This window comes from Eucyclogobius newberryi, unplaced genomic scaffold (assembly GCF_026437365.1).
Source record: "Eucyclogobius newberryi isolate DKJ021-1_F unplaced genomic scaffold, fEucNew1.0.hap1 SCAF_14, whole genome shotgun sequence".
NCBI classification, from domain to species: domain Eukaryota; kingdom Metazoa; phylum Chordata; class Actinopteri; order Gobiiformes; family Gobiidae; genus Eucyclogobius; species Eucyclogobius newberryi.
The window spans coordinates 24,776,841-24,921,019 of record NW_027315768.1 but is presented as its reverse complement, the minus strand read 5'-3'; the positions used below and the strand labels follow the sequence as shown (position 1 = coordinate 24,921,019).

General features: G+C 41.0%; 5 protein-coding genes and 1 pseudogene across 5 annotated transcripts in view; 4 read left to right on the top strand and 2 right to left on the bottom strand.

Moving 5' to 3' along the window:
* Window positions 1-29,317: 29,317 nt before the first annotated feature.
* On the top strand, window positions 29,318-89,120 carry LOC140359078 (uncharacterized; annotated as a pseudogene).
* A 4,875-nt stretch (window positions 89,121-93,995) lies between these two features.
* On the top strand, window positions 93,996-98,925 carry LOC140359077 (pancreatic secretory granule membrane major glycoprotein GP2-like). Its single transcript, XM_072443953.1, is given in 11 exon segments — window positions 93,996-94,188; window positions 95,284-95,287; window positions 95,750-95,832; window positions 96,493-97,293; window positions 97,296-97,355; window positions 97,429-97,637; window positions 97,712-97,857; window positions 97,952-98,194; window positions 98,269-98,422; window positions 98,675-98,750; window positions 98,820-98,925. Coding segments are annotated over 11 exon segments (1,983 nt in total). The 3' UTR covers window positions 98,834-98,925.
* A 9,232-nt stretch (window positions 98,926-108,157) lies between these two features.
* On the top strand, window positions 108,158-112,289 carry LOC140359882 (uncharacterized). Its single transcript, XM_072445107.1, has 10 exons — window positions 108,158-108,234; window positions 108,898-109,231; window positions 109,921-110,246; window positions 110,363-110,677; window positions 110,751-110,959; window positions 111,034-111,179; window positions 111,274-111,516; window positions 111,591-111,744; window positions 111,997-112,072; window positions 112,142-112,289. The coding sequence occupies exons 1-10, from the start codon at window positions 108,171-108,173 to the stop codon at window positions 112,153-112,155; spliced, it is 1,881 nt and encodes a 626-aa protein (XP_072301208.1). The 5' UTR covers window positions 108,158-108,170; the 3' UTR covers window positions 112,156-112,289.
* Window positions 112,290-129,288: 16,999 nt separating this feature from the next.
* Window positions 129,289-131,449, bottom strand: cunh3orf38 (chromosome unknown C3orf38 homolog). The gene is made up of 4 exons (XM_072445102.1): window positions 131,266-131,449; window positions 130,904-131,079; window positions 129,947-130,155; window positions 129,289-129,729 (listed from the first exon to the last, which is right to left on the bottom strand). The coding sequence occupies exons 1-4, from the start codon at window positions 131,390-131,392 to the stop codon at window positions 129,369-129,371; spliced, it is 873 nt and encodes a 290-aa protein (XP_072301203.1). The 5' UTR covers window positions 131,393-131,449; the 3' UTR covers window positions 129,289-129,368.
* Window positions 131,450-131,673: 224 nt separating this feature from the next.
* Window positions 131,674-139,159, top strand: LOC140359880 (uncharacterized). Its single transcript, XM_072445106.1, has 11 exons — window positions 131,674-131,875; window positions 133,634-133,873; window positions 134,405-134,525; window positions 135,682-135,834; window positions 135,915-136,085; window positions 136,756-136,829; window positions 137,031-137,228; window positions 137,299-137,436; window positions 137,501-137,590; window positions 137,682-137,825; window positions 137,911-139,159. Exons 2-11 carry the CDS (start codon window positions 133,634-133,636, stop codon window positions 138,037-138,039), a joined length of 1,458 nt encoding a protein of 485 aa, XP_072301207.1. The 5' UTR covers window positions 131,674-131,875; the 3' UTR covers window positions 138,040-139,159.
* A 16-nt stretch (window positions 139,160-139,175) lies between these two features.
* LOC140359879 (uncharacterized) overlaps window positions 139,176-144,179 on the bottom strand; it is an 8,782-nt gene continuing 3,778 nt past the window's right edge. Inside the window, exons 9-12 of the mRNA XM_072445105.1 lie at window positions 143,469-144,179; window positions 141,840-142,873; window positions 140,020-140,984; window positions 139,176-139,949 (exon numbers count right to left, since the gene is read on the bottom strand). The exon at window positions 143,469-144,179 is cut by the window's right edge and continues 444 nt beyond it. Coding sequence (XP_072301206.1) covers window positions 139,945-139,949; window positions 140,020-140,984; window positions 141,840-142,873; window positions 143,469-144,179 — 2,715 coding nt within the window. The 3' untranslated portion in view covers window positions 139,176-139,944. The remainder of the gene's footprint in view (window positions 139,950-140,019; window positions 140,985-141,839; window positions 142,874-143,468) is intronic.

Here is a 144,179-nt window from a genome sequence, read left to right as displayed (position 1 = left end):
CTGTTTAAGTCCCGCTTCACCATTATCCAAATGTTGTTGACAGTGTACAGGGCTCACTGTAAATCGATGTAAATTAATATATTTAGATATGAAAAATAATAAAATTGACAGAAGTTTTTATTTTGAGGTTTTCTGGCCAAAAGCTTTAATCAACATGGCCGCTGTTGCGTGAAATGGGGAGAGAGAGGGTAGAGACATTGTTGAGGCAAAGAAAAGAAACCACAACAAAGAGGTAGGAGCAATCACACATGTGCAACACCTTAAACCAATACACCACCGACCAGCACAATTTAAAAAAAATAAAGATTTAGGTTCAAAATTTAAGCTGTAATGAAAAGGTCCAGAAACCCTGACAGAGCTTTTCAGTCACAGTGTTATCTTCAATTATCAAGGTATCTAATCCAAAAAGTAAACATGAGTAATGTATGGAGTGTGTACACAGGGATTTTCCTTTCGTGGAAACCGGGAGTAAACACATTTATCTGCTGCACTTGCACCTATAACCAACAACAAGCTGTTTCTAATCCCAAACTGACCATTATCCAGACCCCACACACTCACACGGCAAACAACCAGCCAAATTCACTAGAGCATCATTCATCCAAGGTATAGACTACATATGAGCAAGTGTATTTCTTATTCCATTATGGGACAGCCTTTATCTCGGCCACACAGAGCTGCAGTGTGACCTCCAGGGGTCAGCAGTGGGGTACGTCCGCCCCCCAAACTGACCTCTGTGGAAATGTGCAGGAAAGAGCCGGAGGGAGCAGAGCCTCACCCCACACACACTGCAGACGTAAGGCATTGTTTAGGATGGAGTGTACAATGAAAATATACACTTTATTGCCCCTCTGTGCTGTCGTCTGGACGCCCAATCAACAGCTCCCACGTCTGGACTGAAGGACAGCTTTGTACATAGAGCCATTGTTCAACTCAATTTGCTGAATGAGGAATGCACAGTGTGTTTTTATTTTGTTTGCCACCAATGCACAAGAAAATTATCTTGTGCATTGGATTTGATTTTTAAAAATGACATATAAATGAATATAAACGTATATTACACAAAAAAATAGTTTGCAAATTTATAATAATTGAACCACAATATATTACATATATATTTTATTTACAATTTAACAAATGATGCCAGTTATCTACATTATTTGAAATATCAATATAACTAAATATAAATAAAGACACTACAACAACAACAACTACTACTGCTGCTGTTACTACTACTACTACTACTACTACTACTACTACTACTACTACTGCTGATGCTGCAGCTGCTGCTGCTGCTGTAGACAGGACATGTTGGTGTGTCCATGGGTGTCAGAATAATGAAAATCTGAATGATTGCTATAGCAAATAAGTATTCAAAACCATCTTTGAATGGCGAAAAGCGTGTACGCAAGTGGACAGAAAGCTGAATCTCATTAATAAACTGAATTATAAATTGCCATATTCGATTGTGATAAATAAATAAATAAATAAATAATAACAAAAATAATAACACATTTTATTTATGACACTTGTAATTTGCAAAAAAATCTCAAAGTGCAATAGAGATGGCAAACATTATTAATGTATACAATAAAATAGAGATAATAAAAAATAATGTATATTTCTAACTTTTATATGTAAGTATGTAAGTGACATACTTCATTACACAATTCTCCTATTAATTTATGTAGAACAAACATATTTTGTCCAAATAAATTATGATGTGTGTCATTGTGGTCAATAGTCAGATGCAATGAATGAGCAAATTAGTCTATTCAGAGCATTGTTTTATCTTGTAGTTTGTTTTTAATAATGATCTTTTTGCTTATTGATTAAGATATATGTTATATTATCCTTATTCACAGTTTATTTGGCCCTAACACGACTCTAAAGTAAGACATCATGTTCCCAGTTGAAGGATTGCCTCTGATATGTGTGAAATCTGATTGGTCCAGAGCATTCTTAGTTGGGATTGGCCTTCTGTTAATCCTCCCATTGTTATTCATTAGTCCTGTCTCTTATCTCAGCTTCATCACTGACCTTTGACCCTCTCTGTCAGAATAGATTAGCTCATTGGCTCAGATTAGGACATCATCTGGTCCACCCCGGGTCAAGTTCATTATACTGCTGCAAAGCCCGACGTTGTATTACTAAAGTTTGTAATGAGACAGTTCTTAATGGAAGGAAATGTTTAATTACAGATCACATTTAATCCTTCTTCTTATTTCAATGTTGAAGTTTGACATTCTGAAATCCTGACCGAATTCATTTAACAAAATGAGCATCAACGCAACTCTTGTTTTTTCTCTTCAGCCGCATTGGGCCATTTAATGTTTCATTTAGTCATAGATGGATTAATTTAGTCAGGTTTTACGTCAACACGTTTTTTGTGTTTGCTGAATGTCCGAATATATTTGGAAACGGAAATGGAAAAGTGGGAGCAAGATCCAAGCTCCCAATGAACTTTTGAATGTATTTATTTGAATCAAAGAGCCCAAAACCACAAACTCATGGCAGTCAAGAGCCAAAGCTGCTTAATGTGGGAGACGGCCCATGAAAGCAGAGCTATATATATATTTGAATAAGCAAATCATGATTCTTGGTTGACGTAATGTATGAATTTTGATGACTAAATTTGCATGACATTTTGGCAACTAAATCTTCACCAAAGCCAAAATAATTAGCTTATTTGACTAAAAATGGCCTAAATTTGAAATAAGATCAGATTAAATCAACATTGTTGTCAAAATAGCAGGGAGTGCCCGTTATTATTCTTATAAATAAGTAAATGTTGTTTTTGCCCCCCACAGAGTACTGTAAAAGCCACACTTTGTGACAAAATAAGAATGCTGTGTCCTGGATGCATCTAATAATCATTTTGATCCTTGTAAGCTGGAAGTAAGAACCGAAAGCAGCTGTGGATTGATTGGATAGGAAAAAAAAAAGAATTACTTGTATCTTTAAATCAATTTCATTCACACGTTTAAAGTTTAAGTATTTCTTTCTATGGAATTAGTTGGCCAGATTGTTCCAAAGTGCAAGTCCTGGTTCTTTTTCAAGTAAAATGTCCACCTGAATATAACATCTATGTAGCAGCAAGAAATGGAATATCTGATGAGCCTATATATAGGGCCTGATAAAGGGCAGAACAGTGTAATCGAGGAGATGAAGATTCATTACTCGTCACATGATTATTTAATCGCATTCTTTTATGATAAAGGGCCAGGCTCCCTGCTGTCTACCATTCCCCCTAAAGGTAATAGAAGGCATGGAAAGTAGTTGAAATTCTCTAACGGGAGCTTTACTAACTTTGCATTCAATGTAAAGCCGGCTGCAGAGGATTTTAACATTTTCTGCGATTTTAAGATGTAACACAAAGCATAAGTGTCACATGATCCAGCAGGCTGCGTAATGGAAACAGATACACAAGGCAAGTTTATTTGTAGAGACACATTTCATACACAAGGCAATTTAAAGTGCTTCACACAACAGCAAAAAATGCATTCAAATCACAGAGAATTTACAGAAATCACAAAACAGTTTAAGAAATAAAAATCCTTTCAGTCATATGCGCAGCTAAACAAATGTTAGAGTAGAACCTGTCTCACATCTTCAAGAAGACTGTTCCAGATTTTAGCTGCATAAAACTGATTAAACCTGCTCATAAAAGACACTGGAGAGCACTATATTCACATGGAGCCTGTTACATTCACTGTAGCGCTGATGAAGATGGAAAAGTTTTGCACAAACTGTTGGTTTCATTCATGCTTTTCCTAAAAAGCTGGCAGCGGTAAAGTTGTGGAACCTCACAGTTTGAGGTCTTCAAACTGTGACTTAAAAAACAGTAACAGAAGTGACAGAATCACATTGACCCCACAGACATGAGGAGCACCACCACACATAAACGCTTACAAGAACTGCTCACTGCTCAGGCCCCGCCTCCACAAACGCAAACCAGGCTTAAAATCGGGCAAAACATATTCAAGTGTGCAATAGCCTTAAGTGATACTTTTCCAAAAATATATTTTACTACTACTAAATATAAATCGATGAAACTTTTATGATTGGCTCGTTCAGATTTACAGTTATAGACATGCCAATAAAAACACTTAATAATAGACACAGACAACACACATAGGCATATTTTTGACCCAAAGAGCTAGAACATAACACAAAGCACTTTGAATGGTTACAGCCTCTTTAAGAGCACCTCCTAAATATCAAGACCATTATCACTGAATAAGTAAAAAGACACGAACATAAAATTAACCTCCATTTGTATGCACAGTCCCAGAATAAAAGACCATTATATTCTTGGTCTGACAGTATGGTGAAGATTGACAGTTTCACAAGCTCCTTCTGTACAGCATGTCTGTTTTATTTTAAATCATTTATCCAGGCATGCATTAGATATGTATGGACATGCACACAGACCCTGTAAGCCAGTAGCGCTCCGACTCGGGTCAGCGGGGCATTCAACTGAGAAATAACTTTAAAATGGCTCTCACCTGTGAAGGCGCTACAGGATTTCGTTTTGGTCCCAATGCAGATGTGTGGCGGCTGCTGTTTTATTTAATTTGGCAGTAAATTTTGGCAGAAGAAAAGATCAAACTATAAATTACAGTTCTAGAGTTTCTGGAGGGAAAGACTGGATCAATATTAACCCTTTGCACGGAGGCGTGGGTGGAACTGCAGCCACACACCCGTCAATTAAAGTTATTTGTGTCTAAGAAAACATACACCTGAAATAATATGAGTTATTGGAATGTTATTGAATTGGAATCATAAGTCATCCATGTTGTAGGTTCAGCTGAGCACGGTAACATAGTATTCTCTTAGACATTTACAACCAAGTGTCAAATTTAAATGAATATATCTACATTGACTATTATTGTTGGTGAATGCAAAGTTGTACTCAGACCTGTGGGGGCTATATGTTTGCAACCCCCTAACCTTAAAAAGAAATTAATAAAACATGAAATGAATGAAAATATTGTCCTCTATTTTAAATAGTGAGCCGGCAACCCAACCCACACAAGACACTCCCAAAAAAACATTGTCCTTTTATTTTTCACGATGTTTATGAAAGTAGCTCTCCTCTGATGACCCCTCCTCTCTTACGCTCAAATAGAAGCTCTTCATGTTCATTCTGTGCATAGTTGGCATGTTTCTCCACGTGTTTGGGGTGGATTTCCTCCGGGCATCGAGTTCCCCTTCAATCCAAAATATGCACCATAGGTAAAATCTTCCTGCTACAGTAGTCCTGACTCCACGCTGAGCTCAAGATCTGGAGATGGGTCCCGCTGCTCCTCACAGGTTTGACCCCTGCGGCATTAAATGGTGCAAATGCAGAGGACAAATTTCCCTACGGCGACATCAAAGACTTATCTAATCCAGCAATAATAATTTCGAGCCCCCAGCAACCCTTGAGTGAATAAAAATATGAACAAATGAACAAAGCCCTCATGTCAGTTGAAAACATTGGCTGTATACAGCAGAGTTAAACATAACGTCACTGTACCATGTCATATTTCTGTTTCCACTTAGACTGGTCTTTCCTCTGCAACTATCCCAGGCATATGCTGAACAATACTGCTGACCTGGTTATACTCACAGTAACTCTAATACCTGATTAAGATGCACACTTTGGAAAGTAAACAGAGTTTTAGTGGACCCTAAATGAGGTAATCCTCTTCTCCTCCAGCCCGAGGCCCAGTTTTCAATACACAAACTCTTAAAACACCCTCTTTTATGTTAATCTGCCTCCTCTGGCTGTGAAATCAGAACCACATGTGGGTCTGATATTACTGCAGAGTTCCCTGGTGGACCACTGGTGCAGAGTAGGGAGTGTGAGCCCTGGTGCAGACGGGATCAGATTGACAGACTGATGAAGACAGACATCTTAATTGGAGGGTCCTCTGGGATTTGGAGATGTTGCCTATTACTTGGTTTTTGCACCTGCTCTGTCATGTGCTGATACATACAGTGGGTGTGAAATACTATCAGAGTTTGGAGTTGAAGGTTTTATTTGATTCAGGAGAAGTGCAGTTTGAAGTGGCTGCAGTTAAAACAAAGATGTTACAAGTCAATCCTATAGATCCCAGGTCACTAATGAGCCGACTCTGGGCCAGATCTGAAGCTCATTGGCAATGGCAAAAACCCAAGAGCAGTCCTGTCTGAACCCAAACTTCTGAGATGAAACTTTGGAGTAGGGCTGGGTATGTTTCATTTATTTCTATACCAGTACTTTAACGGTACCGGATTTTTGCTATTGGTTCTTTTTTTTGGGTTTTGTGTAAATGAAGGGGCAAATTTATGTAAAAACGTTTCCCATCATTTAATCCTGCTGTAACTGTTAAATCTTATTTTCAAACATTTCACAAACTGGAGAACGAGAGCCACACGATTGTCTATGACAGCAGGAAGTGTCATGAGAGCTTTAGTCCGGCTGATTCTGCATTTCAGACGAGACCAGGAGACTATCTTTACATCTCGTGTTTGCATACAGGGAAGTACCACGAGCCTCAACTGGCTTCTCACCCGATGAACTGCTGTATGGGTGGGATGTTCAAGGCCCACTGGATTTACTCCGCAAGACACAGGTACAGTGCATTCTGGAAATGCAGGAGCGACTGGCTATTTACCTGGACCAGGCAGAACGTCACCTACAAGAGGTATGACCAGTTCAAGCCCGGTGAGAGATTCCTGCTGTTGCATCTTCTCCTAACAAGCTTCTGGCTCAGTGGCAGGGTCCCTAACCTGTTGTGCGTAGAATGGCTCCAGTCATCCTATCCCGCCACACTATTAAATGAGTCATAAAACTAATTTCAAAACTATTGGAGAATCAGCATTTGTCAAGGGCAAAAATGTGCCTCCTGCTTCATCTGCTGAAATCATATAATTGATCAAGCTGATCAACTGATAATACATTTCATTTCAACGCTAACTCTCCACTTAAAGCAATAACCTCAGATACGTGGGCCTTAAAATGCTTCCTCCAAAGGTTAATAACAGTAAAATCTCAATCTGATTTTGAGCACTTTCAATTAACACAGCTCTCCTTGTGCTTCTGAACTTATTGCCTGTGTAAGAGATTTCCCACCCCCTGGTCTTTGTTCACTTTTTTGTCTCTGATGCATTGATTTGCTGTTCACCTGTCCTTTACACCCTCGCCGTGTCCGAGGGCCCATAAGCCCCACATCCGTGCTATTCTAATTAAGTCTATAGCACAGTTTGCTTCATTGCTCTATACTTTATCCATCTCGCCTTCCTACTAGACTGCAATTCACTCTGCGTAATTGAAAGATTTCTCTGGAAGCTCTCCAGGCCTTAATGTGTTCACTATTTGCAGCTCGAAGGGCTGTTTGCCTATTACTTTTACACTTCTAATACATTAGCCGTCTAGCTGTGATTCATACCAGCAATATATCCTTCAAAAGTCTAAAGAATTGGCAATTAGGGTTATTGTTTCACTCTGTGTTAAGTAAAGCTGTGTGTGAAATATTGTACGTTGAAATGTAATCTTTAAGTGTGGCAAATTCCTTTCCCAGCGATTATGTGATATTAATTCAGTCTTGTTTTGAAAGCTAAACCATTGAGTGAAGCACAGGGGAGTAAAATGGAGCAACTTGATCTGTACAGTAGGTTTACTTAAGCGGCCTAGTGCAATTATACCTGTTTTCACGTGATAATACACTCATTGCAGTGCTCACTCCTTCACTGAAAATTATTTCCAGACCCCGTCGGCAAATTCAAAGAAAGAAAGAAAGGCCCTGTTAGTTTGGCCCTTCACCAAAAATGACTTAAATTCTGTGTACCATGTGTCACACCACTGTATCTTCTGGTATAGCCATACATTTTTACAGGATTATTTTAATAAGAGATTACAATGATCCCAGTACAACATCTCAACTGTTTAAAATTAGCATTAATATTGTTGGTTTGGTCTTGTTTAAGTCATGGTTTAGTCCAGGTTTAGTGGCGTGAGAGTGAGAGTGTGTGCACGTGGTTTTGTGCTGTTCATAACGAAAAAAAAATACATTTATTAGGTATCAACAATAAGCAAAGGAAATAAAGGCGGTGATTGAAGACTTGGATTTCCAAAATAACGTTGATCTCCCAGGTGTATTTAAGCATATTTTGGTTAAAATGGTTTGACAGTGATCATATGTCAAGATAACCATGGGAACCATTCAATCTGAAGGGAACCAGTCTTCTCATATGAACTAGGATACAGTTAGTGAGAGTTCATTTCCTCTGCCTGAGCCTGTGTGTGTGTCTGTGTGTGTGTGTGTGTGTGTGTCTGTGTGTGTGTGTGTGTGTGTGTGTGTGTGTGTCAGCTTTAACAACTGAGCCTGTCATTTCCAGTGCTTATCCAAATACACTCAGAGAGTTAATCCACCCATAAGGAAAAAGTGGCAAGTGTTTTTTAAGAAGCACTTAGCTTTAAACACACATATTGTCTGTATTATTGTTTAATGGTACTTATAATTAACACTGTTGTAGTGTTTCTTTGTATCACCTCACCACTGATATCTCCAGTTTTATTATGTTGGGATTTTACCTTAAACAAAACAGACAATCTCACGTCCAAATCTCACGCCTCCGGCACCACAAAGACTTTTAATACATTTCCAGTTGTTTCTTGGATCTCTGGGTTGCATATATACATTATACATTTGGAATGCTAATACAAGCTTGTATCAGATCATGCTTTTGATTAATGCAGTTATTGTGTTGCATTTTTTCCCCCCAAAGTTTGTTAGATATGAAATGAGATGATTCAACCATTCCACCTAGAAAGCACCCACTGTATTCCTGCGCCAATGATTTTCCAATAAGTGAAACAAACTTTGTAAATAGTATTTCACAATAAAACTATTGCTTTCATTTTGAGTTTGGTGTAAAAGTGAAGACCAATAATAAGTGGTAGTAGCAGTTTTACTGAAAGTATGATGATTATTTTACAGGGAATGTATGCTATCTCTATTTTGTTGTATATAAAATTTGTATATATAAGAATATATGCAGTGGTGGAAAGAGTGCTGAAAATGTGTACACAAGTTATATAGCTAAAAATGTACTTCTGTAAAAGTAGTGAGTATGAGTATATAAATCAGTATTTCTATCACGCAAACATAACACATGCTTAAAGCTTATCGTTACTTTAAAAGACAATCCACATATTCTCTGAGCTCAGGTCTGTCCGAGCAGGCGATGCAGAGTCATTTTGTGTGATTCCAGAGAGAAAGGAGCAGAGACGGTTCATTGGAACAAATGGGACTGTGCTCAGTAACTCCTACGATTTAAATGCACTAAATATACTCAATTACATATATATATATCAAAATCTCAAACACATTGATATTTGTATTTCGTTTCCACCCTGGAACTATATTTCTGGAAAGAGTTTGCACCACCACCATATGTGAAGTGCTATCCCGCCCCTCCCTCTAACAAACGACAGACATGACCCACCATTAACAGCTAATTGTGTTTTAAAGCTGTTGTTCAAATGAAGCTGAACGGCGAAAACCTCCCTCCGCCCCTAGTCCCACCTCACACACACACACACACACACACACACACACACTCTCTTTATGGCTCATCCCGTGCACTTTTAGCACGTCTCCTCTCACTGTAGCTCGCTCTAACTGCACCTATTGTTGGCTCTTCTTTAGTCATCTCGCTCCCTGCCACCTTTGCACAATGCCCCGCTACCAACAACTGTGTTACGGCTCTTCACTGTACACCCCTTTGCTATGCTATGCTATGCTACACGAATTAGCCACACACTCGCACGCTCACACCAACACCGCATGCATACAGGACGCACACAAATACATCCAGAGCAGAGCGCACCCCGGCTGCCAAGTGAATCACCGGATTTGCATCTCATTTCGGCAGTGTGTGCGTCCATTACCTTTAGTGTGAGTGCGCGATGTTTTATATAGCTGCGGTGAATACCTTGGTCTTGCACAAAGGATTCCCTCTCTCTGTGGAAAGGCCTGCACCAAAAGCAATAGAGAGCAGATTTAAATGTGCGGTGACAGCTTAATAAACTGCATGCCTTTGGACGCCTCCATCTTCCAAAGCAAAGGGGGAGAAGAGATCTGGGTGGCTCAGCGGACCCCGTGGTACCATCAATAGAAGGATGGCCGCTTTATGCTGCTGCTGGGGCCCTTTGCCGGACAAAAAAGCTCAATGCCGCTGACCTACAAAATGGTGGTCAAGATGGTGGCATTATGTTGGCGAGCTGAAAGAGGAGGAGAGGTCCGATTAGCAGGTTAGGGAGAGTTCAGCAGTTCTGTAAGGCTCCGGCAAGACCTGCTGACTGGTACTTGAAAAGGCTCGGTGGCACGGTAAACAGCCTCATACGGATCCAAAGCAAAGGGGTGCAGGACTATAGCAATGTGGGAGGGGTAGAGCTTGTCCAAGTTTCGGGGAGCAGTGTTGAGGGCCCGATCTAAGACTTATTAAGACTGCTGGAGACCGGGGGCCGTGGTAAAGTGTTAAACCAATCTCACTCTGCGGCTAACCCTTGCTTCATTCATCTTCAAAGTGCAGAGGGACCCGGTGGTCAAAAGCGCCTTGGGGATCATTATGTTATTACGACAGGGCACTCGAGAAGCCCACCATATCGAATTCAACACCTTGTATTCCTAACTAGACTGATGTATTTCACACACAAGTTACTTTACGGCACAGCGCTCTGCAAAGTCTACCCAAAAAGTAAAATGATGAAGTTAGTCATAGCGTTGATGACTCGATATTCTTAGCTGCAAATGCTTCCATGTGCTTTGTTATTCATGTGGCAGGATTAGAAGTCACAGGGTTTTCATTTCAAATTTCTGTAACATTTTAGCCATGTTTTATTTAATTGTGATTATTTTTGACTGATCATACTAGTTTAGTATTTTATTGTCAATACTTTTGACAACCCCTGCCCCAACAGAGAAGGCAGGATTTACTACTTTACCAAGTTTACACAAAAAATGTGGCTCCTGATAGATTCAGGCCATCACTAAGTCACTTTTTAGGATTTAGGTGGGATCTAGGGGTCTGCCACGTCTCCATGGACATTGGACATGGACATGGCTTTATCTATTTATATAGAATGTTCCACAGCATTAAACTCATCCATCGTCATGGAGACAAGCAGGGGCTGGTTACAGGTCAGATCTTTGAAAGTTTCTGTGAGAATTTCAGGTATTTTTCAACAATAAAAACACCAGACAAATAAGTTTAATGCTATACTGCAGAAGGCAACTCAATAACACAGTGACAAGATGGTGGACCCCTGCCAGAAAAGTAACATAGTGCACCTTTAAAGAGTATTTGTTGGTCTGGAAGAGTTGGAACAGTGTGTTCATTAGACAAAAGATTTTTAAAAAGTGTTGAAAATGATCATGTATGATCATGGACCAAACCTGTCTCTTTTGATCTGTTTAAAATGTTACTGTGTCACAGAAAATGCTTAAATCATCCAGTTTGAATTCCCTCTCTTGAATTCCCTCTCTTTTAGGTACACTTTTACTCCCGCCAGCATTTTCATCACATCTTTGTTTTTGCTCCATTGTCCGGCAATAATTGTTTTGGGACTCTCTCGGGTCCCATTTCAGTCTCCTCTTTCATTAAATTCAAAATAGGGCCTGTCCCAGGAGGAACGGCAGTAGGAAGAAGAGGAGCAAGTGCAGCGTCCAACTATTGTGCACGTGTAAAGTGAGACCTGTCCCTCCGTCTCACTCTGTATTGTGATACAGGGAAGAGCAGACCGGCTGTAAAAGACTCTTTATGGCTCTAATTGGGAGGGAGACAACTTTAGGCCACAGTAGTTGCCCTATTCAACTACATTCATCAGTACAAAGAGGAAACGATTTACTATTTTATTTTTTTATTTAAGCATTTTGTCATTATTTATGCATGTCTCAAATAATAAATATGTTGCAAATAAATCAACAATGAATTTGGAGGTTGACTTTTCCAGTCAAGCTATTTACTTCAACCTAAATGTGAAACAACTGGATGAACCTCTTTGACTTTGCAACTCTGCACTGGAAAATAAGAAAAAAATCATAAATACCTTTGTGAAAATGTATGCTAACATTTTGAAACCATATTGTTCCTTGGTCTAGCACTGTTCCCGGACAATCCATGAGAATCTGGCCTTAATTGTCATGTTTGCTTTCTAATAAACAAAGCAAAGATCAAATCAGTGTAAAAAATCCTGTTAAACACATCATATGTATTTGTGCTGTGATTCCATGACATCTACTTATGGAAGAAGGAAAGGTACAGGACCAGTTAGGCAGCAGAATTTTAATTTTTCTACATTAGGACTGGGAATTTTCCAACAGCAAAACGAGGCATAGGTATAAACATGTGTTTGACTAGTTCCTAGCTCTTACAAGTCCATTGGCACATTGTTAATATTCACGTGAACTCAAACATGCATGGATGCTTTAGAACAGCTTTTAGACGGTGAAAACACCAGCAGACTGTCCAAGCACAGCCAATCCAAGCACGGTTTTTGGCCCTTATTTCTGGGCTTACGGGAAATATAACACTTTATTAGCAACAGCAATGCAATGGTCTATTTGTTTTAATGTTGCTTTTACAAGGAAAAATCATAAAAAGACTTGGGACCCCAGCTTCAACCAATGTAAATATCCCGGTGTTAGAAAAGAGAGTGAGATAATACAGAATGTTGCAAATTTTGATTTGGAAATATATGCAAAATTTCAATATAACATGCAGTCTATTTTTACAAATTTAGAGGCAGATTTTAAAATATTGTCATCAGGATAATACAGAAATACAGGTAGAAATATACATTATTGTCAGTTTCGCCCACCATATTTTTTTCCAATTGCACATATATCCCGCTGCTTGTCCCGGGGCAGTAGAGAGGGCCAGGCAGCACTGGTTTTCCCCTGTCTCAGTCCGAGTGAATGAGGTGAGCTGGAATGGGGATTTCTCAGTTCCCTCTGTCGCTCTGGTGTCCTGCAATTATGCTAATGCAAAGAGCTGCCCCTGTACACGTAGCCCAGGGCAGAGCTGGTGGACCACTCCTCATTCAGACGCTTAACCCCAATCTAATGCTCCATTTGTGACACAATACTCCAGCTCTCACTTTTGAATAAAAAAACGGCTGCTTCGTGCACAAACGCAGAAGCACTGACATAAACGTCTGCAAGTAATCCGCTCCCATGCAGTCTTAATTTGTGAGTTTTTACAAAAGATAATCCATGAGGTGAGACAATGATAGACTTCAGCATTCAGGCGACATCTTTTGTGCAAATGAACTGGAGATTTGGTGGACAAACGATTCTCATTGGTGGCAGGGGTCCAAGAGTGGAAGGAACATTACATTGATAATATGATTTTGTCATTGTGGAGGTGGAGTTTTAGGTTTTCAATATTTTTGCTTCCATAATAGTAGAAAAAGTACTTTATTCTGTCAAGTGTCAATAAGAGCTTCTAGTTATAGTATTGTGCATATAACTTTTTTCTGATGCAGGGTCCACCACCTGTTTAAGGATGTTGCTTTGCCACAAATATTCCACAGTATACATATACCTATATTTCCATGGAATCAAGCAGGTGACACAACAACAAAAGTGTGCGGAGAAAAAAAAGCCATAATTGTACAATAGCGAAGCAATTATTATTATTTTTATTTTTTTCAACATCAGTGTTTTCTCATCATTAGTTTCCCCAAAGCAATAGTTTGATCGATTCATGCATGATAATGCATTCTCCTGCAACTGAAGCTTGAGCGCTCAAAGAAATATTGTTTTCACTTACCCCCTATCCCCGCCCACATCCCTGTACTTAGTTGTGATTATTTGTACCATTACCAAGGCTCTGGGTGATCAATGTAAAGTAGAGTTCTATTATGTCACGTAGCCACTTTTAAACAAATGAAAACATGTAAATGACAATCTGCGGCTTGTTACAGTGAAACGCCACCGTGAAGAGGGCGGAGCTTTTCAGTTTTGAACAGGAAGTCAATGGATCTGTTTGTAAAGACCTATGAGATTTTCTTTAAGAATATTTTGCACTGCAACATATGTATTTCCACTGAAATTAGGCCAATACAAGAAAGCAAATATTAGAAATTGACTCAGCAACAACTTATTCATGAGCTGTTTAGTATGACAGAAAATTACAGGATGTTCATGTAAGAATGGTCTCCTTTGACCTTTAAGTTTGCATGCATGTCTTTCACCTACAGATTTGATTTGCATGTAGAGTTCATTGTCAGTAGATTGAATTCCATTGTAATAATTACTGTATAGCCTTCTGAAAACAGTCCATTGTCTGCCGTGCTGGTGTTATCTCCCGTATCTATAGTGGAACAACTTAACATGTCAAAACACATCAGAGAAGCTTTGGCTGCTTTACTACAGAACATCCATTATTCAAGTGAAATCTTAGCCTCTGCCGCCGCCGCTAGCAAAGTCTATCCGATTGCTGCTGTGGACATCTCCTATACCCAGCTCTGTTTTCTCATAATATCAATGGACACTCCCTTACACTATGACAACACCAGTCCTGCATAATCCTCATACCATTTTTAATTATTTAGGTGTTTTTTTTTCTCCTTCACCGTAGAGCAGAGTGGAAAGCGTTATTAAATTCCAACTGTGATTCTCATTTGGAGCCAGACTTTGCTCATTAAATTAAAAATGGCCAGGATCTTTGCTTGCTGCAACAACAGAAGAGGCTGCTAATTGGCTTTTTGATATGAGGAGCACTCGGATCCAAAATAAATCAATCCGGCTTTTTAAATAAACTACAGGAGCTGATTGTGAGCAGGGTGCGTGAACTCTCCAATGGATGAATAAACCTAACATAGACCTTCAGCTTTTTAAATATGGTGGTCTCATTTATTATTTCATTTTTAAAGTCAAACAAGCAGGGTTAATGAAAAGACACAGTTATACATGTGTAATTTGGATGATGAGGAATTTAGGAAAACATTGACTCTAGAAAATGCAGTGTGTTTTTTCATTTAATTATATATGAAAATGTGCATCTGGTAATTCCCTGAGTTACATTTGATACACCAATTACTATTCTTAATGGAGTTTTGGGAAGTGAAGAGAATATCATAAGAGAATAATTACTCACTTTTACTTCAACTGTTATACTTTGAGTGAAGACTAACCTGTCTAAAGCAAGGAAAATGCAAAGATTATAACTTAGTTTAAAACAATTTTACCCAATTCCCAAACCACAAAAGGAGGAAGAATGTATTTAAAGTGCATTTCTACCTCTTCCCATTAGGGGTCACAGGTGACTGGAGCCTATCCCAGTGACTTTGAGCCTTTGGCGGGGCACACCCTGGACAGGGACCAGCTCGTCACAGGGTTAACACAGACACAGACAACCAGTCTCTCACATTTATTCACTAGGGAAATGTTACCGAACAAATGCAGGTCTTTGGACATGACCCTTGTTTACAGAATGGTTGCTTGGTAACAGTTGTGGAATTAACTCTGTAACCAGATGTCACGTCTCGTGCTCATGACCAAACAGGAAGTAAGCCTAAAATTATAAAAGACACCAAAATTGTAAAACTGGGGACACTTAAACATGCCAACTACCTTTTAGTGAAATGTGTATAGCAGTAGTTGCATTTTAAATCTAGTTTCTAGCTCCCTTACTCTTCACATGTATGCATTTTTAAAATAAGTATTATGCAGACACATTTATCACAAAAAAAAACATTTACTCATTAAAGAGACCAAAGTCGGGTACCCCCAGGGTTGCCAGAAAAAGCCAGAATGATATCTCATACATATGGTATATGTATTTTTATACAGATCAATATCAGTCTGGTCACTGGTCACGTAATCTTCCTGAGTTCAGATGCGTGTGATTGACAGGTGGCCAATCAGGGACAGACATGGTCGGTCCGTATCAAAACAAACAACATGGCTGCTCACGAAGAAGAAAGAAAGCCAAAAAATATCACTGGAACTGAAAAAGATTGCAGAATCAAGACAAAGGACCAATGAACTCTTGTTTCAAACGCGTCACGGAAATAAACGCATCTAATTGCACAGTGTGTTTTGAGTTTTAATTGAGGCGTGACGGAGGGGCATTGTCTTCTGGGAAATGATTAGAAAAATCACACATTTCCTGTATTTTGCTGTATATTGAACAATATATTATGCATAAAGTTGTCAAATTATGTCTATCAATAGCTACTATCTAGAGGACAAGAACATATTGAAGTTTTCCAGTCAGGGTTCAGAGCCCACCACAGCACTGAAACTGCACTAGTTAAAGTCACAAATGATTTGTTATTAGCCGCTGAGGATGGACTGGTCTCAATCCTGGTTCTGTTGGACCTGAGCGCAGCGTTTGACACCATTGACCACAACATTCTACTGCAGAGGTTAGAATGTGATGTAGGTGTTGGAGGAACAGCCCTCAGCTGGTTTAAATCCTACTGACACACAGCTGTATTTATATTTGTTGAAATTGGTAACTGTGTCTCAGACCACATGACACTGACCTGTGGAGTGCCCCAAGGGTCAATCCTGGGACCACCTTCTGTTTAACCTCTACATGCTGCCGTTGGGTCAGTTGATACGCAGTGAAAATGTGTCCTATCACAATTATGCAGACGACACTCAGATCTATGTTTCACTGTCGGCAGGTGACTATGGACCAGTAGATTCACTCTGTCACTGCATCCAACAGATCAGTGTGTGGATGCAAAACAACTTTCTCCAGCTGAACTCAGACAAGACTGAAATAATCGTTTTTGGCCCACAGAAACAAAGAGAAAGTGTTAGCGGTCACCTCCAGAGTCTCGCTCTAAAACCTACAAATCAAGTTATAAATCTGGGGGTAATAATGGACTCAGACTTGAACTTTAATAGCCACGTCAAATCAATAACATCAGCAGCTTTTTACCATCTAAAAAACATTGCCAAAATCAAAAGTGTAGTGTCCAAACCCGATTTAGAGAGACTTGTCCATGCGTTTGTCTCCAGTAGATTAGACTACTGTAACGGCCTGCTCACTGGTCTCTCCAAACGAGCTGTAAAACAGCTGCAGTACATCCAGAACGCTGCTGCTCGGGTCCTGACCAGAACCAGGAAGTATGATCACATTAGTCCTGTTCTCAGGTCTCTGCACTGGCTCCTGTGGCTCAGAGAAGATACTTTAAAGCAGCTCTGCTTGTGTACAAGTCTCTCCATGGCCTAGCACCAAAGTACATCTCAGACATGTTAGTGCCATATGAACCATCTTGGACGCTGAGGACCTCAGGGACCAGCCTCTTGCTGGTGCCAGAGTCAGGACTAAACATGGACCGGCCTCCTGCTGGTGCCAGAGTCAGGACTAAACATGGACCGGCCTCCTGCTGGTGCCAGAGTCAGGACTAAACATGGACCGGCCTCCTGCTGGTGCCAGAGTCAGGACTAAACATGGACCGGCCTCCTGCTGGTGCCAGAGTCAGGACTAAACATGGACCGGCCTCCTGCTGGAGCCAGAGTCAGGACTAAACATGGACCGGCCTCCTGCTGGTGCCAGAGTCAGGACTAAACATGGACCGGCCTCCTGCTGGTGCCAGAGTCGGGACTAAACATGGGGAATCTGCATTTAAGTTTTATGCAGCAAAACAATGGCAATGTTCAAATCTTAGCTAAAAACTGTTTTGTTTAGCTGTGCATTTGACTGAAATAACTTTCTTTGCACTCTTCTCTTTTATGTCTTAAACTGTTTTGTGATTTCTGTCATGTCTTTGTGATTTTAATGCAGTTTCTTCTTGTGTGAAGCACTTTGAATTGCCATGTGTATGAATTTTGCTCTACAAATAAACTTGCCTTGACTTAGATCAATAGATCAATAGCTCAGTTATTGAATATGTTTATTTGTCAGAATATATCCGATTCTTTGGCAGTTTGGCTGTATATTTGTTTGGATGTTGCCAATGCACGGCTCTACTTATAATGATTGTTAAAAGCTTGTCCCTGAATGAGTGAGTTTGTTTTGGATGGGCCAGAGTTCACTGTGGTTAAGCTGAACCCGCTAGCCCACATCTCCTGGCTGTGTGTTAGCGTGCATGTGTGCCAACAGGATTTATCTAGCATGTCGTACACAGAGGCTGGCAATCTGAATGACCGCAGTGGGAAATTCAGCCTCACAATATATGGCGCAGACGCTCTTCTTTCCCATCTCCGCGCACGCACAGTCTGTGTGTTTTTACACAATAAAATAAAAAAGTGCGAGAAGGATGGTAAAATCCTATTTGCTTTGTGTTTGGACATGGTATGGCACACATGCACAGACAGACGGGTGAAGACGCTGGGCTGTGGCTGGTTTGTGTCATGTGGGTAAAGAGAACTGTGCCGTATTAAGTCAAGTTCAAATGGATTTGTTGCACTTATGGAATTATATTTAAGGCATTATCTTGTTGTTTATGGGCTTCTCTTTGACCAGTCTCTGCTTTAAGAAATATGGGCCATCTTTGTAAACCAAATAATGCTGGTTGCTCAAGTATTTGCTATTGAAAATTACATAATTATTGAATTGGTCAAAAAAATTAAAAAAATAACATAGCACTTGCCTCAATAAATTGTTTTTTAAATTATGATAAAAAAAAAAAAACAAAGTCAAATTTAAAACTAATCTGGTCGTTAACCCTGTGACGAGCTGGCCCCTGTTCAGGGCATGGAACTGTACGTCGCTGAAGACCCCAAGTCACCGGGCTCCAGTCACCCTCGACCCCTAATGGGTAAAAGCAGGAGAAAGTTAATGGTTTTTAGGTTTGTGAACACCAGAAATACTTCTTAAATAATGATCTTAAACAACACATTTATTCTCTCATCTCCAATGCCATTAAAACAAATATCCGAGCTCAGCTTCAAAGATCATGTCCAGGATTGGCAGGAGACTTTTCTATTAATAAAGTCCCGACTTAATCTAAACCAATTCAGTTTATTCCCAATTTAAATCAATTTGATTATTTGCACTGCCCTATTTTGGGCTATAACAACGTGTGTTAAATCTCTGCAATCTTATCCAGTCATGGGAATCAGGATTAAGACGTGTTTATGAAAAGGTTTACTGGGCGACATTCATCATTTTAGAATATTAATTATGGTTTGTGGCATTGTCTGCAAAGATTTGTTGCTGCATTGATGTATTTGATACAGGAAAAAATTGATGATAGAAGAAGAAAAAGCATGCACACACACGTGAAATGTCACCATGTGCAGGTGAGGTTTATGTGTTTTTATTGCAAAGGAACATCATTTATGCCACAGCTCTGTTGACATGAAACACATTCTTGATTCATTTTATTCTTGACTCCACTTTATTTGTTACCAAAGGACATTAATAGAGAGGAAATCCATTTGAGTGAGATGGAAATATACTCTTTGTCTTTCCGCACTTCTTAAGTTTAGTCGAGCAGCTCAAACCAACACCATCAATTACTGCCTCAGCCTCTCTGCTCCTCACTCAGCTCCTCCCCCTCATGTAGAGGCTTTTGGCCAACGCCAGCAGAAACACACCTCCTCACAAGGACAAAGTGGTTGTTTTCCGCAGCAGCAGAAAATTAATATTCTTCCACATTAACCCACACCCGAGATGCAAGGTGTACATACAGCAAGTAAAGTCTATTTCTAGAAACTGTTCTGGAAATACTGTGGTCAGGCTTCTAAATTCTTCCACAAGTTAAAAGAGTTTGTTTAATAGAAATAGCTGCAGTATAAGGAACTAATGCGACAACAATGAATAGATATTGACAGTGGCTCAGTGGTTAGTGCACTCATCTGCCAACTGGAAGCTCAGAGGTTTAATATACACTTGTTTGCCGAATGTCTCTGTCCTCTCTCATCTCATTTTACGCTACAGATGTCCTGTCAAAGAAAGCCTTCAGGTCAGAAAATGAAGTGAAATAAATACAAATAAAATACAAATAAATTCATCTAAATTAATTCCTTGCCAATGCTACATATCTCTACAATATGCTACCTTGTATTTTACTTATTTAAATGCTAAATATCTTAAATTCTTTCAACAATTGACCTTTTGGTGTGAGTGTACTAACGTCTTGTGTTGAGAAGGGACTTAAATGTCCCTAAATAAAAGGAGATTTACAGCCAGGGCCCTATTGGAGTTAATTTGCATACATTGTCCAGCCTTCTCAGTGAATCATGTCTGTTGTGGCTTTAGTGTGTCTTTACAGTAATGTGGAGCTGGAGTCACAGACCTTGTACAAAGGATGGAACCATTACAGATGTCATGGTGACAGGTGGCTGCGATCCATCTCCTTGTGGTGGTATTTGTAGCCACTTTATTCATTGGGTCGGGGCAGTGATGTGGGTGGGCCAAACAAGAGGCACAATTAGGCCCATTCAATGCTGGGACGGACCACAAATGTTAACACAAGTCTGACTTCAGAACACACTGCTGTAAACACGACTAAAACCAGACACACCAACTTCTTGATTGACGCGCATGTGCCATTTGTTACTTTGAGAAGGTTTACATTGCTTTTGCGTTTAGAAATAAAATGCCCTATACACGCTTTTAATTTACAAAGTGTAGTCTGGATCGGGTCTAATGCAGATTGTCCTGTACACTGAGGTTCGAATTGGTGTAATCTGTCCATATCAAAACAAACTATAGCACGCACTTAGCGAAATAATTGACGATGCACTAATACGGACAAAAGGTTAGGAATATGGATATTCAAATACAAATTTGAGAAAAAGAGCTGTAAAATAAACATACTTGATCGTATTATCCAAAAAACTGCTGCTGAAGCTTGGCTGGAAGTCACTGTGTAATGTAGCGGTCTCTACACTACGGGAAGCTTGGTTCTTCTTCTCCCGCCCATTTTCATTCTCGGACCATGTTCATGCTGCGCTCTCCAACATATGCACATGCTCTGAGGGCAACACAGCCTCAAACCACGCTCAAAGAGTCTGTGTGGGGATCTTGGATGTTTGCAGGTTGTGCCTTACTGAGCATGTGCAGAGAAGAAGAGAAGCAACAGAGAAGAAGTGAAGCAACAGCAGCGCTAAGTTTCAACAAACTGACTTAAAAACTTGTCTTTGTAGCGACGGCTCTATTCACGTTTCTAATGATTTGACGTTAGTTAGTACGTAATACAGGCAGTCCTTTAACAACATAGTGCTAACTTGTGCAATGAATTGATCAGTGGTGAGACTATTTATTACATTCAGCAGTTCTTACAGGTATGGGAACTAAGCTCAGTAGGAATGGTACTTTACCTCCACACGGGAGATTGAGGTTTGCAAGTTTTTTCACATTTTGCCTGCAAATTTTACCCCATGTCTGCTTGCCCAAGTCACTGCATGCTTCTGCTCTCCAGGCTATTATGTTGGCATTGTAAACTAATAAGGCCACATTAATCATAGTTTTTGCTGTGGTATGAATTAAAATAATGTGTTATTCAATTCAATTCAATTCAATTTATTTTTGTAAGGCCCAAAATCACAACTACAGTCGCCTCTGAGGGCCGAATAAACAATGTCTGTGTTGGCGAGGGAGTCAGACAATGTCTGTGGTGGCGAGGGACGATGTCCCAGGGTCCTCTGTCCTTAGACTCTCCTTCTCGGCCAGGAAAAACTACAAAAAAAAACCTCTTTGGGAAAAAAGCGTAGAAACCTGGAGGAGTTCCAGTGAAGGAGAGATCCCACTCTCACAGACGGACACGAGGGAGACTGGAGCTGGAGCCACTCTTCAGGCAGATGAGGGACCGTCCACACAGGGCAGGGACCACTTCACCAGGGGAGGGGCATCTGGGTCCACAGGTCCTCAGGAGTGAGAGAAAGAAAAGAAGGCGGTGAACAGTTTGCAAGTGGAATTAAAAAATAAATATTGTTTGATAGAATAATTAGTCAGAAGAAGAGGATAGTGCTCAAGCTGTCATACTTCCCCCAGCATAGTTACTCCTAGGGCAGCGTAGCTAAAGCTGTGGGTTTATGTTTCTGTTTCTAACTGGTCTGACCATAAGTGATGTGTGTGTTATGTGTATATCTGCAAGCCTTAAATGTCAAGTCATCTGTATACCTTAAACTGAACATACAGTATGCAACATTTTCTGTTTGAGTTGCTGAATCTATTACTGGTATTGAGAATGTAATAATGCAGTGGGTGGGACTCCTAATGATGTAACACAAGATAATATTGATTCTGGAGGGCTCAGTTTAAGTTCCAGTTTTCTTCTGCGATTTCCCCAAGAGGATTATGTGGCTTATATTGCGGGTTCGTTTTTGATTCATCTTAAGAAAATATACATACATGAGATCATGTTTTGAGCCTTACTTCGATGCAACTCGGGGCGTTACAAAATTCAGCAGCTTCTCATATGGCCTCATGAGTCGATGGAGCTGGAGGTCACCGCGGTCTGATTAAAAGCAGACAATGAGAGGCGCTCGCTGATTAGAGCCAAATGGCCTCTGGTGATGGAGTAAACAAAACAACAGGGAGAGATGGTCAGTGAACGCACCGCTAATAATGAAACTCTCCACAGTCACACTCATTAAGACAAGGGCTATTCAGGCTGGCAGGACAACATCACGAGAATGCATAATTTATGACTTGCAAAGTGATGAGCAAATTTACACTGATCTGCATATGTCCATAGTCATATAGTGTCCCGGTGGATTCGCTGACGCTCAGAGAGTGTCATTAATCGGAAGTGGTAAGTATCCTGTGCTTATGACCTTTTGTTCTGTGCCGTTCGATTTACATGTGGACATAAGAGGTAACATATCTGTTTTAACAAGCACCTACTTTTAGCCACTTGGTTATGCTCACACACTTTTAGCCACTTGGTTATGCTCACACACTTTTAGCCACTTGGTTATGCTCACACACTTTTAGCCACTTGGTTGTGCCCACACACCTGAGGACTATTGTTTCTTTGAAAACTCAAGCCTCCACTCCATCCGTTGCGTAAGTGTGCAGAAAATAACAAAAGCTGCAACTAAATGATTTCCATTATTGCACTATTACTACTCTATTACGTCCATGTCACTGTTTACAAGGGAGAAAATGTTTACATATTAGAACATTTAAAAAGGATTTGACTTTCTAAACGATATTCCTGTCTCAAAACCATTTGTCCCATGTGTTTTGGCAATGTTCAACTGTCCAGAAACGTTGAGATTAACAAAGCACTGCAAACAGTTTTCGACATTGGCAACCCACTGGACTTCAGAACTTTGGATGACACAAACTGAACCTACGAGTAAGGACTGGCAAATAATAAATGCAAATAATAACTGGATATTCAGACAATGGAACAAATTACCTTTGCAATCAATTTGGACTTGAACTTGACAAACTTAACAGACTCTGAACAAACTGGACTGTTATGCCGGACTTAATATTTAATATTTAGGACAATGTCGGCATGTGTTTTGCACTGATTGTGTCTGTATGTTCTCTCTCTGTATCCTTTTTCTGTGTCTGTTTCTGTCCTATTTTATTTTAAAAAATAAATAAATTACGAAATAACATTGGTATGTACAATATAGCAAACACTCCTTCTGCTTCTCATCTAAAACACAACCTATAATAAACAGTATTTAGTTTACTAAAATGATGGTAAAAATTGAAGTGTTCCAGACTTGAATGAGAGGTTTGTTCCATCACAAGAGGACAATGGGCCATTGACCAGATGTCTCCTTCATTACACCCTGGGCCCAGAACAGGTTGCCATATCAGCTTCTTGTCTACAGAGAAATTATTCTTTACCGGGAAGGAGAGGATATCTCCAGCCCTCATCAAGAGGCAGAAAAAAGAGGAAAGGACACAAGGAGATTGGATATTAATGAGTCTATTAATGAAATGGTTAAAAAAAGGGAGCTCGAATGTAAAGAAACACTCCTACATCTTTCACAAATAATTCACAAACTACTGCTTCTATATTTTTCTGATCTCAAAAGCTGCTGCAGATGATGAACACTCTTAAATTAAAAAAAGTCTGATTTATTTTCCTGTTCTGACAAACCGATTAGTGTCCGATACCTCAGTGTGATTACGATTGTGCACATGCTTGTGGACATAAATAGATTTGGACAAAGAAGCAGGTGTTTTTGCTGATCCTGCTCTCACTGTGGAAGGCATTAGCAGCTTTATTACAATGATCCCCTGAGTTTTATAATCACCTCTACTCCCCCTGTGGTGTGCAGTCACCCCTACACCTGACACGGACACAGAGGTGCAGATCGACCAGAAGGGACCGTTCGTTTAGCTTATGCTTCAGTGATTTAAGGTCTTTGATAGTGGAGCTTTGTAATGGATAGTTACCGGAAAGTGTAGATGTGTGGATGGAAAATAGGCTCAAAGAAGGTTTTATACACTACCATTCTGATTTTGACACCGCATTTTTAATACAAAATGATATATTCTCTAATATTATCATGTGGTCTTTTACTAGTTGTAATATTGATCAAGACCATTCGAAATCTATTATATTTGTAGTATCGCTACTTCTTCAAATTATCTTGTTTCAAAATGATTTTAAAGTTTTGACCAATGAATTTAATCCCCAAAGAAGAAACTCGAAGGTCAGGTTTAAGAAAAAAAAAAGCTTTGTCTATTAGTCTATTACAAAGACCTTTATGTTCCATGCACTTAATACACTCAATACTGCGAATACTGTATGTATAATTTCAAGCTGCTTCTATTCGCTGAAATGATGACCAAGTAAATACAGCAAGACTTGTTTGTTATTGTGGTTTTGTGAAATGGATAGTTATTGAAAGGTGTAGCCAGTTTGTCTCTAAACTCATCGATTGGATCGGAGCCGCCTGACCTTCTTCCTTCCCCAAAGCCAAAATAACTCCATGACGCCGCCCCATTGATGTTGACCCACACACAGAGAAACGCACATGTCATCGATCAGCGTGACATACACTGAAGATGACAGATGCTCTGACAGTAAGCAGCGCCCAATGCGAAGACAGAGCCAACCAATTTATTACTGGTGAACTGACTGATGGACAGAAGGGAACAGTGATGCATGAAGACAGGTGCGGAGATGAAGAGACGGTTGGAGAAAGAATAGAACGAACAGGATCAAATGGAGACGATGTAAGCCCATAGACGAGGGGAAAATAATGCATGCTGGAGGTCAGACAGGAGCTTTCCCCTTCTTATTGGTGCCTCTATGTGGGCTATAGGATTACGCACACACACCAAGGCACTCAACATGAAGACCGAGATTGGATTATTGATCCCATAGAGACAGGGGGATCTCAAAGGACAGCGCAGTTCTCTTTATGGAGGGACTTGCCTGGTGACAGTCAGTGCTAACAGGAACAATAAGTGACCTTAACTCCTGAATGATCGTATCAAGCACTACAGCACTAAGCCGGTACAGCGGGTTACAGGTTTGACCGTAGCATCGGAAGTGTATGTCGGTCAGACCTCTAAAACTGAAAAGCTCATTCACGATATGAGCTTGTAACAATAGGTTTACAATAGATCTGGTGGTGGGGGCTTGAAAGCACAGCCAGCATTGTCTGCTAATCCTCTGCCTATGAAAGGGTTTTAATCTATTGTATAGTTTTTAGTCTGTTTGTGAATGTGTACTAGAGGAGGTGATGTTTGTGAGATCTATGTTTCTTCAATGTATACAAGGTTACAGTGATGTTGGTCAATTCACTCAAAATAATATGCAAATTAATCTATAAACTTGGCCCTGCGACGAGTTGGCCACTGTCCAGGGTGTACCCCGCCTAAGGCCCGAAGTCACTGGGATAGGCTCCAGTCACCTGCGACCCCGAAAGGGAACAAGCGGTAGAAAATGGATGGATGGATCTATAAACTGTTTGTTGATTTCCGAATTGAATGTACATATGAAAACATTGCAATCTTACAGTATAGAACAACAGATACATTTACCAGTATCAGATAAGACCATTGGCTTTTCTGTTTACTGGTAGGTTTTCACTTGCATTGGTTGATAAAAAAAACAACTAATGTCTTCAAGCAGTGGCGCTGATGTTGAGGACAGCCCTGTTCTCATCACTACGTGCCCGTGGGATGTTGTGCTACGAGAGGTTACGTATCGCAAATGTACATAAACCAACAGAACAAAGAAGAAGCAGACTCTCCTCATCACAGAGAATTGGGAACTGCAAACCAACCTCTGATCCACAACCAATTGAGGAAGATTAAAGGACTTGGGCAAGAGGAACATGAGAGGAAAGTAAATAGCACATAGTAATACACATAAATCATCAATTTAAGATAAGCTCAATGTTTTAAATGCAGGTTAAAACAAACGTTTGAAGTCAAAATCTTTGAAATTATCAACGTAATCCAAGTCAAAACACAAGGCGCAGTAGATATAGTCCTAATTCACCAGCATTAGTTGCCACATTAGCGCTTATTAGCCATAATAAATATGGACATTCCCATAGGATAAGCTTGTTAGACACCAATCAGCTCTCCAGAAGGTCTGTGTTTGGACATTTTCAAGGTGCGTTAGTGCTGCTGATCTGGCCCACTTTCCCATGGCTGAGCTGCTTGGGGTGGCCAAAGGGTTACAAACCAGTCAATCTTTGAACTCACACTTTACATTTGAGTTCTGATGCAGGTTCTCAAATGTCTCACACCAAAAACCTACAAAAAAACTAACACGAGAGACGGACCTTCTTCTTTTCACAGTTAGAAAATCAATCTTGAACCCAGCTTTAATTGACATCTCCTCAACAGTCCTGTCCACAGTGTTTGCTATTGTAAAACCTAATTACGACTACACTTTGCAAAGTAAATGTGTCTCAGTTTCTCAAAGTATTTCAAATTATCATCCCTGAATTGACTCAACTGGGACTTTTAAAGACCATCATTCATCAAGAGTTAATTCCATCCTATGTTATTCTGCCCCATTACCAACAAAGTCAGCCCAGTCTCCCTCTATCATTTGTTTTCACCCGGAGATGTCTTCTTAACCCTTTGGGGCCCAGATCTTGACCTGGGCTCATACTCCGGCTGCCACCAGACAAAAACAAACTCTCTCGGATTGTCAGAAGTAAATGGGGACATCCATCTTCAGCGAGTACCTGTCATGTTACACTGTCATTTATCAGTCTGGCACAAAGCCTGTGCTACTCAGCAGGATTCCAGTTTCTATTAAAATGCGTATCAAAACAATGCATGGGTTCTCGGTTCATAAAAAGAAGAAAGGGATGAGGAGGAATCAGACATGCATTCCTGGGCTGAAGCCGCTGCAGGTTTGTCCAAACAGGCTCCATGTGGTCGGAATGATCAGCTTTTCGAGGTCACTGTTGTCTCTGTGCACTATTGTTTGGACAGGACTGCACCAATCATACGCATCCGAGGACATTTAAACAAGTGCCCATCACGACAACGGCCCGGCCACGTTTAAAGTATTAACTATCCAGCATAACACACTCTTACCATGGTGTCTAAATATTTGGAAAAGGTTTAAGATTACTGGTGACCTCCATGTGTAATGTGCAAGTTTGAGGTGGATTTTGTTAAAGGGATTTTCCCACAAATCAGGGAGGGCTTGGGTTTTTATCAATTCTAGCTTATCATTATTCTGTAGTGCATGGCAACTAAAATGGAAAAGAAGAAAAGTTGTTTATATACCATATTAAGTGGTCCATCTTTTCTGAAATGACTTTAAAAGGGTCCAAATTTGACATGACTTTGCGTTATTTACAGTGAGGAAGACCTGAGCTGTTATAAATTGCCCAAGATTGATTGAACAGGAGTGTGTGACTTTGTGATTTGTTACCTACAGCATCCAACTAAAATACGTGAGTAAAGTTTTGATTTACACTATACTGATTTTGGGATTCTACAAACAAAGACTAAATGTGTTTGCATCAATCGTTTGAATATGCGCAACGGAGAAATCTTGAGAAATGCGCCATTTGAAAACAGACATAGCACCTTCTCTGTCTGTTAGTTAGCGCCTTCTCTTCTCACATTTGAAGCAGCATGTGTGTTTTGGCGGATTCGCTCCTCTCGGCCAATCACAGTCATCATTTGGTGCCAGCGCTGGCTGAGTGTCAGACATGTTTTTTGGCTAGTGGCAACGCTTGAATGGGTTTTAATTTGCTTTCATTTACTGACAAACAGGCCAAAATAGGTTAGAGATTTTGGATTTGAGCATATGTCTTTATTGAGTCCATGCCTAGTCCAGCATCTATGTGTAGGAATGTGCAGTACTTCATGATTATCACCCATTACTCCCACACGGAAAAGTATCAGGACAATTCAGAGACAAGGATATCAGTGTTTTCCAATAGCACAATGGAAAAACAATGATTGAGAATAGACGCTGCAAAGGAAAATTAGGAATGAGAATATTAGGATGTGGAATGCGGCGACTTCAGCCAATGTGGAGGACGAGCGCCGTTTTAATTAGAAAGTGATGAGAGATTGTAATTTCCCTTGGAGCAATCGGGCCTTTTTATGTTTATATAATGCATATGCATGGGCTGCAGCAATCATCGGGAACCACAAACCGGTACCCAATTTGACATGGTTGAAAAGGTTCCCTAAGCACAACACGTTTTGGACTTTACATTAAAGTTATGTATTTATTTTGCATTTCACTCCAAAAATGTCTTCTGACTGTCTCACAGATCTGACTAGCGATAAATAATTTAGAATAGTTCGGGCACCTTTAGATAATAAACTGTTTATCTCAGTCAGACTCATATATAGTGCGGTTTTACCATTCCCATTAACATTGATAAAATTGTGGAGTCAGGGTCTGATGAAATGATGAAAAAGGATGAATCTCAGACAAGTCTTTGCTCTTCAGTAATCAGCGTTTCAAACAATGGTGTGAAAGCATATCCTCCTCCAGAGTCTCAGCGCTTTGACGTGTGAAGCCTCGTCAGAATCAGAGCAGATCCCTAAAGACCATCTGACACCAATCACAGCGTAACATCCCCCGTCCCTCAGCTTAACCAGCGATCGCATGATGCTGGATTCATTTGTGTCCTCCTGAGTGGGCTATGACGGAGAAGAAAAAAATGCTTAGTGTCCAAATAATGAAACACTCCATGACACGTCCTTATCAGCCAAATGAAAAAATCACATTATCTTGAAACTGGGGTTTTAAACGCATGCTATTCGTCTGCACACTACCTCGAGCTGCACTGGGAATATCAACTGAGACAGTAATTCGCTCTAGCGCTTAATATTCAGTTCTCAGCCATGTAATATGCAAATTTCGGGGTCATGGAAAAGTCACTGTGAAAAACCCCTGAAACTTAATTTGAGAGGCAGTTGGAGATGTTTCTAAGAAAATACGTCAGTTATGGATGGGTTCAGCGAGAGTCAAACAAGCAGCTCCTCGGGGAATGGAGAGTCCCGCTGCCATGACACAGGATCAGCCCTTCACCGCCTGCTTCTGTTGGGGCCCACCACCAGCACGTTAACACCACATCTCTGTGAGATTTCCCAGAGGAATCTGCTTCTGGGATGGAGAGCTTGTCTTACAGATGTGTCAGTCAAGCCTCAAGGTGCTCGACAACATTTCTCATGTACACATTTTCACATTGTTCCTGAAACCCTGCATATTGTGTTGAGTGAAATGAGCAACATTTTCAAATTGAATTATTAAACTGTGGCACATTATCTTCATAGCTTTATGTTTAAACCTTATTGTCTCATTCATATGAAGATGTCATTGTCAGCAGATGTCATAACACTGTTTAATACAAATTGTGCCACTTCAAAATGAGATATTGATCTTCATCCAGTGGCTCCATTGTGCCACAAAGCCGTGGCTGCACACTTTGTGAAAATCTATTTTGGTCTGATATCTCATGTCCGGTAACAAGCAGCGATGGGCCTGGCTGATTCTGAAAAGTAACGGAGGAAGGCACCGCTGTAGGGCCCTGCAAATCGCTGCCAGAGAGGGAGAATTAGCCATTTGAAGATGGGCTGACTGATAGAGAGATCATGAAGCTATTAACCTCTGAACAAGCTGCTGAGAGCCCAGCAGATGGCAGCCCTGATGGGAGTGAGCTGCCAGATCAGCTGTGAGGATAGACCGGACTTCATATGGACGTCCACAGACTGAGCAGACACCTCCTCTGTGTGTGTCCATATCTCATGTGGTGTTGATGTAAAAGGTTCAGATGGACAACAGGAGCAAACAGTCACTGTGCCAGACCTCAGCATTTAAGCTCTAGTTATTGCTTCCAGGTTCATTGTTTCACTCTCAACGTTTACATTTAGAGAAAGTTTATTCATTTGCCACATATATTATTTCATAGCAAACCTTCCGAGCCCCCGATTTGATCAAACATCCAAACAGAACAAAAGGATGTACTGGGAGTATCAGACAGTCATCCCGACCGCAGACACAGTTCTCCAATGACACCTTCTGGAAAGTATAAATATTTTGCCCCATTCATAAATCATGTGCATGTTATAGGTGGCAGTGACAAGTCTCCCCTCTGTTATCTGCACTTGAGTTGAAACCCTAGACCCCAGAGACGCACCACTACAAAGACTCCAAAGCATGCAGTCTATTCAGCTTCTTTGTGTCTGTTATTGTGTAATTGAGTTTGACTGTTGTTTTTTTGTTTACCATTTGTGAGGTAAAAACACATGCTCCTGTTGACAGTGGATATCAAGCGGGATACAAGACAACCGGAGAAAATACAAGAAAATACGTGATGAAAATGGAAATTGTGAACGCCGCGGTTTCCCCCAAATGACAACATCAAGGTAGAATCTGTGGATACGTCTCTCAAGTTTAGGGAATTGAACAAAGATAATGACGATGTGTTTAACAGAAACAAGGTCTGGCAGTGGGATTTAGGTAACAACTTTAGGAATATTGTCAAGTTTTTAGGTTGTTTATTTCCTTGAAACATGGGATTATTGATGGAAGGGGTCAAATATTGGCCAAGGAAGCAGCACGAAACAATAGCAGAGTTAGAGGACTTTATTTTGCAGCTGCAGAGGTCTAACCTTTAGCTCCTGCTCAAATCAACAGTGACCTCCAGAGACCAGCAGCAGATGGAGATAGGCTTTATAATTAGAATTAGGGAAGATCTCTCCAGGGTAATGCCAGAGGTAGTCAATGCAAAGGTTAATAAGATGTGTATTTAAGCGTATTGTTATAAATGTTTAATTTTACACCATATTTTTTGTTAAGGCTATGAGAAATAAAATTGTATAAATAAATACAGCCTAATTACATTTGCCTTCTCTTGTTGATTCCAGTATTTCAATCTTACGTTTTCTTTTCATTTGATGCAATGTAGGAGCAAATACCACATGCACGACCTTTACATCACATTAAGAGAAAAATATACAAATAGAAGCATATTGTTTTTGTTTATTCTGAGCTAACAATAAATTAGATTCAAACTAAATTGGACTTGATAGAGGTCAGACACAGGCAAAGGTAATGACACACACAAAACAACACTGAAAACTGTGGCGTGATTGCGATTTCACCCTTTAGCGATGCCTGGATGTTCACAATCTTAACTTTAGACACATGACACTAACTTTAGCTTGTGAAACAGCCATGACAAAGAGCAGACACAAGTAAAGTTCAGCTGATGTCACCAGGATCTAGAAAAGGTCAAGTGGTGTGCGGTGAAGGGGAGGGGGAAAAGACGGTTAATTAGCTCATACTTTGGTAATGACATGTGCTGTTCTTATCCCCACAGATCCCCGTGGAGGTCTGTCCGAGCTCAGAGAAGCACATGCAATCCCCACAGCTGACGAGTGACTCATCCTGTGCGTTCACTCGGACACACACGCTGAAACTCACCTGCTTTACACACTGTTTGACCAGTTTCAACCGCAATAAGGCGATGGAAAAACAAGAGTTAATAGCGTGATTTTTCAGCCTCCTGCTTGTTTCCTTTCGAGACGACATCGCCCGGAACGCTCCACAATAAACGTATCCATCACTATGACAACAATCCGGTGACGCCAGCAGGGCAAGTTGCAGGTCACGTCTGTGGAGAGGCAAGCACTTTTCATTTTAAAAGAGTGCAGAATGAAGACAGGAGAGAATACAGTGAGTTTGACCAGTGTTTTAGATATTTTGTATTTAACTTATTACGACCATTGGCAAAAAGTCTAATATATAAACAGCATCTATATTTTCTGTCTGCTTGTTTGACTTAGTGATTGCATGTATTTCATTAGCGCGGCTCCTTGTGTGGGCTCAGTAAGAAAGACTTGGGCGAGACAGGTGGCGCGCTTTATCCATAATAGATGACTTACACTCCATCATTTCAGTGGAAGTTTCCTAAAGTGATTAAGAATTAATTTAGACGTGTCATCAGTGGATTTCAACAATCCAAATAAGCATGATTTATTAACGACTTAAATATGGAGTTGTACCGTCAAATATTCTGATTACTTGCTACAGGCCAAACAAAAGCAGCGAGTGCAAGTCATCGAACTTGACTTTGTGTTTGTTGAATTATTCTGATTTCATTACCTCATATGTAGTAATGGATCATTCTGTTTATATTGTTGGACATATCTTTTCAGTTATTTATATTTCTGTCATTGTGTCTTCTAGAAGGTTCTACAAGAGCTAAACCTTTAGATATGTCGGTTTAGCGTTTTCTGATTTATTTGCTTGTACTATAAATAAATTAAAAACTTTGCTGACATTAGAACTCCACCAGTTAAATCCATGTGACCCAAACATCAAATGAGCCACATCGACCAGAGGAGAAATTGTCTTTTTGGTACTTTTAGCTCATAAAGGAAGCATATTGTGTCAAATTTACTTTCTCGCGATCTCAACCATGTTATAACATTGTTTTCTCTTCAAAAACATAACTGGAGTTTGAGCTTTATCGTGCTGTTTTGATGAATCCTGTTAAGTCCTCTCCGCTCTGAGCCTGAGAAAACACTTTGTACTGAATTTCCCAGATTTGTGACCTCAGAGGTGGGAGTCGGGAGGTCTCCTGCACTGTTTTTGTGTCCATAAACCATCACCAGACTCATTCTGCCGTCAAACCACGCTTACATTTGCACATTGGGGTTTGTGGTCTTTTGTTTATTTCCCATTGGTAATTCCCTCTGCTGTCAGTAGATGGAGTTCTAACACAAATCCAAATGAGGAATCACTTCACAGATATAAAGTGATAAACATGAGATGCCAAAGTATAACTACTCAAGAGCGTGTTTAAAGGCTAATAACAATACAAATCATTCCTTCATTCATTCATTCATTCTATTTCTACCGCTTGTTCCCGTTAGGGGTCGCAGGTGACTGGAGCCTATCCAGGTGACTTTGGGCCTTAGGCGGGGCACATGCTGGACAGGGGCCATCTTGTCGCAGGGTATGACGCATATGTCTCCTTCAATTCTGTTTCCTGACAATAGTAATAACATATTTTAATGATTCTACTGGAAAAATTACAGGCTTTTCGAGTCCCTAACCGATGTCCATTTTGTTCTAGTTTGTTCCTGAGTGCTTTATAATTGTTTCCCAGCATACAATAAAGTGCTTTTAGCCCAATTAAAACAGCATTGTAGAAAAGCAAGCCTTCCCAAAAACCCCTGTTGAATTGTTCCGATGCGTTTGGTAACTTCTGACTCCACCATTTCAATTGAACCAGTTATTCTGAGCTTTTTATGATGGTCAAAAGTGTACTAATCTAATTTTATCCTTGTTAACTTCAATTGCACTCACAGGGGATGTAGGCAAATAGGTTCTTTCTAGTTCTAATTGCATTGGACCGGGCCCCAGTTCCACTTTCACCTCTGCTTCTTACAACAGCAGGCATTTCAGGAAATAATGTGGGACAACTGAAAAAATACTGTCGCTCCTGCAGACACACACACACACACACGCACACGCACACACACACACACACACACACACACACACACACACACACACATAAACAAGAGGTATAGAGGGGGAAATGAGAGCATGTTTGGGGTGGCACTGCTGTTAACATGGAAAACAGTGCTGGGGGTCAGTGCAGGCTAATAGTTGTGTTTATCAGGAGAAACCAAGCAGCTTTTCTATTGACATGTGTAATGAGATTAAGACAGATGGGAGGAGGCAGAGGAGATAAAGAAGAAGATGGAGCCCTGGGAATGATTCCGGGGTTAATCTGAAAAATGAAAAGGGAAAATAAACCTGGTTGGAAAAGACGAAGGTTTCGATTTTATTCAGGGCTTTGTTGGAGTTTGACGTGCTTGTTGTGCACATGAAGCAAAGGATTTACACCGGAATGAAGATAATATGTGGCAAATAAAGAAGCAGGGGAAGAATTGTGATTCGGAATAAAGTGAAATCAAAGACATTGCCACACATTGTTGAAATCATACCCATCCAAATGCTCCAAATCGTTAAATAAATGTATGAAAACAAGTAGAATTTTTGTAAAATGTTGTTCAATGGTAAATCGAAAACATCTTTGTCACTATGTACATGTCTGCGTTTGGTATTTTTGTTTTTTCTGTATTAACTACGTAGATATGGGAGTTGAACATTATTTTTGAAACACTCCTGAGAGTAACTTTGAGCAGGAGGAAGTGAGGCCAGCGCAAAGAATGTGAAATAAATCTTTTCCCTTGTTTCCCTCTGTGCTCCTAATAAAAGTTTATGGAGTCTCAGATGAAAACATTTACACAGAACAGTAATCAACATGGCTCTTCTTGTTAAAAGTGTATTACATTAGGATCTCAGTGTTAATACGACAGAGCCAAATAAACAGTGCATTTAATTCATCACACCTCATTGCGGGACAATGCTAAATAGCTGACTTCCATTGTCGCAGGTCTTTCCCAGAAATTGATCTCCTTGTTACACTTGCATAAATTAGCATGTGGAGAGTGTACAGAGATGTCAATGTGTGTCAGATGCCCTTCCTAACACAAATCCCAGATAATATGCGCTTTCAGCCAACTATCTAGCTAACGGATTTTCCTTTATAGTGAGAATCATCCAATGTGATGATATGGATTCGTCAAGATTAGTTTTTGAAAAGAGACTGGTTAAGTTTGGAAATGATAAAAAACTGTTCATGAAGTTTTTGGGGATGAAGTCATCAAAAGGAGGAAGAGATTTGAGGTTCCAGGTGAGAGGGGGAGACAAAAGGGGATTTATGCTGAAAACAAACATGAAGTTAGTTGGGGTGAGACTGGTGCACAGAGCCCACTTCTGAGGAGAATTCCCCATAACATAAAAGTTAGTCATTTCAAATAAAAATCAAAAAGTGATCTGTGACTATACTATTTTAGTGAAATGGTCATGATAGAGAAAACAACATTTCTGCCGTGTGCCAGGCAAACACTGCCAGCCCAGCTCTTGTTATCTAGGCCCGCGTCATTAGAAGGAGGTGCATTACTCTTTACAATGAAAGCGTTGCCAGACTGGACTGGCATGGACTGGAATGCGCACACAATCGCAATGTCTAAGGGTTCATGTCTCCAGGTCCCAGCTCCCGTACTGATAATAAACATCTCCTGCATTAGATCTTAGTCTCATGCCTCTTCATACAACTCCTGGACTACTTCAGTTTGTTTTACAACAGGCTCAGACTCAGTGCTTTTCTATTTCAATGTAGGTGTAATATCATTTATCCGGCTGCTTTGTTGCTTATGTCCATGTCACTGAACATGAGTGACAGGTGGATTTGACCAGTCACAGTGAAGTAAGTTCTGTCAGAAGAAGTATAATTTTAGATGGTTTGTTACCTTTGGCTCTAATCGTGGCCATATCTGCTCGTTTCATCGTGTCCTTAGGCAAGACACTTCGCCCACGTGTCTGAATGATTGGTCGTGGTCGGAGCGGCCGATGGATTGGCAGCCTTCAGTGTGTCCCGGGGCAGCTGTGGCTACAATATCTTACCCCCTCTGAGTATGGAGTGAATGAATAAAACACAGTAAAGTGCGTTGGGCGTTATTAAAGGTGCTGTATAAACTCAATGATTAACAAATTAATAAATTAAAGACAAGAACCTTTTTGATAAAATATTCAGATCAAATTGTGATCCAGGCTCTCATGGCACCTATTTCAACTTCAAGCATCATTTAGCCAGCGGTATAATAGTGCCCCATCAGTACTTTCTCCCCTTTCATCACTGCTTTACTGTGCTGGATATATTTCCCCTTTTCACCTACTTTTTCATCGCCTGAAGCTTATTTTAATGCGGTGTAAGGGTGACTGCTCGCACCTCGGCGGGAACTAATTGAAACAAAGCACACTCGCGTTCTGCAGAGGAAAAATAGATCAGGATGAAAACGGAATAATTTGTGTAACAGCAGGTAATTGGTGAAGGGAAATAATAGAGGGATGTTAGAGTGTGGGGCATGTTAGGCAAAAATGTTTGATAGGGGAATATGACCCTGCCTCTGATCCACAACACTCACAATGAAAACATCATTATTCACTAGCCTCCAAAATGTGTGTGTTTTCTGACCTGTAACTTTGACTTCTGACATCACCTGCTTGTAAGATAAATATGTTTAAAGCCACACTGTGGAATATTCAAGGCATAGCAACAACATCTCCATGGACAGAAGCAGGGTAGTTCGTTTCCCAGGGCCCAGTGTAGGAAGAGGCCCTCAAAAGCATATCCAACATGTATTGCCAAATAACATACTAAAAACATGTAATGGGGGCCCACTAAAGCAGTTTGTATGTAGGGCCCAGAGGTTTATGCTGATTAGAGGACATAACACGCTCCAGTACGCTTCAGTCTGTCAATAAATAACTTTGCTTTTTTTCATTTTAGGCTATATTTAAGAAACACAACTGAGAACCCAATTTATCAAAGAAAAAAGGACTGAAAGGAACAAAGATTTGTTTAAAATTGTCCAAACCTAATATGGGGCTGTCTTCCATGCTAAATATGTGTTTCTAAAGTCTGCTTCCAAATAGTTTATTGTCTTAATTCAGTAAAAATCTGTGTAAAAAAAATAAAAGTAAATAAATACATCAGTGACACATGTTGACAAGATGAAAATGTCAATAGTAGGTGCAAAAACAATACCCTTTTTGCACCTGTCTTTGGTTCTTGTGCAAATGTAGAACAATCCATCATTTCCTCAGCATCAGCAGACCTTTCAGAAAGCACCTTCCATCCTCCCTAACACCACATTGAACTGTGCCACATCATCTCACAGCTCATAATTGGTCTACACTTGGCTTTAATTAAAAGACATAATCCCATTAACAAGCTGAAATAGGATTAATACAGGCTCTGGCTCCAGCTGCGCCTCTGTGACGACTGAGCGTGTACCAGCGCTCTGAGACGGCCCCGACACATGTATCACCACTGCCACATGGGCCGCAGAGACGACCACTCACTCATGGAGACGGACACTGCGGACAAAGTTCAAATATATGAAGAAGAAAACATTTTTACTGAGATCACGAATGCAATGGATATGTCTTTTAGGTATAAATAAAGATTAAAAACGGAACTAACGGTCTGAAGATAACTTGATGAGGAGATATTCTATAGGTCTTCATTTTCAGTTTGTGAATACAAGATAAGATAAGTCTTTATTTGTACAGACAATGGGGAAATTCCAGTGTTGCAACACAAGTAGGTACAGAAGTAAAAGAACAGATAACTTATAGAAAACAAAAAAAACACTCTTAACGGAAAAGCTCTTATAAAAAAACGTATTATATTCTTAATAAAAAAGTCAAAATTAAAAAAATAATAATAGTAACATGGGGAAAATGCTTTATGATTTCATCCACAAAATACACATTTCGTAATTTAAAAAAAGAAAAAAAACTGTTTTACATGTTTCACCTATTTTAAAGAATTCCTACAAAATGAGGAAACCTAACAAACCCTGACTTCTTGACCCAATCTTTCAACAATAATTCAACGACAATGGCTTTGGATCTCTCTGTGACAAAAATGGAATAATAGACTAGAATGGTTTCCTTTCACCTGTATTGGTACGAACAAAAAGGCTGTACCAGTGACAACATCTTTGCAGAAGGTGATGCTGCGAGCTTGTGTTGCTCCTCAGAGACTTCCTGACTGGCTGTCTGGCTAAAGGTGTGAAACAAAGCATGTGAAGGGATGACATGCCAGCACAAAGCCACAATTGAACCGACAACAAAGGCTTGCAGTGAGCCGCGGGATAAGAGGACATGCTAACGGGGAGCGCACGGCGTTCATGAGTCGATTATGTTGTTGTTGTCTGGCTGTTACGCCTCCCAACATGTGTCCTGTCCTCTGATGCTCCTAACAAGGCCACCGCGGCTGCACCAGTCCTCTCCGAGCCTTTGGTGGGATTAGAAACTGACATGAAGATGTTTTGTCACAGTCTATTGTTTATGTTCACCTGGGAGACAGTGAAAAGGACGTTATAGGGCTGTACAGGGAAATTAGCATACTTGTATTATTTGGCTTTCAATACCAAGCAAGTTGTTTTGGAATTATTTTCATCATATTGTTTTTATTTATTGATTTTTACTTCATTGCATTTATCTTTTCTTTCTTTTTTTTAAATATTTCAATTGGCAAATTATAGTTTGAATTACTTAATGCGTCTGATGGAGAATATTGCATCTACAGTACATACAGTACATAAAACATTACACATTATGGGCTTTAGTTACCTGCTTAGCTTCTGTTGTGTCTTTAAACCCAGAATTAGGATTGTTTTTATACCCTATGGCAAAAATGAGAAAATCTGAGAAAATCTGAGAAAATCTGAAAAAAATCCATTTCTGGAACCACAGTAAACTTTAAAGCGGGCGGGACTGTTGAGAGTCTCTCTACGTACATTTGTAGCCAGTTGCTTCTTCACCTTCTCGAAAGTGAGTATCTGATATGTTTTCCTAAAATAAAAACAAATTACACTCCTGAAAATGCAAATCTGACCAAAGTAATGATTGTAGCTTTGTGGAATACCATAACGATACGTCTGAGTGCATGACGTGAGTACAAAAGTTGTGACACTCGTGTGAATCCTTGCGTAATGTTAAAATTGAGTGCCTTCTAAAGCTGTTCAGTGTGACATCTCCTCCAGCTCTGATGAAATGACCTTGTGGCTGTCTTCTGCAGTGGTCAGTATTCAGCAGGCGTCTCTGTCAGACTGTCATCTCTGTGTGTGTGTCTGATGTGCCAGGATTTGAACCGGGGCCTTCTCGAGTTCAGAGGGCCTGTCCACGCAGCCCCTGAGGACATGCTCACTGCTACGACGGCAAAGTGACAGCCTCCAGTACGGACATATCTGTGACAACCAAGGTTAGCCTGATAAATGGCGCCAATGGGCGACTTTTATTTTCCAAACGGATAGAGCTGTCCAAAGCTGCATTCATTATTATGATAGATACTGTGGGCTTAAATTAATTGCATGGTAATTGTAGACTTAATCAATATTTTATTCATCATGTGAAGGACCTTAACCTGACCTATTCTAATCATATTCCACAGGCGGGTCATTTAAGCCTCTAACATGGGTTTAGTGTGGGGAAATGGGAGGTTCAATGGTTGCTAACAGAAACGATGAAGTATTGGAGTGTCACATGTTATCTCTTTACTAATAAGGAGTGAGGATGGTTTGAGACATCTGCTGAGACCTCATTACATTTACTACATGCATATTATGGGACACTGCCTGGAAACAAGCCCTTGGCCAGCCAAGAGGCTTTTCTATTACTTTACAGACAAATAGTCCGGAACATATCTTCTCTTTACAACTTCTGATGAGTGTGATTGACAAGCCGATTAATTGATATATTTTTTTATGATCTGTTCATTCCAAAATAAACAAACATAGCTGCTTCTAAGAACAAATAAATAACTGGTAACCGAGGATCGAGGTAAAACAATATCTATGTTTTGTTCTTAATAATATAAAGGAGATGTCCTCCTTTTATATACCTTCTCCCTGGTATTTAGTGCAGGCTCATCCTGGCATTTCATTAGTTTATTCTCTTTTATGCTCTCTGTATGGTGTCATTTGTATTTTGTACTATATAGTCTTTCATTATGTGAAGCACTTTGGTCAACTGCGGTTGTTTTAAATGTGCTATATAAATAAACTTGAATTCAAGTACATTTTGAGAGACTTGCACCACAAATAAGCGGCTGTGCATTCGAGCAGAAGGTAGGAAGGACTGGCTCGCCAAGCAACAGACCTAAAGACTTTCAGGTCAGCGTGATTATTTGTATTCATAATGAATTCATTCAACTCATTTTGAGGAGGTCGTGGGTGGTAATGGTCAATGCAATGAACTTGTACCAGAGCTCAAGCCGTCACACACATACACCACTGTGTATACTGTACACTGTACATACACTCATATTAGTGCTAGCAGCTGCTCCTATGATACGGCATTTTCCCTAAATCATTGCATTTCAAACTACCTAATAATCAAAGACTGGAAAAGCAAGACATTTTTAATTTGGCCATTTACATACTTAATTCAGTGGGAAAATGTAATCACCAATAAAATAGAAATGTAGTATTTCGCATCACAACATTTCCATGGGACACTTTGGAAAACAGACATCCTTTCAAATTTGCACAGCGAACGGTCGGTGCCAGACGACACATTTACTGTACAGCATCTTTGATTTTCACAGTGACTTTTAAAGCATCAGAAAAAGACATACCAAATTTTAAGGGTCTTGCGTAAAGAAAACAGATGGCGAAATGCCGTTAAATGTCTCATATTAAACTAGACCATGTGAATTTTATTATGGTGGCATTGTAAAATGTAGTGAAACCTGCTCAAAAGGGAACAGAAATTAGTCAGTGACCTAATTGCAGACATACCTTTGCGGTGAAGATGAAATGTCCAGCTGGAAAGTTTAAGACGGCTCTGAAGGCGCACAATGTGAAATACAAGGTGACTCACAAAGAGCAGTTATAAAACGTGTGACAGAGTGTGAATTTGACCCTATTTGAGAAGTAGTGGATCATACAGCAATAAGAACTTAAACCCAGCAACCCAACTACCGTAAATCCTGTATTAATCCTTCTAATAACTCAAAATTACTCTCTAAATACTTTGTGCAAGCTATTATGGATTAAGCTGAAGGATTTTTTAATATACAGAGGATTAGTTTAGGAGTCTAGAGTTGTTCATAAATCTCCTCCCATTACATTTTTACATCACTGTCATATCAGAGTTTGTGGACTTCTCATCATACATTTTTCAGTCAATAAAGTTGAGCGTTTGAAGTGTTTTTAGGATTATTTGTAGCACACAATCCGTAATTGCACAAACATCCCAATAGATGACCCCATTTTGTTCAGTGTGTGATTAGTAAAAGAACATTCAGCACACGCCAGGCCTACAAAATGAATAATAAATACTCATTAATCATTTATATTTTAGTAGTTTAGACAAGTTTAGACAAGTTTCTGATTGATATGAAAAAAGGTATCATTATAATTCTTCCCAAATAAATTACTTAAGTTGTCATTTAAGTGGAAAATTAACTTAAAACATTTTCCAATATCAGATTAATTAATATCAGTCAGAAGTAGATGCTGTAAGAAGGTAATTAATCTTGGCCGTATCAATAAATAACTCTTTAACTAGCCAAAACTACTCAAAACAACATCATCATTTAGAATTCTATAGTTTACTCATGTACGTAGGTTTTTGCAGTGTTGTATCTCTCTTTTCTTTGCAACATTCCAGTCAAAACCCTCTTGTGAGTGACAGAATGAAAGACACGTCTGTAAATAGGGTAAAAAAACCAACAACTCTCCTTTGCCGACCGCATACAAATCCAGCCACACTATAAGCGGCTGACCAAGAGATTGCATAACGGCTCATAAATAATACATTTGTGTTTTACATATGCAACGCACACAGGCGGCCCGGCATATGGTGGGACCACTCAGTTCCTTTTTTGCTTGGCCAACAACCACCAAGAGCATGTAGATGAGCAGCTCCGTGCGCACGTCAAATAACAACTTTGAGTGGAAAGTTTCATGCTCCATCATCTTTTCATTCCCCAAATATAAATGTCTGGTCACGCCCCTTTTTTTTGTCCAATGTTTATTCAACCGGCTGTAAGTTTATGTCATGTTTAGTAAAAGAGTGTTGGATATAATGTAAATGTACCGAGCCTGTGACAAAATATTGTTTCAACATTGAATAATTGTGGATTTTATAGTCTTTGGCGTGTATATGCTTTATTGGACGGACCAGTGTAGTGCGAAATGAGGGAGGAGAGCAGGAAATACATTCAGCAAATTGACTGAGCCTGGAATCGATCACTGAGGCCGACACAGAGCCTGGCATTGGTGCTGCCGCTTGGACCAATCCACCACCGAGCAGCACGATTTGTGTTTTAATGCACATGCAACAGTCACTTGACATGTACCGTATGTGATGAAAATAACTTTTCTTTATTATGTATATTTCTGGCGTGTGCGGCTTGTTTGCTAAGGACATTAAACTGAAATGAAGAGTGGGCAAAACCTACGTTAAAATGTCAGAAAACTCATGACAACCAGACAGACAAGCTGCTTTGCCCCTATATGAGTAAGCCAAAGTATTTTTACATCATTTTTAAAGCCGTTTTGAAGGATACAAACACTTGATCAGCTCTTTATACTTCAAACCTACTCCATGTTCTGTAAGAAACTTAGAGCTAACTTAAAAGTCTGTAGTGTCCTCGCTTGTGGTGTGGTGGTTTGGTGCAGACGTGATTATTTGGTGTCGTGAGTTCGCTTCAGCCTTAACCATTTGCCGAATGACTCTACCCACTCTCATCCCATTTCACAAAACATCTAATAAAGCATGTACAGTGGCCTTTGAGTCAAATGCTTTGTACACGAGTCAAAGGTCAAACCCGATGCATAAATTGTAGGATATTGCACCTGTTATAGCAAAGGGCAAGGAATAAAAGTGAGTGAGTGAGTGAGTAAGTATGGCTTTGACCACATTTTACTAAATAAGACATGGGAGCACAAAATTCATGCAAAAGGATGAGAGAGAGAGGGAGTAGAGCTTGATCCATGTTTAGCGGGCCACGTTTGGCCTGATCAAAAGAAACATTAAAGCGACCTCTGCTTCCTCCGAGTGATCCTTTTTATTCACTTTGGTTCCACTTCCATCCCTGGATAATGATGTCTTACTCAAAGGCCGTGGGACTAGTACAAAACTCCCAGCGACCGGAGCGTCTGGAAGCACAGATGAAACAGCTTTATTATTTTAAAACAGCATTCAGAGTTAATCAAAACAGAGGTATAATTTTCGAAAACGCTGAAATGTGTTCAATTTCTTACCCGGAATCTTTCCTCCCGCCTCCGTGTCCTCTCATTCACCTCACCAGCTTATTTTTTATTTTTTTCCCCTGAGCCTTCCTCCTTGTTACCTTGCTAATCCCAGCCACTGTCAAGATTTAAATGTGGCTTTCAGCGAGTGCCATATTTTTCAGCATTCGGCATCCTTTCCCCCCCCAAGCCCGACAGACAAGGAGAGGAAGTGCGGAGTGGGAGGATCTACACACACACACACACACACACACACACACACACACTCACACACACACTCACACACACACACATACACACACACACATATACATACGCATACACACACACACACACACACATACACACACACACACACACACACACACACACTCACACACACACACATACACACACACACATATACATACGCATACACACACACACACACACACATACACACACACACACACACACACACACACACACACACACACACACTCACACACACATATACATACGCATACACACACACACACACACACATACACACACACACACACACACTCACACACTCACACACACACACACACACACACACACATACACACACACACATATACATACGCATACACACACACACACATACACACACACACTCACACACACACACACACACATACACACACACACATATACATACACATACACACACACACACACACACACACATATACATACGCATACACACATTGTCTATAAGCCTATGTTTAATTAGCAGGCGGTCTATCAGGGCGATCGTGAGTTCACCATATTGAAGTTTTCTGGAGATAACGCTGTGTTTGGGGGATGCCAGGATTAGCAGCACAAACATTATCAAAGCAAATAGACGAAGGAAGATGAAGGGATGAAGAATAGCTACTTTTTAATTACTTTCCTGTTTACGTTCCTTTTTGACGACCGTATGTGATGTTTCATGGTTTTGGAAAATACTGGGGAAAAAGTTGGATTAGTTGGAAAAGAGAATGCTAAAGCTGTGTAAATATTTATCACAGGAAATGTTACTGAATAATGTCCATATTGTGAAAAATATGCGTTGTTGGATGTAGGGGAAAGTTGGTTGTCTGTGTAATTTGTGCATTTACAAATACAAAATATACAAATGTTTCTTATTTTTCTCAATTGTATTTGCTATATAAATATGCACACAATTGAATTTGGCTTTCACGTCTTAATTAGCAGCTAGCTTACCTCATAGTTGGATAGCATTAAGCATATATACATAATGGGCAGTTCTCTGACAGCTTGAAGACCTCTTTATGATGTACTTTATGATGTAGTGTCCTTCAAATATACATCTTGGTTGGGCCCAATTAAAAGCCAAAAGACCAACTGAAGAGCGACAGGATTTTTGTCAACGCTACAATCCAGCCACACAATTGTCTTTAAAGTCGGACTAAACAAAGCAGAAGTATGAGTAAAACACACTTCTCATGAGCATATTTAAACAAGGAACAAAATCAATGTCATGCAGTGGTGGAAAGTATAATTTTTAGGTATCTGTGCTTGACTTGAGTAAATTTAACCGTTTTTTTTAACAGCACAAAAAAGTAACAGTACTTTTTCTTGGCTTTCTCAGCATATTTAGTTATGTAGACATCTAATTTGTTTATAGTTCAAGTCTCAGTTTTTAAAATAGGCTATAACGATAAAAAATGACCAGAACAATTGCTTCTAATGACCTGAAATCTGGACAATTATTCATCACATTTTGACACTTCAATCATTCTCAATGTGTGAATGACATTAAAGTAGTTTTTTGCTCCTGTATCTGTACTTTTACATAAGAAAAACATCTTCCTCCACTGTCACTTATAAAGAAAAAAATAGAGAAACTTAAATGAGGAACTATCAAAACCACTTGTATTTATGTCCTTATTAAAAGCCCATTTGGCATTACCCACTAAATCTACCCCCCCACTGCACATCCATAAGTCTCTCTATGACACATGCCAACTTTTATCCAATGGAAATTAATTTGTTGAGCGGTAAATTCGTGGAAGAACAAGCATCCTGATTGGCCCCTGTCAGCGAGCGGGTTTGTTCCCCCACTGTTATAATATAATCACATACAATTAAGGCAATGACAAAGCACTGCTCAGCCTCTCGACTGCCGCGGAAGTGTCCTCTTACCGCCAGCTCTTGGAATAAGCGATTCGAATCAACGGCTATCGTCTTGCAAATACTTTTACCTATCCTCCCACCGCTATCCTCAAACCTCTTCTTTTCCTGTAACCTTTTCTGCAGAAGTCATCAGAGTGTGTCGAATGAGAGGGGAAAACTCAGGACATATCGACTATCCTTCTGGTGGAGACAGGCTTTTCCGAACGAGCGAAGGGCCCAAGACAAATGTATGTTTGAAGAGCTTTCAGATACACAGTAAGTAATGTCCGCTTTTTAGACTATTAACTTTATAGGCAGGGTAATAAAAGTAATTGGTCCTTCAGGTGGGAGATTTGTTTTGAATGAGAGGGGACGGAATGAAGCTTGAGGTTTTGTTGAAATGTTCCTGAAATACTTGACGACTCACATTACAGGGTTAGAAAAGACTATTCATACAGTTTGCTTCAATTAAGTGGGTCATTGGGAATTGGGTTCAAAGTCTTGGCTGGTGGTGTTGGGCCTGTGCAAAGTGTCTGGACTGTCTTAGACTGACTGGATACAATTATTCAAGTGTTTGGCTGCCAACTATGCCAGTATATGACTGAAACCCTTGTTAGCAATGATGTCGCTTAAATAAAGTGCTTTTCATACTTTTTGAAACTAAATGAGTTGACATTAGTGTGATGAAATCTGACCTTTTATGATTTGAATATGTTATCTTCACCGTACTCACAAATTTAGGCTCATTTCAAGTGTTATGTGTGTTTTGTTGGAAGAAAACTACATGTGTATGCAACTTGTGGATGCTACGGCTGTTTAATAGAAATGTATGCACAGTATACATTTGACAAATTTTCCTTTCCATGTGCAGATGGAATATTTGATTCCCTTAATCCAAGGAATGACTCAATAGTGTTGATTAAAAGGCAATTCTTCAAATGCTAAACTCAGTCATTTAATGTCAAGATAATTGAGTTAGAATGTCCAGCCATTGTTGCTTCCATGGTGCAGGTCTTTTATGGAGGACACAGTGGTCCTGCCTTTCATTCTTCAACGTTTGAGGACAGTACAGAATTTTAAAAGATGAGAACATAGTGTGGACTGTAGCTGTGACATTCAATCAAAGCCGTCTTTTAAGAGCGCTGAAAATGTGATGCTTTTGAACTGGCACAGACGCTCAAAATGCTGAGAAGACACAGAACCATGACTAAGAGATCTCTGCCAGTGAGAGTAAAGAGAAAGAATATTGGGTTCAAAAACAGCCTTTGATGAGCAAAAGCTCTTGAAAGTGCTTTTATACAATGGGCCATTCCAAAAGGAGAAGCAGGGAGACGGAGAACTTACTCGAAACTGTGACAATGCTTGTAAAACGCAGAGAGGAGAAGTGAAAATGGGGAAGAAAAGATCAATTGTAATGTATGTATATAATATACATAATATACATACCTATACATTTATCTGTGATGTTCATTTGAAGTTACAGTCATCTTATTTTCAAACCACCTCATAGTATGAATCTGCAGACCTAAATTAAAAAATAAAATAAAATTAGCCTGTTGGTTTTCTTTCTTTCTTTCTTTTCTACAGTGCAGCGTGAAATGGGGCTGAAGAAGGGAAGGACATGCAGCAAAATGTCTGAGGACGAACTGACAACAACTAGCATTTTTTCACCTTTTTTGTTGTTGCAAATGTTTATTTTTGACAATATGTAATTTCACAATTATGGTAGGGTCAGGATTAGGGTTAAGTTTAGATCATGTTGAACATTTAGAGTGTCAATGCTACAAAAAAGCGCCAGAGAGAACCACAACCAGAAAGAAGAAGTGCGGTCCTTAAGTCGTCAGATTCAAAACGACAATGTTAAAAGTATTGCTCATAATATCATTCATAACAAAAAGCGATGGATTGAAATCTATTGAACTGGACATGACTTGGCAAGAATCATGTACGAAATCCAGTTCAACCCTTCAGCCAATGGAGAGCTGTCAGTGAAGCTTTGGTGACCCCATCTGGTCAGGGATTGGATGAGACAGACCATCCACCAATAACAAGAGCTCCTATTGGTCAACTATGGCACAATTATGAGTCATTTTTGGCGTTTTGGACGTATTGTACAGTTTTGAGTAGAATGTGGTGAGGAGCTGGTGTTGTGTGCGTGAGAGGAGGAGCAGCGCTGTCAGAAACGACCACCACCCACCAGGAAACACGCCGCCCGCTACTGTCTGCACCAGGCCCCAGAAGTGACCAGAAGTGACCAGAAGTGAACAGTGAAGATAAGACGCTTTTAAATGTATTTTTTTAAATGTTAACATTGTGTGATAATATATCCTCAACCACAGATAGTTTGAATCAGTTGAGTTGAATGTGTTGACTTTTTCTTTTTCATTATTATAATTATTTTATTTTATTTTATCTATTTATTTCGTTATTTTTTCGGCTTTTAGATGTACAAAATAAAACAGAAAACATGTTGAACATGTATAACGGAGTATAAGTCGTAAATATGACATAAAGAGAAAGAAAAACGAAATAATCCAATTAAGTCCAAGAAAGACATTGATGAGAATGTAATTTAAGTAAAATAAATTCCATTATGATTATTTATGTTTTACCTGTTTTTATTGTGATTTGAATGCATCGTTTCCAGTTATGTGAAGTACTTTGAATTACAGAAATTGTGCTCTACGGATAAACATGCCTTAATTCAATTCTTAATTCTTAATTCTATACGTGGAAATAACTGGTAAAATAACCAATAACGGTCCAATATAACATGGAAAGTTCATATAGAGGAAATATAGACATTGGTATTTTAAACAAAACCTTTAAGAGGCTTGAAATGAAAAGATGTGTGTTTGGGAAAATTCTACTATCATTAAAATGTATATTAGATATTTGTGTCTACTATTATGTCCGTAAAGTTTCATGACTTCGCTGCGTCTGTGTTTGGGCTGTGAATGAGGAGAAGGTTGTCTGAAGGTAGGGGAAGGATTAGAGCGCTTCAAAGCCACGCTCAAAGTCTAAGCGGCTGATGCAAAATCGGCTTTCTGTGGACGTCCAGCCAACACCAAAATGTGTCTCCCCAGATCCGGCCCACGCACTCTGCAGCGATGGAGGACGAGCCACTTCTTTCTCCCTTTAAAAACATTAGTATAGGAAGTATCGCCTGTACTATTGCAGCTACTTCTACCATCACGTATATATACTCCTAAGTCCTTGTCAAACTAGGTTAAACCGAGCTCAATTTACTGAGCATATGACATATTCTCATGTTTTTCTATTCTTCACTTTGTTTGGTGGGATAGTTAGTCCCTGTGGTAAAAACGTATCACAGTTTTACATCAGTCACGAATGTTCTGACGGTTTAAACAATTATTGAACAAAATTAAGGTGTTTTATTTTTATTTTAAAGGTGTGTTATTACTTGTCAAGTCATACGTTTTGTGTAATTAATATGGATTTTGGCCCTTTTGGCTCGGTAATAATTGTAAAATGACATCTATGTTACATCTGCGGCTCATGTCCAACCAGGAAGAAGAAATTGTCAAAATTGTGAATAAAATCGTTTTATGTTCACTATGTTTTATTGAAATGTGTAGTCAAACCTGGGTCAATACATTCATCACTCAAGACTGTCAAACTCTTTTTATACTGTAAAAATGGACAAACCCAACATTAGAAAATAACTATTGCTTTACATTCCCATAGAAGGCCTTAAGAGAAGCACATTCGAGCACTGGGGAAATAGCCTGTAGCTGGACCTGCCCGACGGTCAGTGTTGGCCCTAAATCACAACCACAACCAGACCATCAATGGGATGGATGTTTTCGGACACACCTAGGATCACAAATCCTCCCATACATCTCCGAGAGGAAACATCCCGACCTGGTCGCACAGTCGTACCGCCACAGCATGCAAATCTACAAACACTCTTAAAACAAATGATACAGCAGCCAAAAGTGCAGGGCTGAGGCAGATTTATGGGAGTGGAAGTGCTGTGGTCAGGTGGAGAGATTGGTCACCGAGCAAATTGGGTGGCTTTAGTTGCACACACAGCCAAGATCAACCTTTTAATCATAACCGTGCGCATGCTAACACAGGTGATAAATGATACAGAGGGACAAAATGTTGTATTTTCTAACCCGTATTTGTCATATGTAATGTTTCAAATGTGTCGACGGGAGAAAGGAGGAATAGCGGTCAGTAATATTAGGAGCCGTGAAAGGAATTAATATGATAGGAATTTGTGGAGATGTTGGTTTAGGAACAAGTGGATTCTGTGATGAATTGGGGATAGGGTCATATAACGTTTCCAGCAATATTCATCAAAATGTCAAAATATGAGCAAACTGGACTGTGGGGGTTTATTTTACATGAAGAGGGAGAAGAAGTGCCAAAGATCTTTGCACTGTTGAAGCAGCAGCACAAATTGCAATGGGACGCTCCGGAAAATGTATGAAGAATTTTGAAAATGCTCGTTTAATTAGGTAATAAACGGGACCAAACATGTCAAAATCAAATATTGCTTCCACTAATAGCAACTGTATTCTTAATTACAAAACAGTAAAGTAAAAATACATCAAAATATTGCTGTTATGCAGTTAAGAGTATTCATTCCATTAAGTTTTAAGCCTGTTTTAAGTCACGTTTAACTGATTCATGCCTTTTTTTCCTTTCTAGTCATGATGTCATTGGTTCCATTATAGACTGAGCTAAATGTAAACACTATTGCATATATGTAGTGTGTAGAAAACATGTTTGTGCCCTGACCATGGCCTGCTGTGTTCACTTCTCTGCTCCTGCTCCAGTTTCTGCTGTTCAGCCGCAATAACTGGAAACTCTTACATGCTTTAAACTATTCCATCCGGCTCAGGAAAGCTCATGTAATTTCACCAAAACCACAACACAAACAGGGTTTGGCAGCAGCAGAAAACAACTCGTCAGATCTAAAACTCCTCAGTCTGTGGAACTGTGGAGCTGTTAACCCTCTTTATTGCCAGTACTGTAAATATGAGGAGGAAAATGGGACGTTAGAGCGTTTTGGTGAAATAAATGATGGTTTGTTGGAAAGATCTTTACACTAAACTTTTATACCTTTTATAAGTGTTCTCTTAATTTTTTTAATTATTATATTCATCAATGTCACCATAACTTTTTGGGACGTGCGGTTGAATAAAGACATATCCAACAATATAATGTTTACTTCTTGGATACGTAAATTAGAAAGTGCCAGTACTTTCAGAACTTTATACCTTTAAGTTTCTGTGAAAATAGGAAAATAGAGAATACTGTCTTTGTCCAAAGCATTGCTACAACTGCTTGAGTGTGAACGGTGGGACAGCTGGTCAGGGAAAAGCATTCTGGGAGATCACTGGGTGTGGCCCATTTCTGTGGAGGCCGAGTGCAGAAATCCTCAGGATTAGAGTTCAGCGACAAAGCGCTGAGAGACCCTCGCACTGCAGCCGTGAGCGGGACGTCAGCACTAACACCATAACTGGACTGAAACCAGTTGGTACACTGCTTTACAAGAGGTTTGGGCCGCAACACTTTTATTACCAAAGACTACAATTATTTTTCTTTGTTCGAAAAATACAAAATAAAATTTAAAATAGCATAGCATTTTATTCTTCTTACATTTACTTGAGAAATGTGATGATTCTAGATATAATTTTCAAACGTGTAAGCATTGTGTGAACATACAGACATTTTATACCTAAAATAATAGGGAAAGATGACAGGAATATAGACTGGAATAAAAACATTATTTTGAAAAGTAAGAGCTTTAAAAACAAACAAACTAAAAACAGAAATGTCCAAAGTGAAAAGGAAACCGGCCTGTAGGGATTCTATCTCACAAAGTAATACATCTCTGTCAATCACACATTCGTGCTCTATTGATTTCCTTCAGACATTGAGAAAGAAAAAGAACACTTTAAAGTGAGTGCCATAAGTCCTGAGGCTGAAGTGACCTCATGTGGCACAGGGAGCCTCAGCTGAAGGCCCTGACCTTTCAGATCCACAAATGCATTTTGATTTGACATTTACCAAGTCACTGGCTGTAACCTAAGCCCAACTTAAACTAGTGGAAAAAATCAATCAATCAGACAGTACAATGAGTAATAATTAAGTGCTTTCTTAAGGTTATAAATTCATATGGGACAAAGTAACTTAAGAGGTAATTTTCTCACACCTGTTAAAGTAGCACCTTCAGCCACTAAACTCTCCAAACTTGTGCTTTAAAAGATTTTGACAGATTGTTTAGAAAGACTTTTGGACTAACCTGACTTCGCCGGATTTATTTAAGTTTGAACACCAAAACATTAGGCTAAATTACACATTTTAAACCAATTTCCGGTAAAGATTTAGTTTACGCAAATACTAAATCATTAAATCATTAAAATCCCCTTTATTTGTATCTGACATTTAAACCTGGCTCTGTCAAGTGCTCTGCCTAAAATTTCCAAATACGTGCAATTAAGTCATTATTCACAAAAAAACAAAAATAAAAGAAAATATAGCCGCAAGCGGCAATGATCGGCCCTCGCCACGCCGCCGCCACACCGCCGCCACGCCGCAAGAGGAGGGGGCGCTAACGCGCCCCAATTGTCCTTTTATCACGCCTACTGCTGAATCTGTGACGCTGTCACATGTTCTCCCCTTTGTTTTACCATCAAAAAGCAATTTTATTTTGAATTCTTGGCAAAATGTGCGGCTTTGCCGCACAGACACCGTGACTCTTTGAATGAAAATGTGGATAACTTTTGATGGTCCTGAAGATGAGTCTCACCAAATTTCAGGTTAATAGGGCTGACGCCCTGGGAGGAGTTTGTGAAAGTCTAAAGTGTAAACATGTTCTGGCCCCATTGGAATAACATGGGAGGTTTCGGTCATCGTTACGGCAACGCCATAACAATTATGACATGGGTCTCATTGACTTTTTTGATGGGGATGCTAAAATTGAGTTGTGTGTCAAATTTCATATAATTTCGCAAAACTAAACATTTAACCTCCATATAAAATCTGTAGGGGGCGCTGTGGCGCCAAATGAATTTATTTCACTTCAAGTAGGTTTAGGGCAAAGAGTTTAACAACTGATTCTAATTTGACGCAATTCGGACTTTATCTGCGCAAACGGCAGAAATTTTAAATATGGGAGATTTCTGAAATTTTAGTTACAGTTTGCGGCTTCGCCGCACAGAGACCGTGAGAGGTATCAATGTAATTTGGATAACTTTTGATGTCCCACTCCTCAGTAGCATTTTCACCAAATTTCAGCTTTTTAGGGCCAACGCCCTGGGAGGAGTTCGTAAAAGTACGACGTTTGGAAAGACTCCGAAGTCATGTTTAGCCATTTTTGAAGCAATATGGCCGACATTTGGTTCGGGGGACGGCGTTGCCGTAATAATATTTTTTACTTCTCTTGTCACCATCTACCTCTGCGCCAAATTTCATGATTCTACGATCAGATTTTTTTTGGGTCATTTCCCATCTCTCAATGCATTTTTGGTACATTTGGTGGCGCTGACGCGCCAATTTTTTTTATTTTAGAAAAGGGAAATAGCCAGAATGTAGAGAGGCACGATTTTTAGAGGTGTGCAAATTTTTGTGACTTTTCGTCAATGTTCACTGGGTGAAAAATAGGGGGGTTGGTCCCGAGAAGAAGAAGAAAGAAAGAAAGAAAGAAAGAAAGAATAATATTCCGATGCGAAAACAATGTTTCCCATTTTTCAAATATCATAAACTATACATTTTCGGAAAGCGCTCGCGCTTTCCTACCTCATGGTGTGGGTCCCTGGTCACTGACGGGTACTTTCGATAATTTTGAGTGGGCTCCGCCCACTTTGTGTTTTTGGCCCTCTATACAGTAATAATGTTCAATTTTTGCATTACATGCTTATATGCACGGAACATGCAAGAGATGGGGAACGTATTCGTGAGCTACTTAGCGCAAATGAGTGCTTTATATGGGGATGACGACCGCTTCGCGGTCGTCATCCCAATGTAAAGTGCTCGTTTAGTGCGAACTTTTGCACGGGCTTCGCCCGTTTACAACGGTAATGTTCCATTTTCCTACAACTAATTAGTATGCACGGGGCGTGCATGAGTGGAGGAGTGCGTTAGTGAGTGTTTGGAAGTGGGCGAGCGCTTCGCGCTCGATTTCGTGCGCACTACGTGCGCACTTTCGCAGCCGTGCTTCGCACGGCCTTACGAGATTAATAGGCCTCTCGCCAGCTTGTGGCGCTCGGGCCTAATTAAATACATGTTTTCTTACATTTATATTTATAAGTAAAGAACAGACGAAGGTTCAAATTGCTTTCTCTAAATTGTATATTTTCTTCCTATGCACCTACATTACCTTGCATTAAATAACAAATACAATTAAATAACATTCTTCTCTTTTATTTCTCCCTCAACTTGCTAAAGGGCAATTCCCAGGTCACAGTGCTTATCACAGTAATATGTGAACTATTTGTACTTAAAGGCAACAATTTCCTACTTCCTCAGACAAAGTACGGGACCATTTGAAGCACATATTTGACATACCGAGCGTCATATTGATAATACCACGGTCACCATTCATTTCATCCAATGCGAGCTTAAACGTAGCCGGATGCCAGAGCTCTGCGTGTGTCCAGCAGCAGGTGGCGTCCTGAGTCGGCCTGCAGTGATTGGCTGTGACTACCGGAGTCAGGGGTCAATTTGGGGTTTCTTCAGGGTCAAGCGTGTTGTCCAATAAAGCAGCGGGACCTCCAGGCCGGATCCGGGCGGTATCCAGGCAACAGGCCACGCCCACCCGCCTCCCCCTGGTCGGTCCCGGGACGATGAGGGGTCCGGTAGTGATTGAGCCTGCAGGGGCCCATTCTCTTCTCATCAGCGCTCGTTCAGCTGCGCTATAACTCGCCCCAAATGAATTAACGTGAACAAAAGAAGAGCGGGCTCTGCGGATCGACCGTCGGAGGGGAATTAAGCGCAACGTTCAGTGCGTTAAGGATGTGAATGGATGAAAACCGTTCTCTTTTGTGGTGGTTTGTAATGAAACGCATGTCTGTCCTTCACAATAATAACATGTCATATATATGTGTAGTGTGTACTATTGTATCGCTATTACATATTGTCTTTGCACAAGGAAAACAAAGGAAGTGATGGCTTTGTTTACACTTTTTTGAATTTTAATGATGTGCTTTTTATGTTATATAGAGGTTATTTAATTGTACACATTTTGAATAGGGAACAAAATACATGAAGATGCATTTGTGATTTATTTATTTTGGTGAAAGGTCGGATGAAGAGCTCAAAACACGTTGGACTTTTCACTTCTGCCGGTGTCTCTCGTTTTGTTCGTTTTGTTGCCTCCATTGTAGCAGGTTAATGTATAGGCTCGCTGTTTTATGGTAGTTTATTTGTTACGTACAATATGTTAAAATGATTCAGAACAAAAGTTTGCGGCTAGCGTCAGCGGCAGAATATTAGTAAGAAGAAAAAAAGAAAACTCTTATGTGAATTTTCCTAAAATAAATCTTGAACAAAAAATGAAAAATAAATAAAAACGGCACAAGCTCTAAAAGGATAATATCTGTAAATAGTTTAAAAATGCATCATTATTAAATGAACAATCAAATGTTTTATCACGGTACATTTTACATTTTTAAGAGGGGAAGGGGAAAAAATCATCATATATTAAAATTTGGAAATCTAGGAAATCTCGCTTGAATAAATTTCACCGTTACGTTTATGATATTATGACATGATCATTACTCTCTGCACAACAAGTCAATATTGACTATATTGACTGGTTAATGAAAACATTTTCCCGCTGACCTAAAACCACATTTGGGGTCAGTGTGGACTTACCAAATGCGCCGGCTGTTCATAGAGGAAATGCCACTGAATCCAATCTGACCTTGATCAAATCACAGGCCACTAAAGCTGCAGGAACGCACTGAAAACATGATGCCATCTCATCACGCTTCTCAGCTAATGTGTTTTCAAGCTATTCAAATAAATCTTGATATTAGAATAACATATGAGGGGAATCTAATAATGTCGAGTGAATTACAAAGTGATTTTAAATGAAGAGGAGTCAGCATTGCTAGGATTACATGCTCAGTGGGATCCAATAAGGTGCTGTATAGTGTAATGGGAAACCACAGAAAAATCCATACTCACCACATCATCTGATCAAAATGTCTGCTCGCTGCTCAACATGACTCTGTTAAAACTATTGTGCTTCTGCTAATATGGAAATAACATGGTGATTACACAGGCCGAGAGCCAAAAGAGAATCGGCAATTAAATCGATATTAAAAACACCATGAAGGCAAATCATTACCTGAAACCAGAGTGTTTTGGTTATATATCAGCAGAAAGTGACAAAAACATTATAATAACATTTTGTTGGATTATTAGCATGTGATTTGGGATCTCTGAGTCTTGTTATTTCCTTAGAGATGATCTTCTGTTTTATTTAGAAACACCGTATTTTAGAATTTAATCAAATAATGTATACCACATGTTTTATTCTGCCAAAAAGCAAAGCAATGTATTCCTATGTATCATTATTGTACACAAATCCCTTTTCAATAGTGACTTTATTGTACAACAACAGCAAAAAATAATAACACATTGACAATAATGTTAAAATGTATTTTTAACAGGAGCTTAGGACTACAGGGAATATACATTGTTTTGCCTTGTTTTACTCAATGCAATTTTATGTTAACTGCATTTTTCACTGTCGCCCTCCGAGACAACCGTTGTTGTGATTTTGGGCGTTACAAAAATACATTTGTATTGAATTTCTCTCAGTCCTATGCTTCACCGTGTTTTGGATATTATTTTTCTTGACCCAGCAATTGCATTTTAAAAGTTGATCTTAATTTAAAAAAACACGTTGCTGTAAATTGAGCTGCTAAAAATATCCTTAAAATACAGATTTGCTCAAAATATTATGGGGAGGACCACCTGAACCCCCTGTTTGACATGGTTTTCTACTCAGATAATTAATTAAGAACAACAACAACACAATGTAAATTATCATGTGGTGATGGTGAATGTTTAAGTTCATTAACAAAAATATGCAAACGGCCCACACACACAAAAAAATGATGATGATGTCTAGTCTACTGTATAATATTGTACTTTCTCCGCTGACATGCCTGTCTGAATCTACCTACAGACTGCGATTTGCACTGTGCATTCAAATATTTGCTCTCCATGTGTCTGTGATAATGATGATGATTTCCCAGAATCCTCAGGGTGTGTCGGTAATTGGGCCAGCTCATCCCGATAGCCTCGGGAGGATGAACAACTCACTGCGCTCCCTTCATCTGATTGGCCACACTCCGCGTCCACTTCTCTGCACCTGTGTAAAGACTATCTAGTCCAGTGCATTACGATCATGTAGTGAGTGAGTTTGGGCTGTATAATGAAGCCATATGGAGCGTTTGTTAGCGCGTTAGCCTGCTAGCACGCTGCCAGTAACGTGAGCGCTAAGGTTGGCAAACAGCTCCGCCATCAGACGTGACAGCCATACGGTCTAACACGTCTCTACACTCCAAATGCGTGCTCTTTTCTGTTCCAACCCATATGTTTTTGAATAAATACAGCATGTTTTAATCACAGCCAGGATTACATAAAGTCAATATGATTTTCAGGTTTGAATTGGAGAGAAAAGATGGGTTGTCAAAAAAAATCAATACCTGGAAACTATTTACACATTTCAACAATATGTAGGACATAAGAGGACACCATTCTGAACAGTTTTACATATCTATATCTATATTAAAACGACTGAAATGTAATTGACATTTTTTGGTATTGTGAAAATACCACATTTGTTCTGTACATTGGTATAGTGGAATAAAGAAGTAAAAAATCAACAATATTTAAACGTCATTTTTTTTCCAAACTTCAAACCGCGTTCCTAGCTCTCACAATATCTTTGGTACATTGTTAATATTCACAATATTCATAATTTAGTGCAGCTTCATCATACATGTCAATCAGAACGCTGCTTATACCTCTAACAACAAAATACTTTGTTGTTAGATTGTGCAGCTGTTTTGATTTTTTGAAGTGCTGCTTTATGGTATGAATCCCTTTAAAGCATAAATTGAGCCGTAAATTACATCAACAAAGAAAATAATGTCACTATTTACTTAATATTTTTACTTTTGTGTTAGCTAATATGACTTAAAAGTCCTTGTAGTGTCCACTTCCTCCATCAGTGCTCTTGTTTTCTCTCTCCATAAGACTGTGTTGTGAAGCGATCCTTTACCACATTTTACAGAGGAGCCGTGACCTAAATGTACATGTGAGGAAGAGAATTTACATGACAGCGCACGAACAGGAGCGAGGAGGAGGAAGAGGAGTGGACTTCCTCTCCATCTGCGCCATTTGTGGTGCTTTAATGACACGCAAACTGTAAGTTGAGCAACAGAGAAAATTCTGAGAAAATTCTCTCTGAAAGACAGAACAGAGAATTTTTTTAGGATTTTTTAAAATATCGATAATAATAATAACAAATACAATTCAGGATTTACAAAAGGACAATTTGGCAGAAATTTGCGTTGGTAATTCTTGTGATGACAAAGATACGGCAAAGGTTGACACAATTGAGAATAATCAAAAGACAAGATTTCTTGCTTGGTTTCTCATCTTCCCAATATTGAAATCAAAAATCCATCTTTGATTATAATTATAGTATAAAATGATACAAAAACCTATGCTGTACTTTTCTTGACACGTTACAATACAGAAACAAAGTCAAAAAATAACAAAGGTGTAAAACTAAAGGGGATTTTATGATAACAATGTCAAAAAAATGTATATTGAATTGCACATAAAACAAAACAATTACATTTAAATGTTTTAGGTCTTCACTTCTCTAGTTCAAGTAAACTAATCAATAATCCACAAACTTCCAAACTCTACTTTCCCTCTTCTAAATTTCTTTTTGCACTTGAATTATCATATCATCGTAACATGTTATTTTAGCTTGATAAACTAGCACAAATTTCACAGAAAAGTTGACATCTGTAAATACTTCTGAGCAGCCGTTTGTGTTCTGCTGTTTGAAGAGAGAGAATTATTGAGCGACTGTGTCCAGGAACTGTCTCTGAGCGCTCCCTCTCTCTGCTTCGGTCGGCATGTGTCGTCCTGTGGGAACAAAATGGGGGCTGGTCTGCTGCAGCCATCACACACACAGCCCCCTGTCCCGCCCCTGGATCCCTGTGTGTACTAAAGTATCACGCGATGGCACGGGGCAGAGTGGTACATGTCGGCTTTGGGGCTTTTTGGCTGCGTTTGCCTGCGTCGGCCTGTGGTGCCACTCCGGGCCTGCAGCGTTCCTGTAGAAAGCTTGCGTGATCAGGACAAAGCATAAGAGCATGACAGAAAATCCCTCAATGCCCGCGCTTTAAAAAATGCAGGAGGTCTACGCACGCACAAGCGAGTAAGGTAAATGTATAAATTATGGGCCTAAAAAGTGCAGCGCAAAAAGAGGCAGAGATCCTCCACACGAGGAGACAAACTTTAGTGCAGCAGTGAGAGGAGCGAGGAGCGAGCGCCGGCTGAGCAAACGCACCGCGGGGGGCTCCGGGGACGGGGTCTGGCACAACGGCAGGGTGCTGCACGTTTACCACAAAATACTACAAAAATCTTTTGCTCGAGACAAGATGAATGAGATGTTGGATAAAGTTTATTAAAAGCAGATCATGTGGAAAGTACAATGTCTAAATTCAATGTCCAAAAGGCCAAAGGCAAGGTCATGTGTGGACATCATTTCTTGTTTTGTTATAATAATTGTAAATAGGAATATATTCATTTGTGTTTTACCAGAATAAACTATGTGGTTTGTTCATTTATTTGTATTCTTAATTTGAACATGCATTTAAAAATATAGTATTTCTAATTAAAATAGAAGAATTTCTGAAGAAATAGCAAGGCCTAAAGAGATTTAGAAGTTTTTGTTTCTCAGAAGGGTTTTTTTTGTGCTTTTTTGTGTCAGATATATTGTGATTGAGGGTTGTGAGGGTTATAGATGTCTTTTTTATTTTTATTTCATTTTTTACATGCCGGTGGGAAAAATGTACACAACTTAGGGGCTTGTGAACATCTAAGAATGTATAAACTCAAAATATATTCTATGATTTATGTTTTTTACGGTGGATTTTTTTTTTCAATTATTATTATTAAAATATTGTTTTTAAATGTTAAATGTCGTACAAACTTGGGTCCATTTTACTGATAGGGCAAATTATCTTAATATTTTGCAATGTAAACAACGGTTTTAATTTAAAAAAAATTCTGTTCCAACGTGCAGATTTTCCTGTCCTGGATAAAACCCGATGAGGATGTCGTCCTCTTAAACGACAGAGCCTCCTCAGTGTACTCTCTGTGCTGCTCTTCTGCTCATGCGCCTTCAGCCGTTTCCGGGAGTTAAACTGTGCATTGAAGCGTGACTAACAGAAGCGCACCAGTCCTTCCTCCGCCGCCATCACTGAGCAGCGTCATCACAGCGAGCCAGACCTGACCTATCACTCTGGCAGCATCTGAAGAACAGCACGCTCTCTGCATGGTAACATCGAGCAGACAACCACTGGAGACGGCATATATACTGTATGACAATGTACAACGTAGGCTGGACTCATGCAAGAAGAATAACAGAGCAAACAGCCTCGAGCCACTTCTACACCACAACATAAAAGTAAAAAACATGGTTCTTTCCTTCCCAGACCATGTTTTAGATCAAATCATACATTTCTGTGAAGTCAACACAACCAAGTGGAAGCACTTTACGTTACGGTAGTACGATTGTGATAAGGTAATATCATGGTAACAAATTGAAATAACATGGAAAATATGTATGTTTACCAAGATAATATCTACTTAATATTAATATAATTCCTATAAATAACTTAAATGTAATTACACATATTTTTATGATTAGCAAACTTGTAAAAATGCAAGTTTTATGACACAATTATTATAACATTATTAACTGTTTGTTACCATTACTGTTACTATTACCATGCTATTTTCAGATAACATTGTCTTCCTCAGTTTCATTTTTTATGGCGCTTGTATACATTCGTGCTTGAACAAAATATCCTCTATGTTAATAAATTGTATTCTTATGTAGTCTATATTAGAGTGATTTTATAGAAATTGCATAGTAATTACACAGAATTTGTTACAATTATCATTATGAATTAATTGATGAGAAATGACCGTAGTAATTATACATGATTGCCATATTTGTTACAATATTATGACCGTGCCATATGTTAAGTGCTAATGTTTTACAGTGGTCATAATAATATAGGCTACAGAAAAGAATGGGGGATGGATAAAACAAAAAACATTTGCTTCTTCAAACTTCTATTCGCTTGAAAAGAAAACATGTTACTTTTATGAAAACGCTCATTTATCTAACACAACGGTCCACCTGACTTTACCTGTATAATCGTTGCAAGTTGAAAAGTATTTGTTTTATATGTACTACTGTGAATAATTCAGGCCTGATTAAATAATGCAGCGGCGTGAAGAGGGATTCTAAACTGTGGCAGTGGAAAGCTGCTCTGACCACAGCTCTGCAGCACGCTATGCAGCCGCCTGTGTTTGGACACGCCAAAACTTCTATGTGCAAATCAGCAATCTTCAACTTTATCTGGAAACGAACTATGCTGGTACATAGGAATAGTTTAAAACATACCATTAGTTTTTAAAAAGGAAAGGAAAAAATGTTGAAGGTATGTGGAAAAATAAAAGCATAAAATTAAAAACACAATATAAAACAGGCATAAATAAAATAAACAGCTTTTTTCTTAAAAAAATCTTTCTCTTTTTTCCCCTAAATCTTACAATAAAAATTCTCCTGAAGCAAATAGTCAAAGATAATTATCTTAAGGTTTTAGGTACAACTGAATCTTTTTCTAAATTTTTTTTAGGTTTGTATCTCAAGTGTCCTGAAATCACACCTAAAAAACAATGTAAATAAGATAAGACAAGATAATCCTTTACTGTCCACACATGGGGAAATTCCATTGTTGCAACAAATCTAGACATGTATTAAAAAAAATACATATTGTGCTTTTCTCCAGAGACTATTGTAACAGCAGCTCAGTGTGACAAATTCAGACCACTGTGAGCTTTCTGCAGCCAATAATCATGTAAAGTGTTTCTCATCAACCTGGAAGAAAGAGCTAAAGCACTCTGATTGGCTGCGCTTGAGAGGTCCACCCCAGCTTCACTTCACCATCTGATAAAACGCAGTTAGAAAGCTGTGCACGTATCCAAAAATGAATACTTGGATATTTGCGATGCGCTAAATAGTTTGTGAAAGCTACAGACAAGTTAGACAAATACCTACTTCATGGTTTTGCGATGGGAATATGAGCGTTAACTATTACCAAGCATCATTCATTAGTTGCCCTATAGATGCTAACCAATGAATAATGAAGATAAACCACGATGCTCTCCAGATTTGGGATCAGAATCATTGTAGAATTAAAAAAAGCTGACACTTTAACAGCTCTATTGTTTCAAAACAGTTTCCCTTAATACAGGGGTTACATAACAGCCAATCCAACACTTCTCCGCACTCATGGCGGGTTGTCATGTGTCCAGATGACTCACTACTACTTAAAGCTTTATGTGGGTGGCTACGGAAGCTTTAAATTGACAGCATATGACACCCAGTCAGTTTTGCACAGTAACGCGCAGTGACATAAAAAGACATCCCAAAGCAGAGGGAGAGATTGAGTGAGTGTGTATTTTGTGAGCAATTCGGGCTAAAAAATCATCTTGGATCCGTCATGGAGGCTGGTTGCGGGGTCAAACTCAGTACTGTAGCGAATGTCTGTGTTATCGCGCAGCTCAGAATTCGCCATGCCCCCTTTTTTTTCTTTTTTTTTGCTCCTTTCCCCGGCACTGGAAGACGACCAAAAATAGAGACATCCAATTAGAAGTGTTCCCAAAGCTTTGATGGAATTAGCAGTGAAAGAGGGAGGCTTGCGTAACCTCCACAAACTGTGCAGACAACATATGCAACGCCTGTCCTATTTACTCAGATTGAGGCCTGGGTCAATTTTCTGGTGCTGTGAGAAAAATACAATTACGTAAACAACAACGTGGAAGGAGACAAACTTCCTCTATACTTTCTGAGTCGAAAATAAAAAGGTGTTTTGATCCATCTTTGGTGATTGGCTCGTATAACTCTGCGCTGTGGTTGGTTAAGCAAATGTCTGTTTACGAGGCCTGTCCTACGAAGACACACGTTGTTTTGTGGAGCTTATTATGTCGATTAAAAGACAGGAGGAACATTTTTCATGAATGCAATTATTTATTCACATATTGACTTAAAATCCTGATCAATCAAGCTCAGCAAATGACAAACTATGACCTACTTGTACTTTAACGTACTCTACTATACTTTAATCTTGTCAGGAAAATATGTTTTTGCTGATGAAAAGATTTACCAAGAGACAAACTATGGTGGTTAAATGAGAGAAATACTGCAAACTTCTGATACATGTGCCGTCTGCCATAAAAGTACTAAAGGAAACTTCAGAGCCGTCTGTCTGCTGGAAATTAACAAACACTCAGCCAGCGCTTAAATATTTTAGGACTCCGGCTCTTTTCCAGTTTCAATCGCTGTTTGTGGAGAAACAGAATATTACATCTAAGGCAAAATTACGGATTTGAAAATGATTATAGTTAATGAAAAATTAAATTGTCTTCTCAAAAAAACAAACTGCTTCTTAATTGGTCGCCTTAAATGAACCGTTACACACACATTAGTAGTGTGAGTGGAGTGTAATGAGTTAAGTTGTGGAGAAGATCAGGCACACAGGATTGGGCGGGAGGAGGTGGTGGGTGGGGCATCTTAAGGGGTGGGGCCAGAGCGCCACAGAGCGTGCCTAATCCTACAGGACAGTTCCTGCTTATTATAGAACCAGGGGTGGATAATAAAGTCTGAATCAAACTGCTTTCCCGAAAACCACAGCAACCTCCTCCTCTTCAATGTTTAACGTTCTGACCAGTTAGCTCAGAGGGGGATCCTATGACAACACATCGCATGCCAAGTTTGACTTAACCGAGTCAGTAGTGTCCAAATCTGTGCAGACGACATGGAGGTGAAGAATGATAGATTATTTACAGTGTACAAGGGACAGTTACTCGGGGGGGCAGATAAAAAACACAGCCAACTCCAGCAAACAGTTCTCCAATAGCCACAGCTGGGACTTCGCCACAAAACTATGACAAATATGTTTTAATTTTGGGACAATGCACATGGATTAACATCTAAACCCTCAGTCCAGACACATGACATAAATGCGTCAAAGATTATTGAAGTGGTTGATGGAAAGTCTGGGTGGGTTTGGGATTACCTACTTTTTGAAGGCCCATGCTTCAACGCTAAAACTACTGAACCACAAATGTGTTTTACTTTTACTGTGAGTTATCTTGTTAAAGCAGGGACTTCAGCATGGCGGTGCTGCATTTTGGTAGCAGCTGAACAGGAAACCTGGCGTCCTCAGAGCTTTTCCAGCACCTTGTATTTGATCGCCAACATGTGCAGCCCTGACAGTCCCTGCCATCTGCGCTCACTGCCCATCTGCAGTGCTTAGTCAGCCCCAAACCATATGTCCAGTGACCAGCTCCATCTATACCTGTCTGCCCGCCAACCAACGTGCCCAAGTGCTGCTTATGTAGCATGCAGATGTAACCACAGTATGTATGCCATTATTTCTACAGCCTCATGTTGAGAGACTACAGAAATATGTCCACTGTTTTTTTTGACAAGTCTGAGTTAAGTTTCAACTTGTGTGCAAAAACACAGCTGACATGGAAGTAATAATGTAGAACACAGTATACACACTCAAAGGGACATGGGAACAAAAGCTGACTTTATGTCCCCACGTCTCTGAGGTGATGTTGCCGTGTGAGATGAGGCTGAGGGACTGAACATGACAGGATAATGATGAGGCTGACACGTACAAGGCAGACAGGCTGCAGAAATGGGTGAGAAAACATGAATTGTATTGTCTAGGGGCCGTGTGTGTCTATGCACTCACAGCCGGCAGAAGAGATGTTAATTATGAGTGTGAGGGCACTGTCACGCCGCAGGTGTTTCACAAAATACAGTACTTTTTCATAAAGCTCATACAAGCACTAGTTCATCACATCACCATTGCATCTGGCTGCTGGTCAATTGAAAGTCCAAACTCTATATAAATGTCTTTGAGTTCTGTCATCTGGGCATGACTGCACTGATTTAGAACAACTTCCACAAGTAATTACTGTCGTTGTGTCAATGGGCAAGACACTTGCCTTGCTCCCAGTGTCTGTGCACAGTGGGGTGAGAATTGTGTGTGAATGAGTCTTAATATTGTGAGGATTAACCATTATTTACATTCATCTCTGCCAGTGGGATTGAACTTTCTGTTTGAATTTAAGTTTTTTGGACAGAATGCAGAAATATGTGTTTGTATCAGACCAAAGTGGTGTAATAACTACACTTTTAATAGCCTTAATGAAGCATGAACAAACCCTAACTCCTAACCCCTTAATTAAGAAGTTACTAATCAATCAAATCAATCAAACTAATCTGAATCATTCTCAATAGACTATTTGTTCATTGTCTATTAAGTCTTAGTTCATGGTTTATTAAGATATTCCTTTATTGTCCCACATGGGGAAATGTCATTGGTGCAACGCAGGTAGATACAGAGGTAGATACAGAAGAACAGATCACTTATAGGAAGTCTGAAAAACACTTTCAGTAGAAGATCTCCTATAAATAAATAAAAACTCCCATAGACAAATAAATAAATAAATACCATTGCATGTGATCACGACAGTAATTGCACATGAATATGTGTCACGACAGCACATAGATTGCACATGAATTTCACAGTAATTGCACATATGACAGAATTGCACATCAGTATTAGGTTAGGTCAGTATTGCGACGGGATAACGTGACGATCTCCGGGTAAGACGACTGTTCTCCGCAGTTTCATGAGTTCCTCCTTTGTGGAAACGCGCCGGGGGGCGGGGCCGGAGCCGGAGCCGGGGGGCGGGGCCGGAGCCGGGGGGCGGGGCCGGAGCCGGGGGGCGGGGCCGGAGCCGGGGGGCGGGGCCGGAGCCGGGGGACTCAGAGCCAAAACACATCGCAACGACACGACGAAAACACTCAATCCAGCCGAATAAAGTCAAAACAAGTTAATTTAAAGCGATTCCAGTGCGTGTCCCGATCCTTATGACGTAACAAAACATTGTCGCCTCGTGTGGTCCAAAGTCTAGTATTAAGGCTAATAAAGGTGTAGTCATCATACTATTTTTCAAAACATTTTACAGATAGTGATTGTGACAAAGCGTTGATTCGCTCTGAAAACTGTCAAAAGATTAAACCAATGCTAATCAAATACACGTTCAAAAAAGACTACAATAATATTCTATGTGGCGATGTGTTTTCATCGCTGTGAAAAACACCTATTTAACCTTCTGCCTATTACCTAGATTTGACTCATTTGATTGAAGTTAAATAGCCTTTTTCCCGTATTTTCACAGATCGGCTGTTATTGGAAACCCTGTTAATAAGGATGATGAAAAATGACTAAAAGAAGTAGACATTACTCACTTAACTATACTGCCTTTGAAGGCCATAGATCTCTATCCTAAACCACGTCCCGTCTAATCACTCCAGATGTGATAACTCAATTACCCGTCTCCTCTGATCTTTTCATCAGATAGACAAACTACACTTCCTCCTCCCGCTGCTCTCCGGGGCACAATCCATCTGAACTCAACTGCCACCATTTTCACATGTGCTCCCCAGCCCCGATCCGTATCTGCCGCAGTTCAGCGGGTCACGCGGAGGCGATTGGCTGCCGGGACGCGCTTGGTAAAGAGCCAGGCGCGAAGAGCGAGGCTTGTGTAGCGTTTGTCATGGATCACAAGTGGCTCTCATTTGAAGCGGAAAACAGTGGTAAATAATCACGGGGGTCTTAACAGCTGCCAGACGGACGTATAATAGGACAAATGAATGTAAGTATTGGACATGGGTGAGGTAAACTTCAGTAAATAAGTAAATACACAATCAGATCAGATTAGTTTGTGGTAAGGGAACAGCTGCATGATCTGTGTGTTGTAAGAAAAAAACAAAGCCACTCATTGAGGGATGGATCAAAAGCGGAGTACACGTTTCTCATTGGTGCATGCCTTAAGTTCAAGGAGTCTTGACCAAAAATAAATTGTTCTTGTTCTAATTTGATGGGAAAACCTTACCAAATTGTATTTTTACAGGGTTTTTTTGTTTTGTTTTTGTCCATATTTTGATTACCCTTTGATGATCGCGTCATCTCTACAACTAGAACTGTTGAAATGGAATTAGCTGTTTTATGATAATGTATCACATGTAGTTTCAAGGTATTTATCAGCTGCTAATTAGTGCTCAGACTTTGGTCCTTTTGATAAACAAGTTTATCACTGCGCAGCAACTTTATATCTGAAGTTTTCCCTTTCCTTGTTCCTTGTTCGGTCACTTTCTTCTGTTACTGATTATAAGGTATGTGAAAGGCAGACAATTAGCTGTTGTAAAAGAGTCATTACTGTCTGTTTTCAGATTTTATTATTCTTAATAAAAAATAATAAAAAAAATAAATACCAATATGTATTATATGTATGTATATGCATTATTTATATATTCATTAGATCCATCCTGCTAATGGTACACAAGTTAATATTCAAACTCATTCAATTTGCTCTAATTATAATAAAGACACAATAATCTATTCAATTAGGAGGGTTGTGCATTTGGGTTTGCACCAGATGCTTTTGCTCCTGAAACCTTATTTAGTTATCCAATTTTGGTCCAGCACAAAGAATACCCCAAACAAAATTTGAATACACAGAAAATATCTTTCCATATACAATCATTTAATATTGCCCGACTGACCTAAACGCATGGTATTTTATGAAGACACGACACATTCCTGTGCACACATGTGTACACTTACACCACAATGTGTAACTAGAGAGCGCCCTATAATGAGATCTCCTCGTCTACATACTGTACATGAACTGTGCTCCATAAAGAATGACAACAATGTGTTCTTTGGAGAGCAGATGGTCGCAATTCTGCCAGCGTTAACTACTGCCAAGTGATTATGTCTGATGATAAGTAGCTCCTTGTTTAAAAGCATATCATTAGACGTTTAATTAAAATGCTGCTCGTTTAGGTGCCGGCGCACTCTGGCTGGTCATATATCTCTGCCAGTGTCTTCAAATGTATGCCACATGCAGCACTTTTCTTCATTTCCTCGTGTTAGGGAGCGAGCGTATGCAACGGTCACAGATGGCAGCGCTCTGGGGACTGGGGCATTGTCGCCTTGTGTGGTCTAAAGTCTAGACCAAGAGCTGCTCAGTGACGGTTACAAAGGAGAAACGGCGGGTGTAAGGGCAAAGATGAGCCGCTGTGTTTGATTATAAGACAATGCCATACATCATAATGCTAAATTTGCTGTGAAAAACTGAAACAGCAAATAAGCAGTTATTACAGAAAGGTTCTCTCTCTGATTCATAGTAAAACTCAGTGGAATCATCTCAGAACAATAGAACTGTCTTACTGATCTTAACAGTGACTCCACTATATATATCAAACATGAATGGGGGAAAAGTGAATTGCATTATAACTGATGAAGAATGGGAACATAGGTTTCAATGGAGAAGAACAAAATGTTTGGAAGGAATTTCATGGTATTTTATAACACCTTGTCAAAGTGCACATTATTCTCGGAGGAAAGTGTTGCTGGATAAAGTGTGGCTATTCATCCCCCTCGTGTGTTTTAGGACTTAATTAGAAATACTGGACTAGTCGTCAATATCCACGTTCCATTTGACTTTAAGACTGCGTATCTCGGCTGTAAAATCTCCAACAATGAAAACGATAGATGAATACCTGTGGACCTGTGTACTTTTGGCAGCAGCAAAAAGGTAAGATAAGATAAGACTTTATTTGTTCACACAGTGGGGAAATTCCAGATTGGGACTGGACTGAAATAACATTGGGCATTTATAAAATGGAACAAATGGACAAATTTATGGACATGTACATTTGGGGACATTTGCCAGACTGACTTTACTTGGACTATTTTTTCGATTTTGTCTTTGTCTTAGTCTTGTTAGTTTTATTTTGAATTTCATAAAAAATAAGATTAGAAAAGATAATCAGAAAGGAAAAAAGACAAACTGAAACTGACTTGGCTACAGAACTGGGTGATTATGTATATTCAATTTGCATATTATTATACTATTAGATATACAAGACATGGTTAATTTCCTTGAAAATAAAAAGCAATATAGTGCTTGAACAAGTAAAGAAAATAATGCATTGTTTCTTATCCCCTAATAATTCTGGCTTAGAAAATATATTATAATAAAACAGTGGCATATATATAAGTATGCCAATAACCTTAAATTAAAAATACTATTCCAGATCTTGACAAAGGTTACAAGCAATAAAATAATAATTAAATATATACAAAATCTATATATATATATCACAGGTCTGCATTTGTTCCAACTTGTTCAAGGGTCTGGCATAAACACAACAGAGCCTTTTGCAGCTCGGCAAACAATCAACACCTGTCCATGGCTTAAATTGCAATATGGACATGTGGGTAAGTTTCAGCAGATGGCGCCAGTCCCTAAAACATAGTTTACATTCCCATAGATATATTAAAATGATGTGTTCTCTTGCTTTATTTCCATCTTGCGGGACGGTGGGACCTGGTTGTGTCTGCTGTGGGGCCAGTGGTTGAGAGCCTGGCAGTGCTCTGTTCCAGTGCTTCGGCCTCTGGTAGTTTTGAGGAGTTGGAGTCTTGCTGTAGCTCGTTGGGTGGTTATGGCCCAGGCTGGAACACCTTCAGCAAGACAAAGACACCACTCGCCCAAACAATCCCGTCACCATTGGCAGATCCAGACCTTTTAAGCACCACTGGCCTTCAATGCTCTCCACTGCCTCCACAAAGGCTTGAATAATACAATGTAATAAACACACACAAGAATAAATCCACATCCCACTTGTGAAACTTTGGTAAACACTGTAAACTTAAGTCTAGGTGGGTTAATGGTCTGCTGTACAAAACTTCAAGAACGCAGTAACTTGATTGATAAGTGCTTCAAATGTTCCAGCTCTACTTTCCCCAAACTGGAGGACTTTTCGTGTTTGACCTGAGTAAGCGAGAGCACAAAAGGTAATACTATCCATACAAAGGACAAGTGGGTGCAGTGGGTGCAGTGTGCTCTGTGTGCGTGGCCTAGCTTAGGGAGGCATGGATTAATAAAACATGACTGGAAGAAGATGAAGCTGTACCTCAGATGTGATTGGACAGGATTTAAGTAGAAGTTAACTCCATGTTTTGACTCAGGGCTGGTATTGTACTGCGGCACAGACTGGAGACTATGAAATATTTAGAGAAAACTATAGGGTTATATTCAAACAATACAATGCACTGTCTCTCAACAATGTCTGCTTGAGGCAACCTTTTTCACTGTATTCTCTTGTTTCTTTTGGTTTGGACCATTTTAGAGACATATTATAATCCAAAATGTAGAAAGTGATGACTTGCAATGCAAACACTAGTATAATATTGTGTGGAAACATTGGGGGAGAAGTGCTCTGAGTTTAATTATTTACAAATCAAATAGTTCAATGATTAACTGTGCAGAGTCAATCACTATTTCAGCTGCATAACAGGATTATATATACGTGCGTCCTCAGGTCTGGTTAACACCATCAAAAACTAAAGTAGTGCAATGGAGTGACTGGACAACGCTACTCTTTGAAAGGGCCATAGTCGGGACTTGAACCATCAACCACAGGTTACAAATGTATCCAATACACGGTCACAGACACAGAGGATCCTGGGCTTTGGATCTAATGGTGTCATAGGTTTTTCTTCTCACCCAATCAGTTTATCTTGGGTCAGAACACAGCATTCTGGGTAACAAGTGCTATGCCTTTAACCTTGCTCACACCAGATTGATGTGGAGAATGACGCTTGCTGAAAAAAATTGGGAAAAGCGAAAAAGCGAAACGTTGAGTCGAATATTTCCAGCTGATTGAAGCGAAGCGTCACAACAGTGGAACAGTTCAGAAATGACACTTTGCTCAATCCAGTTAAGAAAATTGTTTTTTGTTTTATCAGACACCAACTCAATTTTAACACCATCAATATGAATCTAGAATTCTATGTATAATTACATCAACAAATATTAGTTTTGGATCCAGTTTTAAGCCATTTTAAATTGTCCCAAAAACATTCTTTGGATCAGTCCAATGTGATGTAATCTCCTTAAAGCTTAAATTTGTGTGATTATTTTTATTTTAAACCCAAACTGACTCTCTTTGTCATTTATATTGTAAATACAAATTTCATTGTTTTGATGTAATTATATAACCAATACAAAATCAAAACAACAAAATATGACACAGAGAGAAAATGAGTAGTGAGTAGAAAGTCAGTCTCTCTTAATGTGTGCATGCCTTGTTTGATTTTATTTTATAGACTTTGCAACGCTGCCGAAGGCAGCGTTGCAACTGTCTGACCAAACATGCGGGCGCAGCCCGCATGTTTGGTACCCCGTCGCCCCTGGCAAGTACAGTGAACTAGCCCATGCCGAAGGCATGGATCATGCATACTTACTCCTGCTATGACTCAAATCAATGGAAGTCTATGGGGAGTGGGCGGGGCATCCCGACGGAATAGGGAGTGACGAGCGCGTAAGCGCTCGTAATGATGATTCCACCCCATGGCGGCATCGGGAAGGCTTAGAGCTTTCAAACGATGTATAATTTGTTGTTATAGTGGAAACGGCTATATTGTTTTTGCTAAAAATATTATTATTATTAGGCCCGAGCCCCAGCAGGGCGGAGGGCCTATTGCTCCCGCAACGCTGCCGAAGGCAGCGTTGCAACTGTCTGACCAAACATGCGGGCGCAGCCCGCATGTTTGGTACCCCGTCGCCCCTGGCAAGTACAGTGAACTAGCCCATGCCGAAGGCATGGATCATGCATACTTACTCCTGCTATGACAGAAATAGTCAACAATTAGTGAATGGGCGTAGCCCATTCACTAATTGTTGACAACAGCAGCGCGAAGCGCTACATTCCTCCAAAAACCCTCCTGGCATCGTCCCGTACGCGAGAGTCCATGCCGCAGGCATGGGCCATGCTTGTATCTGCTCAAATCAATGGAAGTCTATGGGGAGTGGGCGGGGCATCCCGACAGAATAGGGAGTGACGAGCGCGTAAGCGCTCGTAATGATGATTCCACCCCATGACGGCATCGGGAAGGCTTAGAGCTTTCAAACGATGTATAATTTGTTGTTATAGTGGAAACGGCTATATTGTTTTTGCTAAAAATATTATTATTAGGCCCGAGCGCCACAAGCTGGCGAGAGGCCTATTAATCTCGTAAGTGTGCACGTAGTGCGCACGAAATCGAGCGCGAAGCGCTCGCCCTCTTCCAAACACTCACTAACGCACTCCTTCACTCATGCACGCCCCGTGCATACTAATTAGTAGTAGGAAAATGGAACATTACCGTTGTAAACGGGCGAAGCTCGTGCAAAAGTGCGCACTAAACGAGCACTTTACATTGAGATGACGACCGCGAAGCGGTCGTCATCCCCATATAAAGCACTCATTTGCGCTAAGTAGCTCACGAATACGTTCCCCATCTCTTGCATGTTCCGTGCATATAAGCATGTAATGCAAAAATTGAACATTATTACTGTATAGAGGGCCAAAAACACAAAGTGGGCGGAGCCCACTCAAAATTAACGAAAGTACCCGTCAGTGACCAGGGACCCACACCATGAGGTAGGAAAGCGCGAGCGCGTTCCGAAAATGTATAGTTTATGATATTTGAAAAATGGGAAACATTGTTTTCGCATCGGAATATTATTCTTTCTTCTTCTCGGGACCAACCCCCCTATTTTTCACCCAGTGAACATTGACGAAAAGTCACAGAATTGTTCACACCTCTAAAAATCGTGCCTCTCTACATTCTGGCTATTTCCCTTTTCTAAAATAAAAAAAATTGCTGCGTCAGCGCCCCCAAATGTACCAAAAATGCATTGAGAGATGGGAAATGACCCAAAAAAAATCTGATCGTAGAATCATGAAATTTGGCGCAGAGGTAGATGGTGACAAGAGAAGTAAAAAATATTATTACGGCAACGCCGTCCGCCCAACCAAATGTCGGCCATATTGCTTCAAAAATGGCTAAACATGACTTCGGAGTTTTTCCAAACGTCGTACTTTTACAAACTCCTCCCAGGGCGTTGGCCCTAAAAAGCTGAAATTTGGTGAAAATGCTACTGAGGAGTGGGACATCAAAAGTTATCCAAATTACATTGATACCTCTCACGGTCTCTGTGCGGCGAAGCCGCAAACTGTAGCTAGAATTTCAGAAATCTCCCATATTTAAAATTTCTGCCGTTTGCGCAGATAAAGTCCGAATTGCGTCAAATTAGAATCAGTTGTTAAACTCTTTGCCCTAAACCTACTTGAAGTGAAATAAATTCATTTGGCGCCACAGCGCCCCCTACAGATTTTATATGGAGGTTAAATGTTTAGTTTTGCGAAATTATATGAAATTTGACACACAACTCAATTTTAGCATCCCCATCAAAAAAGTCAATGAGACCCATGTCATAATTGTTATGGCGTTGCCGTAACGATGACCGAAACCTTTCATGTTATTCCAATGGGGAAATCGCCAGAACATGTTTACACTTTAGACTTTCACAAACTCCTCCCAGGGCGTCAGCCCTATTAACCTGAAATTTGGTGAGACTCATCATCATGGGTGGACCATCAAAAGTTATCCACATTTTCATTCAAAGAGTCAAAAAATTGCTTTTTGATGGTAAAACAAAGGGGAGAAGATGTGACAGCGTCACAGATTCAGCAGTAGGCGTAATAAAAGGACAATTGGGGCGCGTTAGCGCCCCCTCCTCTTGCGGCGTGGCGGCGGCGGCGTGGCGAGGGCCGATCATTGCCGCTTGCGGCTATATTTTTTATTATTTTTCTTGTTCTTCTGCTTTTTGAGCTCTAATTTGACCCCCTGAACATGCTCAAAAACTCACCAAACTTTACCCAAAATTCAAAATCGGCGAAAATTTTTGTTTTTTCTGGGCCATTTTTTTTTGGGTTAAAAAATGGCGCGACAGCGCCACCGACAAAAGTCAAAATACATTGCGCCTATGGGAGACGCCCCGAGGTCAACTTTGGCGTAAAGCTACGAAATTCGGGACACGCATTCCTCTCGTGAGGACAAAAAAAAAATATCATTGTGGCCACGCCCCCAGACTTACCCTATGCCCGCAGTCTTCCTTTGAAAATGAAAACACACTGTGTTAGCCATTTTGTTCACGTCAAACTTTGACGAACTCCTCCTAGGGCGTTTTGCCCACCGACTTCAAAATCGGCGGACGTCCTCTGGACAAGTGGGGCATCTAAAGTTATTCAATTTTTTGAGATACCTTTAACGGTCTGTGTGCGGCGCAGCCGCAAAGTTGGACAACTTATTTTGGAATATTGCAGATCTAAAAATTGTTCCCATTTGATCAAAACAAGTCCGATTAGGACCAAATTTGAATCAGTTGTTCAACTTTCTAGTTTGGACCAGTTTATGATGACAAAATTTAAATGGGCGCGATAGCGCCCCCTACAGAGTGACCTTTAAATTAACATTGAAGGTCAAAAATTAGTTCTACCAAAATTTTCTAAACTTTACCCAAAATTCTATTTTGGCGTCCCGATCAAAAAAGCCAATCAGACAAATGCCTTAATTTTTACGGCGTAGTCGTAACGATGACATAAACCTCCCATGTTATCCCTATGGGAAAACCGCTAAATCTCTCGAATATCCACATTTTTCTGTTTCACACTTTAACGAATTCCTCCTAGTGCGTTTTTCCCACCGACCTCAAAATCGGTGTACGTCCTCTAGACAAGTGGGGCATCTAAAGTTATGCAAATTTTAAGGATAGCTTTTACGGTCTCTGTGCGACGGAGCCGCAAACGTTTCCCAGAATTCTGACTATTTGGCCTTCAGAGTGGCCTATAAACAGTAGAGTTTTTCCAAATGACATTATATTTTGCACAAAATTCTAATTTGCCATCCTGATCATAAAGTATGAGAGCCAAAGTCATATTTTGTACGGCGTAACCGTAGCGATGACAGAAACATCCCATGTTATCCTTATGGGAAAATCGTAGAATCGCTCAAATCACCACATTTTTACGCTTCACACTTTAACAAACTCCTCCTAGGGCGATTGTCCGATCAAGTTCATATTTGGAAAATATCATCTACACAAGTGGGGCATCAAAACTTATCTATATTTTGATTCTAAGTGCTACGGTCTCTGTGTGGCGGACCCGCAAATATATATCAGAAATGGGAAAACAGCGAAATCTCTGAAATGTTCACATTTACGCTTCACACTTTAACAAACTCCTCTAAGGGCAATAGCTTGATCAAGCTCATATTTGGGGAAAATCATCTACACAAGCGGGGCATCAAAAGTTATCCATATTTTTATTCCAAGTGTCACGGTCTCTGTGCGGCGGACCCGCACATTTGACCGACATTTGTGTTCATTTGCACTGGATTGGCCATGTCCAATGTGTCGCCGTCTGTCAAGTTCTTTTTTAATTCAACACAATAAGGGCGCCATCTTTATCAAGTCGAAAGCGCAGAGTCGGAAGGCCGGCGGCCCGCGAGGGCCGTTGGATGCCGCTTGCGGCTTTAATTAGGCCCGAGCCCCAGCAGGGCGGAGGGCCTATTGCTCCCGCAACGCTGCCGAAGGCAGCGTTGCAACTGTCTGACCAAACATGCGGGCGCAGCCCGCATGTTTGGTACCCCGTCGCCCCTGGCAAGTACAGTGAACTAGCCCATGCCGAAGGCATGGATCATGCATACTTACTCCTGCTATGACAGAAATAGTCAACAATTAGTCAACAATTAGTGAATGGGCGTAGCCCATTCACTAATTGTTGACAACAGCAGCGCGAAGCGCTACATTCCTCCAAAAACCCTCCTGGCATCGTCCCGTACGCGAGAGTCCATGCCGCAGGCATGGGCCATGCTTGTATCTGCTCAAATCAATGGAAGTCTATGGGGAGTGGGCGGGGCATCCCGACAGAATAGGGAGTGACGAGCGCGTAAGCGCTCGTAATGATGATTCCACCCCATGACGGCATCGGGAAGGCTTAGAGCTTTCAAACGATGTATAATTTGTTGTTATAGTGGAAACGGCTATATTGTTTTTGCTAAAAATATTATTATTTTTATTATTTTTCTTGTTCTTCTGCTTTTTGAGCTCTAATTTGACCCCCTGAACATGCTCAAAAACTCACCAAACTTTACCCAAAATTCAAAATCGGCGAAAAATTTAGTTTTTTCTGGGCCATTTTTTTTTTTGTTAAAAAATGGCGCGACAGCGCCACCGACAAAAGTCAAAATACATTGCGCCTATGGGAGACGCCCCGAGGTCAACTTTGGCGTAAAGCTACGAAATTCGGGACACGCATTCCTCTCGTGAGGACAAAAAAAAAATATCATTGTGGCCACGCCCCCAGACTTACCCTATGCCCGCAGTCTTCCTTTGAAAATGAAAACACACTGTGTTAGCCATTTTGTTCACGTCAAACTTTGACGAACTCCTCCTAGGGCGTTTTGCCCACCGACTTCAAAATCGGCGGACGTCCTCTGGACAAGTGGGGCATCTAAAGTTATTCAATTTTTTGAGATACCTTTTACGGTCTGTGTGCGGCGCAGCCGCAAAGTTGGACAACTTATTTTGGAATATTGCAGATCTAAAAATTGTTCCCATTTGATCAAAACAAGTCCGATTAGGACCAAATTTGAATCAGTTGTTCAACTTTCTAGTTTGGACCAGTTTATGATGACAAAATTTAAATGGGCGCGATAGCGCCCCCTACAGAGTGACCTTTAAATTAACATTGAAGGTCAAAAATTAGTTCTACCAAAATTTTCTAAACTTTACCCAAAATTCTATTTTGGCGTCCCGATCAAAAAAGCCAATCAGACAAATGCCTTAATTTTTACGGCGTAGTCGTAACGATGACATAAACCTCCCATGTTATCCCTATGGGAAAACCGCTAAATCTCTCGAATATCCACATTTTTCTGTTTCACACTTTAACGAATTCCTCCTAGTGCGTTTTGCCCACCAACCTCAAAATCGGTGTACGTCCTCTAGACAAGTGGGGCATCTAAAGTTATCCAAATTTTAAGGATAGCTTTTACGGTCTCTGTGCGACGGAGCCGCAAACGTTTCCCAGAATTCTGACTATTTGGCCTTCAGAGTGGCCTATAAACAATAGAGTTTTTCAAAATGACATGATATTTTGAACAAAATTCTAATTTGCCATCCTGATCATAAAGTATGAGAGCCAAAGTCATATTTTGTATGGCGTAACCGTAGCGATGACAGAAACATCCCATGTTATCCTTATGGGAAAATCGTAGAATCGCTCAAATCACCACATTTTTACGCTTCACACTTTAACGAACTCCTCCTAGGGCGATTGTCCGATCAAGTTCATATTTGGAGAATATCATCTACACAAGCGGGGCATCAAAAGTTATCCATATTTTTATTCCAAGTGCTACGGTCTCTGTGCGGCGGCGCAGCAAATTTGACTGACACTTGTGTTCATTTGCACTGGATTGGCCATGTCCAATGTGTCGCCGTCTGTCAAGTTCTTTTTTTATTCAACACACAATAAGGGCGCCATCTTTATCAAGTCAAAAGCGCAGAGTCGGAAGGCCGGCGGCCCGCGAGGGCCGTTGGATGCCGCTTGCGGCTTTAATTTTTCTTGTTCTTCATCGCTTTGAACTCTAATTTGACCCCCTGAACATGCTCAAAAACTCACCAAACTTTGCCCAAAATTCAGAATCGGCGAAAAATTTAGTTTTTTCTGGGCCATTTTTTTTCCGTTAAAAAATGGCGCGACAGCGCCACCGACAAAAGTCAAAATACATTGCGCCTATGGGAGACGCCCCGAGGTCAACTTTGTCGTAGAGCTACGAAATTCGGAACACACATTCCTCTCGTGAGGACAAAAAAAAAATATTATTGTGGCCACGCCCCCAGATTTACCCTATGGCCGCCATCTTCCTTTGAAAATGAAAACACGCTGTGTTAGCCATTTTGTTCACGTCAAACTTTGACGAACTCCTCCTAGGGCGTTTTGCCCACCGACTTCAAAATCGGCGGACGTCCTCTGGACAAGTGGGACATCTAAAGTTATCCAATTTTTTGAGATACCTTTTACGGTCTGTGTGAGGCGCAGCCGCAAAGTTGGACAACTTATTTTGGAATATTGCAGATCTAAAAATTGCTCCCATTTGATCAAAACAAGTCCGATTAGGACCAAATTTGAATCAGTTGTTAAACTTTCTAGTTTGGACCAGTTTAGGCTGACAAAATTGAAATGGCCGCGATAGCGCCCCCTACAGAGTGACCTTTAAATTAACATTGAAGGTCTAAAATTAGTTTTACCAAAATTGTCTAAACTTTACCCAAAATTCTATTTTGCCGTCCCGATCACAAAAGCCAATCAGACAAATGCCTTAATTTTTACGGCGTAGTCGTAGCGATGACAGAAACATCCCATGTTATCCCTATGGGAAAACCACAAAATCTCTCAAATTACCACATTTTTATGTTTCACACTTTAACGAACTCCTCCTAGTGCGTTTTGCCCACCAACCTCAAAATCGGTGTACGTCCTCTAGACAAGTGGGGCATCTAAAGTTATCCAAATTTTAAGGATAACTTTTACGGTCTCTGTGCGACGGAGCCGCAAACGTTTCCCAGAATTCTGACTATTTGGCCTTCAGAGTAGCCTATAAACAATAGAGTTTTTCCAAATGACATGATATTTTGCACAAAATTCTAATTTGCCATCCTGATCATACAAGTATGAGAGCCAAAGTCATATTTTGTACGGCGTAACCGTAGCGATGACAGAAACATCCCATGTTATCCTTATGAGAAAATCGTAGAATCGCTCAAATCACCACATTTTTACGCTTCACACTTTAACGAACTCCTCCTAGGGCGATTGTCCGATCAAACTCATATTTGGGGAAAATCATCTACACAAGCGGGGCATCAAAACTTATCCATATTTTTATTCCAAGTGTCACGGTCTCTGTGCGGCGGACCCGCACATTTGACCGACATTTGTGTTCATTTCCACTGGATTGGCCATGTCCAATGTGTCGCCGTCTGTCAAGTTCTTTTTTAATTCAACACACAATAAGGGCGCCATCTTTATCAAGTCGAAAGCGCAGAGTCGGAAGGCCGGCGGCCCCGAGGGCCGTTGGATGCCGCTTGCGGCTTTAATTTTTCTTGTTCTTCTTCAGCGCTTTGATCTCTAATTTGACCCCCTGAACATGCTCAAAAACTCACCAAACTTTGCCCAAAATTCAGAATCGGCGAAAAATTTTGTTTTTTCTGGGCAATTTTTTTTTGCGTTAAAAAATGGCGCGACAGCGCCACCGACAAAAGTCAAAATACATTGCGCCTATGGAAGACGCCCCGAGGTCAACTTTGTCGTAGAGCTACGAAATTCGGGACACGCATTCCTCTTGTGAGGACAAAAAAAAAATATCATTGTGGCCACGCCCCCAGACTTACCCTATGGCCACCATCTTCCTTTGAAAATGAAAACACGCTGTGTTAGCCATTTTGTTCACGTCAAACTTTGACGAACTCCTCCTAGGGCGTTTTGCCCACCGACTTCAAAATCGGCGTACGTCCTCTGGACAAGTGGGGCATCTAAAGTTATTCAATTCTTTGAGATACCTTTTACGGTCTGTGTGCGGCGCAGCCGCAAAGTTGGACAACTTATTTTGGAATATTGCAGGTCTAAAAATTGCTCCCATTTGATCAAAACCAGTCCGATTAGGACCAAATTTGAATCATTTGTTAAACTTTCTAGTTTGGACCAGTTTAGGCTGACAAAATTGAAATGGCAGTGATAGTGCCCCCTACAGAGTGACCTTTAAATTAACATTGAAGGTCAAAAATTAGTTTTACCAAAATTGTCTAAACTTTACCCAAAATTCTATTTTGCCGTCCCGATCACAAAAGCCAATCACAAAAATGCCTAAATTTTTACGCCGTAGTCGTAGCGATGACAGAAACCTCCCATGTTATCCCTATGGGAAAACCACAAAATCTCTCAAATTACCACATTTTTATGTTTTACACTTTAACGAAGTCCTCCTAGTGCGTTTTGCCCACCAACCTCAAAATCGGTGTACGTCCTCTAGACAAGTGGTGTATCTAAAGTTATCCAAATTTTAAGGATAGCTTTTACGGTCTTTGTGCGACGGAGCCGCAAACGTTTCCCAGAATTCTGACTATTTGGCCTTCAGAGTGGCCTATAAACAATAGAGTTTTTCCAAATGACATGATATTTTGAACAAAATTCTAATTTGCCATCCTGATCATAAAAGTATGAGAGCCAAAGTCATATTTTGTACGGCGTAACCGTAGCGTTGACAGAAACATCCCATGTTATCCTTATGGGAAAATCGTAGAATCGCTCAAATCACCACATTTTTACGCTTCACACTTTAACGAACTCCTCCTAGGGCGATTGTCCGATCAAGTTCATATTTGGAGAATATCATCTACACAAGCGGGGCATCAAAAGTTATCCATATTTTTATTCCAAGTGCTACGGTCTCTGTGCGGCGGCGCAGCAAATTTGACTGACACTTGTGTTCATTTGCACTGGATTGGCCATGTCCAATGTGTCGCCGTCTGTCAAGTTCTTTTTTTATTCAACACACAATAAGGGCGCCATCTTTATCAAGTCAAAAGCGCAGAGTCGGAAGGCCGGCGGCCCGCGAGGGCCGTTGGATGCCGCTTGCGGCTTTAATTTTTCTTGTTCTTCATCGCTTTGAACTCTAATTTGACCCCCTGAACATGCTCAAAAACTCACCAAACTTTGCCCAAAATTCAGAATCGGCGAAAAATTTAGTTTTTTCTGGGCCATTTTTTTTCCGTTAAAAAATGGCGCGACAGCGCCACCGACAAAAGTCAAAATACATTGCGCCTATGGGAGACGCCCCGAGGTCAACTTTGTCGTAGAGCTACGAAATTCGGAACACACATTCCTCTCGTGAGGACAAAAAAAAAATATTATTGTGGCCACGCCCCCAGATTTACCCTATGGCCGCCATCTTCCTTTGAAAATGAAAACACGCTGTGTTAGCCATTTTGTTCACGTCAAACTTTGACGAACTCCTCCTAGGGCGTTTTGCCCACCGACTTCAAAATCGGCGGACGTCCTCTGGACAAGTGGGACATCTAAAGTTATCCAATTTTTTGAGATACCTTTTACGGTCTGTGTGAGGCGCAGCCGCAAAGTTGGACAACTTATTTTGGAATATTGCAGATCTAAAAATTGCTCCCATTTGATCAAAACAAGTCCGATTAGGACCAAATTTGAATCAGTTGTTAAACTTTCTAGTTTGGACCAGTTTAGGCTGACAAAATTGAAATGGCCGCGATAGCGCCCCCTACAGAGTGACCTTTAAATTAACATTGAAGGTCTAAAATTAGTTTTACCAAAATTGTCTAAACTTTACCCAAAATTCTATTTTGCCGTCCCGATCACAAAAGCCAATCAGACAAATGCCTTAATTTTTACGGCGTAGTCGTAGCGATGACAGAAACATCCCATGTTATCCCTATGGGAAAACCACAAAATCTCTCAAATTACCACATTTTTATGTTTCACACTTTAACGAACTCCTCCTAGTGCGTTTTGCCCACCAACCTCAAAATCGGTGTACGTCCTCTAGACAAGTGGGGCATCTAAAGTTATCCAAATTTTAAGGATAACTTTTACGGTCTCTGTGCGACGGAGCCGCAAACGTTTCCCAGAATTCTGACTATTTGGCCTTCAGAGTAGCCTATAAACAATAGAGTTTTTCCAAATGACATGATATTTTGAACAAAATTCTAATTTGCCATCCTGATCATACAAGTATGAGAGCCAAAGTCATATTTTGTACGGCGTAACCGTAGCGATGACAGAAACATCCCATGTTATCCTTATGAGAAAATCGTAGAATCGCTCAAATCACCACATTTTTACGCTTCACACTTTAACGAACTCCTCCTAGGGCGATTGTCCGATCAAACTCATATTTGGGGAAAATCATCTACACAAGCGGGGCATCAAAACTTATCCATATTTTTATTCCAAGTGTCACGGTCTCTGTGCGGCGGACCCGCACATTTGACCGACATTTGTGTTCATTTCCACTGGATTGGCCATGTCCAATGTGTCGCCGTCTGTCAAGTTCTTTTTTAATTCAACACACAATAAGGGCGCCATCTTTATCAAGTCGAAAGCGCAGAGTCGGAAGGCCGGCGGCCCCGAGGGCCGTTGGATGCCGCTTGCGGCTTTAATTTTTCTTGTTCTTCTTCAGCGCTTTGATCTCTAATTTGACCCCCTGAACATGCTCAAAAACTCACCAAACTTTGCCCAAAATTCAGAATCGGCGAAAAATTTTGTTTTTTCTGGGCAATTTTTTTTTGCGTTAAAAAATGGCGCGACAGCGCCACCGACAAAAGTCAAAATACATTGCGCCTATGGAAGACGCCCCGAGGTCAACTTTGTCGTAGAGCTACGAAATTCGGGACACGCATTCCTCTTGTGAGGACAAAAAAAAAATATCATTGTGGCCACGCCCCCAGACTTACCCTATGGCCACCATCTTCCTTTGAAAATGAAAACACGCTGTGTTAGCCATTTTGTTCACGTCAAACTTTGACGAACTCCTCCTAGGGCGTTTTGCCCACCGACTTCAAAATCGGCGTACGTCCTCTGGACAAGTGGGGCATCTAAAGTTATTCAATTCTTTGAGATACCTTTTACGGTCTGTGTGCGGCGCAGCCGCAAAGTTGGACAACTTATTTTGGAATATTGCAGGTCTAAAAATTGCTCCCATTTGATCAAAACCAGTCCGATTAGGACCAAATTTGAATCATTTGTTAAACTTTCTAGTTTGGACCAGTTTAGGCTGACAAAATTGAAATGGCAGTGATAGTGCCCCCTACAGAGTGACCTTTAAATTAACATTGAAGGTCAAAAATTAGTTTTACCAAAATTGTCTAAACTTTACCCAAAATTCTATTTTGCCGTCCCGATCACAAAAGCCAATCACAAAAATGCCTAAATTTTTACGCCGTAGTCGTAGCGATGACAGAAACCTCCCATGTTATCCCTATGGGAAAACCACAAAATCTCTCAAATTACCACATTTTTATGTTTTACACTTTAACGAAGTCCTCCTAGTGCGTTTTGCCCACCAACCTCAAAATCGGTGTACGTCCTCTAGACAAGTGGTGTATCTAAAGTTATCCAAATTTTAAGGATAGCTTTTACGGTCTTTGTGCGACGGAGCCGCAAACGTTTCCCAGAATTCTGACTATTTGGCCTTCAGAGTGGCCTATAAACAATAGAGTTTTTCCAAATGACATGATATTTTGAACAAAATTCTAATTTGCCATCCTGATCATAAAAGTATGAGAGCCAAAGTCATATTTTGTACGGCGTAACCGTAGCGTTGACAGAAACATCCCATGTTATCCTTATGGGAAAATCGTAGAATCGCTCAAATCACCACATTTTTACGCTTCACACTTTAACAAACTCCTCCTAGGGCGATTGTCCGATCAAGTTCATATTTGGAGAATATCATCTACACAAGCGGGGCATCAAAACTTACCCATATTTTGATTCTAAGTGCTACGGTCTCTGTGTGGCGGACCCGCAAATATATGTCAGAAATGGGAAAACAGCGAAATCTCTAAAATCACCACATTTTTACGCTTCACACTTTAACGAACTCCTCCTAGGCCGATTGCCCGATCAAGCTCATATTTGGGGAAAATCATCTACACAAACGGGGCATCAAAAGTTATCCATATTTTGATTTTAAGTGCTACGGTCTCTGTGCCGTGGAGCTGCAAATATACTGTCACAAATGGGAAAAACGCCAAATCCTTGAAATGTTCACATTTACGCTTCACACTTTAACAAACTCCTCCGTGGGCAATAGCTCGATCAAGCTTTACTTTGGGAAAAATCATCTACACAAGCGCGGCATCAAAAGTTATCCATATTTTTATTCCAAGTGCTACGGTCTCTGTGCGGCGGCGCAGCAAATTTGACTGACACTTGTGTTCATTTGCACTGGATTGGCCATGTCCAATGTGTCGCCGTCTGTCAAGTTCTTTTTTTATTCAACACACAATAAGGGCGCCATCTTTATCAAGTCAAAAGCGCAGAGTCGGAAGGCCGGCGGCCCGCGAGGGCCGTTGGATGCCGCTTGCGGCTTTAATTTTTCTTGTTCTTCTGCTTTTTGAGCTCTAATTTGACCCCCTGAACATGCTCAAAAACTCACCAAACTTTACCCAAAATTCAAAATCGGCGAAAAATTTTGTTTTTTCTGGGCCATTTTTTTTTTTTTTTTTAAATGGCGCGACAGCGCCACCGACAAAAGTCAAAATACATTGCGCCTATGGGAGACGCCCCGAGGTCAACTTTGGCGTAAAGCTACGAAATTCGGGACACGCATTCCTCTCGTGAGGACAAAAAAAAAATATCATTGTGGCCACGCCCCCAGACTTACCCTATGCCCGCAGTCTTCCTTTGAAAATGAAAACACACTGTGTTAGCCATTTTGTTCACGTCAAACTTTGACGAACTCCTCCTAGGGCGTTTTGCCCACCGACTTCAAAATCGGCGGACGTCCTCTGGACAAGTGGGGCATCTAAAGTTATTCAATTTTTTGAGATACCTTTAACGGTCTGTGTGCGGCGCAGCCGCAAAGTTGGACAACTTATTTTGGAATATTGCAGATCTAAAAATTGTTCCCATTTGATCAAAACAAGTCCGATTAGGACCAAATTTGAATCAGTTGTTCAACTTTCTAGTTTGGACCAGTTTATGATGACAAAATTTAAATGGGCGCGATAGCGCCCCCTACAGAGTGACCTTTAAATTAACATTGAAGGTCAAAAATTAGTTCTACCAAAATTTTCTAAACTTTACCCAAAATTCTATTTTGGCGTCCCGATCAAAAAAGCCAATCAGACAAATGCCTTAATTTTTACGGCGTAGTCGTAACGATGACATAAACCTCCCATGTTATTTAAAAAAAAAAAGAAAAAAGAAGGTGGAGACTGACGTTACTTTGTTCTCAGCGGAACATCAAGAGTGCTCATTTTTGTTTGGTTTATTTGCTTGTAAAAAATGAACTTGAGTCGCGTCAAATGAATCATTCCTATGATGCTTATGTGTTCTCCCAACAATGGGCAGTGATAACAACAGCTCAGCCTTATAAATACAGCATTCTATCAGTCTGAGGGAACAGAGAGTTGAGGAGTTGAAGTGTAAGTAATAACCACATTTGTGATATTTGTGGATTCATGTTTAGTGCAACTAATGTTTTCTTGTTTTGCAGAAACCTGGATAAAGAAGAAATGGGGAAGTTTGGAGTTTTGTTTCTGTTTTTAATGTTGCAGATTAGTAAAGGATGTGCTTCAGGTAAAAACACACAAATCAATTTTCAAATACTTTTTTTTAAAGTCTCACGCTGGAGAAACACATGTTAAGGCGTTACTACTCTGTATTTAATCATGTATATATTTCGATTTAGATAAACGGAAAGAAGAAACAATTATTAGTCATTTTGTGTGGATCCAGATGTAAATTTTAAGATGTGTAGAACAAGCATCGTAGCTTCAATATCGGAAAATAATATATCTGGTCTCTTCATGCAGCACGTTTGAGGGAAAGTATTTATGACCTCAAAATAATGGCTCTACCATTTCTATTGCATCCTAGTCTTATACCAAACCATTTAAACCATGCAGGCTTATTTGATTTGATTTATGGAAATAACTTGGGCCAATGTAAAAAATTATAATTGGTTTTAGTTGAGAAGTTATAATAAGATTATAATTATGAGATTAGAAACAGTTGTAAATAGATGATGGTTCTTTTTTTGCATTCTTATTTGACTGATGTAGACTGCAGTTTTTACCAAGTTTATCAATACAAATCTTCATGTTATAAGTGACTCTAAAAACACAAAGTAGGTTATGTATATCCAGAGTTTACAGTTTTGATTTATTCGTAGATGTGCATGTGACCGGCTGTGATGCCTGCCACGCTGAAGCCACCTGCCTGAAGCTGGAGGAGAGTGGAGACACCTCAAGCACGACCACAACACTATCCTGTTTGTGCAAAGATGGATTTGTTGGCGACGGGATCAACTGTTACGAAGTGAAAGAATGTGGCGCTAACTCCTCTTGCTGTAGCACAGGCTTTAAATGGTCCCCAAAACAGGGCTGTGTGGATGTAGATGAGTGCTCTCTCACGCCATCTCCCTGTGGTGCGTCTCAGCTCTGCCAGAACACACAAGGATCGTTCGAATGTGTCAAAAGTCCCGCTTTTCGCACAAGAGCGAGGCTGTTTGTACAAGCTGTGCAGTTTAGATGTGGTGGCATTACATGTCCGCATGGCATGGACTGCATTACTATCAATGGGACGTCCCGCTGTGCTGATCCCTGTGAGAACTACTCTGCTCTGGATGACCCCTGGCGAGCAACAGATAACCGTTACACAGCGCCAGCTAAAAATGACGCCAATGTTAACTGGCAGGGCTGGTATCGCTTATTTTTGTATGGTTCCAGTGCTCAAATACCAGAGAGCTGTGTAGAGTATGATATGTGTGGTACCCATGCACCTCTGTACATAACAGAGCCTCATCCCACTCAGTCCAATTACATCGAAAGACGTCAAGTTTGTGGATCCTTGCGCCCCGGATGCTGCTACTATGAGCCCCCAAGCATCCATGTCAAGCGCTGCTAAGGCCAATACTATGTCTACAAACTTATGACACCAAACGTGGCTCCCTCTGTTTACTGTACAGGTAATGTTTGAATTTGAACTTTACATTTTTGTGAGTAAAAGGACACTGCTTACTGAATGTCTTAATCCTGGTTTTCAACAGAACCCACCACCAGTCATAATAATAGCACAGCTCCAACATATACTGATACCACTCCAGAAACTCACACCACCTCTGGGACAACAGTCACAGATTCAACTCACGTCACACGCACTACAGTGAACCCGACCATTCCAGAGAACAACAGCACAGGGGTGGAAGGGGAGGTGCGCCTGGCCAATGGAGGGAACAGCTCCTGCTCTGGACGAGTAGAGATCTTCCACCAGGGCCAGTGGGGCACTGTGTGTGATGACGCCTGGGACCTCCTCGATGCCCAGGTGGTGTGCAGGCAGCTGGGCTGTGGCAGGGTGCTCTCTGCTCCTTCTTCAGCTCGTTTTGGACAGGGCACCGGGCCCATTTGGATGGACGATGTGGAATGTACAGGAAGAGAGAGAGACTGAGCTTTCTCATTGTCGTCACAGGGGCTTTGGGAGCCACAATTGTAACCACGGGGAGGACGCCGGTGTGGTCTGTGAAGGTAAAGTAGAGTCTTAACAGGCTCTTGATATGTGGACTCATTGATCATGTGTCATTTATGACAATATGTACACAGTATGGATCTCAAATCTTAACACAATTTGGTTGTCTCCTCAGCCCTGTCTCCTGTGCGGTTGGTGAACTCTGCAGACCGCTGCTCGGGCAGAGTGGAGGTGTACCATAACAGGCACTGGGGCACAGTGTGTGATGATTCCTGGGACTTGAATGATGCAAATGTGGTTTGCAGGCAGCTGGGCTGTGGCAGGGCACGAGCTGCACCTCAAAATGCAGCTTTTGGTCAAGGCACAGGTCCCATCTGGATGGACGATGTCCGCTGCTCTGGATCTGAGCCGTCAATAACAGACTGTCGCCACAACGGATTTGGAAATCATAACTGTGCTCACATCGAGGATGCAAGTGCTGTCTGTGAATGTAAGCCTTAAGTTTAAAATGGCTTTGTTTGTGAAGACGCTTTGTTCATCTTTGTTGTAAATCTGTCTTGTAGTGCGTGATCCAGAAATCCAAGTCTACCAGCTCATCTGTGGACAAGATCAAATCCAAGTTACTCTGAACAGAGCAACTGTGTCCTCCTCTGGTCTGGACCCACTGTCTGGTCACCTGGTGGACCGCAACTGCAGTCGATCCAGAGTGCAGAATAATACTGTGTGGTACGAGGTCGAGCCACGAGTAGGAGTCTGTGGAAACACCAGAAGCGTAAAGGCTCTTCACTGAACTGTTTTAAACTCTTATTATTAGTGCTGTTTGTGATTTCCTTTATTGTCTTTTAGACCAACCACACACACGTCATCTATACTAACAGCTTATTCCTCTATGGTCACAACAACTCTTTCCATGTCCCTGCAAGTCTCCCTTTCTCATGTGTGTATCCCCTGGAAATAGACGCCAGGCTCAATGCTGCTCTCAGACCCTTAGTGTAAGTCTGTGGACGCTGACAAAAATCACAATTAGCATACCTTATTGCTATAATTAAATCAATTTAAGTGGGGGTTTTTTCTCCTTCTTTACAGACCAACCGGTGGCATTGTTGCATCCGGCGAAGCCCCAAGAGCATTAATGTCTCTGTACCGGGACTCGAGCTTCTCCAGCACTTATCCGTCCGGCAGTGTGAGTTTGCAGGAGGGCCAGCCGCTGTATGTCGGTGTCTATGTGGAGGAGAACGATATCAATTTTGTGACTGTTCTGGACGACTGCTACGTAACATACACCTCCAACCCAAATGACCCAATGAGACAGCCTCTGATCCAAAACAAGTATGTTTTTCTACAGTATAAGAACTATAATAACAGGTTTAACAGCAGACTATATGCATTCAGGACAGTTAACAGGACCTTTTAGTACTTTTAATTGTGTTCTGTTACTTACACCCAAGTTTGCGTTGACGTAATGTTGAATACTTGTTCCAAATTAAACTATAATGTCATTTTTATCCCGTAGGTGTTCGTTTGACCCGCGGCAGGTGTCAGTGGTTGAGAGTGGGACTTCTCTTCGAGCTCGTTTCTCTGCACTCTTCTTTGTGCCTCAGGGTCAGTACAGGACGGTCTACCTCCACTGCCAACTCAATCTGTGCAACCCCGGCCCTTGTGTCCCAGTAAGTCTCTCCACTACATCATTATATGAACACAAGATACTGTCAGCAGCGTGTCATATTGGGGGAAAACACTGGTAATGCAATGGGAAACACAACTAATTCATTCATCCTGTTTTAATTCTACGACCAGTTGTATTAAACAGTGTCTCTTTTTTGGTTGAGAGTCCAATATTTCATTTTATTTCATTATAGTGGTAAATATGCAATATGCCTGAATCATTTTGTCCAATTTCTGTGTCTTTCCTTGAACAGGTTTGCTCTGGAAGGGCACGTCGCTCAGTTTCTGAAGGTGTAGCAATGCAGCCACTTTCCATTGGACCCATCACATGTGAGTAACCCACAACTTCATCATTCATTATCAAACAATTCAATTAATATTGTTTTCTTCTCTTTACAGGGGGAACTAACTGAATGTGTTTTATGCTTTCTGCAAATATATCTATGTTACTCTCTGTCACTGCAATGGCTCAGAGCAGCAAGACAATAATAGCCTGCAAATGAATTTGTTTTATTGTTTTCTAATAAACATTTGGGAACAGTATGTAGAAATAAAGAAATATTGATTCAAGTGGGTGTAATCCCCTCATTATTTATTTATTAGGCCCGAGCGCCACAAGCTGGCGAGAGGCCTATTAGTCTCGTAAGGCCGTGCGAAGCACGGCTGCGAAAGTGCGCACGTAGTGCGCACGAAATCGAGCGCGAAGCGCTCGCCCACTTCCAAACACTCACTAACGCACTCCTCCACTCATGCACGCCCCGTGCATGCTAATTAGTTGTAGGAAAATGGAACATTACCGTTGTAAACGGGCGAAGCCCGTGCAAAAGTTTGCACTAAACGAGCACTTTACATTGGGATGACGGCCGCGAAGCGGTCGTCATCCCCATATAAAGCACTCATTTGCGCTAAGTAGCTCACGAATACGTTCCCCATCTCTTGCATGTTCCGTGCATATAAGCATGTAATGCAAAAATTGAACATTATTACTGTATAGAGGGCCAAAAACACAAAGTGGGCGGAGCCCACTTAAAATCATCGAAAGTACCCGTCAGTGACCAGGGACCCACACCATGAGGTAGGAAAGCGCGAGCGCTTACCGAAAATGTATAGTTTATGATATTTGAAAAATGGGAAACATTGTTTTCGCATTGGAATATTATTCTTTCTTCTTCTTCTTCTCGGGACCAACCCCCCCATTTTTCACCCAGTGAACATTGACGAAAAGTCACAAAAATTTGCACACCTCTAAAAATCGTGCCTCTCTACATTCTGGCTATTTCCCTTTTCTAAAATCTAAAAAATTGGCGCGTCAGCGCCCCCAAATGTACCAAAAATGCATTGAGGGATGGGAAATGACCCAAAAAAAATCTGATCGTAGAATCATGAAATTTGGCGCAGAGGTAGATGGTGACAAGAGAAGTAAAAAATATTATTACGGCAACGCCGTCTGCCCAACCAAATGTCGGCCATATTGCTTCAAAAATGGCTAAACATGACTTCGGAGTTTTTCCAAACGTCGTACTTTTACAAACTTCTCCCAGGGCGTTGGCCCTAAAAAGCTGAAATTTGGTGAAAATGCTACTGAGGAGTGGGACATCAAAAGTTATCCAAATTACATTGATACCTCTCACGGTCTCTGTGCGGCGAAGCCGCAAACTGTAGCTAGAATTTCAGAAATCTCCCATATTTAAAATTTCTGCCATTTGCGCAGATAAAGTCCGAATTGCGTCAAATTAGAATCACTTCAAGTAGGTTTAGGGCAAAGAGTTTAACACTCTTTGCCCTAAACCTACTTGAAGTGAAATACATTTATTTGGCGCCACAGCGCCCCCTACAGATTTTATATGGAGGTTGAATGTTTAGTTTTGCGAAATTATCTGAAATTTGACACACAACTCAATTTTGGCATCCCCATCAAAAAAGTCAGCGAGACCCATGTCATAATTGTTATGGCTTTGCCGTAGCAATGACCAAAACCTCCCATGTTATTCCAATGGGGAAATCGCCAGAACATGTTTACACTTTAGACTTTCACAAACTCCTCTTAGGGCGTTAGCCCTATTAACCTGAAATTTGGTGAGACTCATCTTCAGGGGTGGACCATCAAAAGGTATCCACATTTTTATTCAAAGAGTCACGGTGTCTGTGCGGCAAAGCCGCACATTTTGCCAAGAATTCAAAATAAAATTGCTTTTTGATGGTAAAACAAAGGGGAGAAGATGTAACAGCGTCACAGATTCAGCAGTAGGCGTAATAAAAGGACAATTGGGCCGCGTTAGCGCCCCCTCCTCTTGCGGCGTGGCGGCGGCGTAGCGAGTGCCGATCATTGCCGCTTGCGGCTATATTTTATCTTCTTGCTTGACCTTGGAAATGTAGAGAAGCTAAATTTACAAGGGCCTTTGTTTTTTAACATGCATAAAGAAAAGATATATATATATATATATATATATATATATAGATATATATATAGAGATATATAGATATATATATAAATATATGGATATATATATATATATATATATATATATATATATATATATATAGATATAAATAGATGTATAGATTATATAAGATAAGATAAGATAATCCTTTATTTTCCCACATGGGGAAATTTCATTGGTGCAATGCAGGTAGATACAGAGGTAGATCCAGAAGAAAAGAACGGATCACTTATAGGAAGTCTGAAAAACACTTTCAGTAGAAGATCTCCTATAAACAAAAACTCCCATAGACAAATAAATAAATACATAAATACCATTGCATGTGATCACGACAGTAATTGCACATGAATAAGTGTCACGACAGCACATAGATTGCACATGAATCACAACAGTAATTGCACATATGACAGAATTGCACATCAGTATTAGGTTAGGTCAGTATTGCGAGTGTTCAGGACTAACAATGTTTGTTATAAAGTCTGACAGCAGCAGGAAGGAAAGACCTACGGAACCTTTCCTTCACACAGCGAGGGTGGATCAGTCTCTCACTGAAGCTGCTCTCCAGAGCGGAGAGAGTGTCCTGCAGGGGCTGACACTCATGGTCCAGCATAGATGTGAATCTAGCCAGGACCCTCCTGTCCCCCACCTCCTGCACCGAGTCCAGAGCACAGCCCAGGACGGAGCTGGACTTCTTGATGACTCTGTCCAGCCTCTTCCTCTCCCTCTCTGTGATGCTGCTGCTCCAGCAGGCCACACCATACAGGAGGGCTGATGACACCACAGAGTCGTAGAAGGTCTTCAGGAGTGGCCCTGTCACTCCAAAAGACCTGAGTCTCCTCAGGAGGTAGAGCCGACTCTGGCTCTTCCTGTACAGTGCGTCTGTGTTATGAGTCCAGTCCAGTTTGTGGTTCAGATGAACACCCAGGTACTTGTATGAGTCCACTCTCTCAATGTCCCGTCCCTGGATGTTCACTGGTGAGGGGGCAGTGGGGTGGCGTCTGCGGAAATCCACCACCATCTCCTTGGTCTTCCCCGCGTTGATGAGGAGGTGGTTCCGCTGACACCAGTCCACAAAGTCCTGCGCCAGTCCTCTGTACTCCTCGTCATCGTCGTCCGTGATGAGTCCGATGAAAGCAGAGTCATCAGAGAACTTCTGCAGGACACAGCTGTCCGTGTCGTATCTGAAGTCTGCAGTGTAAAGGGTGAAGAGAAAGGGCGCGAGGACAGTGCCCTGGGGCGCCCCCACACTGCAGGTCCGAGTGTCAGACACACAGTTCCGGGCTCTCACAAACTGGGGTCGGTCTGTGAGGTAGTCCAGGATCCACTCTGCCAGGTCATACTCCACACCAGCAGTCTCCAGCTTGTCCCTCAGGAGCAGCGGCTGGATGGTGTTGAAGGCGCTGGAAAGATCGAAGAACAGGATCCTCACAGAGCTGCCAGGCTTTTCCGGGTGAGAGAGAGAGCGGTGCAGCAGGGAGATGACGGCGTCCTCCACTCCGATGCCAGGCCGATATGCAAACTGCAGCGGGTCCATGGCTGAGCTCACGGTGGAGCGGAGGTGGTCCAGGACCAGCCGCTCCAGTGTCTTCATCAGGTGGGACGTGAGAGCCACTGGCCTGAAGCTGTTTAGGTCTTTGGGGCGCGGTGTCTTAGGCACAGGTACTCAGCTTCAGGCTCATGTTGAAGACATGCTCCACAACTCCACACAGTTCATCTGCGCAGGACTTAAGGAGCCTGGGGCTGATGCCATCAGGTCCTGCTGCCTTCCTCACTTTAATCCTCTTCAGCTCACTCCTCACCTGTGCTGCTGTGACAGTCAGTGGTTGGCAGGGGGACCGTGTGCTGGGGGGATGGGTGAGTCCAGGCGAAGTGGGGAGCTGATGGTCCGGGGCAGAGAAGCGAAGAGGAACAGATGCAGGGCATTGTCCAGCTGTAGAAGAGGGAGCATGCAGCTGTGCAGGGGGAGGGGCGGGTGACCGATCAAATCTCAAGAAGTGAGCATTTAAATCATTCACCCACTGTAGATCCCCCTCTGTCTGGGCAGGGGGGATTTTGAAGCCCGAGATGGTTTTCAGGCTCCTCCACACTCCCTGAATGTTCTTCTGCTGCAGCTGCTCCTCCTCTTGTAGCCGGCCTCAGCCTGCCTGATCTTCCTCCTCAGCTCCTACTGCACAGTCCTCAGCTCCTCCTTGTTCCCTGACCTGAAGGCTCTCTTCTTTTCCTTCAGCAGAGCCTTCAGTTCACGGTTAATCCATGGCTTGTTGTTTGGAAAACACCGCACTGTCCGGGAGGGAACAACGTTCTCAAAACAGAAGTTGATGTAGTCCGGGCTATAGAGCTCAGTCCAGACAGTGGTGCTGAAGCAGACCCTCAGAACCTCCTCGCTCTCAGCAGACCACATCCTCACCTCACGGGACACCACAGGCTGCCTGCGCACGATGGGTTCATACACAGGGCTCAGATGTACAAGGTTATGGTCCGAGCTGCCCAGGGGAGGGAGGGGGGAAGAGGAATAAGCCTCTTTGGTGTTGGCAAAAAACAAGTCCAATGTTCTATTCTCTCTGGTGGGGCAGGTGACATACTGGGTGTATGTTGGTAGAACAGAAGAGGGAGTTGCATGCAACTGCAGCGAAGGGGATGAGAGAAATGATTTGAGAAAGATTGAGAAAAGAGGGAGCGTTTGAACTCGACATTGTTAAGGACAAGGCTGGGACGTTGCCGAGTCCCTATGAACAGTGTTTAATCTGCTTTAAATTGAGTTGTACAACCTGGTCCCGCCACCAGGGGGAGCTGAGAGGTCGAGCTGTTGCTCTGGTGACGTCATCAGCTGCACGCCTCCGAACCATGCTCCAGACGTGGAACCAGGAAGTGCGGAGGCTGGCAAAAGTGGACATTTATCATCGTAGGTCTGAAAGGAGTCACTCTTTGAGTTCGACCCGATGCAGGCTGGGCGCCGGTGCGCCGCGCCTGTGGCGCACGGGGCGGCCTGCGAAAGCGGCGCGTGGAGCGGCCCGTGCAAGCGGCGAACGGGGCTCGCGGCGCGCGGAGAATCGGAGAACGGACCTGCGTTGGCGGAGAATCTGGAGAACGTGCTTCTGGAAACACGACCGACTGAAGTTCGACTGGGAACAGGTTAGAATCTGATAGAAAACGGCTGATGATTTGTTCAAGCGAACGCTCTGGCTGACCGTCTCTGTCGAGAGAGCAGAGACAACAAGAGATGCTGGGATTGGCCTGTGTATATATAGGCCTTCTGGGTAATTAGAGGCGTGGTTAAAGAGTGGAGGTGTGGTTGCTGGAGAAGAGGTTGAGGCGTGGTCCTGCTCCCGAACCCTCATCAACTACACACCTCATCTATCAATCTGAGAATAGTAAAGTGCATATCTGTATATCCACCCTATGTTTTTATTTTATCTTTTACAGTTTTTTACGATTGAATAAACACAATTTTGATTGTTTTGTTTTATTTAGCAAAACCCTACACACAATTAGCACAACCACAAACCCAATTAGCAAAACACCTTATCTCCTTTGCAAAATGAAACACTCTTGTAAAAACTATACACTAATTTATCAAAACCATATTTTCTTACCATATGAAACACACAAGTTGCATATGACTTAACTATGTTTGCACCAGTTACACACCAGTTACACACCAGTTACACACCAGTTACACATCAGTTACACACCAGTTACACACCAGTTACACACCAGTTACACACCAGTTACACGCTGCTGTTGAAAACCTTAAACACTTTCGGCTAATCCTGCTTCTAAGTGCACAGAGTCGTATGGGTGAAGTTCACCGTGAATTTGCAAAACATGGCTCGGATTTGCACAACTGGAAACACAATGTCTGCTCACACTTTGTGCAAAACAACACACACAGTGAACACTACACACACTTGTATGCATGACTGTAGACACCACACAGGACACAAGACTAATGCTGTTGACAACGTCATTCATTTTTTTCCATAAACTCAAGCAAACATGGCAAAAAAGAAAAAAAATTCCAGTTTTCATGAACATTACATTTTATCCAGTACAAAAAAGAACCCTCCCAAACTCCTCCCCCTCTTCCTCCTGCTTGAAGTCTTCCTCTTCCTCTACCTTTACCCCTACCTCTACCTCGACCTCTGGCACGGCCTCTGCCTCCTTCTTCTCCTTCTCCTCTTCCTCCTTCTCATCCTCACTCTTCCTCTTCCTTCCATTATGGTTCAGATTGGTGAACTCACCTGCTGCATTTTTATAGTGCTTAAATCTGATTGGTGTGTCTACAATTAAGCGATCTTGTGTTTGGTCACCTAATGACTGTGTTCAATGACTTGGCACATGGGTGTGGTCATTTGGCACATGGGTGTGGTCATTTGGCACACATACATGTTATGGATCAAGATATGTTTTATCAAAACATAAGATTGTTGACTAAACATGAAGACGTTCCATGGAGGCGCTTTGTTCTCAGCATCAAGAGGTTTTTTGCTTTGTAAAAAATGAACTTGAGTCGTGTCAAATTAATCACTCTTCCCAACAATGGGCAGTGATAACAACAACTCAGCCTTATAAATACAGCATTCTATCAGTCTGAGGGAACAGAGAGTTGAGGAGTTGAAGTGTAAGTAATAACCACATTTGTGATATTTGTGGATTCATGTTTAGTGCAACTAATTTTGTTCTTGTTTTGCAGGAAACTGGATGAAGAAGAAATGGGGAAGTTTGGAGTTTTGTTTCTGTTTTTAATGTTGCAGATTAGTAAAGGATGTGCTTCAGGTAAGACATTTTGATGCATTTTTTTGTCTAAACAAATGCTTTTGAATACTTTGTTTTTTTTAATCTCACACTGGAGAAACACAATTGTTACAGCTCTTACTACACTGTATTTAATCATGTATATATATATATATATATATATATATATATATATTTATTTTTTTTTATTTTTATTTTTTTTAAGGTAAACGGAAAGAAGAAAGAAAGTATTAGTAATTGTCAATGTCAGTTTTAAGATGTGTGGACCAAACATAGTAGCTTCGATATCAGGTGGGGGGGGGTCTGTGGTCTCTTCATGCAGCACGTTTGAGGGAAAGTATTTATGACCTCAAAATAAAGGCTTTACCATTTCTATTGCATCCTAGTCTTATACCAAACCATTTAAACCATGCAGGCTTATTTGATTTGATTTATGGAAATAACTGGGGCCAATGTAAAAAATAATAATTGGTTTTAGTTGAGAAGTTATAATAAGATTATAATTATGAGATTAGAAACAGTTGTAAATAGATGATGGTTCTTTTTTTGCATTCTTATTTGACTGATGTAGACTGCAGGTTTCCCCAAGTTTATCAATACAAATTTTCATGTTATAAGTGACTCTAAAAACACAAAGTAGGTTATGTATATCCAGAGTTTACAGTTTTGATTTATTCGTAGATGTGCATGTGACCGGCTGTGATGCCTGCCACGCTGAAGCCACCTGCCTGAAGCTGGAGGAGAGTGGAGACACCTCAAGCACGACCACAACACTATCCTGTTTGTGCAAAGATGGATTTGTTGGCGACGGGATCAACTGTTACGAAGTGAAAGAATGTGGCGCTGACTCCTCTTGCTGTAGCACAGGCTTTAAATGGTCCCCAAAACAGGGCTGTGTGGATGTAGATGAGTGCTCTCTCACGCCATCTCCCTGTGGTGCGTCTCAGCTCTGCCAGAACACACAAGGATCGTTCGAATGTGTCAAAAGTCCCGCTTTTCGCACAAGACGCGCAAGCCTGTTTGTACAAGCTGTGCAGTTTGGATGTGGTGGCATTACATGTCCGCATGGCATGGACTGCATTACTCTCAATGGGACGTCCCGCTGTGCTGATCCCTGTGAGAACTACTCTCCTCTGGATGACCCCTGGCGAGCAACAGATAACCCTTACACAGGGCAACCTAAATGTGACAACGATGTTAACTGGCAGGGCTGGTATCGCTTATTTTTGTATGGTTCCAGTGCTCAAATACCAGAGAGCTGTGTAGAGCAATTGATGTGTGGTACCCATGCACCTATGTACATAACAGAGCCTCATCCCACTCAGTCCAATTACATCGAAAGACGTCATGTTTGTGCAACTTTTCACTCCAGATGCTGCTACTTTGACCCCCCAAGCATCCACGTCAAGCGCTGCTATGGACATTACTATGTCTACAGACTTGTGAGACCAAACGGGTGTTCCTTTGCTTACTGTGCAGGTAATGCTTGAATTTGAACTTTACATACTGTGTTCACCACGAGGATGCAAGTGCTGTCTGTGAATGTAAGCCTTAAGTTTAAAATGGCTTTGTTTGTGAAGACGCTTTGTTCATCTTTGTTGTAAATCTGTCTTGTAGTGCGTGATCCAGAAATCCAAGTCTACCAGCTCATCTGTGGACAAGATCAAATCCAAGTTACTCTGAACAGAGCAACTGTGTCCTCCTCTGGTCTGGACCCACTGTCTGGTCACCTGGTGGACCGCAACTGCAGTCGATCCAGAGTGCAGAATAATACTGTGTGGTACGAGGTCGAGCCACGAGTAGGAGTCTGTGGAAACACCAGAAGCGTAAAAGCTCTTCACTGAACTGTTTTAAACTCTTATTATTAGTGCTGTTTGTGATTTCCTTTATTGTCTTTTAGACCAACCAAACACACGTCATCTACACTAACAGCTTATTCCTCTATGGTCACAACAACTCTTTCCATGTCCCTGCAAGTCTCCCTTTCTCATGTGTGTATCCCCTGGAAATAGACGCCAGGCTCAATGCTGCTCTCAGACCCTTAGTGTAAGTCTGTGGACGCTGACAAAAATCACAATTAGCATACCTTATTGCTATAATTAAATCAATTTAAGTGGGGTTTTTTTCTCCTTCTTTACAGACCAACCGGTGGCATTGTTGCATCCGGCGAAGCCCCAAGAGCATTAATGTCTCTGTACCGGGACTCGAGCTTCTCCAGCACTTATCCGTCCGGCAGTGTGAGTTTGCAGGAGGGCCAGCCGCTGTATGTCGGTGTCTATGTGGAGGAGAACGATATCAATTTTGTGACTGTTCTGGACGACTGCTACGTAACATACACCTCCAACCCAAATGACCCAATGAGACAGCCTCTGATCCAAAACAAGTATGTGTTTCTACAGTATAAGAACTATAATAACAGGTTTAACAGCATACTATATTGTCATTTTTATCTCGTAGGTGTTCGTCTGACCCGCGGCAGGTGTCAGTGGTTGAGAGTGGGACTTCTCTTCGAGCTCGTTTCTCTGCTCTCTTCTTTGTGCCTCAGGGTCAGTACAGGATGGTCTACCTCCACTGCCAACTCAATCTGTGCAACCCCGGCCCTTGTGTCCCAGTAAGTCTCTCCACTACATCATTATATGAACACAAGATACTGTCAGCAGCGTGTCATATTGGGGGAAAACACTGGTAATGCAATGGAAAACACAACTAATTCATTCATCCTGTTTTAATCCTACGACCTGTTGTATTAAACAGTGTCTCTTTTTTGGTTGACAGTCCAATATTTTATTTTATTTTATCATAGTGGTAAATATGCAATATGCCTAAATAGTTTTGTTCAATTTCTGTGTCTTTCCTTGAACAGGTTTGCTCTGGAAGGGCACGTCGCTCAGTTTCTGAAGGTGTAGCAATGCAGCCACTTTCCATTGGACCCATCACATGTGAGTAACACACAACTTCATCATTCATTATTAAACAATGAAATTAATATTGTTTTCTTCTCTTTACAGGGGGAACTAACTGAATGTGTTTTATGCTTTCTGCAAATATATCTATGTTACTCTCTGTCACTGCAATGGCTCAGAGCAGCAAGACAATAATAGCCTGCAAATGAATTTGTTTTATAATAAACATTTGGGCATAGTAAGTAGAAATTTAAAAAAAATGATACAAGTCTGTGTAATCCCCTCATTATTTATTCATTTTTCTTCTTGTTTGACCTTGGAAATATAGAGAAGCTAAATTTACAAGGGCCTTTGATCACACACGATATATCACACACACACACACGATATCACACACACACACGATATCACACACGCACACAATATCACACACGCACACGATATCACACACGCACACACGATATCACACACGCACACACGATATCACACACACACACGATATCACACACGCACACAATATCACACACGCACACGATATCACACACGCACACACGATATCACACACGCACACACGATATCACACACGCACACACGATATCACACACGCACACACGATATCACACACACACACACGATATCACACACGCACACAATATCACACACGCACACGATATCACACACGCACACACGATATCACACACGCACACACGATATCACACACACACACGATATCACACACGCACACAATATCACACACGCACACGATATCACACACGCACACACGATATCACACACGCACACACGATATCACACACACACACGATATCACACACGCACACAATATCACACACGCACACAATATCACACACGCATACGATATCACACACGCACACACGATATCACACACGCACACACGCTGTCACACACACACACGATATCACACACGCACACACGATATCACACACACACACGATATCACACACGCACACAATATCACACACGCACACGATATCACACACGCACACACGATATCACACACGCACACACGATATCACACACACACACGATATCACACACGCACACAATATCACACACGCACACAATATCACACACGCATACGATATCACACACGCACACACGATATCACACACGCACACACGCTGTCACACACACACACGATATCACACACGCACACAATATCACACACGCACACAATATCACACACGCACACACGATATCACACACGCACACACGATATCACACACACACACGATATCACACACGCACACAATATCACACACGCACACACAATATCACACACGCACACACGATATCACACACGCACACACGATATCACACACACACGATATCACACACACACACACAATATCACACACGCACACACGATATCACACATATACACACGATATCACACACGCACACACAATATCACACACGCACACACGATATCACACACACACAATATCACACACGCACACACAATATCACACACGCACACACGATATAACACACGCACACACAGGATATCACGCGCACGCGATATCACGCACACGCGATATCACGCGCACGCACGATATCACACACGCACACGATATCACACACGCACACACGATATCACACACGCACATAGGATATCACAGACGCACACACAGGATATCACACGCACACGATATCACACACGCACACACGATATCACACACGCACACGATATCACACACGCACACACAGGATATCACGCGCACGCAATATCACGCGCACGCACGATATCACACACGATATCACACACGCACACGAGATATCACACACGCACACACAGGATATCACACACGCGATATCACACACGATATCACACACGCACACACAGGATATCACACACACACACACGATATCACACACGCACACCCGATATCACACACGCACACGATATCACACACACACACGAGATATCACACACACACACGAGATATCACACACACACACGAGATATCACACACGCACGCGATATATCACACACGCACACGCGATTTCACACACGCACACGATATCACACACGATATCACACACACACACGAGATATCACACACACACACACAAGACATCACACACACACACGCGATTTCACACACGCACACGATATCACACACGATATCACACACACACACGAGATATCACACACACACACGAGATATCACACACACACACGAGATATCACACACGCACGCGATATATCACACACGCACACGCGATTTCACACACGCACACGATATCACACACGATATCACACACACACACGAGATATCACACACACACACACAAGACATCACACACACACACGCGATATCACACACGCACACGATATCACACACGCAATATCGCGCGCACACACACACACGCACACCTCTAAGAGAGGGAAGGTAGTCCACACAGAGGGGATCTCACTCCCAGAAGGAATGATAGCTGACATTGAGGACAGTTACAAGTACCTGGGAATACCACAGGCAAATGGCAACCTCGAAGAGGTAACAAGGAAAGCGGCTACAGACCTACAATGAGTGAGGCAAGTTCTCAAAAGCCAGAACAAGTCCCGGGCAATAAACAGCTACGCCCTGCCAGTGATTCGATACCCTGCAGGAATAATCAGTTGGCCAAAGGAGGAGATACAGACCACAGATGTTAAGACACGAAAGCTCCTGACCATGCATGGAGGGTTCCACCCCAAATCCAGCACACTGAGACTGTACACTAGCCGTAAGGAAGGAGGCCGGGGACTAGTGAGTGTGAGAGGCACTATCCAAGACGAAAAGTCCAAGATCCATAATAGTGGAGCGGTTAAGCTGATAAATTGTGCACTTTTTGAAAGAAGCATGAGACTTTCAGGACAGGGTCATTACATCCCTAAGGTGAATATTTGATGTGGAAGCACTCTGGATCTGACCCGTGACGGCCTGGAAACAGGATTTTCTGAAATGGCCGCCAGCAAATTAACCATACATAGTTATTTCACTTGTAGGAACATGAACTTGGTGTCTACACATAGGTTTTTAGGTACTGTGAGTCTAGTGGCATAAAATACAAGGTCCCAAGTATGTCAGCCATCTTTGATTTTCAAAATGGCCGACATCAAAGTGACAAAACTTCACATTTCAGCATATAGAGAAGATAGAAGCATGATTTTGATGTCTAAACATGGGTTTTGAGGTACAGTGAGTCTTATAGCATGCACTAGAATGTTCCATGTATCTCAGCCATCTTGGATTTACAAAATGGCTGCCTCAAAAATGACCAAAATACAATTTTTTAGCATGTATACATGATAGGAGCATTATTATGGTTTCTGAACTCAGCCTTTTGGGTATGGGTAGCTCATTTGAATTCACCAAATGTGTCAAGTAATGCTTGCTTTTGCTAAAATAGTCATACTAACTGCAAAATACATCTATAAGCTATCAATGTCTGTGTTTATATAAGAATGATGAAGAATTATATAGTGTATTTGCTAAATCACATATAATATTCTGTTGGTAATTTGCTGTGTCAATTACTTTCGTCATCGATTATGTATTTAATATACCAAAATCACTTTAATTGTAATGTATAAAATGATCAAAAACTGATTAATACCCTGTCATTTATATATGCATATGCATATAATGGTGCACCCAAAATTCCTTATGATAAGGAGTGAGTCCTGTATAAAGCCATTTACCTATTATCAGGAATAAGCAGTTGTAAGTCGTTCATTGTCTCTGCATTGGTCACACTAACTCATATTTTATATTGTTTCAGGGTGCATGTAAGGTGCTTTGATGTACCGCTTTGACCACCACCATATTATGGTGGTGGTCAAATGTAGAGTAGAAACTTTAGAAACGCTTAACACATCTGCTTCTCTGCACTATCAGCTTTACTATCAAGAAACCGTGAACATGTCTAAACGACCTTCGCTTGTAGATACTTCTTTACCACAGGAGCACAAACAGCCAAAGATGCCATGTACAACAAACTGGACAATTTGTGCTTTGTGCCAAGAAGGATCAAGTGATGACCCAGACATACAATGTCCCATCCGGTCCACAAATAAACCAGTTGGTGCTGGCTTTGTATCACTTGCAAAATATTTACTCCTATGCAATGAAGCAGAGTACTTTCCATTGCCTCTTAATCTGACGAGACTAGATGAAGGAAAAGGAATAGAGTCAGCCCTAGTTGTTAATGAGGCAGTGTGGCACAAAAGATGTAGGGTGATGTTCAAAGCATGCTAAATAGGTATACACACACATTCTTCAATTGGCTCAATGCGACAAGTTGAAGAATCTTTGTATTTCTTCTCTGACGATCCTGCGGGTCCTGATGGCTTCCATGAGGTCATGACTAAACAGTTAGATATAAATGTTAGACAGTTTGCCACACAACTAAACGACACAAAGCTTATGGCCAAGCTTGCGCCTGGAGACATGATAGCCATGGAGGCTAAGTACCACCACAACTGTTTGAACAAACTCTATAATAGGGCCAGGAGAGCAATGCAACAGGACACAAGAAGATGCCTGTCTGGAAGGAATTGCATTTGCTGAGCTTGTGGCCTTTATGGAGGAAAGGAGAGATATGGATTGTGCACAAGTGTTCAGGTTAGCAGAATTGGCAGAACTCTACAAGGTTCGTCTCAATCAGTTGGATGCCCCTGCGGAGAAACGCATCCATACCACTAGACTTAAGAACAGACTTCTCTTGACAGTCCCAGGGCTTATATCACATACACATGGGAGAGACACACTCATAACATTTGAGGAGAACCTTGGAGAAGCCCTGAAAAAAGCTTGTGACTATGACAGTGATGCCATACGATGAGAACAGCGAAAACAATACGTGCAGAAATCTTTGAAGCCAAGTTCACCTTTGATGGTTCATTTGATCCTGAGGGCCTGCGTGCCAGGCTAAGGCAGTTCCACCCACATTAATGGCACTGATAAGCATGATATTGGATTGTGCCAACATAAAGGACCAGGCACAACTTTCAAATTCATCCACCAAAACCGCTGCCCTCACAGTCTCACAGTTGCTGATCTTTAACAGTGTCAAGCCCGCCCAGAATCTACTGGCACTGGGCGCCACAATCGAAACCAGGAAACTCCACTCCCACTCTATGTAGGCCTTAAGATCCATTCTGTGACACGGTCACTCATATCTCCATGCTAAAATTAGTGATTTTGTCATTTTAAAGGCAGCAATTTGGAAAATCCAAGATGGTTGACATACTTGGGACATTCTAGCATATGACAGTATACTCACAATACCCCAAAACCAATGTTTAGACACCAAGATCATGCTTCTATCTTCTCTATATGCTGAAATGTGTAGTTTTGTCAATTTGGTGTCGGCCATTTTGAAAAATCAAGATGGCTGACATACTTGGGACCTTGTATTATATGTCAGTAGACTCACAGTACCTCAAAACTTATGTTTAGACACCAAGTTAATGTTCCTATGTGTCCTACAAGTGAAATAATTATGTATGGTTCGTTTGCTGGCGGCCATTTTGGAAAATCCTGTTTCCAGGCCGTCACGGGTCAGCTCCAGAGTGCTTCCACATCAAATATTTACCTTAGGGGTGTAATGATCCTGTCCTGAAAGTCTCACGCTTCTTTCAAAAAGTGCACAATTCCTTTAAAATCTTGAGGTTAACCGCTCCACTAAAAGTACAACAAGGACAATGCTCCTACAGATGACGTGCTCAGTGAATGTCTCAGACACTGGGGAATAGAGGATGATGAGGTGCTGGAGGGACCATCATGGGAGGACAAGCCCCAACATGGGATGTACCACCGGAACATAACTGAAGTGGCTGATATCACAAAATCATACCAATGGTTAGAAAGAGCCGGTCTGAAGGACAGCACAGAGGCCCTGATCATGGCAGCACAGGAGCAGGCCCTGAACACCAGATCAGTAGAGGCCCAGATCTACCACACTAGACAAGACCCAAGGTGTAAGTGTGCAAAGGGGGCCCTGAGACCATCCCGCAAATAACTGCAGGGTGCAAGATGCTGGCAGGGACAGCATACATGGAGTGCCATAACCAGGAGCTGGCATAGTGTACAGAAACATCTGTGCAGAGTACAGGCTGGAGACCCCAAGGACAAAGTGGGAAACACCTACAAAGATGGTGGAGAACGACCGAGCCAAGGTCCTCTGGGACATCCGGATACAGACAGACCAGATGGTGGTGGCAAACCAACCGGACATGGTGGTGGTTGACAAGGGTCAGAGGAAAGCCGTGGTGGTGGACATTGCGGTACCATGGGATGGTAACAACCGCAACAAAGAACATGAGAAACTAGAGAAATACCAAGGCCTCAGAGAGCTGGAGAAGGCCTGGAGCATGAAGGTATCGGTGGTGCCCGTAGTGATCGGAGCACTTGGGGCAGTGACCCCCAAACTGGAGGGGTGGCTTGGGCAGATCCCAGGAAAAACATCAGACATCTCGGTCCAGAAAATGCACTGAGGAACAGCAAAGATACTGCACAGAACCCTCAAGCTCCCAGGTCTCTGGTAGAGGACGCGAGCTTGAAAAAGGGACCACCCGCGGAGGGTGAGGAGTTTTTTTTTTAATACATTTAAAAAACAACCTCTTCCATGCATGCAATTGCAGCGAAGGGAATGAGAGAAATGATTACATGAGAAAGATTGAGAGGCAGCGTTTGATCTCGACATTGTTAAGGACAAGGCTGGGACGTTGCCGAGTCCCTATGAACAGTGTTTAATCTGCTTTAAATTGAGTTGTACAACCTGGTCCCGCCACCAGGGGGAGCTGAGAGGTCGAGCTGTTGCTCTGGTGACGTCATCAGCTGCACGCCTCCGGACCATGCTCCGGACATGGAACCAGGAAGTGCGGAGGCTGGCGAAAAGTGGATATTTATCATCGTAGGTCTGAAAGGAGTCACTCTTTGAGTTCGACCCGATGCAGGCTGGGCGCCGGTGCGCGCGCCTGTGGCGCACGGGGCGGCCTGCGAAAGCGGCGCGTGGAGCGGCGCGTGGAGCGGCCCGTGCAAGCGGCGAACGGGGCTCGCGGCGCGCGGAGAATCGGAGAACGGACCTGCGTTGGCGGAGAATCTCTGGAGAACGTGCTTCTGGAAACACGACCGACTGAAGTTCGACTGGGAACAGGATAGAATCTGAAAACGGCTGATGATTTGTTCAAGTGAACGCTCTGGCTGACCGTCTCTGTCGAGAGAGCAGAGACAACAAGAGATGCTGGGATTGGCCTGTGTATGTATAGGCCTTCTGGGTAATTAGAGGCGTGGTTAAAGAGTGGAGGTGTGGTTGCTGGAGAAGAGGTTGAGGCGTGGTCCTGCTCCCGAACCCAAGTTGACGAAGAACCTCATCAACTACACACCTCATCTATCAATCTGAGAATAGTAAAGTGCATATCTGTATATCCACCCTATGTTTTTATTTGATCTTTTACAGTTTTTTACGATTGAATAAACACAATTTTGATTGTTTTGTTTTAATGAGCAAAACCCTACACACAATTAGCACAACCACAAACCTAATTAGCAAAACACCTTATCTCCTTTGCAAAATGAAACACTCTTGTAAAAACTATACACTAATTTATCAAAACCATATTTTTTTTACCATATGAAACACACACGTTGCATATGACTTAACTATGTTTGCACCAGTTACACACCAGTTACACACCAGTTACGCATCAGTTATACACCAGTTACACACCAGTTACACATCAGTTACACACCAGTTACACACCAGTTACACACCAGTTACACACCAGTTACACACCAGTTACACGCTGCTGTTGAAAACCTTAAACACTTTCGGCTAATCCTGCTTCTAAGTGCACAGAGTCGTATGGGTGAAGTTCACCGTGAATTTGCAAAACATGGCTCGGATTTGCACAACTGGAAACACAATGTCTGCTCACACTTTGTGCAAAACAACACACACAGTGAACACTACACACACTTGTATGCATGACTGTAGACACCACACAGGACACAAGACTAATGCTGTTGACAACGTCATTCATTTTTTTCCATAAACTCAAGCAAACATGGCAAAAAAGAAAAAAAATTCCAGTTTTCATGAACATTACATTTTATCCAGTACAAAAAAGAACCCTCCCAAACTCCTCCCCCTCTTCCTCCTGCTTGAAGTCTTCCTCTTCCTCTACCTTTACCCCTACCTCTACCTCGACCTCTGGCACGGCCTCTGCCTCCTTCTTCTCCTTCTCCTCTTCCTCCTTCTCATCCTCACTCTTCCTCTTCCTTCCATTATGGTTCAGATTGGTGAACTCACCTGCTGCATTTTTATAGTGCTTAAATCTGATTGGTGTGTCTACAATTAAGCGATCTTGTGTTTGGTCACCTAATGACTGTGTTCAATGACTTGGCACATGGGTGTGGTCATTTGGCACATGGGTGTGGTCATTTGGCACATGGGTGTGGTCATTTGTCACATGGGTGTGGTCATTTGACAGTCAGTGTTTTAGAATTGCAAAGAAGTGACATCTTGATAAACTTCTGTGTCTAAATACATACAAGTGTGTTATTGTTGTAAATCACTGTGTGTGGTGTTTTGCACAAAGTGTGAACTGACTTATTGTGTTACAGTGGTGCAGATCTGATGCCCAGTTTTGCTCCTTGAGTGTGAGGTTTTGATAATTGGGCAAAACTTTAGATTTTAGTGTTTATTCAATCGTAAAAAACTGTAAATGATCGTGGTGTTCTTATGACACAAGCACTTCATCAATATAATTATTAATATTTGATTGCAATTTCAACACCACATGTTGAGTATAATTTTTATATGACATTATCTGTTACAGTTTGGATAAATTGCTCAATTGCGGGAAATATTTCTACTCCCAAAAGACAATAACTTTTCACTGAACCGTCACTGAAACAAAGACTAGTCAACATTTACCTGGACACCATGAAACATAAAAGTAGGTTTGTAAAAGATAAACATTATTGCAGATTTACTGGAAAGGTTGCTTTAAATACTGATAGATTGATATGGATTTATGAGGAGTGTCAGTGAACTAGTATGGAAGTATGGATTTCGTGAGATTTAGGTGATACACATACATGTTATGGATCAAGATATGTTTTATCAAAACATAAGATTGTTGACTAAACATGAAGACGTTCCATGGAGGCGCTTTGTTCTCAGCATCAAGAGGTTTTTTGCTTTGTAAAAAATGAACTTGAGTCGTGTCAAATTAATCACTCTTCCCAACAATGGGCAGTGATATCAACAACTCAGCCTTATAAATACAGCATTCTATCAGTCTGAGGGAACAGAGAGTTGAGGAGTTGAAGTGTAAGTAATAACCACATTTGTGATATTTGTGGATTCATGTTTAGTGCAACTAATGTTTTCTTGTTTTGCAGGAAACTGGATGAAGAAGAAATGGGGAAGTTTGGAGTTTTGTTTCTGTTTTTAATGTTGCAGATTAGTAAAGGATGTGCTTCAGGTAAGACATTTTGATGCATTTTTTTGTCTAAACAAATGCTTTTGAATACTTTGTTTTTTTTAATCTCACACTGGAGAAACACAATTGTTACAGCTCTTACTACACTGTATTTAATCATGTATATATATATATATATATATATATATATATATATATATATTTATTTTTTTTTATTTTTATTTTTTTTAAGGTAAACGGAAAGAAGAAAGAAAGTATTAGTAATTGTCAATGTCAGTTTTAAGATGTGTGGACCAAACATAGTAGCTTCGATATCAGGTGGGGGGGGGTCTGTGGTCTCTTCATGCAGCACGTTTGAGGGAAAGTATTTATGACCTCAAAATAAAGGCTTTACCATTTCTATTGCATCCTAGTCTTATACCAAACCATTTAAACCATGCAGGCTTATTTGATTTGATTTATGGAAATAACTGGGGCCAATGTAAAAAATAATTGGTTTTAGTTGAGAAGTTATAATAAGATTATAATTATGAGATTAGAAACAGTTGTAAATAGATGATGGTTCTTTTTTTGCATTCTTATTTGACTGATGTAGACTGCAGGTTTCCCCACGTTTATCAATACAAATCTTCATGTTATAAGTGACTCTAAAAACACAAAGTAGGTTATGTATATCCAGAGTTTACAGTTTTGATTTATTCGTAGATGTGCATGTGACCGGCTGTGATGCCTGCCACGCTGAAGCCACCTGCCTGAAGCTGGAGGAGAGTGGAGACACCTCAAGCACGACCACAACACTATCCTGTTTGTGCAAAGATGGATTTGTTGGCGACGGGATCAACTGTTACGAAGTGAAAGAATGTGGCGCTGACTCCTCTTGCTGTAGCACAGGCTTTAAATGGTCCCCAAAACAGGGCTGTGTGGATGTAGATGAGTGCTCTCTCACGCCATCTCCCTGTGGTGCGTCTCAGCTCTGCCAGAACACACAAGGATCGTTCGAATGTGTCAAAAGTCCCGCTTTTCGCACAAGAGCGAGCCTGTTTGTACAAGCTGTGCAGTTTGGATGTGGTGGCATTACATGTCCGCATGGCATGGACTGCATTACTATCAATGGGACGTCCCGCTGTGCTGATCCCTGTGAGAACTACTCTGCTCTGGATGACCCCTGGCGAGCAACAGATAACCATCATGCAGGGCAACCTAAATGTGACAACGATGTTAACTGGCAGGGCTGGTATCGCTTATTTTTGTATGGTTCCAGTGCTCAAATACCAGAGAGCTGTGTAGAGGAGAATATGTGTGGTACCCATGCACCTATGTACATAACAGAGCCTCATCCCACTCAGTCCAATTACATCGAAAGACGTCAAGTTTGTGCAGCCTGGAGCTCCAGATGCTGCACCTTTGACCCCCCAAGTATCCACGTAAAGCTCTGCTATGGACATTACTATGTCTACAGACTTGTGAGACCAGACGTGTGTTTCCTTGCTTACTGTGCTGGTAATGTTTGAATTTGAACTTTACATTTTTGTGATAGTAAAAGGACACTGCTTACTGAATGTCTTAATCCTGGTTTTCAACAGAACCCACCATCAGTCATAATAATAGCACAGCTCCAACATATACTGATACCACTCCAGAAACTCACACCACCTCTGGGACAACAGTCACAGATTCAACTCACGTCACACGCACTACAGTGAACCCGACCATTCCAGAGAACAACAGCACAGGGGTGGAAGGGGAGGTGCGCCTGGCCAATGGAGGGAACAGCTCCTGCTCTGGACGAGTAGAGATCTTCCACCAGGGCCAGTGGGGCACTGTGTGTGATGACGCCTGGGACCTCCTCGATGCCCAGGTGGTGTGCAGGCAGCTGGGCTGTGGCAGGGTGCTCTCTGCTCCTTCTTCAGCTCGTTTTGGACAGGGCACCGGGCCCATTTGGATGGACGATGTGGAATGTACAGGAAGAGAGACTGAGCTTTCTCATTGTCGTCACAGGGGCTTTGGGAGCCACAATTGTAACCACTGGGAGGACGCCGGTGTGGTCTGTGAAGGTAAAGTAGAGTCTTAACAGGCTCTTGATATGTGGACTCATTGATCATGTGTCATTTATGACAATATGTACACAGTATGGATCTCAAATCTTAACACAATTTGGTTGTCTCCTCAGCCCTGTCTCCTGTGCGGTTGGTGAACTCTGCAGACCGCTGCTCGGGCAGAGTGGAGGTGTACCATAACAGGCACTGGGGCACAGTGTGTGATGATTCCTGGGAATTGAATGATGCAAATGTGGTTTGCAGGCAGCTGGGCTGTGGCAGGGCACGAGCTGCACCTCAAAATGCAGCTTTTGGTCAAGGCACAGGTCCCATCTGGATGGACGATGTCGACTGCTCTGGATCTGAGCCGTCAATAACAGACTGTCGCCACAACGGATTTGGAAATCATAACTGTGTTCACCACGAGGATGCAAGTGCTGTCTGTGAATGTAAGCCTTAAGTTTAAAATGGCTTTGTTTGTGAAGACGCTTTGTTCATCTTTGTTGTAAATCTGTCTTGTAGTGCGTGATCCAGAAATCCAAGTCTACCAGCTCATCTGTGGACAAGATCAAATCCAAGTTACTCTGAACAGAGCAACAGTGTCCTCCTCTGGTCTGGACCCACTGTCTGGTCACCTGGTGGACCGCAACTGCAGTCGATCCAGAGTGCAGAATAATACTGTGTGGTACGAGGTCGAGCCACGAGTAGGAGTCTGTGGAAACACCAGAAGCGTAAAGGCTCTTCACTGAACTGTTTTAAACTCTTATTATTAGTGCTGTTTGTGATTTCCTTTATTGTCTTTTAGACCAACCACACACACGTCATCTATACTAACAGCTTATTCCTCTATGGTCACAACAACTCTTTCCATGTCCCTGCAAGTCTCCCTTTCTCATGTGTGTATCCCCTGGAAATAGACGCCAGGCTCAATGCTGCTCTCAGACCCTTAGTGTAAGTCTGTGGACGCTGACAAAAAACACAATTAGCATACCTTATTGCTATAATTAAATCAATTTAAGTGGGGTTTTTTTCTCCTTCTTTACAGACCAACCGGTGGCATTGTTGCATCCGGCGAAGCCCCAAGAGCATTAATGTCTCTGTACCGGGACTCGAGCTTCTCCAGCACTTATCCGTCCGGCAGTGTGAGTTTGCCGGTGGGCCAGCCGCTGTATGTCGGTGTCTATGTGGAGGAGAACGATATCAATTTTGTGACTGTTCTGGACGACTGCTACGTAACATACACCTCCAACCCAAATGACCCAATGAGACAGCCTCTGATCCAAAACAAGTATGTGTTTCTACAGTATAAGAACTATAATAACAGGTTTAACAGCATACTATATTGTCATTTTTATCCCGTAGGTGTTCGTCTGACCCGCGGCAGGTGTCAGTGGTTGAGAGTGGGACTTCTCTTCGAGCTCGTTTCTCTGCTCTCTTCTTTGAGCCCCAGGGTCAGTACAGGATGGTCTACCTCCACTGCCAACTCAATCTGTGCAACCCCGGCCCTTGTGTCCCAGTAAGTCTCTCCACTACATCATTATATGAACACAAGATACTGTCAGCAGCGTGTCATATTGGGGGAAAACACTGGTAATGCAATGGGAAACACAACTAATTCATTCATCCAGTTTTAATTCTACGACCAGTTGTATTAAACAGTGTCTCTTTATTGGTTGACAGTCCAATATTTTATTTTATTTTATTATAGTGGTAAATATGCAATATGCCTAAATAGTTTTGTTCAATTTCTGTGTCTTTCCTTGAACAGGTTTGCTCTGGAAGGGCACGTCGCTCAGTTTCTGAAGGTGTAGCAATGCAGCCACTCACCATTGGACCCATCACATGTGAGTAACACACAACTTCATCATTCATTATTAAACAATTCAATTAATATTGTTTTCTTCTCTTTACAGGGGGAACTAACTGAATGTGTTTTATGCTTTCTGCAAATATATCTATGTTACTCTCTGTCACTGCAATGGCTCAGAGCAGCAAGACAATAATAGCCTGCAAATGAATGCAAGATTTGTTTCATTGTTTTGTCATAAACACTTGGGCATTTATATAGAAATAAATAAAAAATATCGATTCAAGTGGGTGTAATCCCCTCTTTATTGATTTATTTATCTTCTTGTTTTACCTTGGAAATATAGTGAAGAAGCAAAATTTTCAAGGGCCTTTGATATTTAACATGCATAGAGAAAAGTTATACGTATATCAAATTTTTAAAACCCCTTCCTCACCCTCCGCGGGCGGTCTCTATTCAACTCCTGCGCAGTATCTTACCTGTTCCTAGTACTGGCACAGGCCTTCTCCAGCTCCTCTCTGAGGCCTTGGTATTTCTTTAGTTTCTCATGTTCCTTTTTCCGGGTGTTACCGTCCCATGGTACTACACCACGACTTTCCTCTGCACCTTGTCGACCACCACTATGTCCGGCTGGTTCGCCATTACCATTCGGTCTGTATCTGGAAGTCCCAGAGGACCTTGGCTTGTAGTCTGTCATTTTCAGCTGTGTGAGTTTGCTCATGTTTGCGTACCTAGCAGAGGTGACAAAAGTGTGTACTTTTACTGAAGTTCACTACTCATCAAAATATACAATTACAAAAATTAAATAACTTAAATAAATTGTCACTGTACATTTGGAGTGGGTTCTTCTGCCATTGCACAGTTTCTAGTTTAATCCTCATTGTCATTATTTCAGTGTCTCACTTTGAAAACACTGGACAATCTGCTGCATCCTTATTAAAATAGGATCCTGTTAAATTGAATGGCATCAACAGCACTAAACTGCAGACAGTGTAAAGAATGTAAGTCATTGTCCTTGAAAGGCTGAACATTGAGAGGGCCAGAACACACTTATTTTAGCACTCGTTCACTTTATAAGACACTACAGATTTTTATGGAGGACACACACTTATTGGCAAGACAGAGTGCGTGATGCCTAAGCCTGGACAGGAATTCTAATGCACACTGTTTGATGTCTTTAAAGAGTCCAGACGACAATAATTAGTTGTAAATTATTATCTTTTCCATTTCAGCTCCAAAGATTACACTTCAACAATATGTGTGCGATAAAAATGTCTCTCAATATATGCTTGTTTTTATAAAAAGTCATGAAAGTTCTTACATTTACTAGAGTCATCTGAGTTCAAAAAATCTTCCAAAAGCTTCTGGACTTTCATTCCTACTTTTGGTCTCACTGTTCAAGATTATTTCCAAATTATCGTCGGCAGTTAAAGATTAGGAAAAGGGGAGCACTTCCAGGATCAGAAAATCAACCGTTTTATGTGGAATATACTTTATTTATTCATTCGAAACAAGCTCTGAAACCATGAGAGTGCTCTGAACTTGTTTTCCTGGTACATTCCTGCAGAGATGTGTGACTTTCTTTTACAGTGTACAATAAGTAACCTGATCTCTTATTGAAACAACGCAGTGACTGATGGACGTCATTGCAGAGAAGTGCAGGGGTGTGTCCAAACACTTCAAAATCTTTAAAATAATGCCTTACAGTACAGTTAACCACACTGGAAAATTAAGATGGATGGCCCAGGAATTGAAAAACAGCCTGGGGTCAAAGTTGGCTCATCATTCTCGCACACAGCTTGCATTGTCACTTCCTTACAGCATCTACAGGGTGTACGCAGACATATTACTGTAAAACGTTGACAGGCATTGCTCATATTAAGTTGCCAAAAATCTCACATGTTTTATTGGATGGAGTATCATCGATGGCAGTATAGTCTCTGTGGCATCTCAGACTCATCATGAGGTATGTGTGAGGGAAGAAAATGAGCTGATGCCTAAAATAAATACAGTAACATAATAGTATAATTTTCTAGAAAAGATGAAAACATTATTAACCAAAACGATTGTAACTTCAATAGAACAGAGATGATTGTGAACACATTTTGATATATTGTTTTTAAGGTTAGGTAGAATTAGTCTTAGTAGATGAATCAGTGCCTCAGAAGGAACTGAGTCTTGTTTTATGAATGTACTATGAACTTATAATTTTATAATTTTACCACCTAACATATCAGGCCTTAATTAGGGCTAAACATGGTCCAAACTGCAGAGAGCCACTTTCTTCAGTGAAAAACCTCTGAATGACTCTCTATGGTCGCAGTACTTTATGTTTTGTCTTGTAGCTTTACACGTCCAAAGAAAGGCTAAAGAATGCATGTGCTACAATGGTACCGTTAGAGAGTAATCCAATGAATCACTGCGTTGGGAGTTGACTGGAATTGGTGTGTTGGCCGCCTTGGAAAATAAGCACTTACGTCTGCTGAGAACCTGTCCAAAACATATAGCCATCGCTCTCTGTGTCGAAACAACTTTAACTCACATCTCTGACTGTTTGAATGGAAACGATGTCTATGGCAAGTCTGTGGTGATTCTATGATGAAAAACCTATATAAAACTCTAAGGTGAATAGTCATGTGTTTTCATGTTGTTTGTGGTATGCTCTTTTTAAACTTCAAGTCCAAATTTTACATTTTTGCCTATAGTGAAAAATGAAATACAGTGATAATCATACATGTGAGTAAATTGTTCATCTTTATGTGTCAATATCTGACTGGAATTTGTCTTTCAACAACGTGTCTCATACTTGTATACTGACTTATTAAATTCATTATATTTGTTTAAGCATCTTGGTGACTTAAAGCTGCATTGCCCGATTTTCAAACCGCAAAAGGAAGCACATGAAATTATTTAGAGCAGCTTTTTCAGTTCCCAACACTCAATCATAGCAACGCTTACGGCTCTTTCATCTAAGTTTGTGATAAAAAAATAAAAAAAAACACATACCAATATCACAAAGTTCTGCTTTTATATTACTCTATGGGGAAAAACTAAACTTACAAGGTCGGATACCCTTTAGCTTTAGGCAATTTGAGTTAAATGGACGTGTTGCTTTTACAGTGAATGTAAATCCGTTCTGCTGACACATGTGCAGTGGTTGCCGTGTTGCCAAGTGGCCGCTCTGATGATCATGACATATTGACAGAGCCTCCACAGGGACCCACCGAGGCCCTGTTGCTTTTGCCTGGGCCTGGGGTGAGAGGATCCCGCTTTGGGGAGATGTAGCCCGGGCCTGATGACGCCGGTGGGCCCGGTGGATGAGGATGGATGAGGACATTGGACTGTCAGCGCCGCGGAGGTCGAGCCGGAGCTGTCAGGAGGAGACGAGAGAGGAGAGAGACGCTGAAGATCTCAACAGGCAAGCAGAGAGTTCGTCTGTATGTCACCGGGGACGCACGGATACTTGTGTGCAAGCGATGCTGTATCTGCAGGATGTTGCAGGAATTTTGATATAATTTGGATGTGTGTCGTGGGAACATTTTGGAAGAACGTCACGGAAATGGGTTTCAAGAGAATATCAGTCAGGATGATTGAGAAACACTGTTGTAAACTGAGACTACCGCTGTTGTGATTTTGGGCGTTACAAAAATAAATTGAATTAAAATGAATACAGCGCTTTTCTACCTTCAAGGCACTCAACGCACTTTACATCAAGGAATCACTGCGGGGATCGAGTTAAGTGTCTTGCCAAAGGACACGATGGCAGTATTCACCTGAGGCCGCTGCGATAGTACTGCCAACCTGTGGGCCAGTGGATCTGACCGCTTTACCAAGGATGTTTGTGTGGTAAAACTGTTAAAATAGACAGCTCATTTGCAAAAACAGTGCCTTTTGAAATGCTGATGCTTGCAAACTACTAGTAATATTATTGTGTTCAAAAGCCAAATCTATTTTTGTGCAATAAAAATCCAATTCCATTCTTCCTGAATCCACTCATACTTATTTTACCTTGAACCTGTAAAAATAACCATTGAACTTAAATTAAAAAAAATCATCAAGAGCTTCTAACCAGATTACATTTAATAAAGCATTGAAGTTAACGCATAAAAAAAAAACATTTCCCATGTTAAAAGTGTACTTACACCTAAACTAGAAGTGAAATGGAGATAAATATATATATTCTCCAACAAATTGCTGCTTCCGTTTCCTGTTCTAAATCCTTTCAGGTAAAGAATGTGAAAAGTCATGCTCATGTTCCATAGACGCTCTATTGACATTGTTTTACTTGTTCAGATTGGAAGTATCAATTTAATGCAATTTGAAGAAAAGAAAAATCAATCGTAGCAAACAGCCCTTTCAACTCTCCCTGCTGAGTAACCAATCGATCGAAAAATGCATCACATAACTTAGAGTCACAAAATGGCAATGATCAAATGACTGCAATCTCTAAAGAGTAATCTTATACTTAAATCAATCAATTGATTAAATATTATGTAACATTCCCCACTCCTTAGCCTGACATGGATTGGTACATGGTTCAACAAGTGACATGTTTTTGCAATTAATCTACACAAGTACATTTTTTCTTTTCTTATATAACATTCTCAGAGCAGTTTCAGACTCCATATTGCGTAACAGTACTCTTATTTGACTAAAGGTTTTGGCTCCTCTTACAACTGTGAGTAACAACAATTACCGGTTAGCAACAGAAAGATTTGAACATTTGTGTTTCTTAAACTGCCTCGTTAGATATGATTGTTTTGACAGCATTTTGTGGTCCGTCCTTATAGTAGATTATGAACATTGTTTGATGTTTTGTCCTTCTAATTACATCATCGTCATATACATATCACATGTTGCATTATAATTCAGATGCTACATTCAGACAGTTACTCGAGTAATTTCTTGCTCCACGACTTTGCTTTTTGTGATATTATTTCAGAACCAACAGTACTCTTACTTTAGTACACTTGTTGGCTATTCTACTATTACGATACTATTTCTCTTGCGCTGGCTTGACCGTGGGCACCTGGGGGGCCACTTTAGATGATTGGAGTTGTTGATAAGAGCCCAGTGTGAGACAGCCATTGATTTCACTGTCTTTCTCTGCTGTTGTGCTCAGGCCTCAAGGCTGCAGCATCAGCTCGGAATCCCACCACAGTCGCAGCGCGCTGGAATCCATGTGTTACAATAGCAATCAATAAGACCCTCTGCTGGAGCGCCCAATGCCCCCTCTCCCTGCGGGTCTGCCTGCCCCACAGGCCGTGCAGCCCACTGACTCGACGCAAGAACAAGCTGCGCTCATTATTGGAGTGTTCACTTCACTGATAGATGGAGGGGCGATACATAAACATGCACACAGTCCATTCAGCCACTAAGGGGTACTAAACACCTGAATATTTCTAAGCATTATATCCAGTTTTACAGTAAGACGATCAATTTATCTACCTTGCATTTATTCAAATGTTTTTATTGCTGGAAATGTCATTGAAAACATGCATTCTTATTATGAGTGGGGTAGCCTTTTCACAGATCTGACCTTTAACTCGATGGAGAAATAGATTTATTCCAAATTTTGGATTATTCCAGGCAAAGCGATAACTCCTCCACTGCGTTTGACTGTTCACTTCTCTCTCATTCCCATTTCATGTGCAGTTGTCCGGTCTAATAAAGCCTAAGGGCCAAAAAAATCCTTCTTTTTTTATTTTGTATTGCAAATTAAATGCAGTATCCTTATATAATGGGCGGCATTGGTTCAGTGGTAGAGTGGATCGAATCCCGCTCTGGACATGGCCATCCTTGGTGGAGCGACCAGATCCAGTGGCCCACAGACTGGCACTGCCTCGGGTGAATACTGCCGTTGTGCTCAGGCCTCAGTCTTGGGCAAGACTCTTAATCAGCCTTTATCATGTGCAATAACACCAGCACAAATCATTTAAAGATGCGCTAAGTCACTTTTTCTCCTTAAACTGGGCAAAAAAGTAAGTTTTAACTCCACCAACCCTCTGTCATGTCGGCTGTTGTAGCCTGTGTGAGCCAATAAAATCACTTGTTTTTCAGGATGGGGAAAAAAATCTTAATAAATGAATACGGCCCATGTGGGAATTGTGGCCTGGCAAGTTGTCATTCTGTCCGACTCTGCACCTTATCCTCTAATTGGGTTACGTGGGTCCAGAAAGGAAGTTGTCAAGCTTCAGGGGTTTTTACACACGACTGGTCATCCAACCACGGCACAGTGCGCTGACCATTTAAGGTGACGCCCCCCAGAGGCCATTTAAGGTACAGCTGTGCCATGAGTCACACCAGGAGCAACACTTCCCAGATTGTGAGGTGATAGGGCGACAAAAGGCAAAGGCCACACTGCTTGGTATTATTGGACTTTTACAGCTTTCTCTAGGAAAAAAAAATGCTGCTGGTGGTGCAATATCTTCCACCTCAAAAGCTTCACAGGACAAAATTGGATAGTTTTAGAATCATCTTGATCTTTCTCATAAGTAGTATAAAACCGCATGGTAACATAAAAAAATACTATTTATATTCTGTTGAAAATGAGTGAAAATGTAGTTTTTTATTATCATTGTGGGATGTAAATTGGTACAGATTGTCATGACTTTAAGTAGAATCAGAACAACACTCATTAGAGCACAGTTTGTGCCGTGTTACATTATAACTGAATGAATGAAGTAGCAGACATGCTCTTTAAATTCTGTGCGCTGAAGAATGTTTATTGAATGGGAAATGAAACATGAAATCAGCAGCCAGATCCTTGTCTTTTACTTGTGACATTATGCAGTGGATTCACTTTGACATTTCTTGGTAGTCAATATTATATTTGTACACAAAATCGGCTTACACCAGCCCTCCAATGTAATTTAATGATTTTCAGGTTCTGCTGCTGTTATGGTGCATTGGAAAGTAAAAGAGCTTTGAAATGTATTGAGTCAAACATAATAATCCACTTTGACATAGATTTTTCCGTCCAATTTTAAGCCAAGCCTGAAGTAATGCTGCTGCAATAGGGCCACCCTGTACGCACAGATGTGGTCCACCTGCTGGGACCGGGACACTGACTTATGGGCCCTGGGTCAAAGCTGCTCTCTTTTGATCCAGGAGAATGTGCTAAGGCTAGCAGATGCTAATCAGTGTCCAGACATTAAAGGCATAATACGTAACTTTTTTTTTGGGGGCCAAAAAATAAACTAAAACAAAAGCATGTTTTTTCTTCTTTCAATTTAATTCTGGATGGTTTTATTGCACTAATGGATAAAAACATACATCCTTACGTTGAGCTGCAATTTCACAAACCTGCTTCTTGTTCTGTTCACAACACAACAGCTGTAAACTTAGCTGTACATTTTGTGTACATACTAAATCTATCTTTATCTTATAGTATAATTAAATTGTTTTTCTTTAATACATGCCTTACTTGATTTGATACATCTTGCTTGTAATATTTTGTTGTATGTTGCACTGAATCACCAAAGCAGGTCCTAGCCTGTGAATTATGTTCACTGAAAATGGCAATAAACCTTCTCTGATTCTGATGACTTGGCCTGGAGGAGTCTCTTCTTGCTTGTTTCTATTGAAATGTTACTGTAATAGTCCTATGAGCAGATATAATATGGTATTAAACATGTCTATCTCCGTGAAGAATTTCCATGAAAATCTGGAGTATGCTTTTTCAACTTTATATTCTATGGAATTATTAATATTGCAGGTGATTTATCAACTCCATAAAGTTACACACTGCAGCTTTAATGACAGTTACATAGAACACGGCAAGTAATGGTCAGCAATCCGTTACGTCAATCAACTTGAATGACCCATGTTAAAGTAATGCTAATGCTTTTATCATCCTGTCTGTACCATTCATTTGACATCATTTATACACTTAATTGGTCATCTTAATTTATTTTTTTCATCTTCATATTTGTTTTAGTTGTTTTCATGCAGCATAGGTCTAATTCCACCCTGCCTGTCTATGCATGTTGTGTGTAATGTGTATCTAAAAGCAGCTACAGTCTGCAGCGACTCTCGGGGAATTGAAATTAATGAGTGTAATCAGAAGCAAACAGCGAGCCAGGCAAGGGCAATTAATAGAGGCGTGCGAGTGGAGCAGGCTGAGCAGGCAGGGCTGGAGCTGGAGAGATGCAGGATTAAGATGCTTCCACAGCAGATGTCCACAGAGGAAGAGAGGCAAGCGCAGGACAGCCTGGCATCCGCACTCATCCGCCCATCCACCAACTGGACCCTCACTCAGCCAGGCACAGTCCAGGCTCCTGGCACGGCCCCGATAACACCCTCCCTCTGTTTGAATGTGTGGAGCAGGCCCAGCAGGACACATGCACTGCATATGAAAGAGCGCCGCACCACACTGGAGCCTCTGTGAGCGAGACACAAAGAGATAAAGAAGAAAAGGAAGAGGTCATTGTGTGGAGTTCAAGAGCAGCTCAATATGAGGGATGTTTCAGAGATCGGTATATTTACTTTACGCCAGGCTTGTCAAAGAATGAGAATCTGATACTAATTAATTAATACCAAAACTGAAAATGTTACCTTTCCAGAATAGTTGAGTGTCTGCGTGATGTCACGCAGACACTATATGTTCTTGTATTGTGAAACAAATTTATTATTATATTTTCCATGTTTTCCATTTAGCCAGTTTCAACTCCTTAACGCTTCAACCGATTTCAACATGTTACACCTCATTATGATCGCTTTCACAGTAGTACGTGTGCTATTACTTTGTGTGTGCTTTATTCTTTAGAATTTTGTGACGGAGCCAGTCGAGAGAGAGAGAGAGAGAGAGAGAGAGAGAGAGAGAGAGAGAGAGAAAGAGAGAGAGAGAGAGAGAGAGAGAGAGGGAGAGGGGGGGAGAGGGAGGGAGAGGGAGGGAGAGAGTGTGAGAGAGGGTGAGAGGGGGGGAGAGGGAGAGAGAGAGAGAGAGAGAGAGAGAGAGAGAGAGAGAGAGAGAGAGAGAGGGGGCGAGAGGGGGGGAGAGGGGGAGAGAGAGAGAGAGAGACGCAGACACTCCAGCAATGGCTTCAGCCATTGCAGATTTTCTAGTTTTAGAATGATCTTGAGGTTTATCAGAACTAAGAGAGAAAATATAGCCGCAAGCGGCAATGATCGGCCCTCGCTACGCCGCCGCCACGCCGCAAGAGGAGGGGGCGCTAACGCGCCCCAATTGTCCTTTTATTACGCCTACTGCTGAATCTGTGACGCTGTCACATCTTCTCCCCTTTGTTTTACCATCAAAAAGCAATTTTATTTTGAATTCTTGGCAAAATGTGCGGCTTTGCCGCACAGACACAGTGACTCTTTGAATGAAAATGTGGATACCTTTTGATGGTTCACCCCTGAAGATGAGTCTCACCAAATTTCAGGTTAATATGTCTAACGCCCTGGGAGGAGTTTGTGAAAGTCTAAAGTGTAAACATGTTCTGGCGATTTCCCCATTGGAATAACATGGGAGGTTTTGGTCATCGCTACGGCAACGCCATAACAATTATGACATGGGTCTCACTGACTTTTTTGATGGGGATGCCAAAATTGAGTTGTGTGTCAAATTTCAGATAATTTCGCAAAACTAAACATTCAACCTCCATATAAAATCTGTAGGGGGCGCTGTGGTGCCAAATAAATTTATTTCACTTCAAGTAGGTTTAGGGCAAAGAGTTTAACAACTGATTCTAATTTGACGCAATTCGGACTTTATCTGCGCAAACGGCAGAAATTTTAAATATGGGAGATTTCTGAAATTCTAGCTACAGTTTGCGGCTTCGCCGCACAGAGACCGTGAGAGGTATCAATGTAATTTAGATAACTTTTGATGTCCCACTCCTCAGTAGCATTTTCACAAAATTTCAGCTTTTTAGGGCCAACGCCCTGGGAGGAGTTCGTAAAAGTACGACGTTTGGAAAAACTCCGAAGTCATGTTTAGCCATTTTTGAAGCAATATGGCCGACATTTGGTTGGGCAGACGGCGTTGCCGTAATAATATTTTTTACTTCTCTTGTCACCATCTACCTCTGCGCCAAATTTCATGATTCTACGATCAGATTTTTTTTGGGTCATTTCCCATCCCTCAATGCATTTTTGGTACATTTGGGGGCGCTGACGCGCCAATTTTTTTATTTTAGAAAAGGGAAATAGCCAGAATGTAGAGAGGCACGATTTTTAGAGGTGTGCAAATTTTTGTGACTTTTCGTCAATGTTCACTGGGTGAAAAATAGGGGGGTTGGTCCCGAGAAGAAGAAGAAAGAATAATATTCCGATGCGAAAACAATGTTTCCCATTTTTCAAATATCATAAACTATACATTTTCGGAAAGCGCTCGCGCTTTCCTACCTCATGGTGTGGGTCCCTGGTCACTGACGGGTACTTTCGATAATTTTGAGTGGGCTCCGCCCACTTTGTGTTTTTGGCCCTCTATACAGTAATAATGTTAAATTTTTGCATTACATGCTTATATGCACGGAACATGCAAGAGATGGGGAACGTATTCGTGAGCTACTTAGCGCAAATGAGTGCTTTATATGAGTGCTTCGCGGTCGTCATCCCAATGTAAAGTGCTCGTTTAGTGCAAACTTTTGCACGGGCTTCGCCCGTTTACAACGGTAATGTTCCATTTTCCTACAACTAATTAGCATGCACGGGGCGTGCATGAGTGGAGGAGTGCGTTAGTGAGTGTTTGGAAGTGGGCGAGCGCTTCGCGCTCGATTTCGTGCGCATTACGTGCGCACTTTCGCAGCCGTGCTTCGCACGGCCTTACGAGACTAATAGGCCTCTCGCCAGCTTGTGGCGCTCGGGCCTAATAAGAAGAGTATATAAATATAGCCGCAAGCGGCAATGATCGGCCCTCGCCACGCCGCCGCCACACCGCCGCCACGCCGCAAGAGGAGGGGGCGCTAACGCGCCCCAATTGTCCTTTTATTACGCCTACTGCTGAATCTGTGACGCTGTCACATCTTCTCCCCTTTGTTTTACCATCAAAAAGCAATTTTATTTTGAATTCTTGGCAAAATGTGCGGCTTTGCCGCACAGACACCGTGACTCTTTGAATAAAAATGTGGATAACTTTTGATGGTCCACCCCTGAAGATGAGTCTCACCAAATTTCAGGTTAATAGGGCTGACGCCCTGGGAGGAGTTTGTGAAAGTCTAAAGTGTAAACATGTTCTGGCGATTTCCCCATTGGAATAACATGGAAGGTTTCGGTCATCGTTACGGCAACGCCATAACAATTATGACATGGGTCTCATTGACTTTTTTGATGGGGATGCTAAAATTGAGTTGTGTGTCAAATTTCATATAATTTCGCAAAACTAAACATTTAACCTCCATATAAAATCTGTAGGGGGCGCTGTGGCGCCAAATGAATTTATTTCACTTCAAGTAGGTTTAGGGCAAAGAGTTTAACAACTGATTCTAATTTGACGCAATTCGGACTTTATCTGCACAAACGGCAGGAATTTTAAATTTGGGAGATTTCTGAAATTCTAGCTACAGTTTGCGGCTTCGCCGCACAGAGACCGTGAGAGGTATCAATGTAATTTGGATAACTTTTGATGTCCCACTCCTCAGTAGCATTTTCACCAAATTTCAGCTTTTTAGGGCCAACGCCCTGGGAGGAGTTCGTAAAAGTACGACGTTTGGAAAAACTCCGAAGTCATGTTCAGCCATTTTTGAAGCAATATGGCCGACATTTGGTTGGGCGGACGGCGTTGCCGTAATAATATTTTTTACTTCTCTTGTCACCATCTACCTCTGCGCCAAATTTCATGATTCTACGATCAGATTTTTTTTGGGTCATTTCCCATCTCTCAATGCATTTTTGGTACATTTGGGGGCGCTGACGCGCCAATTTTTTTTTATTTTAGAAAAGGGAAATAGCCAGAATGTAGAGAGGCACGATTTTTAGAGGTGTGCAAATTTTTGTGACTTTTCGTCAATGTTCACTGGGTGAAAAATAGGGGGGTTGGTCCCGAGAAGAAGAAGAAGAAGAAGAAAGAATAATATTCCGATGCGAAAACAATGTTTCCCATTTTTCAAATATCATAAACTATACATTTTCGGAAAGCGCTCGCGCTTTCCTACCTCATGGTGTGGGTCCCTGGCCACTGACGGGTACTTTCGTTAATTTTGAGTGGGCTCTGCCCACTTTGTGTTTTTGGCCCTCTATACAGTAATAATGTTCAATTTTTGCATTACATGCTTATATGCACGGAACATGCAAGAGATGTGGAACGTATTCGTGAGCTACTTAGCGCAAATGAGTGCTTTATATGGAATGTAAAGTGCTCGTTTAGTGCGCACTTTTGCACGGGCTTCGCCCGTTTACAACGGTAATGTTCCATTTTCCTACTACTAATTAGTATGCACGGGGCGTGCATGAGTGAAGGAGTGCGTTAGTGAGTGTTTGGAAGTGGGCGAGCGCTTCGCGCTCGATTTCGTGCGCACTACGTGCGCACTTTCGCAGCCGTGCTTTGCACGGCCTTACGAGATTAATAGGCCTCTCGCCAGCTTGTGGCGCTCGGGCCTAATTATTATTAATAAGTATTTTCTATATATATCATAATGATTATGTATGTTCTATGTTTGTTATATTATATGTTTGCATGTGATTTTAATGCGTCTTGTCCAAAGCATGTTGAATTACAAATACACTTGCCTTCCCCTGTGAAAAACATGAGTTAGGAATAAGATAAGATAAGCAAGAGGGTTTCAGCTAGTATCAACCAAACGACTACCATACATTTGTGTGTGAAGTTCGATTTGACGCAAGTCCGGGCAGCATCGGCCCAGTGAGTCTGAGCAACGAGCAGAGATAGAGAAGTCTATGAATGTCTGTTGGATTCACCACCTGCTTCTCTCCATGGAAATGTTCCACAGTGTTATCAAACCCTTCTCTCTTAAAAGTGTGCGAAAAGAATCTGGAAAAACATGATACTTGGCTCACTCTTCCCATATCTGACCTGTAACTGGACTTGGTGGTGTAATGCCATACTGCGGAACATTCTATGAGCAATAACATCTCTATGGAGACCATGAGGTCTCCAATGAGGGCAATGAGGGCAACTTGAATGAGTTCTTCTTCAAACACCCTATTACTTTAGTGATTCGAATGATCAGCAGTGTATGTGAGTGAGCGCGACGTTCTGCTCACCGCTGCAGATGTGAAAGTTGACATCACCGCTCTCACTGAACATGAATGGACAGTGCGGCCATGAATGTGGCTTGTGTTGACCTGACCGGTGTCTCCTTACACGCGCATCATTATGTCACGTAAACAGAGGAAACGTGAGAGTGGCGGGGGAGCGGACCATGTTCAGAGACAGGCCCGGCTCTGAGAGAAGAGAACCCAGACAGTGACAGTGTAGTTTAACTTCAGTTGGAGGCAACAACAGGCCGCTTCTGAGCACAGCTGGGACCAATGTGTTTGTGTACACAAGCGCCGATATATGTGGATGTGATGAACACACCCAACCAAGCCAGTTTCAATCAGAGAACCACAGAGGAACGCCAGGTTAGAGAGACAGAGCCAACAAATGCACTCAAGCAACAATTTTGTCAAAAGTATTTGTTGGGAAAATTATAGTGTGTCTGGATATAATCAGACAGATACAATATTTAAAAAAAAAAAATGTCTGTTTCAAAAATAAATGTACCAGTTTGCTGTTGTTATCCAAGAAAAAAAAAAGTAATTTCTACCTTTACCTTTAATCACCTTTATTTAGAAATACCAGATTGAGTTGTTAGTTGCTGATCAATAAAATACTGCACCATGCAATATATTATATTAGGATAATAAAAAAACCAAGAAACATATTGTGCCCTTTTCCCAACCTACGGGTTTTGCAACCATTCCAGTCAAACATATGATGCAATAAAACTACTTTTAAAAGCACAAAGTATTCAAAAAGTTTCTTATAACACACATTTTATCAAGACTTTAACATCAGGAGAACCCACCAAACAATAAGAAGAGGTTTTACGTGATCCCAGAACATAAATGGTCAAGTCTCCTCCCATTAAGAACTAAAAGTCAATTGAAATAAAAAGGGAGACATGAGTTTGTAGTTAAAGCTGACCTCAAGGCCGGTTTTGTGCTGTTAAACCTGCTTTGTCCTTGTGTAATAGCCTTGAAATGTAAATGTTATTACTTCCATTTGCTGGCATCTTAAGTCAATGTACCTTTCCAGGAAACTACTTAGTGGATCTACAGGTATCTCGCCGCGGACCTCCACAACAAACAGATGTAAGGACACTCAAAACAGAAGTGTCATTGCCAACCAGAGCTCTCCTAAAACAACAAACGTCTTTCATGCAAAACATGCGACTACAACTGGGAATACTGTTTACTTTGGCAAACAGAAGAGCTGAACAGGGAATATAGGTTAAAGTGTAAGACTTTATGGGGAATTTCCAAGTCATTTACTAACCTCTTATATCCAAGAAGGAAAGTTTATGAAGTCATCCTAATTTATAAAGGTTACTGAGACGTGACAGGGAATTTAAGTAATACTTGAGCGTTAAAATGGTAGAATCGGCTTTTGTCCAGAGAGCTGTTCACCATTCAGTTTTAATCTGATTTAGAGTCTTCCATTTACAGTTTGAAGTGACATAAATCATTTCAATATATTCTCTGTAATCCAGTTTATATCACTGCAACTGTTGGTCAAAACTACAAAACTATATAGATGATAAAAGCTCTTAATTGAGGATATAAATTCACATAAAGAGCTATTCATTTGTCTCTCTTGAGCTGTTTCAATGACTCATTTTGTGCACATTTATTGTCAAGAACCCAGCACATTGTCTTTCAGCTGTTTATGTTTTAGCACTATTCCTCAAAGGTGTTAATCCTCAGTTTCTGTTCTTGGCAAATGAAACACTTCCAGGTCAAGTTCAACTCAACCAGTCACACTTTCATTCACTTCTCCAGCTAAAGAATGTTTTTTTTTTTTACCACCAGGACAAATATAATTGCTTATTGACTGACTCTGTTGTCGTTCATAAATCCCGCTCGTTATAGTCCACAGGGCCCAGAGCGTGGCCGTCTCTGACACCTTCACAAGAACAAATGAATTACTGACACTTCAATAACATGCTTTTGCACCTATAAATACACTGTTTGGGTGTATTTCTCTTTTAGAAACCTATTACTTTAACGGGGGACAAATTTATAGTTTTGATATGGCGGCGGTGCAGCACAATATTCAATCAGAGCAGCCTCAGATACTGATGTTTTCTCACTTGCAATTTTTAAAAAGATTTTCCCAATGCTCTGGATTCAAGTCAATCATCTTGTTGCGGTGTGGCTTGTCTGCCCTCTACTGGCTGACTTGAAAGTGCAATACATTAGGGCAACTACTTAAAAAAAATGGAAGCTTGGGTAAAAAGCTAACCTGATGTTTACAATAGCAGAGGTTTGATCTGTTGATATGAAACAAGTACCACTACACAGCTACCATCGCAGTCGTATTGTTACAACTCTAATGCTAGTGATGAAGCTGGGGCATGGTGGTAAACTGTTGGAGAAAAATGGAGATGAGATGGCTTAATTACTCAATTACATGTAAAAGTATGCTATAAAATGTCATTACATACATACTAATTACTGTATACATCTCAAGTTATTACAGCTAGATCTTTACCATCTACTTTAATTGTGCTCAGAAAGCCCATATCTGTCAGAAATATACTATTAATAAGAAATGTGTCTACTTTCTTCACTATAGAAATGTATTGAATTTATATATTTAAACTGTGTGGCATAAACTGTTGTGTAAAATCGCCATTGATTGTCAGGCAGTTAAACGCTTCAATATTGAGGTCGTGGGTGTGCAATAAACCAAACTAAGTGGCTGTTCGGTTAACTGTAGGTGGGAAAATTGAAGCTGTATTTCCTGGTTGCCACCCATAAGCTGTTTCAAAGACATGTGAGCCTAAACTTTCCACACATTTCCTTATGAAAACCCCTTTGCCATTAGAGAAAACAGGCCTCCAAAGTCTAAACCATCACCAGACGTGGTATTTTTGAAAGTGCGTCAGAGCAGAAGCCACTGCCAAACCACCTATTAAAAATGTAAAGAGGCCAAGTGCCATAAAGACAGAAGGGAGCAGCTTGTCATTATTCTTAGTGAAAGGTGAACAGGCTGAGATCAATGGCTGCAGCGGTTTGGCTTTCACCACAACTATGGCACACTGGGCCTAGTGGCTCCGACCCGCACCAGCACATATTAACTATTATAGGACTCTTTCAATGGCTGCCAAGAATAATTTCCCACATGTAACATTTGCCACCAAAACCACATTCAAAGTCGTTTTTTCAGTGTCCCAGCAGACCATTTATAATAACCGATGACTCAATAGAATTCAAAATCAGATTTTAATAAGAAACCTATTTTTTGTAAATGGAATAACTGAACAAATTGCATTAGCTTAAAGCATTTGGCAGTTTAATTATGTACTGAACACAATTCAGTCAGTAACATGTACTTAAGATACAGCTCAAAGTTGAACATTTATCCATTTTCTTCCACTTATTCTGGGCTGGGTCGCAGGGGCAGCAGTCTAAGCAGGGACTCCCAGACTTCCCCCTCCCCAGTCACTTCCTCCAACTCTGAGGCATTCTCAGGCCAACCGAGAGAGACTTAGTCCCTCCAGCATGGAAGACCCAGGACACACTGGAATATTCAATTACTTTAAATTCCAATGTTCTTGTTTTCTAATTTGACTCAATGATTCAATTGAGTTAGTTGGTAAATTCTTAGCTATCCTTTTAGGAAATGAGTTAGTAATATATATATATATATATTTCAACTAAGAAAACTTCTTAGTTTATGTGTGTATGTTCTGTAAAAGAAAAAATATTTTATGCTGCTGAATTGTCATGATGGTCCTTGATTTCCTTTAACATAAGCCAGCCCAGGGACTGCAGATGGTAATTAATTGTGCACAGTCCTGTCACAATAAATAAATAAAGTCAAATTCTTTAGCACAAGATTAAAAATAAAACATGATGGCTTTATTTAGAAAGCATTTGTAGTGCAACAGTTTGTCAAAGAAATTATATTTAAAACAATAGACTTCATATATGAAGCAATATAATTTCTATGATGTAACATATTTAAAAATATATACAACACTAACAATTACACAGACATTTAATCGGTGTAAAAAGTGCAATAAGGCACAGGCCCACAAAACAACATTTCTTGCATTACTTAGTTCCCAAGCAAATATATTCAAACAAGGTTTTAAAATGCTTTGCAAGTACAGTTAAATATCGAAAAATTGATAAATGAGAAATAAAAGCATTTATTAGTTTCAGCAACAGAGTTGCTGTAACTCAGTGGAGTTATATGTTAAAGCTGGAGCTGACACTTCTTTGTCACTGAGGGCATCCTGGCCCCGGATTTTCAAGTTGATAAACTTTATTTTCCAGTTGTTGTCCAGTGGTGATTTAATTAGACCAAATATCTGCTCAAATATTCCCATAACGGATGTGTCTCTGTGGATGGTGCCAGCCACTGCCACCAGCACCAGGCCGTGAGGGGACGACATTGCTCTCAGACCATTGGCCTCCAGGTTTGGGTTTAGCTGCAGGCGTTCCTCACGAGTCAAGGCCAAGAGACGAAGACTGACCAGATCTGCACCAGCAAACTCGTCCATCTGTTCTCCACATGTTCTGGAAAGAAAATGTAATCCTTCATTTTCAACATTGGTCCCAGCTACATCCACAACAAACACATCTTTGTGTAAGGTATATGCTAATTATTATGATTTTTTTGGTTGTTTTTTTTATCAGAACATTGGCTTTGGGACACCCAGAAATCCATATTTTAGTCCCTTCATTTGCAAATTACACATTAAGACATGTAAGACCAAACAAGTTCCAGTTTTACCTGGCGAGGAGACGAAGTTTGGCATCAGGCCAGAAGTGATTAGGTCCCCAGTTCTGAGGCTCTTGTCCCAGAGCCGGGTTCTGGCTGTTCAAAAGGCCGAAGAACCACTGACAGAACTGCTGACCAAGTATTTGAGGATCAAAGCCTGGATCTGTTCCTGTGTGCTGTCCAGCTCGATTGTCACTGGACTGTTGTTGAGGTTCATTCATCTTTAAGAAAATTGAGTAAGTACATTGTATGAGTAGAGCAAGATTCACAAAGAGCTTTGTATACTAAAAAAACAAATCGTGAACAACGTGAGCAAACTGATTAAAACAACAATAATGAAAAACAAACAGCAATAGCAAGAAGAATCATAAAAGCCATATAGATTATAAATACTCCTGCATGTCCAGGTGGGTTTTTATGCTTTTTTGCTTTGTTTAAAGGTTGTGATGGACTCAGTTTTTCTTAGCTTGAGGTGTGGTCACCCCTGTTTTTTTTTTTCGTTTATGGAATCTTTAATTATTGGGACATGCCAGTGAATGAGCTCATAAAGAGCTTTAGTAAGCAATACAATTTTAAAATGAATCCTGTACTCAACAGGCAGCCAATGTAGAGTTGCAGGTACAGGAGTGATATGGCACTACTTACTTAGTTGGGCAGTAGCCTAGTTGCAGATTTTTTTACTTTGAAAACGAGCTAAGAGAGACTTACTAATACAAAAAAACAGGGACTTGAAACAATCCAGCCTTGACAAAACATAGGCATGAATGATTAGAGCTCATTGGGTGCCAGCCCAACTCCTCAGCTATCAACCCCTCATTGAAAACAATATATACACATCTTTTTCTTGTTCGTTGAGCTTGCACTTTTAGGGAAATCATCATGGTAATATTGAGCTATACGTGTATATAGCATGTACCCAATTAGAAAATACCAACACAAATGTGAAGACATATCCCAGTGTAAACATACCCTTTTAGATGACCAAAGTTCTAATGTCCTTTTAATGAGTACGTGTTTCTCACTTGTTGGAGGCATAATTATCCCTTCTTTGGCAAGATATTTAAAAATAAGGTCACGATAAACCTTCCTTCTCTTCAGAAGTTCTTCCGCAGATTTGGAGAAAGACAGGATCGTTTCCATTGCCTCTGTAAAATGTAACATCAACGTTATAAGCTGGAAAACTAGTTCTAATCGAAAGAACGTGAGGTAAGAAGCAACATTTCATTATCATTTCAAACTTATGTATTTGCTTCCGGACTGATAGCACAAGAAAATGTTGAATGAAGTGCGTAATGAGTTGATGTCAAGTCGTACACGCAGGGAAATCGTACCTTTTTCACTCTCTACAATAATCAACTTATTCGTGACGGTGTCGCTGAGAGCCATTAAGTCTGTTTGTGCCATTTGTCTTAATATTTTTGTACAATCCAAACGCTCCAGTTCAGAAAGTCCTGACATTTTTCACGCTGTTACATGTAAACACTTCCCCCGTTTATTGATGGTCCTTCCGCCAAAAGCAGTCGTACAGAAATACACGTCTACGAAAGGTTCCGGCCACGTACAGCAGGATACCCGGTTATTACAGTCATGGAGGTTTTTCATAAACTGTATTAATGCAATTAAATACTTAACTAGTTTGCGCTTGAAGTTATTTATTAGTCTATTTGTTATGGTCGCAAGGTTTACAGAGCGTTAACGGAAGCATTGCACGCTGTAGCTCTGTTTACGTACTGCCCCTGAACGCGCCTCATGGATACGCGCAGTGCCGCAGTGACGGTCAGCAGCAAATGGGGATTATTTAGAGCCGAAAAGAAGCTTGCGTTTTTCTGGTGTCATCTGAAATCATTTCTATACCAACGTGACATGTTTCAAGCGTATTTATTGCGTTTTACGATTTGAGATCGTACTAGCAAACGCTGCAAGAAAGTGACGCGCCTCAAGGTAACAACGAACGTTTTTTATTCTAAAAACCTGGCATTCCCTTCAATTTGTTTTCCATAGACTTATGTCAATTATACTTCAGAGCTGACTGTTAGTGAGCAAAGTTGTGCATCTATATTACTTTCGTTGTGCTACTCTAAAATATGGATTTAAATCATTTTAATCTTATCTACAGTATGAGTTTTGTGATGTCATTTATGACACTGATATCTCACTTATGCACTCACTTTGGTATCACATGTAGTTCTATATTTTGCAACAGTTGTGTCATCAGGAAGTAAGTGTGTTTGGTTTAGTAACTGACTGGCAATTGCACAAAAATGTACAAAACATGTCCACATCGGTGGTTTTACACTGCGTTCCAAATAAATTATATTTTTCTCTGATTTTGCCAAATAGTCAATATAAATTCCAGTCATCATCATGTCCAAGTCATCAACCTTTATGATACAATGATAACAGTATTTTGTCAAATATAAAATACTTAAAATGCACCGTTCCAAATTATTATGCACAACAGATTTTCAAACCAAGTTATTGTTGTAAAGATCTGAAAATGGTCATTTGTTAAATTAGATGCATTAACAGGTCATATTTACTTAAATCTATTTTATCTTCTAAAAGCTATTTCTATCAAAACATCCTAACAGGTCAAGTTACAATTGAACATAGGACCCCTGATTTAATAGGAGCTTCACAATTCTTGCATCCATTGAACTTGTGATTTTCTGCTGGGATTTCTATGTCAGAACAGCCTCCCAAAGCTGCTGTTTGAATGTGAACTGCCTCCCGCCCTCATAGATCTTTCATTTGAGGATGCTACAAAGGTTCTCAATAGGGTTGAGGTCAGGGGAGGATAGGGGTCACACCAAGAGTTTCTCTTCTTTTATGCAATGATGTCGAGGTGTTCCTTGCAGCATGAGATGGTGCATTGTCCTGCATAAAGATGATTGTTACTAAAAGCCCGATGCTTCTTTTTGTACCAAGGAAGAAAGTGGTCAGTCAGAAACTCCACATACTTTACAGAGGTCACTATGACTCCTTCAGGGACCCTAAAGGGGCCGACCAGCTCTCGCCCCATGATTCCGGCCCAAAACATGACTCCGCCTCCTCCTTGTTTGGACATGGTGGCCGTCCACCAACCATCCACCTCTCCATTCATCTGGACCATCCAGGATTGCACAGCACTCATCAGTGAACTAGACAAAAATGAGTCTTCATGTATTTCTGGGCCCATTGGAGCCGTTTCTGCTCGTGAGCATCGGATAGGGGGGCCAAATGGAAGGTTTGCGCATAACTGCCAGCCTCTGGAGGATCCTACACCTTGATGTTCACGGGACTCCAGATGCACCAGCAGCTTCAAATACCTGTTTGCGGCTTTGTAATGGCAGTTTAGCAGCTGCTCTCTTAATTATATTGCTTGAAAATGCTGGTCTGCTTAATAATGTGGAACGTCCTTCTTAAATAGTTTTTCCTTTAATTGGACTAACCTCGCAAACTAATTGGCACAGGTGTCTAAGATTTCACTGACCCAATGAGCCCTGAGACACAATACCATCCACGAGTTTCACAGAAAAAAACACACCTTTATGACACTTCAACACAATTTGCACAATAAGTTGGAATGCATTGTAGATGTTGATTTAGACAAGACCAAATTCAAATTGACGTACTGTATGTAGTGGACTGCAATGTTTCATGTAATAAAATATATGTTACAGCATGTTTCTGTGCTCACTTGTCTCCTCCTTCCTGCAGATGGAGGAGATGGAGAGCACTCCTCTGGGCCGGGTGACGGTGTACTCCATCCTGGGCTGTCCTCACTGTGTGCAGGCCAAAGCCACCCTAGGGCGACTGGGCGTCCCGGTGTGTGATGTGGATGTGGGGAAACATCCAGAGCTCAGGGCCAGGGTGAAGGAGCTGACCGGCCGCAGCAGTGTCCCCCAAATATTTTTTAACAGTGTTCACATCGGGGGGAATGATGATCTGCAAAAAATGGTGAGGAATAAAGACCTGTTTAAAATACATGTTTTCATATTCCCACCACATGCCTTTACATTATACCGTTATGACACAATATTTATAGATGTAATTGGGTTGTCAAAAAAAATCACTTCAGAGATAATGAATGATAATGAATTTAAACTATATACTCATTTGAAAGGATTTAGATTACAATAAATTGGACAGAATTGAACCGTTCGTGAAAAGTTTAGAATGAAAGTTTAGAATTTGTGTAAAACCACATGGTAAGATTGAGAAAAGTTGAATTATTTTGTGTTAAAAATTGCATTATATTATGTGAAAAGAGAGCACTGGAAATTGGTATCAAGGCTGTTCCTTAGTATGAAAATTAAGTGACCGCACTAGTTTAACATTGCATCAGTAACAAATTACAACATGCCATTTATTTGCAATACATGTTATAAAGCTGTTATCAATATCTAACCATAATATAAAAGTGCAGGGGATCTATTACATACAGTATACAAATGAAAAGAGGCATTGTGTGTACTTTAAACTCCACAGAATCCCACAGAGCTTGAGAGGTTAGTTCACCTGGTGATGAACGAGCCAGTTTCTAGTATAGACGCTCCACCTTTACCTTTGGAAAGTCCTACTGAAGATACTTCAGCAGAATCAGATGGAGGTAAGCCTGTAACCTCTTCAACTTTTGTCAACTCTTTTCCTCTGTTTTATTACAAAATTCTTCCTTTCTGATTCAAAAGTGGTGACATGCCGTGTGTAGCTGGGGGTAGAGTTGCTTAGTCATCTTTGTTTGAAGTGGAGATAAGAGAAGAGGCAGCGATGATGAAATGTTGGAGTTGGACAGCAGTGAAAGAGTTTGACGTGTGAGATACGCTCAGAGTCACTGACGCCACAGAGACAGTTGATACAGAAACCTGAGCAGGAAAACGCCACAGCGTCAGGGCACAGAGTATGAAACCTTCATCTGAGCGAACCTGTCTGCACTCGGCTGTGTGTGGTGTTAAAAACAAGATTAACTGTTTGTATAATATCTTAGAGAAATACAGTATCCCAATAGCAATATTCAACATTATTTCAATCCATCAGAAATATGTTAAAATATGTCTATAAATGTATTAGTTGATTAGTTGAGGTTTTGTATTAGATAGATGTAAATTACTTTAAAAAGATCAACAAAATATATGACGTTTAGAAGTTTTGTTTAGAAGTTTACAACACATTTCTGCAGCATTGTTCATTACAAATGTATTATTATTGCAAATGATTTAGATACAAACTTTTTTTTTAATGTTTATTATCATTCACTATGTTGATTAAAACAAATGCATCATGGTGTAGATATAGTATGTTATCAGAAAAAGGTTTATTGCCATTGTCAGTGCACAAAATTCACAATCTGGGAACTTGCTTCGGCGTTAATTATATCAAAATGAACTATGATGAAATAGTGATGCATAGACATAGAATGTTACTAAATAAATAAATACTAAATGAGTCCTGGAGTTATAAAGAGAGGCTAAAGACTCTGGATGATGTCTGTGTCATTATAGGACCTGGAAACTTGAACGCTCAACACATTGTGATAGTTTTGTCTGTTCGAGTCCAGCTCCACTTCCACATAAGGAGGTTTAAAAAGGCCCAGGCATATCAAAAAACACCTAATGTACATAATAAATGACCAATTCTGTGACACCAAAAGATCTCACCGGTCACAGATAGAGTTAACCACAAAGAAATGTCCAGAAACACTAGCGAGCACAGCAAAGGTCATTTGTTGCATATTATTTGTGTTTTGCTCGGCTTACTTGTGCTCCCAGACTTTATGTGTGAGAGGGATGAGTTGGCAAGCGTGGTGGAGGACTTCAAACATGGCAGCGTGATCGGGAATCACAGGAGAGGACTGACCGTGCACAAAAAGAGCTTCTCAGGCGACCAGTTGGTTAATTGGCTGCAGAAGGAAAAGGGCGCGGGTAAGTTTAGGCCACTCTCTTTGCGTCGTCAACATGAGGACGTTTAATGAGAAGGCCGCTGTTGATGTTTTGTGTATTAGCCGCAGAAGAGGCGTATGACACTGGCCAGGCTTTGTTGCAGAAGAAGTACATGGTGCGTTGCTCGGGGAAACAGGAAGACAGTTTTGGAGGGACTCTGTTTAGGTTACTGGAAGACGATCCCAGTTCTGCCCTCAACGCAGGACAAACCGCGGCCTGCAGCCCCGTCCAGGGTAGGTCAGAAGCAGAGAGAACAACTCGCTCAGGAAACAAACTAACTCAAGGTGTCGGAAAGCGCTTTTTTAACCCGCTCTGGTGATGGCCGCTGCTTTGTGTGTAATCGTGGGTTGTTGGGTGGCTTTGATCTAGTGTATTGCCTGTTAGATGTGGTGGATTGTAAGAGTGTTCGATGCTTGATGGATTTTTGTGTCTGTATTTGTCCAAGAAGGGTGAGCGATGTTGAGCAAAATGATTATCTCAATATGTGTTGGGATTATCCAGTGATAATATTAAGAAAATTGAACAGTAATCCATCAGAAATGTACTTAAAAATGCCTGTAAATGATGTATTTCAGGTTCACATATCATACAAAAATAATTTACACACATTTTCTAAACAGTAATTGTGATATTATGTATTTTTTGATACATCTCCCACCCCTAATATCTGACCATCTGCAATTATTTATTCTATTATGTTTTGGTCTGTGTATAAAATGTGTTATTCGCAACAATCTGGCAAACTGTGAATGCTTCCTTTGTCTCGTAATGACTAACAGTTGTCGCTAACACGCTTGGTTTTATCACTAAATTTCTTAAAATGTAATCATCTCTTATATTTCAACATATCCTGCTGTGACACATTGCACTAAATATGAACTGCCTTTTATTATTCTCGTTCAGCTGCCAAGCTTTCCCTGATTTTACGCGATCTGATCCTGAAGCTGTTCTCTCAACATCTCTCGGCTGATGGCAAGGTACTGTTCCCGTTCACCGACACGCTTCCATTTCACGCACTCATTCAAATAAGACCTTCTGTTAGTGTTCTTTTACGCTTTACTGTCCTCGCACAACTGAATATAATCACAAACTCAAACCTAAAACGTACACATGATGGATTTCAGTATTAAAATAAACACAACTTTAAATCTGCCGCATGTTTGTGTTTCGTTTGCCAGTTCGTAGACTACAAAGGCATGTCGGCCAACCCTGCCTTTGATCGATACTGTGACCTGGCCATTCAGCTGCAGAGGGTGGAGCTTCTGTCTCTGAGCCGAGAGGAGAAGCTGGCCTTCTTCATCAACATCTACAACGCACTGGTCATCCACGGGTTTCTGCGCCTGGGGGCCCCCACCAACATGTGGCAGAGGTACAAGGTAAGACACTGCATTGTTTGAATCGAGTGCATCCATGGCTGCACTTTTAACAATCGATCATTTGCCATAGTTCTTCAACTATGTGAGCTACCTGATTGGAGGAGAGGTATTTACACTTCAGGACATTGAAAATGGGGTTCTGAGGGGGAACAGAAAGGGTATCGCACAACTACGGAGACCCTTCTCCAGAACAGACCCACGACTACAGGTTTGCTGCATCCATATTCTTACATTTTTTTATGAAAAGTAACAATTTCTGTCCTCTCTGCTAGATGGCGCTGCCAGATGTTGAGCCTCTTATTCATTTTGCCTTGAATTGTGGCGCAAAGGGCTGTCCACCAATTAAAACATACACACCACAGGTACAGCAGTAAAACGTATCCACCGTGTGTCTGATTGTCTTAGTCTTTTACATACAAAAAAATAAAATACATGTTATTGTTTTCTCATCAGGACATTGACAGCCAGCTCAAGACCGCAGCAGAGGCCTTCCTAGAGAACGATGACGCCTGTGTCGTGGATTCTGGGAAGAAAGAAGTGCGACTGAGTCAAATTTTTAAATGGTACAAGGCTGACTTCGGAGGCACTGACGAGAAGGCAGGTTTGACACGAGATCCGAGCGGTCGAAACCTTTTTTTGCTCTGCATTTGCTTTCTGACCGACTCTGTGCGCTGTCTTGTAGCTGCTGGACTGGGTGTTTGAGCACATGGCCGACTCGCCCAAGAAGTCCAGCCTGCAGGACGTCCTGTCTGCGGGGAAGACCAAAGTGAGCTACCTCCCCTACGACTGGACCAGCAACAGCAGCCACTGAGCACGCCCACGCACAGCCTTGCACACCTCCCTTTGTCTTATCCTCACTGTGGGGTCTATTCACATCAGAGCAAATCATCCCCATATTTATCCAATAATAACATCACTATATTTATGCACTGTTATGTTTATGTTTCGAGACTCTCGTTTTCTATGTATTTCTGTTTCGACATAAAACAAATATTAGCATTTACATAGAGCAAGTAACTCAGGAGTCTTACATTTTGGATCATCTTAGACATGCAGTGTAGGCAGTTACTTGACCTCAAGCATGTTACCTTTGCCTTATAAAGCCATTCTACAGCCAGTTTAACAGCTTCACTTTTGTCCTCTCAAAAAATAAATAAAAGGCTGTCAAATAGACTGGCATAATTAACAGATTGATTTAAAAGTTGCTGCTTGGATGCATGTTGGGCAATAATAATTGAACTGAATCAACTTAACAGAGTTTTTAAAAAAGTCTTGACATTATTACTCAAGGTACAACATACTCAAGGCCTTACATTTCTAAAATATACTGTAAGTGCTACTGATATTTTCTGGAAATTGTAAGTAAGTACGGGGGGGAAATACCTGGGCTTCCCTGTAATGCATGGTTTAACCGTTTTTAAAAATACATTTATACCGATAGCTTTTTTTAATAAACTTGGCCTTACTTACTATGTTATTTAAGATTTTAATACTTAAGATGAACAGGAAACAAAAGCATCTCCTCTTACCAACACAATGCTGCATGTTTTGGAGTTACTTTCATTAGAGCTGGAACGCATGAGCCGCATGAGCCACTGCACAACACAAACTGCAGCGCAAAACAAGAAAGACAATTATGTCTTAGTTAAGTTAATGTCGTAGCTCAAACTTCGGTTCAAGTTTGTTTTAAGTTATTCAATAGATGCAATATGTAGCAAAGAAGCTTCTGACTATAATTTCATGTGTGAATCTTTTGTTTGGAAATGTTGTGCCAGGAATGTGATGCAAGAACCTTAAGCACCTCAGACACTTCCCGTTTTACAAGCAATACATGACAGAACAATAGATATATGCAATGTTTCAGTATCGATACTGTATTTTGTCTTTGTAACACTTCGTACCTTTATTAAAATGCTTCTGAAAATAAATGACTCAGTGTCTCAAGTATAAGTTCATAATTTGTTTATTGAAACAAATCCAGCCTTTTTAAAAGAAAAAATAGATGGAATATTTTCAACTTTACAAATCCTGTCTATTCACATATTTACATAAATAAATAACCAAGGCAAGCCATTTAAAAAAGAAAATTCACAAGTCAATCTCATGTAGTATATTCATATGAACGGCCTACGGTGCATAACATCACTGAACCTTTTACATAATGTTAAAAACTAAACACTGATGCGATTATGGCACTCGATTCATTAATTGTGTGGTTTGGTTTTTGCTGTATTACTATGTATTCAACATTTAAACTCATCTAACGAAATACTTTATAGGTAGAATTGGAAATGTAATTTGTATTCAATCGCCACGGTGCTGGAAGACACAAAAAAAAATCCTCGTGCAGAAATGTGAGCACACCAGGAGAATTGCTCTTCAAATCTCCAACGATTATTGCAGCACTGTTCAGTTCATGGTAACAGGTTCCAGAAGTTATAAATCAAGTTCATACAGTTTAAAGTTCAGAAAGTTGACGATTAAGTAGTGATAATTTAAAGATGTGATTTCAATGCAAAAATAAATGTTCCGTAACGTTCCTTGAGAGGAATTATGTATTCACTGAGAGTATATATTGTCCTCTTTTTTAAATGTTTTTTCCAAAGATGAAGAGGCAGAAACAACACTACTTCAAACATTAAAATAAAAGGTGTTGTGCCGACAAATATATCTTGGAAGAGTGCAAGGACCACATCAATCAACGCTTCAGTTCTCATCAACCTAAAAAGACAACGAGAAAGTTAGTTCCCTTTATCCAAACGACTGTATTTGCATGATGAGGTTTACTTACTTTCATCGTCCGAGTCAAATCCAAAAAGTGCGGAGCAGGTGTTGAGCGATTTGTGTTTGGTCAGTTCCTCCAGTGAACCGAAAAAGGACAGACATTTGTCACAGCGGTGTCTAATCTTGGGCTCCGGGTCTTGTTTAGGTTTTGGCGCCTCTACTACGACGTACTCCTTTCTGCGCTGATTCCAGGGCATGGTCTTCTTAACTGTAGCAGGGCCGGTCTGTTCCAGTTTCCTTTTGCGCATGGTCAGCTCCGACTCCCCCATGTACATGGAGGGCGGGAGTCGCAGTAGAGGGGCTATGAACAAGGCTTTGTATGCGGGGTCATTGGGAGTAAATGTACGGTGTTCTTCAATTAACGGCACCTCTGGGACTGTGGGTTCACACACGGTCGCTATTGTAGTATTCTCCGAGCGGTTTTTGACATTTAGAGGGTCCTGTTCGTGTGGCCCTTTCTTTTTCGCAGGCGCTGGTTTGGGAGAACTGGACAGTGGGTCTGTTTTTTCATAATACCCGTTAATAACTGTTTTGGAGTTGGCCTCGTCATTGCGTGTTTCTATATCATCAATATGCTTAGAGTCATTTAACTGTTCTGTAGCCAACTGTCTCAAGTCTCTTGAAGTGTTTTTATTCTGTAGCCACAACTCTTCCACCTTGACTCTCTGCTTCCAGGGGGCTTCCTCGCTCTGTCGCTTGTGTTTGTTGGGGCCAGTTTCTAAGTCGCTTTTCAGAGGCGTGGGGATGTAGTGCCTCCACTCGTGGTCGTTGAGTCCAAACATGTTGCTGAAGACGTTCTCGCAGGCCGTGTACATGCACTGTGGTCTGAGGGGCGTGTGCTGGCTCTCGTGGCTCCGCAGCTCCTGAGGTGAAGCAAAGCGCTGCCCACAGCTCTGATGGTAGCAGAAATACTGCAGGTTCTCCAGGTGAAGCTTCAGGTGCTCCTTGAAGTGTGGGAGAAGAGTGAAGTGCCTGGAATAGAACAAGAGAGATGTTTTAGTGGGACAACGCAGACAGTATTTAATAAAACAAAATATACATATTAATAACAATCTAAAAATGTCTTCTTTCTTGATTATGGGCTTTCAATATCAATTTCGGAACGTAAACAATACATACTTTCAATAATTTAAATAATAAGGAAGCAGACCATTATAATTCTTCAGAAGTAGAGAAAGAGTAGTAGTACCATAGTAGTAATGTGATCATTGTTTTTTTTTAATCAGTATTGACCCAGCAGCTTCTTTAGTTTACTTTTTTAAATACTGTGGTTAAGGCTAATGCTTCTCTATGTACTTTTGCTCGCTAGCACACAAGCTGCTACAAACATGCTGAATTCACGCTAATAAACGGTTTTACGACGTTCAATCCATACAAAAAGGCCCTACATGGTCCAGGAAATAAACCATGATATATAATATTTTAGTGTTACGATTATTGTGAGAAAAAACATCAAGATTTAAAGATTACTCATCATTCTAGACAACGGTGACATTTTCGTTCATTCTTGTGGTCTAACTATGATAACTATGCTACTGTTCCTTAAATTTGTGACCGGGTTTACAAAATGTAACATTCTGAAAGACAAAATAATGTTAACTGTGACAAAAACAGCCAAATATAAAAGTTCTATTCTGGAGCTACATATAATATTGAACAAAAATACTTCATTTTGCTTCTAAAATAGTCTCCATTATTATTTTACTGGTTCTTACAGATGTATTGCCACATGAATAATCACAATTATCGATTGACCTAACAATCCCGACATCCCCAGCTCTGAGCGGGCACACTACACTACTCCATAATAAACACGGGAGACGTTACCTGAGGCAGAGGATGCACTTTTGCCGGGTCCATTTGAAGATGGCCTCCTGAACCTTCTCCTCGCGCAGGTGGTACTTCATGGCGTGTTTTGTCATGGTGTGGCCGATCTTGTAGAACACTTTGTCGCAGCCCTCGCCAGGACACAGGTAATACACAAGGTCTTTAGTGACAAACGGTGCCTCTCCTTCTCCCTCCTTTGCACCATCTCCCCCTTTCCCTTCAACAGGACAGTCCTTCTCTTCTCCTTCCTTCTCACACACGTCTTCTGCACTTTCTTCTTTGTCGTCTTCCTTCTCCACCGACGTCTTTTCCTTTTCCCCATTCACTTCGTCCTGCCGCATTGGTATGTTTTTCAGGATCACCAAACTGTCTTCAATCACCACCTGCTCCTCGCTGAACACAAAGTCCTGGGGTACGGCGTTCTGGTTATATTTGTTGAAAACGTACCGCTTCTTGAAGAGATTGCGCACGTGCCTGGCGATCCGCTCTTCTCTCTTCAGTTCGGTGAATTTGAATCTGCACGATTTGGGTTTAGTAGTTGGTTTGGGCTCGTTGTTTTCGGCTGGTTTGAAGTCCTCCTCTGCTTTTAGGTCCTCGTCCGCTTTTGGGTTCTCGTCGAGAGGAACGGGGGCGGCTGGCGTTTCCGTGCCGTTGGCTGTAGGGGTCGGTTGGCACGCGTCGGTCTCGGGCTCCGGCTTTTTCTCTTTGATGATCTCATCCATCTGTTTGCCATCAGGGTTTTCTTCATCGTTTTCACTTGTTTTATTATCCTCACTTGTTTTGTCATCGCCACTAGATTTCTGGTTCTTCATTTCCTCGATGTGCTGCTTGACGTGTTTGCTTGCCACAGAGAACTCCTTAAAGCGCTGGCCACAGATGATGCACAGTTTGCGTTTCTTCTTCATGTGTGAGAGGGCGTGTCTCAGCACATTCAAGCCTCGGTAGCTTTTGTTGCACAGCTTGCACGTGTGTATAACGTGGCTGTATTCTTGTGTCCGTAAGAGTTTCTCCTGCCATGAGCTCTTCCCCTTTACCTGCAACGAGAAGCAGACATTCAGTTTATTTAAAGCGGCTATAATAAATATATTATAGGCTCATCTAAAATAAATAGGATGTATGTATATTGTCAAGAGTAAAATACTTCAAGGCTCGTCTATAATTTGATCCTTTTCAAAATGTATTCAAAATTTGGCGTGCCTCATTTAACCTCATTCTACTCTCCAGACCTCGCTGCATCTATCGGTGTCCCTGGGTCAATCAGAACCATTTTTAAAGCCAAAAGACACTTTCTGCCATCTTTATGAAGTGTTTTTTCAATGTATGTTCTTTTCTCCCCCCAATTTTTTTTTAAATAAAATAAGAGTATCTGCAAACTCTAAAGAACAATTTATTCAAACCACTTACACATTTTCAAACTTAAGATGATACCGTTGCTTTTTCTGGTGAAGGGTCTGGCACCTGCTCGTCTCTGGAGATAATATTGCTTTGCTCTAAATGGCATTGCATCTCCATGGAGACAAGCATGTGCCAGACCCCCCACAAGAAAAGTACCATAGAAACACCTTTAATACATTAAGATACTTTACGTTACAATTCTGTGCATTATCGAGGTAATATATGTGAGCCTACCTCCGTCTCTGATTTCGCCTCCTCCTCCTCCTCCTCCTCCTCTGCTGAGGTTTCTTCATTTCCATTGGACTGTTCTGGTGTTTCAATGGACTCCTTAACTTTACGAATGTCTTTAGCTTTTGGAGCGTCTTTATATTTTGCGGCGTCTTTTGTCTTTATGCCGTCTTTATATTTAGGAAACTCTTTGGACTTTGTAGTCCCTTTCGGTTGTCCCATCTCGTCCTCGGCATTGTTGGAGTTGAGGCAGTAACTATGAAAAACCTCCACTGCAGAGTCCATCAATTCGAAGCTCGGCCCGTCCAGCTCAGGATCTCCTTCAACCGCCGGGACTCGAACTTCTTCCGCAGCGAGACTGGTTCCTGGTACTGCTTGAGATTCCTCTGTTTGCCTCTCAGCTTTATCAAGTGCTTGGTTTGAATCCTCATTTTTGGCCTGCATATCTTCCTCCTCAGATTGCGTTTCAATTACAAGCTGAATTTCATTGTCGGGATAACTAAGCTCAACCCTCAAAAAGGGTTTCCTTCCTCTTTTCTTCCCTTTATACAGAATCTGCTTGACTTTTAAATACTCCTCTTGGTCAAGAGTCTGTACTCCCTGTAGCCACCGCTTGTGTCCTTTTCGAGTCAGGAGCTGGCTCTTCACACACCTGGTCAAGTACTCTCGCTTACGGTTGTACGGGTACTTAACAGGTGCCGCGTTCTCTCTGTTTTT

What these genes read in the sequence shown, in the direction of transcription:
- LOC140359882 (XM_072445107.1), top strand. Translation starts at nt 108,171, where the DNA reads ATGGGGAAGTTTGGAGTTTTGTTTCTGTTTTTAATGTTGCAGATTAGT. An exon ending in CAGCCTCTGATCCAAAACAA is followed by an intron (nt 111,517 to 111,590) that starts GTATGTGTTTCT and finishes TTTATCCCGTAG; the next exon opens with GTGTTCGTCTGACCCGCGGC. An exon ending in ACCCCGGCCCTTGTGTCCCA is followed by an intron (nt 111,745 to 111,996) that starts GTAAGTCTCTCC and finishes TTCCTTGAACAG; the next exon opens with GTTTGCTCTGGAAGGGCACG.
- LOC140359880 (XM_072445106.1), top strand. Translation starts at nt 133,634, where the DNA reads ATGGAGGAGATGGAGAGCACTCCTCTGGGCCGGGTGACGGTGTACTCC. An exon ending in ATCTCTCGGCTGATGGCAAG is followed by an intron (nt 136,830 to 137,030) that starts GTACTGTTCCCG and finishes TTCGTTTGCCAG; the next exon opens with TTCGTAGACTACAAAGGCAT. An exon ending in TCGGAGGCACTGACGAGAAG is followed by an intron (nt 137,826 to 137,910) that starts GCAGGTTTGACA and finishes GCTGTCTTGTAG; the next exon opens with CTGCTGGACTGGGTGTTTGA.
- cunh3orf38 (XM_072445102.1), bottom strand. Translation starts at nt 131,392, where the DNA reads ATGTCAGGACTTTCTGAACTGGAGCGTTTGGATTGTACAAAAATATTA. An exon ending in TATTGTAGAGAGTGAAAAAG is followed by an intron (nt 131,080 to 131,265) that starts GTACGATTTCCC and finishes TACATTTTACAG; the next exon opens with AGGCAATGGAAACGATCCTG. An exon ending in AACTTTGGTCATCTAAAAGG is followed by an intron (nt 130,156 to 130,903) that starts GTATGTTTACAC and finishes ATTTTCTTAAAG; the next exon opens with ATGAATGAACCTCAACAACA.